This window comes from Eleutherodactylus coqui, chromosome 11 (assembly GCF_035609145.1).
Source record: "Eleutherodactylus coqui strain aEleCoq1 chromosome 11, aEleCoq1.hap1, whole genome shotgun sequence".
Lineage (NCBI taxonomy): Eukaryota > Metazoa > Chordata > Amphibia > Anura > Eleutherodactylidae > Eleutherodactylus > Eleutherodactylus coqui.
Window position 1 is genome coordinate 81,573,373 of NC_089847.1, and position 144,179 is coordinate 81,717,551.

Sequence of the window (144,179 nt, forward strand, 5' to 3'; positions counted from 1 at the left end):
TAAGACTTCCGTCCCCCGCACAGCACTCCGCTCGCTTAAACGCACACTAGATGCAATGCATCTGGTAGACTTATGGAGGATTCTTCACCCGGGGATCAGGGACTACACATTCCATTCCCTAGCACATAATTCATACAGTAGGATAGACCTGCTACTGGTCTCTCAGAGTTTCTTAGATTGCTCCCCGAGGTGTTACCAGGGCGACTTCATTTGGTCTGACCATGCACCGGTAATGGGTGGATTCTCGGGCTGGGGTAAAGGTCAGAAAGGATTCTCCTGGAGACTTAATGATAACTCAAGGACTCCTTGTGTGTCATGGACATCAAAAAAGCAATAGCAGAGTTCATAGAAATTCACCAAAACGACAATACGGGGGCCCCTACCCAATGGGAGGCTATGAAGTGCGTACTCAGGGGAGTGCTGATCTCCCATGGCGCAAGACTCAAAAAAGAAAAATCTGCTAAGTTAAGTAAGCTAATACAGAATTTGCAAATCAAAGAAACAGCCAACAAACAAACACAACAAGATGTCCTTAAAGCGGAAATCTCTACATTAAGACAGGAAATATTGAGCATTCTGGACCAACGGTCCCTGGCCTCAAGAGATAAACTCCGGAGAGGCGCCTTCGAATATGGCGATAAATGTGGAAGCTGGTTAGCAAGGACCCTACACCCCAAAACCCCGCTAACGCACATCACCAAGATCCAGTTAAATGGAGGGGGGTTAGCACATGCCACCACAGAAATCCTAGGGGAATTTAAAAACTATTATGAGAAACTTTATAACATCAAAGTGTCAGGGTAAAATTTCTAAGTACAGCACCAATCAGGCCCACCCCACTTGCCCCGTTGCCGGCGGTAAAGAAAAAAACACCACACAGAGGTCTGGTATCATTCCTCACACGGGACATGGCTGCGCTTTGCCGACGTGCTTTATTACAGATTACATGAGATCTTATACCCTTTGTCCCATCCCCATCAAGGGGTGATGGGCTTATAACCATATATGGGCAGTCCGGATTTCCGGCCTGACAGTGAAAATTATGTACATGGTTGAACATCTTGATATCTTGTTCCAGCGCTTCTGGGAAAACGGCCAAGTACACGCGGCCTTGTGTCTGGTTCCGTATCTTCTCTGAATTTCTAGAACATCTCTCAGCCATGCAAAGCCTTGGAATATCTGATGTAAGGCGACATATAAGTTTTTTCTCATTTGGAATTGAATAAAACTTGCATATAGGTATAAAACATAAAAAAAACATATGGCAATATATATATATATACCCTCACAAAAGGGGACGTCCCAAATCGTAACCAAAATGAACTAATAGAGATAGAGACATATCTACAACTAAATGGCCCTACTAGAATGACCTCAGAGGATTCAGAAGACCTAGAAGCAGACTTCTCCCCCCCGGAACTCACGGAAGCCATTAAAAACATAAAAGTAAATAAAAGTCCGGGCCCTGACGGCTTCACAGGCAGATTCTACAAAATGTTTAGAGAAGAGATTTCCCCTATGTTGCTAAGAGTGTTCAATGCAGTAGGAGAGGAGGGCTTTTTCCCACCCCAGGCACTTATGGCACACATTTCAGTCATTCCCAAACCGGGAAAGGACGCCTCGGTTTGCGGCAACTATAGACCAATTTCACTCCTCAACATAGACATTAAATTATTTGCTAAATTAATTGCAGTACGCTTACAAAACATCATCCCACGGTTGATCCATAGAGAGCAAGTTGGATTCGTCCCAGGCAGAGAAGCTAGGGACAACACAATCAAGTCCCTAGCTCTAATAGCCAGAGCCAAGCACACTAGCCATCCCCTGTGCCTCCTGACGGTGGACGCCGAGAAGGCGTTCGACAGGGTTAACTGGGATTTTTTATCGGCTACCCTGGCTAAGATCGGAATTGGGCAACGAATGATTGGAAAGATCATGTCCCTATACAAGGGTCCCTCAGCCAGAGTCAGAGTCAATGGAGCCCTGTCGGACGCCTTCCAAATCCGAAACGGAACCAGGCAGGGTTGCCCCCTGTCTCCGTTCCTATATGTCCTTATTATGGAAGCATTAGCGAACGCGATCCGCAGTAATAGTTCTATAGCGGGATACCGTATTGGAGACACGGAGCACAAGATGGCCCTTTTTGCGGATGACCTTCTGCTCTACCTATCTAATCCACGCATTGGCCTCCCAGCATTACATCAAGAGTTCAAACGATTTGGCAAGCTGAGTAACTACAAAGTTAACTCGCAAAAATCAGAAATACTCAATGTCACGTTGCCGCAGACCGAGGCGTCACAACTAGAAGAACAGTTCCCCTATCATTGGAAGTACACCGCAATAAAATACCTAGGGATACAACTACCGGCAGACACCTCACAAACATTTGAATTAAACTACCTACCATTTACCACGAACTTAGAGAGAGAATTAAATAAATGGAAATCCCTACTCCTTTCCTGGGGAGGGCGAATCAACGCCTTAAAAATGGACTCCCTACCCAAGTTCTTATATATCTGCCAAACGCTACCATCAAAACTCCCCAGCTCTTACCTAAAAAAACTACGATCGATAATAACAACATTTGTCTGGAGAGGAAGAAAACCACGAATGCGATATTCTCTTCTGACAAGACCTAGAGGAAGGGGTGGGATGGGCCTACCCGACCTAGCCCTCTACCACAAAGCATGCATTGCCAATTGCATGTTAGACCTACTTAATAGAGAGAGTTCGAAGCTCTGGGTAGAGATGGAACATACGCCGGTTCCGGGAACCCTTAGGGGAGCAATATGGATCCCGCACAGATACATAAGAGACACCCCCAATATATCCCCATTCATGGAACAACTCCTCCGCACATGGGCAGAGTTTGCACCAAATGCCGGACTAATAACAGTACCAGGCCCACTCACTCCGCTGATATCTAACCCACAATTTGAGATATCCCTTCGGGGACCCCCAGTTTTGGGGTTACCAATCTACCCAATCCCGCGCCTCAGAGATGTGATGGATCATTCGGGATTGAAGCCGTTATTAGAAATCTTGGGAGAGAGAGAGGCGCAGCCGAGCTCGTGGTTGCAATACTTTCAGCTCAGGGGGTTCGTGGGGTCCCTGGTCCCTCGGGTGAATCTTACCAGCCCGTTGACGGCTTTTGAACAAAAGAGCATGTCGACGGGCGCTCAGAGACACATGATTTCTGTGATCTATGAAATGCTGCTGACCCGGGGGTCGGAGTCTCAATTGCCCGCCTACGTGGACAGCTGGGAAAGGGAGTTGGGTCGGACCCTTCCAAGAGAGGACTGGGAGAAGGCGTGGACCATGTGCCACAAAATATCATCAGCTTGCAAATTGCAGGATCTCAATTTCAAGATTATGTCCCGGTGGTATAGAACCCCGGAACGCTTACACAAAATCTTTCCCCTTACACCACCTACATGCTGGAGATGCAATGCAGATAGAGGCGATATGTCCCACATCTGGTGGAGCTGTCCAACGGTAGCTAAATTATGGAAGGAGGTAATGGAGATCCACAACGCTATTTGCACCCCTCAAGTAACGTTAACTATAGAAATGGCCCTTCTCTCAGTTCTCCCGGGATCAATCAAAATGATAAGAAATAGCATTTTACGCTTTTTCGTACTAGCAGTCAGAAGAATCATACCTAGATTGTGGAGGTCCAGCACCCCACCTTCGAGGGGCATGTGGGTGGAAGAACTCAGTGAGCTCATGCGCTTTGAAGAAATGGGGGCAGACGAGAGTGGAGAGCCTGGCAGGTGTGGATCTCCTTACGAGCCTCCAGAAGGTTCAAGACTTGGATCGAAACTGGCAGGCTCCAATGAGCAAACAACACTCAACGACACGGAACGACTCCGGGCTCCACTCTCGCTGCCACCCCAGACGACACAGGTATGGCTACCCCCTCCCTCCCCCCAACCCCCTTATCCCTCCCTAATGTGTGTCTGTCCAGTTATATGTTAATACGCAGATGTTATACTGTTAATTGACGCAAACCGAAGTAACAACATCGAGAGGCGCCTCCTGGGCCCCTGGAGACAGTTTGACTTTTAAGTTTATTTACACTTGATTTAAGAGAGCCCAGGTTAGGGCGTACGGTGATGTGATGTTTGTAACAATAACAAAAAATGCTAATAAAAACGTTTGAACAATAAAGCAAAGCCGAGCGGAATCTGCCGCGGATTCTGCGCGGATTGTATTTTTCTAGTGGACATGAGGCCTTATATTAGGTGCATCGTGTGCTGATGGAAATTATACTGGAGCCGGCGTTTAAAATGTCAGTTTTCGTAAATATAGATACAAACAATGGTTCAGACAGCGCCAATTTGGATATAGAGCGGGTTCCCCAATGTGCTTCTCTCTAATCCTCCTGGTAGGAGGAGAGCTGCAATAACAATAAAGGGGGGACTCTCACCAGGAGAGTGGGCCCCCAAGGAAAAAACAAAGAATAGGTTTTAAGTGAAAACAGTTATGCGCTCGTGGAAAGAGCAATGGGGGTAAGTCAAATGCAAATGCTGTCCATCCCGTAAGAAACGGAAAGCATAAATAACAGAATAAAGCGGCACTTACTCCGAAGGAGGGGGGTGTATGAAACAAGAAGCCCCCTCCTCTGTGTGCCGACTCCTCAAGGTCCTCTCCGTCGCCGATGGAAATCGCGAGAACCAAGTTGATTAGTCCAGTTTTAATATAATAAAAACAGGTTTACAGAAAGGCAACGCGTTTCGGTGCAATATGCACCTTTTTCAAGCCTATTTAAACATGTGTGTACCACGTGTTCAGTTAAATGCACACAACGCCACGTAACACCTCCGGCCTATACGGCCACGTCACCTAACTGAACACGTGGTACACACCTACCTATCACCACAGACTCCTCCCCTCCGAATCACGTAGCTCCACCCAAAATATGGCGCTGCACACAGAAGTAAAGTGTTATCCTGACAGGTATAAATGTGAGTAAATCTAGCTTTCAGCATATGTTTAAATAGGCTTGAAAAAGGTGCATATTGCACCGAAACGCGTTGCCTTTCTGTAAACCTGTTTTTATTATATTAAAACTGGACTAATCAACTTGGTTCTCGCGATTTCCATCGGCGACGGAGAGGACCTTGAGGAGTCGGCACACAGAGGAGGGGGCTTCTTGTTTCATACACCCCCCTCCTTCGGAGTAAGTGCCGCTTTATTCTGTTATTTATGCTTTCCGTTTCTTACGGGATGGACAGCATTTGCATTTGACTTACCCCCATTGCTCTTTCCACGAGCGCATAACTGTTTTCACTTAAAACCTATTCTTAGTTTTCGTAAATGTCCTCCTATGTTCTCAGATGAATGGGTTAAATAATGTGATCCATTACATGATGTATTCATCTAGAGATGAGCGAGCGTACTCAGTAGGGACAGATATTCGAGCGAGTATCGTCCTTAGGAGTACCTGCCTGCTCGCCCGCAAGGATTCATGTGCCGGCGTGGGTGAGCGCTGTGTTGCGGGAGTGAGCCGGAGAGATCTCATTCCCGTGCCTAGGGCGGTTTCTTGTGGTGAGTGGCCCTGTGCCAGCAGACAGAGGAAGAAGAAAACTTTTCTTATCTTTTTAAGACCTGCACCTGTCCTTACTGGAGTCCCCACCAGCATCAGGGAAACATGAATGCGTACACAATATAAGCAGGCTGCACTTTCATAAACAGACGGATGGATGAGATCGTTCACAGCAGTATGTATGCAGTAAGCTTGATTATGGAACTGTATCTATAGATTATGTTTGGTTCTGGTACCGTATCTATGTATTAAACTAGGTTCTGGTATTTTATATCTGTAGTAAACTCTGTTCTGTTACTGTATTTACACAGTAGGTCTGATTCTGGTGCCATATGTATGTTCCTGCGGGGAAATAAGCCTCCACCAGAGTTGGCTGGCAGTAACTTGCAATCTTGGTTAAACCTGTACATGTATGGAGGAGGTGGAAGAAACAGTTTTCAGCCTAATGAGCATTTGGCTGACAGCTACCTAAAGTGTAGGAGCAGCAGCTTAACATGACTCATCAATAGGTGGCGTGAGCACTGAAAGTGCCGATGGCAGCATGGACCCTAAAACAGCCCTGACTAGAAATCTATAGAAAAAATTGGGGTCCTTTAACACAGGATGACTGTCGGGCACTGAAGCACCTGACAGTCATCCCAACGATAATTGCTTCTGCGCTTTCACACAAGAGTGAGGATTGCTCAATGAAGGGAGACAGGAATGATACATCTTTAAAGAAAAGTCATCAGTGTGAGGGTTCATTCACATGAGCATAGGGGATTATATGTTTGCCCACCAGTGCCCTAAAAACGCGTGAATGGGTGTTCTTCGCCGATCACGGCCTGCGTTTTCTCGTCCATTTACACGGCCATGAACGTCGTTTTTAGCAAACAAAACAAAACAAAAACGTTGCACCCCAGAAATCCCTGGTCTGCAAAAATTCTCTGGATGCCTTCCAGTGCCTATATAGAGGCAGCTGTAAGCTTTTCGCTGCAAAAATTTTTCCCCTTCCCTTTCCACCCCCCCCCCCCCCCCCCCCGTCACTGTTGTCACTGTTGTGCTGGCCGTAGTCTGGTCAGCTTGGGGTCCTTTTATATAGAATGACTGACTATCCGTCGCTTATCGCGTCTGTGCTTTCACTGGAATGAGTCGTTCAGTGAATGATAGTGGCGTGGGCTGGAGATCTCTTCCAGCCGCACGCTTCCATTCATAGTAAACAGGCAATTGTTCACAGTCTAATGACTGCCTGTTTCTGCAGGCATAAAAAAATCAGATGACGTTCTGCTTGTGCAAACTGACCGATAATCGTAGCAGAATTCCTTGCTAATATACCCATGTTCGTATTACTAAACTGAAGGCTCAGTGAAAGGCTGTTCCCGTTCCCAAAATAAACTAGGAATTTAAAAGCAGAAGAGAATATTTCCATATACTGTCACAAGTTTATTTAGTAATTGGGTTTTGATGTTCCCTTAATCTCAACACAAAATAAGAAAAAAAGGATTGAAGAAAGAAATGCACAAAACTAATACAAATAAAGCAGAACAAAAAGCTCTACAGACTGCGCTACTTGTTGCTTCAAAAAACAGAAACCTGACGGAATGGAAGCAAAGTCTCCTATTAAAAAAATGAAATCAATTGGGAAAATAAACCCTGAACCATTTAATTCCATGTCTCTGCTCTAAAACCAGAACATAGAGATGTAAACCCTGAGCGCTGCCATGAACAAGCCTTAAAGCTTAGAAAGGCCTGCTGAAGTTGGTGCATTTCATTTTATGTAGAGGACAGGAGCTTCTGCAGAGTTTGGAATGATACTTTGTATTCAGCAAAAATAAAATGGAGCCACCATCGTCTGGTATCTCAAGAAGCTCATCAAGAAGTGACCTGCCTGTCTAAACGCTCTGTACGAGCGCTAACAACGTCCCCTTTTCTCCGAAAAGAAGACCTACCCTGAAAATAAGCCCTATCCTGATTTTTCAGGTAGGCATAAAATATAAGCCCTACCCCAAAATTAAGCTGCATTACATTAAAAAAATAAGGAATACTTACCTAGCAGGCTCGGTCCAGGTCCTCCTGTTGCTGTCTGGAGTTCCGCTGTGCGTCCTGCAGTCCTCGTTCACCCACAGAAAATCACTTCTTGGTTATGGGATTCATAAATCCCAACTTCAGGAACCGATAGCTCTGATTGGTTCTCGAGCGCTGCTAAGCCAATCAGTGCAGCGCTCGATGAACCAATGTGATGGCTGTGATTGATTCATCGAGTTCTGCATTGATTGGCTTAGCAGCAGTTGAAGAACCAATCACAGCCATCGCGTTATGGAGGTGGGATGCTACGGCTCAGCGTGTTGGAGCTCCGGAGAGCAGCAAGAGGGACCTGGATGAGTCTGCTAGGTAAGTAAAATAAAATGCAGCGTCCCGTAGGCTGACCCCAGACACAAGGCACACGTTGAGGAGCTGGAAGGGTAGAGCGATTACTTGTCACTGTGGCACTTACCAGGCTCCCTCGCGGAGGGACACACGTAGCCTCGGCCAGAGCAGCGCTGGGCCTCTTCTAAACACACCTAGGATAGGGATAGAAGATGATGATGGGTGAAGCCACCATTCCGTTACCCACTGGCATGACCCTCGGCGGTAAATAATGGAGCCACAGACAAAAGTAACATACCTCAGGTCCCTGGAAATGGTCAGGGTCTGGAAAAACTATACAGAACACAAGTTCCAGATGATGGTACAATTTACACAAAATTGGCAGTGCAGGTAAAGAAGCAGACTTGAGAGTACCTCCACCCGGTGATCCCTGACTTCAGGACAGCCAGATGTGAAAACAAATAGGTGTACCTCTACACGGTGATCCCAGACTATAGGACGTCCGCGTAGAAAAAATAATAACTGAGTATCTCTGCAGTAGGCCTGGCAGTATACACCTTCTCTTACTTACGCTCTCTCTTCTCAAGGGACTCACTCTGCCACGGTTGCTGTCACACAGGTAGTCAGGTACCACTCTTCCTCCTCCATTCTTCACCACATGAAGGTTGAAGGTACCCCCTTGCGGCTGGCACTCTCTTTCAGGAACCCAGAAAAACAGAAGACCTCTTCCCACTCTCACACACTCCTATTTATATTCTCACTCATACCATGTGACAAGACAATTGATACATTGCAAGCATCTCCCAGGCTCATGCAAACACTTAACTCCTCACTTGCTGCAGCTGTGCAATACACATAATGGCACTTTTAGATGGGAGCTAGTTTTGTTAACTCTCAGCGGGGAGGCTGCAGGAGTTTTCTCTTCTCTCGCTCCCCCTCCCCTCTCCATTAACTTAACATAGCGGCCGTTCAGCACTGAACGGCTGCTATTTACACTGAACGATGAGCAATCAGCTCATCGTCCATCATTTATGCTGAGCCAGTGATACTAGCTCCCGTGCAGGAGCACGGGAGCGAGGACACACAGGAAAGAGTGTTGGGCATCGTTTGCCCAACATTCCTCCTGTGTAAACCCAGCTTAACAGAATGACAAGACACTTTTGCACAGCGCATCAACACAAGACATTACATGTATGACATTTATGGAGGGGGCCAGGAATAGATGTACTGGACCACTACAAAAACATCCCCCGAAAATAAGACGTGGTGCCTCTTTTGGGGCAAAAATTTATATAGGACAGGGTCTTATTTTTAGGGAAACACAGTAGAGGGGACATCACTTGCTCATGCAGTCGTTAAGAAGACAGTCATTCCGTATAAATGTAGCATTACTGCTTTGTGTCTACAACTTCTATCCGAACTACAATTTGTGTCTTCAAACAGAATAGAAACAAACCTTGCATTGTCTGATTCTGTAGTCGTACTCCTTCTATCTGTCCTCTATTGCTAAACCACAATACATACAGGGTTTTTTTAGGATGGAACTATTGATGATCTATGCTCAGGAGTTGATTAGTAGGAGGTTTGCAATCGTGGACCTCCATCAATCAGCTGATCGCCAATCAATACAACGCCCATGTGTGGCTGGAAACGCAGATTCCTATGCACAGCAGTGTTCCAGGGTGATCGAAAAGAATGGGAACTGTGCCTACACTACCACCCTGGGGAAAGAAAGAAAAAAAACCGCACATTTATATGTTTATTGTACTGGTTGGCTGTGACAGATACTTGTAAGGCTGGGTTCACACAGGGCGGATTTGCAGAGGTTTTGCTGCGGTTTTTTCGTTGCGGTTTTGCCGCAGAAGAACTGCTTCTGCGGCAAAACCGCTTCAAAGGTTCATTTTGGCTTGCGGATTTTCTTGTGGAAAAATCCGCAAGCGCTTTTTTCCGCAGTGCTTTTTCACTTTTTGCAGCGGATTTTGCTGCGTCCATAGAGGTCTATGGACAAAAAAGCGCTGCGGAAAAGACAGAAGAATGGACATGCTGCGTCTTTAAAAACTGCGCCGCAGTTGCATGTCCGCACTGCGACTGTGCAGAAAAAATCCGTCCTGTGAGAACAGCTTTTTGCCAAAACTCATTTGTGCTGCATTGCACTGAAAACGCAGCAGTTTTACCACAGTGCAGATATGCAACGGCAAACCGCGGCAAAACCGCAGCACATCCGCCCTGTGTGAACCCAGCCTAAGACTTCTATGTAAGAAAATAATTTTTACATTTAGTATACATATTTTTAGAGGATGTATGTGGTGCATAACATCCATTGATCATATACATTCATGTTTTATTATAATTTCTAAAAAAAAACCTTTATGTGTATTCTGTGACAAGATCAGTTTGGGATCGCCTTTGTTGAGACCACATGTCTTCTCCAGAAAGAAAAGAGAGCAATCAGCAGCCAGGAATGTGGTTTGACTGTCCCTCTGTCAGCTTTTTTGTATCAGGTTGCAATTCATCACATACGTCAAGTAGAAGTATGTGTACAAAATCAAATCCTAGCCTGTCCGGCACTAACTAAATGCTAATGTCCCCTTCTGCCCAGCTTTTTTCCTTCCAGCTTACAGAAAATAAGACTCTTTGCAACCTTACTTACAGTCCATAACTTACACAGAGAGCATTTATGTCTCTCCCAGGTTGAGCAACTGCCTGTATTCTCCTTTTAAGGCGGGCATCATACGGCGGACAATCTTGGGCGAGATTTGTCACAGCGAGAAGCACAAATATGAACCTCATTCTTTTGTCCTATCTTTGGGCGTGCCCTCGCATCGCATCACCCATTGTTTTCAATAGGTGCACACGAGTGCGATACAATGCGATCCGAGGTTAGGATTGCCACCCGTAATTCACCAGCCTGGCCGGTATTTTGCCCGTTAGGCCAGTGCAAGTATTTTTTTTTTACCGGCCATATTAAAGGCCGGTACTTTTAATTCTATCTGGAAGCAGAGCTTGAATTCCCCGCCTCTAGCAAAGATAATGCTCTGATTGACTAGCCAGCGCCAGCGTCAGCCAATTAGAAGTCGGCGCTGGGTTAACCAATCACAGCCATTCAATGACATGAATGGCTGTCCGTCCCTCAGTTAGTCAGTCAGTTCTGTAGTCCATCTGCCTGTTAGTCAGTTCTTTAGTCTGTCCATCCCTCATTTAGTCAGTCAGTCCTATAGTCTCTCGGTCAATCTTATAGTCCATCGGTAAGTATATAAATATATTTTTTTCTTTTACACTAAAAAGGGAATATTTTTCAGGGAAGAGCTTATATTTAAAGCTCTTCCCTGAAAAATCACTTCAGGGGTGCCAGCAGACCATTACTTTCAATGAAGCCACCGACAGCAGCCGTGGCTCCATTGAATGCAATGAGTGATCCCACTTCACTATACACCCTAAATTATCTGCCACTGATTGATAGGATAGTGTCAGAATTAAAAAGATAGTCAAATCTTCCTCTCTCAATGCTGGGGAGATGCCAACTTATCAAGATGATGAGCTTTTCTAAGTTGCTGTACCCTATGCAAACTATACCAGTGCTGATCAAGCATGCGGACGTGTCGCAACTTAATTTAGCTTTTATAAAGTTTATTTGGGCAGGAAAGCACCCGAGGATATCTTTGCAGAAGTTAATGCTGAGCGGGAGTGAGGGAGGAGTGAATTTTCCTAATGTCAGAAGTAACAATATAGCGTGCCTAACAAGGCACATTGTAGATTGAATGAGAGGCACAGATGTATATTCCAACAGACTCATCGAATCGAGCCTGGCCGCCCCTTGGAACCTTATAACATATTTGCATACACGTTTCTCCAACCTTCCACCAGCAATTAAGCGATCTATACTACTGAGAGACACGATAGTGACATGGAAGGAAGCAAGGAAACTTTTTGGACTATGCCACTGATAGGCCACCCAGAATTCCCCAGAGGTCATGATGACAGAGTCTTTAAAGAGTGGCAAGAAAAAGGTTTAGCGGTAGCCCAGCACTTCATGCACAAGAGAGAAAGCAGATGGCTTCATCCATCCGAGCTCAAGACCAAGTATAACATACCAGGGACACATTTCCTACAGATTGCGCAGGCACTTCAGTTTTGCAAGACTAGGCTTAGAGATCTCAGTAGAGAGGCGGGAAAAACAGACTTTGATTCCATAATCACTCAGCCAACAGAAAGATCCTCACTATCTACGCTACAAAGGGCAATAAAAGACAAAATCCTAAAAATCGAAAAACATAAAATATTTTCAAGGTGGGAAAAAATAACACAAGACACGAATATGGGAGAAAAGATCCTGAAGGGTTGGTCCAAAATCAGAGCCTGCTTATTCAGTGAGACCTGGAGGGAAACCTTCAAAATTATGCATCATGCCGTATATGGCTTTGATATTCCAGCATCTCCTTCATTCCCAGAGCGCATCACACAGTGCCCAAAATGTGGAACACCAGCCACAGATCTACTTCATGGCATATGGAGTTGTGCTCAAGTGCACGTCTTCTGGAAGGAAATTACAAAATATACACAGGATCAATGGTGAATAGTAGTACCCAGGGCGATACAAACTAATATTCCACAATGACGAGAGGACAGGGCCGGACGGATCTACTCCTCTAAAATTCCCTAGATTCATCCACATAGTTCGTCTAGTAGCGAAAAGACTTCTGCTCAAACATTGGCTTCTGCAAACAATCCCAGGAATAACAGAGCTGGTAGCCCAACTTAAACACCTATTAGGCATGGAACGAGTGGAGAAAAATGGCAGATCTTCACACTACACCGACCAAGAAATTAGTAAGATAGTGACGCCCTTTCAGTATACAAACTGGTACCTAATAGAGGAGGTTAGAGACCCTTTGGGAAGACTGAAAATCAGCAGAAGGCAGGATAACGGGACGGACCGAAACAGAACATGAGGCATAGGAAAGGGTCTGGACGGGGATAGCAGGAGGAGAGGAGAGGAGGACAGAAATATTGAAAGTACCCCCTTCTGGTTATTTCCTTTTCTTTTACATTTTATTACCGTATATATCGGCGTATAAGACGACTTTTGAACCCCGAAAAATCTGCTCTGAAGTCGGGGGTCGTCTTATACGCCGGTAATACAAAAAAAAAAGTGTCAAAAAAAAAAATCAGTACTCACCTCCCCCAGCGTTCTGTCGCGCTCCGGCAGGCTATCGCTCCCTCCTGGTTCCTGGCAGAGCATTGCTTTCTGAATGCGGGGCTTGAAATCCCCGCCTCCAGAAAGCTAATACACACGCCGTCAGCCAGTTGCAGCCATTCAATGGCATCATTGAATGGCTGTGATTGGCTGAAGCCATGTGTGTTTTAGCCAATCACAGCCATTCAATGATGCCATTGAATGGCTGTAACTGGCTGACGGCGTGTGTATTAGCTTTCTGGAGGTGGGGATTTCAAGCCCCGCATTCAGAAAGCAATGCTCTGCCGGGAACCAAGAGGGAGCGATAGCCTGCCGGAGCGCGACAGAACGCTGGGGGAGGTGAGTACTGATTTTTTTTCTCTCCACTGTATTACCGGCGTATAAGGTGAAAGTTGGGGGGTCGTCTTATACACCCCATCGCCTTATACGCCGGTATATACGGTATGTTTTATTTCTATTTAATTTGAAACTCAGATTTATACAAAATAATAGGAGGATTTAAAATATCGAGCAAACTTTGGCAGGAAAGAGGCACAGGAGATCAATATGTTTGATATATCATTGTATTTTTTCAAGATGATTTGTTTCTGTATTATTTTATTAAGATTCTTTCTTTCTTTTTTTTATTGAATGGTAGTAGAAAATATTTGCAAAAATTTAAAATAAAAAAAGATGTTTGGAAAAAAAAAAAGGCAATGCGTGCAGGACCTATGGTGCACGCATGTCCTATCTTTACAGGTGCACGCCTGTAAAACACGCACATGTGAACAAACCATAGGGAATTTAGTGGCTGTAATAGAAGCGTGTTTTGTGCCACGCCCCCAAGACACGCCCCCTTTTTACCATGGTCTGTATTTTTTTTGTGACAAAGGTGGCAACCCTATTCGAGGTATCCCTATTGAAAACAATAGGAAACACTCCATGATCCTCTGCCGCAACTGTCAGCCATGCCAAAGGATCGCTACTTCTCCAAAGTGATGCAAGACGTTTTTTATACAAAAACACCTTCCATTCATGAGGAAATTGCACGTTGGAGACTGCAATATCCCTCACACTCGCCTGTGTGAAATTAGCCTCAAGGGTACATTCGCACATAGTGGAATTAGTGCAGATTTTCCTGGTCAACACCCACTCCAATTTCCACGACAAAAGCCGCATCAAAATCCACACTATTACAATGGATTTTGAGATGGATTTTAGTGCAGATCCCCAGAGAAATTCATGCCTTCAATTGAAAGGGTGATATCTGTTGCAGATCCACATCAAAAACTGCATCAAGAGGGGCAGGGCTAGTTGGCAGAGAGGACAGAAGGAAAGCTCTGCCACCGAATCGGGAGTCTGCTGGCTTCCCTGAGCAAAAGAAAATGCTGATACCAGCACCGGAGTCTCCCCTGAGGGGGAGAGGATTAAAACAAGTGGTCCCGTGGCCCGATCGGTCACCATCAAATATTGCGGCCTATCACCAGGCCGGCGGTTTTGAGAGGCATTCGGCGTCCCAGAGTTGCGGCTAGCCTCTGGAGCAGCACCGGAGCCCCCACTGGACAAAGAAGAGCAGTTTGAGGGTCTGCACAGCCCGATCGGCTGCCATTATAACTTGTGACCTAGCCCACTGGGTGAGGCTGTGCGCTGGAGTTGCAGGAGGACCCGCCCAGCCGCCCAGCGGGACTCCTAGGACTGCACACCACTGCCAGCAAATACAGCAGGCCCCATAGGATAAGGGATGAGAGGGGAAGGAGAAATGCAAACTAGCACAGAGCCCACTAAGTGTGAGAACCTGAAGCCTCCTAGGAGCACCTAAACAAAGGCCCCCCAGGGATAAGAAGACCTATAATTGATCCCTCTGAGCCTCCATAGCTGCAAACCTTCCTCACTGGGGAAGCCCCCAGCTTCTGTGGGCTCATAAGATTTAAAGGGAGGAAGAATAGATCTTAAGAGAAAAGCATACTACAAGGCCAGGCAGGGCACATCAAACACAGCCCACTGGGGACACTTATTCCATGCACTGAGAGACACTCCATAACCTCGCAGTCAGGTGAAACCCTGCATAAGACGAAATAACCCACCCCTCTATGAGACAAGAAGAACTCACATGCTATCTATTCCTGCTTGGAACAGTCTGAATACCTCCTGCTGACTACTTTGCCCACATATACAGAGGGGCTCATACACAGCTAATGGGATGACCACAGCCTACCCATGATCTGTGCTCCGGCCCCATCCTAGTTACCTGAACAGAAACTTCAGGAGCAAATTCCAAGACAAACAGAATAAACTCAGGATCTAATATGACCAGAAGAGGCGGCAGACAGAATTAAAGCACAACCCTCGACCACCCAGAGTACCTTATCAGAGCTTTTCTCAGGATCCCAATTCATTTCTCACACACAAATGGAGTCACCATCCATTGTTAACTCCCTGAATCCATTGTTAACTTGAAGACAGCTGCCATTAACCTGTTCTCTGCACTCCATTTTCAGATAGCAGAGGACTTATTCCGCATCAGCAAAACACACTGAGCCCTCTCTAAGGGCTTATTTAGACGACTGTATATCGGCTCGGTCTCACGGAACTGAGCTCCTTCCCCTTGCCTCTATTTGCAATAAGAGGGGGCGAAGCTAAGTCCAGCCGCTTAGCTCCACCCCCGCCCCTCCCATTGCAAATAGTGGTGAGGGGCGGGAGCTCAGTTCCTGCTCCTGGCTTTTCCATCCTCCCTCCCCCCCTGCAGACAAGGACTCTGTACATAGGCTCGGCATGAAAACCGAGCCGATATACGGTCGTCTAAATAAGCCCTAAACCTGCCACTCATGACCATACTGTATTTAAACTCTAATACTCTGAAATGAGAGATCAGCTTCTTTCTGACGCCCGAGTTTCAGATACACTACCGGGGGTGCCCCCTTCAGTCCAGATACCGTATATGCTGACATCGCTCCTTCTACTGCATCAAAACGACGAAACCTGAGACCCAGCACCTTGTCTTGCTTGTTCTCATCAATCAAAGATCGTTCTCTATCAGATCGTTAGAAGATGGAAAGCACATGTTAGAAGAGGAATGAATCCTCTATGAAGCAGAGAGTGGTTGGTCCTTCAGACCACAGTGACCGGCATGACCCTGAACGACAGTGCAAAATCCTTGTTGAAGCCTGACATCAGCGGGACGTCGCGATCCAGCCATCTGAGACAGCCTATGTATCATTTGACTTTAGACTTATATATTTTTGAACTTTTGAGGTTCTGTCATTAGAATTTATGTCTGCCAGAGACACTTCTTCTGCTGGGCACTAGGTACCAGGGAAAGGAGTCATGAATATGGCAAATATGTAAAATCTTGCAACATGTTATACAGGGGCTCTGTACTGGGCACAATAGGGCACTTGACACCATTGCCCTCCCTGGACTCTAGTCCATGGGCATGTTTAAAGGCTCCCCTCAGGTGGGTGCCGGGAGTACGCAGAGTAACCATGCCTTCTGATTTGTTTGTTAGAAGCTGCGGTGCCTACGGGTGTTTTGGGCTCCACATATGCCTCTTGTAAGCAAACACAAGGACACAATAGCAAAGAAGTCACTAGCCCCTCGACTACAGCACTAAGTTGACTAGGATAAATGTTTCTGTTATTACTTGCTTATTTCATGTTCTGGGACAGGGCGGAGAAACTTGATGCCCACTCCCTTTCAAACTCCAAATGCACCCCTCCTATATATTTAGGGGCGTGTTCACTTTGGAATTTTTTGGCTCCCTAGCCCAATACTGATTAACAGTATGATTGTTTTTATGTTATATTTCTGGTTTCGTTTCCACACATAGTAAGCATCAAATTTAGGTTAACTTCAGCAACCTCACTAGCCAGAGACCTAAGCTGGTTGGATAATGCCTCAATGGGATCCATGACCCTGCAAGGAAAAACAAAAACCCACTGAGGAAACGTCTGGCTGCTTATTATGTCATGTCCGTGTGGCACAAAAGCACCATGCTCAGCATAGACGCAGGGTGACGTTCACAACTACTGCAGTTGACAATACCATGCACTGCAGAACAGTGCAGACCACACTATGCTGAACAGTAGCACCACTCCAGAAAGAAGGAAGTCTGGCCCTAACCTAGCAGGGGGTGAAGGGTCCATGCATAGAAGCAGAGTAAATCGCCTCAATAGAGGCGGCCGCACGATCTTCTTCCTGGGCCCTGGTTGTCCGTAGAGAGAGCCCTGGAGAGACGAACTGAACAGCAAAGCAAAACAGAAATAAGACTGAAAAGTAAACCACAGCAACTTTTCTGCACGTAGCAATACACCCAGCCCAGAGGAACTCCAAACACCAATACTCCTTTATGGAGCTGAATAAGCAGCAATGAGCAGAGTGAGGGGTGAAAATATAAAGCTACTCTACACCTGACGACTAGCAGAGCAATTAGAGAACCACACCTCCAACCTTCTCCCAGGCATGACTAATCCAGCATGCATCCATGCAGCAAAGAGAGATAGCACTCAGCAGTCTCTGCACATATTGCATTAACCCTTGTCCTGCATAACGAGACGACAGGTCTTGCCCTGCGTCAAGGCCATCATGCCATGATGCTGTCGCGACCGACAAGCTGCAACAATAGTGCTGCTGGTGAACTCATATGCTCCTGTCAACCACCCTTATAAATTATTCTCCCTGATTGCCAACAAACTCAAGACCCTGCCCAAGGCCTCCATCTATTGGATGGGGGACTTCAATATGGTCCTCTCACCCTCCCTGGATCGCTCATCTTATTACGCAGATAAAATTAGCTCAAAACAAAGATATTCACGCTGAAAGATTTGGCACTGGCGGATAGCTGGAGGGAGGTCCATGGTTCAAGCAGGAGATACTTTTTTCTCAGCCCCACATAAATCCTATTCCCGTATCAACTGGGTATTAGCCTCCACTCATCTTCTCCCCGCTCTTTCTCAAGTGAGATACATCCCTTGTGTCTGCTCAGAGCATGACATTGTCTTAACCCACTTTTTGGATCAATTTTCTCAACCCTTCTCTAGGAGATGGAGACTTAATCAATCGCTATTAAAAGATTCTATAACTCTTTAATGTTATATATATTATGTCTTTATAACTCTGCCCAAATCTCAAAACAATTAACAATATTTTTTAATAATTTTATTTTTATTGAAGAGATTTTTTTCCATATAAAAAAGAAGAGGGTTACACAAGGAGAAGGGAAAAAAGAGAACAAAAAAAGGGGGGAGAACATCAAATAAACAGAAGAGGTATATTTCCAGGGCTGGGTGCAGTTCAGATTCATGTCCTTTTTTTATTTTGTCGGATGTTTAAACAGCATTTTACAAAGGGGTTGGGGGCAGAATTGCCCTATCTTTTGACGGGCCATGGCGGGTTCAGCAGAGCCCTACCAAGCTTGTGTTTAGTGAACCCAGCGCATGGGGTCCCTGGCAGTCTATCCATCCACCATCCTTGCGAACCACGCCTAAGCAGGGTTGGAGGTCAAAAAGTCTATCCATGGTGCCAATGAGGCCAGCCAGGAAGGATATTTAATGTACCTGTGGGAGTAGATCTCCTTCAGGTGGAATGTTTTGACCGAGTTTATGACCTCTGGAATTGACGGAGCCCCAGTCGACTTCCAGTGTCTGGCAATCATTAACTGCGATGCCGAGAAATATGAGAAATGATTAAAAAGGGGACAGCCTGTTAGTGTTTAGGAAATAGAGAGCCAGCGCTGGGTCCGGGAGCACAAACTGATGTGTCACAGAATGAATGAGGTTGAATACCGCATTCCAGAAGGAGCGGATAACTGGGCACGCCCACGACACGTGTTCTCTCCGCACCCTCTCCAGCACACCTGAGATATCTTCATTTATTCTAGCCAGCCTTGCCGGAGTCAGGTACCAGCCCAGAAATATTTTCTGTGAGGATTCCCAATGTGCGACCCCATGCAAGACTTTCTTGATACAAGGGAGGGCCAGCTTCCAAGCTTTTATGCTGAATTGCTGCTTGAGGTCCAGTTCCCACAACTTCATCTGTGGGGATTTATTTTGAGAGTCCAAAGCAAAGGTGTCCACATAAAATGTGGAGATCCCTTTAGCGGTGCTCGTAAAGAGTGAGATGAAGATGAAACCCATCTTGGGAATCGCTGGCTTCAGCAAATTTAGAGACTGTAAAGCATATCTCAACCTCAGGTGGGCAAAACCTAGTTTGCTTGGTAGCTGGAACAATTGGCTTAGTGTAGAAAAGTCCATCAGGCCATTGCCTCTAAAGAGGTCTCCAATTTTTTTTATGCCTGCTGTTTCCGAAACCCCAAAATCGAAGTCTGCAACTAAATAGGAGAGGAAACGCAGGGGGAAGACCGAGGCCGGGAGACTTGGAGACCAGTTGCTTCCAGATGTCTGTCGAGATTCAGAAGCTCAGGAGGGCATGCGGTGGAGGTGTGTGTGTGTGTGTGGGGAGGGGGGGGCCACAGCCTCTATGGAGGCCCATTTTTTCTGCATTGGAGCGACCCCCCACTGTTTGATCTGGTCTAGTATGGCAGCAGCAAAGTATCTTTTAATGTCCAGGGCCCCCCATACCTCCTAGTTCGTGTGGTTTTGCTAGGGAAAAGAATCTGATTCTGGCCCGGCCTCCCATCCAGATGAATTTATTGATTATGGTTTGGAGTTTAGTCAGAAAGGTGTTTGGAATGGGGATCGCTACTGTTCTAAAGATGTACAGGATGCACGGCAGAATCATGATTTTGACGAGGCTCTACGGAAATGGACTACGGTGGCTTGCGCCTGTGTGAGAGAAGTAATGGGGTTTGTGACTGCCAGAATCATGTCATACGTACAGAGACCTATTTTATGCTCCTGAGAAGCTATTTTAATCCCTTGTATGGCCTTGTTGTATGGCCTCTCATCTTTTCTGCTAGTGGCTCCATAAGAAGCATGCATATTAAGGGCGATAGGGGGCAACCTTGTCTAGTGCCATTACAGATGGCAAACGATCGGGAGACACAACCTGAGAAAAAAAACTCTAGCGTATGGTGCCAAATAGAGAGAAAGTATCGCCAATTTGATGGGTCCAGAGAAGCCAAATTTCTCTAGAATTGCCCTGAGGTATCTACAGTGTATCCAGGGGAAGGCTTTCTCAGCATCCAACGCCAGGATCAAAGCGGGTATCTCACCTCTATCAGCAATCCCAACCAGATTCAGAAACCTCCGGGTACCGTTGGGGGCCTGTCTCTGCGGAAAACTCCCCACCTGGTCCACTGCCACTAATGTAGGGAGGATGGCGAATAGTCAGGTACTCTTTACTTTTGCATATATCCTGACGTCAGTGTTCAGCAGGGAGATGGGGCAGAAATTAGTCGGGGAGGTATTCTCCTTCCCTGGTTTAGGTATGGTAATATTCAAGGCCTCCAGCATCTCAGCCGGGAAAGTGCCATCACCCATTGCTCCATTGAAAACCGATGCTAGGTGGGGAGCCAGAAGGGAAGCGTACTTCCTATGGTAGCCATTGGAGACGCCGTCTGGTCCCGAAGACCTGTGGAGTTTCAGCAGTTTGATTGTGTCTAGGAGTTCCAAAGGAGTGATTGGGGCTGAGAGAGCCTCTACCTGCTCGGGGGACAGGCGGTTGAGGTTAATATCCTGCAAGAAACCTAAGACTTCCTCCAATTGACAATCTTTTGGGGTTGGATGATTTTTTGGTCGTCTGCGTCTAAGAGGAATCTAATGCTGTTCTTCGCTCTGAGCCCCTTAAGTTGTTTTGCTAGCGTAGCACCAGTTCGGTTGTCGTAGGCGTAGATTTGCATTTTTAACTTCTGGAATATGATGTCATTTTAGCGGACAGTAGGCTTTGAAGCTTGGCACACATTTTAAATAGTTCCTCTGTGGGGTTGGGTTAGTCTTATTTAGAGAATCCAAGAGTTTAATTTGATCTGTCAGGAGAGTTCTTTCTTCCTCTCTCTTTTTTTAGCTCTGGCACTGTATTTTATGCAGAGGCCTTCCATAAAGGCTTTGTGTGCATTCCACACTAAGAAGATGTTGGGGACTGAACCTGTATTAACTGAAAACAACAACTCTAGCTAGTGCGCAGTCCATCTCCCATAAGGGCTTCACCTTGAGGGAAGTTGGACTACACAACAGAAGTACCTTTATGCCTCCTGTTGCTCACGAAGTTATTGACACCTTTAAAATGTTAGTATGTAGTGATCTAGCTAAATTGAGGATGCAAAGTGGTTCATTTAAATGTAAGAACAATTTGAACAAAGTTGAGCGTGATGCACTTGACAAATTGTGTGATGATACATCAATCACTATCAGAGCAGCTAATAAGGGGGGAGCGGTAGTTGTACTTGATACACAGAAATACAATGATGAAGTCCTACGTCAGCTCAGTGATGGCAAAGTATATGAGCTTTTGCAGTACAATCCAACCTCCAATTATCAAGCATGCTCGAAACTACTATTGGATAATGCTGTTGAACAGAGAGTCGTTGATGGTCAATTAAGAGATTTCCTTTATCCTGAATTCCCTAGATTGTCTATTTTATATACTCTTCCAAAAATCCATAAAAATCTTGAAAATCCACTGTGGCGCCCAATTGTGTCAGGTAAAAACTCTCTGTTCAACAATTCCTCCAGATTTTTAGATGCCATGTTACATTATATACAAACATATGTCATGCTAGAGGTCTGGAGGCAGTGTGAAAATGCCTGCTGGAGTCTGATTTATCCAGTAAGTGTATGGAACTTGTTATGCCCCTATTCGAGGATATTTTACAAAAAAAAAATTTTTGTTTGGTGGAAAAATATTTCACCAAGAACAAGGGACCACTAAGGGGTCAAACATGGCCCCTATTTATGCAAACATATATATGAATTACATTGAGGAGTCATTTATATATCTCCCCAGCCTGGACCTTGGTGGAGGTACATTGACAATATATTTTTTATTTGGTGTGGTACTCAGGTGGCACTCAATGCTTTCCATAATGCGCTCAACAACATATTTCCTGAGCTCAAATTCGTGCTTACATGTTCTGCAACATAATTATAGTTCCTGGATGTGTTGATTATCACATCCAATGGTTCCCTGACAACAGATTAGTTAATAAAACTGACAGGTCGGAATAACCTATTATGTTATGATAGCTTTCATCCTCCGAACATGATGAGATCACTCCCATGGAACTAGCTCCTCAGAATTAGGCAGATAGTAGGTGACGAGTGCATCAATCACTGCCTTGGACAGATGTGTTGCAAATTTTTGAACAGGGAATATCCTGACAAATTGGTTGCGGATCTAAGTGTGAAGGCCCGATCATGTGAACGTGAGTCCCTGTTAGTGGGAACACGGCGAAAAAAAGAACCGTATGGGGAGAATTCCCATTGTAACCACCTATGGCCTGCTTAATGGCAGAATAGCCCAAGTTATTCGCAAACATTGGCCTATGCTTTCTAGTCTCATCCAGCAGTAGAGGAATTTACATCTTTGAAGCAGGGGAAGAAATTTGAAGGACCGGTTGGTTTGGACATCTTCTAAACCAACTAATCAGATACAACACCGTACACTGGTTCCTTAGGTGTGCCACTTGTAATAACTTATTAAAGGGATCCAGTTTCTCACACCCAAGAACTGGCAAGGTACACAGCATGAAGGGCAGATTCACGTGTTTGTCAACATATGTGATTTACCTCATTAATTGTCCCTGTGGCTTGCTATACGTTGGCGAGAAAACTGCTGAAGTGAGATCTAGAATCTTTAAAAACAAAAGCACGGTGAGAACAGGCCGATTGGATGTCCTGGTGGCGAAACACTTTATTGAGGCTGGTTACTCGATCAGCCAGCTATGTTATCGAATAATAGACCATGTACCCCTTGATCCAAGAGGTGGGAATAGAGAAAAAAGATTAAAATTTCTTGAGTTAAAATGGATCTTTGAAGTAGATACCTTACATCCCAAGGGCCTTAATCTCGAATACTATACAGGGCCGTATCTTTGAGTTAGGATCCTTACAGAAATGCTGCTTGTTTTTATTCTTGATTTTAATAGTTTTTATGTTTGTTTTTTTACAGGTGTTCCCGGATATGCCATTCTGGTGTGATCTCCCATATGGATACTGTTTGTCAGTTGCAATGAAGATGTTTATGCTATTATGAAATGCTCATTTAATGAATGCCAATGAATTATCCTTATACCCCACCCCCCAATTAAAGGAAAAAAGAAAAGGAAAACTGGGAGGGACATAGTCATCGAATGAGGCGCAATGGGAGGAGAAAGGGGAAGGAAGAGAGAAATGGAAATTATGTTATGTTTAGTATCTATTAAAGAAGGAGGAGGGGGACTGGGGAGAGTTGAGGGAAGAAGGGGATAAAAATTATAGGATGCGTGAAATTTGATGTGACAATGTGTGTGGACTCTAAATGTTTTGCTTATTACAATGTTATTAAGATACCCCCTGCGTGGGGAATTTATTAAAGCTTTCAGTATGTTAAAAGGCAAAAATTCAATAAAATATTTTTTGAAACAAAAAAAACTGCTTGAAAATCTGGATATGTAACCTATCTTAGTGATAGGTTCAATCGCGGCATGCTGTGATTTTTATATGCGAGTGGAAAATCGACGCGGTTTTCCGGTTGTGTACATCGGGCTGCGCTTTCCATAGTTTTTTGAACTACGTTTTATTAACCAGTGAAAAGACAAGTATTACATACATTTCTGTGTACATACAATTTCTCGTTTGTTCTTTGTCTTATAGCAATTCATTATCAATTCGGTATTATTTATTAGTACAACAACTGAAACAAAACTCCAATATGCTTGCTCTGTTATGTGCTTATTCTCTTTTCTTATTATCTCTTCTTATCGTGCGTTTCCTATTTGGTATTATTATAACAATAATCAATTAAAACAAAAATTCCAATTATGCTTGGTTTGTTATGTGCTTATTTTCTCCTCTTCTCACTACGCTTATTCAATCTATATTGTGGAGTGCGAGCTTATCCTTTGGCCCCAAACTTTTTCAAACTTATCAGGGCATCCCCTATGCTGATAAACCACTTTTTCATAGGGAATTGCAGTATCAACTAATTTTATCCACTGTGAGACGAAGGGCGACCTCATCGCCATCCACCTCATGGCCACAGTTTTCCTGGCCAGGAACTGCACCTCCCTAATAAATATCCTGTCATGATGTGTCCACGCCTCCTCATCCAGTAATCCAAATAGCGCTATTTTTGGATGTAGGACCAGAGGAACTGGTAAAAGTGCAGATAGAAAGGTGAAAATTTCTTCCCAAAATTTCCCAATATGGAAACATTCCCAGTTCAGGTGCCATAACCTCCTGCCAGTCTTCACGGTCAGCATGGGAATGCTTGTTTTCCATTTTTCATATATAGAAAGTGGGTCATGGTCCATCTTGGCTGATAGCAGATGCGTGTAGAGTGCTGATATAAGTCCTCTAGATCCCTGTGTTTTTAGAATACCTACTATTGGATAGTCAGAGATTTTAGTAAAGTTCGGTGGGAATTGAGTATTCAGGGCATGTCTCAACGGGAAATATCTAAAAAGTTGTAGTTTTCACGTAATTGAGTATAAGACAGCAATATATTATTTTTATATAGATCCCCCAATGTGTGTATCCCTAGGGCGACCCAATATCGAACATCCTGTAATATTTGTAATCAAGGTAGAGTGGGGTTATTCCACAGGGGAGTGTCAGTCCTTGTGTCCGTAAATCGTTGGACATTCTTAGGTGCACACAATATGAATAGGGCAACTTTCAGTATAGGTAAAAGTTTAACTGATTTAGTTGCGCTTTCCATAGTTATCCTATGGAAAGCGTTTATTGTGTTACCAGCATGCGGATTAGCGGATTATTGCCGCGGGTAACGCAGTGAAATATCGCCTGTGGACAGGAGGCCTAAGAGGGAAATGACACAAGGGCAGGCTGGATGAACCATATGATCATTTGCTGTTGCAATGTTTTCTCAGAAATTTGTCAGAGAAAGGTATATACTGTGCCTTGACGTTTTTTATGTTTTCTTGCATTACAAACTGGAATTAAAAAGGAATTTTGAGGGGTTTTCTAGCACTTGATTTACACAAAATGTTTGCACCCTTTGTAGGAACAAAATATTTTTTTACTTTTAAGGCAATAAATTAAGATGAACCCCTGCCCCCCCAGAAAACTTTAATGCAGGCCTGCACAACATGTGGCCCGTAAGAAGGTGTTTCTTGTGTTCCGTGAACTGTAAGATGACAATAGTCATGTCACAGTCTGCAGCACATTCATATCATGTTCCCGGCAGCTAACAATAAAGTTTAGGGCAGTGGTAGCGGTAACGCTAGCATGACAGGACTGTGCAGGCATTGCTTTACTTTTCAGCTACTTACTACAGCAGTAAAGTTAGGCCTCCAGGACAACTTTTATTATGGGCAGTATTTAATTCAGGGAAGGCACCAGGAGCAGCAGAATCTGAATGGCTGTGATTGGTGCATCCAGCACTGGCTGTGATTGGCTGAGCTGGCTGCCAACTCAGCCAATCAGAGCAATCTCTTGCTGGAGGAGGGTTCTTCAAACTCCATCACTAGCAAAAGATCCTCTGTCGGCTTGACAAGTGTTCGTCAGCCGGCCCAGAACTACAGAGAACACTGGCAAGGACCCTGATGGCAACTACTAGTTGAGTATTGATTTTTTTTTCAGCATCCTAGGCTGCGTTTTCAAAATCGGTAAAACATTGCAGGGAGACCAGCAGTGTTTTACTGATACATTTGTGGGCATGAGCCCTAACTGCTGCACACTTGGAAACAGATTTAAAACATGATTCTCTAGTATGATAAACAGATTGCTGACAAGAAGTGTAATATGTTCCATTAACTACATGCAAACGGTAAGGGAATCTGCAAAATGTCTTTAAAAAGTTCTACTGCTTAGCATAGCAGATAGCAAAATAGTTTAGTCATTTAAACTATAGAATAGATAGGTTTTAGTGGCTAAAAACCTATCTGTAGCCCTAAGAGGTTTGCCGGTTTTAATTTTGTTGCCATACCTACTGCCAAGTTGTGCAGGCCTGCTTTAATGTGTGTAAGTGTTCATTTCCTGAAAATCAATACTTTGTGGAGCCACCATTTGCAGCAATTACAGCTTGACGTCTCTTGGGGTATGTCTCTATTAGCACATCTAGACACGGAGATAAACATTCTTACCGGCAAAACTGCTTCAACGCCTCCAAGTTAGATGGGTTGTGTTGTCATGCCACTGATTCTCATTTAGATTGAGGTCTGGCCTCTAATTAGGCCATTCTTAGATATTTAATTATTTCCCCTTAAAGCACTCCAGTGAAGCTTTAGAAATATGTTTAGGATCATTGTCCTTCTGAAAGGCGATCTTCCATCCCAGTAAGAAATCTCTCCCATTTATGTTTTCCTCAAGAACTGCCCCAAATTTAATGCCACCCACCTTTCCATAAGTCCTGACCAGTCCCTGCCGATTAAATGCATCCCCACAGCATAAAGCTGCAATCACTGTTCTTCACTGTGGCAGTGGTGTTCTTGGGGTGATGAGAAGTTCTGGCTTTGCACCACACATAGCGTTTCTCGTGATGGCCAAAAAGTTACATTTTAGTGTCATTTGACCAGAGAACCTCACATGTGTTTAGGGAGTCTGCATCATACTGCTTAAAAAAACTCTGAGTTTTCTTGTGTTTTTTTTACTACTCTTTCATAATGTCCCACTTAGTGTCTTGGAGTCTCTGACAAATGTCTTCTTTGGTTGGTCTGTGAGTTTTGGTAGGTAACCTTCTTATTTAAGCGTTGTAGTTGTACCATATTCTTTACATTTGGTTATAATAGATGTAATGGGCCTCCGTGGGATGTTCAATGTTTGGGATCAAAAGTGTTGTGATTAAGGAACACTGGGACATGATCCAAACAGAGTACATTTCTGATTTAAGCCTTAGGGTCCCATATTAGAGCATAATAGCTCAACAGAAAAATATCTATGCAACTGTATATTCAGTGGGCCGGGGAAAAATAGGAGTAGTCTCTTCCATTTGAGTTTAGGAGCTGCCAGATATCTACCAACTAAAGCTTTTTGAGGGTCTTAGTAAATGCTTGCAACTGTGTGGAAGAATAGGTTTCACTGGTGGTAGAGCAATCTATGGTCAGATCAAGTGGAAAATTAAAGTAGCCTCTCAACATCACTATCCTCTCTGCAAAGTCCACCAGGTGGATCAAAAATAATTCACCCACTCTCATGGGACTCTAATTAGGAAGATACCAATTCGCTAATGTAAGTAGTTTATTCCAGAGTTTAATCTTAAGGAAAGCAAACCGCCTCTTGAGATCGATGTGCGTCTAGGACCTCATGGTGGATTACCTTATGAACCGTGATCAAGACTTCTGTGGATTTTGCCAAGGGCTTTGTGCTATGGAACCATTTGGATAGTAGGGATGTCTTGGATAGTAGGGATGTGCCCAGATCGGAAGTACGTCTCCTGGAAAAAACAAAGTGAGATCTCTGTGCATCTGATACCAAATTTGATTTCATGTATGTGTTACATTAAGGCCCTAGAATTAAAAGTACAGAAGTTCAACTGAGTCATTTGGAAGTAACAAAAGAAAAAGGAGGGGGAGGGGTTTGGAGAGAAAGATTATTGAGGAAGGTGAGAGGAGAAGGGAAGAAAGAGAGAGTATAGAAAACTAGTATTAAGACATTTTGTTTCTACAAGGCAAGTGTAAACAAAATAAAAAACGGGGTAACGTGCAATCAGAGAACACAGCACTACATCAGGTTCTTAGTGAAGCTGGTCTGGTGCTATTATGAAGGTAGTATATGGAAAATTCTAAAAGCCCATTAAAGGAGTGTGTTTCCCAGGTTTCGTGATAGCCTTAAAGGGGTTGTCCCGCGAAAGCAAGTGGGGTTATACACTTCTGTATGGCCATATTAATGCACTTTGTAATGTACATCGTGCATTAATTATGAGCCATACAGAAGTTATTCACTTACCTGTTCCTTTGGTAGCGTCCTCGTCTCCATGGTGCCGTCTAATTTCAGCGTCTAATCGCCCGATTAGACGCGCTTGCGCAGTCCGGTCTTCTCCCTGGTGAATGGGGCCGCTCGTGCCGGAGAGCTGGTCCTCGTAGCTCCGCCCCGTCACGTGTGCCGATTCCAGCCAATCAGGAGGCTGGAATCGGCAATGAACCGCACAGAGCCCACGGTGCACCATGGGAGAAGACCCGCGGTGCATCGTGGGTGAAGATCCCGGCGGCCATCTTACTAAGGTAAGGAAGAAGTCGCCGCAGCGCGGGGATTCGGGTAAGTACTAAACGTTTTTTTTTTTTAACACATGCATTGGGTTTGTCTCGCGCCGAACGGGGGGCCTATTGAATAAAAAAAAAACCCGTTTCGGCGCGGGACAACCCCTTTAAGGTCTATGCAGAGCCTGGCGGCCTTGCTACTCACTCTCTCTATCTAGTAAACCAAAACATGGGAACTCTATCCCTATCTAAACAAACACAGGGATGAGACCTGCCTAAACGTAGGCAATTCATCCCAACAAGGACATACCTGAACTCATACCTCGGCCCTTAGTTAACCCTTAATGGGACAGGGGAATAACATAGAACAATAAAGATATTAAAATAATCGCAGACTTAGCTTTGAGATGCAGCAGGCCAATCAGAGATCCAGGACCAAGCTCTGACTGTAACTACAGTCAAAGCTAGACTAAAGATTCAACAGCAATTCAGCTCAGCATCAGGCCAAGCTAAATAGCCCTGACAATTACCCACAGGTGCAACTAAGCATGTCTCACCCAATACCACACCCACCAGAGCCAGAAGTCTAGTTTACGCAAAAGCTCACACAAGCGAGGGCACTATTTCTAGGAGAAACATTGAGTATTATTACTTTCAATGGAGCACGACTGTGGGTATTACTACTATGTGGAGTCAAAAAAGCAGCATTATTACTGTGTGGGAGCACAACGAGACACTATTATTGAGTGTGCACTAATAATGTCCATAGCACAATATGAGGCACTATGTTTGGGATTATTATTTTTGGAAATGCTATGTGGCACTATTTTATGGGGTTAATTATAGTCAGGACACTCTTGGTTCTGAAATAAAGTATTTGGGGACACAGTGTCAGGCAGCAGGTAAAGCTAGGGCAGTAACAGGTACAAAATTGAGAGTATGCAGCAGGATGAAGAGTTTGTGTACGTTAATTAAAGGATTTTGGGGTTCTGGAAAAGCAAGAGGCCAAACATGTCTGTGTTTCAAACTTACAGAAACAAGTTGTGGCTGGAAAAATCATCATGGTGCTCTGGGCAGGAAAGAAAAGATGGGAAAAGTGAACAACTCCAAACAAAATGGACATCCCCTGTGATCACTGGATATAACAGCACTGTAATTACAATCTGCAGCACCCACATAAAACAGATATCTACTAAATGGTCACTGTATGGCGGTACTATTAGTCATTGTACAGTGCTTTTTATATATTAACAGTATGGAAGTAATATTCATTTACTATGTAGTAGTTTTGGTGTGGTGGCATTATTTGTGCCTTATGTAATGGTAATATTGGTCCTTCTATAGTGGTTTTTATTCAGTAGCAGTATGGTAATATTAGTCAATCTCTAACAGTATGTAGATAATATTTAATTACTGAATTACTGCATGCTGGTAATATTTGCTTCTGGTATAGTGGCAACAATATTATATGATAACTATATACGTACAGTAAAACCTCTACTAGCATTGACATCTACCAAGGGAGATTTCGAGTAAGGCCATATTTTTAAGCCAAAATTTTGTCTCTAGTAACATCGGTTGCCTCTAATAACATCGGCGTGTGCTGGCCCACGTCACCTTGCTGTTGACCCCACATGATCTCCTGCTCAGCATCTCCTCCGCCTGCTGCTAATGCAACCCAGCCTTCTGCATCATTAGCGATGGGTAATACACTAGTACAGTACTGTACAATTGCACTCCAATATAACAACACAGAGAACACAGTGATAACACTGAGGACAGATAATGATGTGACCTGCAGTCCTATGTAACACCACAGAGAACACAGTCATAATGCTGAGGACAGAAGATGTACTATAGTACAGCAGATGTCACCTGCAGTCCTATGTAACACCACAGAGAACACAGTGATAACGCTGAGGACAGATGATGTACTGTAGTAAAGCAGATGTCACCTGCAGTCCTATGTAACACCACAGAGAACACACTGATAATGCTGAGGACAGATGATGTGGCAGATGTGACCTGCAGTCCTATATAACAGCACAGAGAACACAGTGATAAATGCTGAGGACAGATAATGATGTGACCTGCAGTCCTATGTAACACCACAGATAATACACAGTAGCATGTTCAATAACATGTTAAATGTTCATTTATTCTTTACAGTAGTCTTTTATATTCATTTATTATTGTTATTGGTATTAAAGACCAATAATTTATTCTCCATTAAATGTGGTTTGGTGTGTTTTTTGGAATGTCTAGAACAAATTAATTGGATTTACATTGATTCCTATGGAAATAATTACCTCGAATAGCAACGGTTTCAGGTAAAGCCGATTGCTTTTGAACGGATTACCAACGTTAGTAGAGATTTTACTGTATAGAAGTTTTTTGCAGGAAGAGAGTATGTGCAATATATGCCATGGGTCTTGTGTCCCTGATCTTTTAAGTTCATAGCAACTACCCTGTTGCGAAAATGGATGGAAATACCCCCACAGTGTAGTGCCACCACGGTCAGTATTCAGCCCTCTTCTATTTAAAATGTTTATTAATGATATTACTATGTGATTTCATTATCTGCAGATGATACTAAGCTCTAAAACATGATCAACACAGAGGAGGGTAATGTAGTATTGCAGAGGGATTTGAGGAAGCTACAGGCTTGGGAAACAAAATGGCAAATAAATGTGGATAAATCTAAGGTTATTCACTTGGGCCAAGTTAACAAATTCTATAAGTATGTGTTGCACTAAATCGGAAAATAATGGGTAAAACTATCACCTATGTGTAAAAGGACATAACTGAACTAGAAGCAGACATGGAGGTTGGTGACTAAGGTAATTAAGTAAATGGGTGGACTACACTACCAAGAAGAGCTTACTGCATCCAATTGGGTATTAGTCTTTCTTATGTTTCAAATTGTAATCGAATGTTGCCAAAAAGTGTAGCTTTACATATGCATTACCTATAATATATCAAGATTCTGCAACTTGTTTCTGCTCACTTACATTTTTTTCTTATTCCGAAAATGAGTAATTCAATATGTAAAAGAGAAGTAATGGTTAGGAAAAAAACTAAAGGAGGAAGGAGAGGAGGGCATTGTAGATCAACAGTACTTTACTACATAAGGATACAATGAGGGGGTAGAGTAGCATGACAGTAGATAGAACAAGAAACAGGGAAGTAGATGCAAGTGCTGTTAGACAGGGTGTAGAAAGTCTTGGAGGACGGCTGCAATAATCCAGAGACTAGATAAAAATAGTAAACTAAAACCCAAGGAATAAACATGTACAATTCATGTTAAGCACAGATCAAAGAGAGGTGGGGAATGGTACAGGAACAGAAAAGATAAGGTAAAGATACAATAAGGTAGGTTTCAAAGGCAGGAGTAACGGCTACTGGTTGGAGAAGAGAATGATAATGTAAACGTAAGCGGAAACATTGTAAATCGACAGTGACAGGAAATAGGACATCTCAGAAGGGAGGGGACAGCGAGTAAGAGGTAGCGGTAAAATAGTGACTACATGAGCTCGGTACTACAGCAGTCTGCGAAACAAAAGGAGCAAGAAAATCCCCAAAACAGCTAAGAAATATAACCAGCGGCCAAGTGAGAAGGTAAGTGAACTTTAATTGTAGAGTTGGGAATCGGAGAACATTGCTAATAGTAATATGACAGGAACGTTTAGTAATGCACAAGGCTTTCATAGTCTGTCAAAGGACAAACTAATTCTGTCCGCCCAGAGTATGGAAACACTATTATTACTGTTATTATCTTGTTTTATATGCTTGCAACGTTTTAGTCTTTATTTTAAAATTATTATGAGTGGTTTAAGAGTGCACAGTGTGAGGAAGAAAGAGATGACCATCTTATATTGTCATGACACTTGCATGTCTATAGAAAGTCACACCAAGGACCCCCTATCATAGCAGATCAGATAAATAGTTCTATTTCTACTAAATCCTTCTTTTAGCAGAATTAGAAGAGAACTCCACCCATGTGGTTGAAAATGTATATACCTAAATAGATGATTTAGGTTTTTTTTCATTTCCTTAATTAAAAAAAACCCTTTAGTAAGACACATGGTAGAAACTGGTTAGAGGAAAAGTGGAATAATTATCCATGTCATTGAATCGGATCGCTGCTTTTCAAAGGGCTTCTAAAAAAATAAAAGGCAAAATCTGCTTGGTTGCTCTGCTCAACTACCCCACTTTCCCACCATATTAGTTAGGACAAATTACCCCCAATGTCACTCCTGTGGCACCCTCCTTACCCAGTCTTTAGTCTAACTACATTCAAAAATATATCACCTAACAATCCAAACTCCCTCGCTGAGAAGTGGTGGCTATCCTCCAAGTTGAGGGATGAAATACAAGTGATAGTTGCATGTAATGGTTCAGCATTGGAACCTCTTACTAGGGAACTGTTCAGAGCTTATTTGGTTGGTTCTTTGCAAGAGCAAGTCTTGCATTTTTTTTTGTTAAATACAGTCATATGAAATGCTACCTAAACTACTTGTATGCAAAACCAAAATATATTTTTACATGTGCAATGCAGATGAAAGTGCAGAAAAAGCACAACAAATAGTATATTTTGGGGTTTGTAAAAACTGCAGAAAACTATTAAAACTGTATTTTTGTAATTGCACCAAGATTTTAGTAAATCCCATTCACACAAATGTAACATCTGACTGTACTGTATTCAAACTGTGCTAACATGCTAAGGACACATACACACTGCCTAGTTACAGATTTATATTCCAAGTTGAATGTAACTGTAATACAGCATGCACAGACGTTTTATGGGCCTATACTATACTTTTGCATGTCTTTGATTTCCTATGGAAGTTTTTTCTGTAATATGTATGTATTCTAAGAAAGAACAAATCCCAGTGTATCCCATCGGATGCCACATTAAGGGCTCAGTCAGGGGAGCATTTTTTTTTTACGCATTGATGTGCGCAAAAAAAAAAAGTGCTCCACGCATGTTCAACATGTGTGTAACCGAAGCTCCGCGCCCATTGCTTTTAATGGGGCCGTGCTAGTGCCATCCCATTGAAAGCAATGGGATGCGGAAACCCCCACAGTGATTTTCAGGGAATGGCTTGAAATATAAGTCCTTCCCTGAAAATCATCCCTAGCTGCTATAAAAAAAAAAAAAAATTATATATATATATATATATATATATATATATATATACACACAAACACACACACACACACATCACCTCTCCGCCGCTGTCGGGGCTCCGGCACGTCTTCTCACTGCTGTTCTGAAGCAGTTTCTGAGCACTCAGCAAATCACAGGCAGCACTCAGCCATTCATTGGATGACGGTTGAGTGCTGTCTGTGATTGGTCACAGCGCTCAGCCAATCAGAGGCAGTGCTCAGCCATTCATTGAATTCAAGCTGTGGCAGAGGATTCTTTCATCCCAGCAGGGAGACCCATCAACACTGTGAAAGTGATGTCAGAGTGTTCAGTGATGAGGGGACTCCCCGCAGGGAATCCTTACGTGCAGCACGGACCTTGCCAGTGCACGCATGTCCTATCTTTTGCAGGTTCAAAGATTTTGCGCCTGTAAAAAACGGACATGCGAACACTGCATAGGAAACCAATAGTTCTAATATACGTGCATTTTTTTGTGTACATAGGCGCACTAAAAAAAATTGCTCATCTGACTTTGCCCTAAGGAAGTATTTTTCCTTGGTAGCATTGTTTCTAGGGGATGATACCTCCATATTACTGTGCCGTACAGAGATGGCACAATGTGGCACAGAGAGTGCCTAAAGCTCCATAGTATAGAACTACAGACTTCATGTACTGCCATGCAGCTTTTGTACCCATAGCTCTTCAGATGAGGCTTAAGACTGGATTTGGTCTGATCCAAGTACCAAGTCAATTATTTTATCAATTTAAAAAGTTGCATCTAAACTGTGAATTTGTGTGACATCGGTGCTTCATTTTACATTAGGAATAAGCCAGGCGTTACAGGTGAATATACTGATATTTATTAATTCCCTCCCCCCTTCACATATTGTGTACAGTTTTATGTCTAAAGGCTGTGTTCACACTTGCACAATGGCTTCTGTTTATAATGGAAGGTGCAGCACAGTGCTGGATCCATCTTATGACAGATAGCACCGGTTCTCAATGGACACTACTGATTTACAGTGGTAGCCGTCGTTTGCATAAATACTGCTGTAAACAGTTCTATTCTTCCTGTCAGAACTGACATGTTTTTGCAACTGTTGTAACTTCTTGGATTTCTTCCAACTGAATACACTTGCATTGTAAATGGGACAATTACTGCCCTCATTCTGTTCCTCACATCTTACACTGCGGGTAAAATGCTGAATGCTTCATTCTACTGCAGAAATTGCCAAGAAACCGAGTTTTTATATTCTAACTTTGGCAAGGCGTCTGAAAAGGGTGCAATGCTCATATTAGGAAACTTAGAATTTCCTGTGAAAGGTGTGGCCACATGCATGCTTATGACAAGATAGTGAATATTAATAAGATGCAGGGACAAGCCAATGGACCACTTCTGACCTGATCAACTGTCAGATGACTATGAGAAATATACAGAATTCTATACATATATTATATCGTGTTTGAAAAAAGTTATTTTTTGTGTTCAAAGACACTTCCTGTTCCTTTTAGCACATCTACCAGCTGCAAACCTAAAGAATGTTGCACTTCTTCAAGCCTATTGTTGGCAATGAGGCTAACACAGCACATTCATAAATAGTATACATATATAGACTGTATTTATGCTTAATCAAAGTTTATTGATATCAGAGGTGTAACTTAAAGCTCCTGGGCCCCAATGCAACACCTGTAACAGGGCCTCCAACTATAATGCTTTATTCATAGTACTGGGCTCCCTATATGGAGAAGAGAGGCCTTATGGGCCCCCTAAGGCTCTTGGGCCCGGGTGCGAACACATCCCCTGCATCCTCTATAGTTACGCCCCTGATGATATTAAAAAACATATATAAAAGAAATAATGGCATATTAAAGTACATATAATAAAATATAAAGATATACATATAAATTTTGATTCACATAGGAGAATAATGACTTCAATGAGTTGCAGCAAATATAAATTAAGTTGATCTAAACAATGCCATAAGTGGTATTACAAATGTAATATGTCATTGCAATAGAAAATGAGAGAAGGAAGAATAGAGAGAAAAAGAAATGAAAAAAAGGAGGCGGGAGGATTATTTGAATGTAGTGCAGGTTCAAATAATAAGTCACGAGTATTTTGGAAAGAGATCCAGGGGCCCCATATCTCACTGTATATGTACCATGGTTCAGAGGCCAAAGCCACACCTCCAGCAATCTGGCGAGACTGAAGGGAAGATGCAATGTAAGCGCACTGGGCACATATATTATCTTGTCCGTGGTTTATAATTATTTTTTTCTTGGACCCAACAGGCCATGGGTAGCTTGTGAGACAATAAAAATGCTCTTCTCCAGTTATCCAACATAATGGAAATGGCCAGCTCCTCCACCCAAGAGTCTACAAAGACAGGGTCCTAAGTGAATGAACCCATAAGTAACCAACCAGAAATTTGTGAGAGGCAATGGGTCAGAGGTGACCTCTTGGTGAATTCGGAATCAAAGGGGCCACAAAGTCAGAGTTAGAGCGAAGAAAGTGTAAGACCTGCATATAAGAAAAGCAGGAGAGAGGGATATCAGGATGTGTGCACTGTAGATCTGAAAAAGAGAGTTCTCCAGACATTTCAAGGAGGTGGCCATGAAGTCTGCCTTGAGTTTCATTCACTGTTTAGATTCTCTAATCAAAGAGTCTTAGTAAGACGGCAGCCATAAGGTATAGTTTAGACCAGCCCCTCACGAGAGTTTAGGCCTTGAAAAGGTCCGAGAACTAACCCTACTATGGCTGTCTCCCCAGACAAAATTGGCTAAAGGCTGATTTGAAGTGTTTACAGAGAATCCTGTGGGGTTTAATAGGTTGGGTCTGATATATGTAGAGAAAACTGTGATAGACATCTATTTCCAGGACGATGATACGGCCAAACCATTAAACATACTTTTTATCGTAGTTATTTATTTGAATTGTGCTACAGTAAGGGAAGATAATTTAGAGAGTTCAATGAGGAGAGGTCTTTTGAGAAAAAGCTGTTAAGAAAGGTGAGAAATCTCAGATTCAGGTAGAGAAATGTTTAATGCCTCTGAGTTGGAGATATTTACTTTGTAGTTGCTGAGCCATCCATATTTTTGGAATTCTGAAAGAATAGATGGAAGGCAAATGCGAGGCTGCATGACCTATAGTAACAGATTGTCAGTGTACAACAATGTCTTATGTTATTGTGAACTGATAGTAAGACCATGCACACTGGGATTATGCTTCAGATCTATTGCTAGGTATTCCATGACTAAGACAAATAAGCAATGGAGATAGGGGGCAGCCTTACCTGGTTCCATTGCCAATGGAGAAAGGGGTTGAGGTAATTCCATTAGTTTGGACCTGAGCAGAAGGTCTATTAGAGAGCGATAAAATCTTGTCAATAAAGCCCGTCCTTGTCCTATCTGATCAAGACATATGCCCGAAGGAATCCCCCAGTGCAAAAAGTCAAAAAAGCTTTCTCAGTGTCGATAGAGAGTAGGCAGAAAGGGGACTTATGCTCCATGCTGCTCCTTGATCAAAAGTAAGGTTTTATTTGTGTTGCCCCTTTACAAACCCAGCCTGTTCCCAGTGAACGAAAGATGGAAGGATAGGACATAACCGGTTTGCTAAGCATTTAGAGTATAATTTAAAGGGGTTGTCTCGCGAAAGCAAGTGGGGTTATACACTTCTGTATGGCCATATTAATGCACTTTGTAATATACATCGTGCATTAAATATGAGCCATACAGAAGTTATTCACTTACCTGCTCCGTTGCTAGCGTCCTCGTCGCCATGGTTCCGTCTAATTTCGGGGTCTTGCTTTTTTAGACGCGCTTGCGCAGATGGGTTTTCTCCCTTCGGCTCTGCTCAGCAGCATTGGCGTTTTGGCTCCGCCCCCTTGTACGCGTCATCGCGTAGCTCCGCCCCATGACGTGTGGTGGTTCCAGCCTCCTGATTGGCTGGAATCGGCACGTGACGGGGCGGAGCTACGCGATGATGCGTACAAGGGGCGGAGCCAAAACGCCGATGCTGCCGAGCAGAGCCGAAGGGAGAAGACCGCACAGCGCAAGCGCGTCTAAAAAAGCAAGAAGACCCCGAAATTAGACGGAACCATGGCGACGAGGACGCTAGCAACGAAGCAGATAAGTGAATAACTTCTGTATGGCTCATATTTAATGCACGATGTATATTACAAAGTGCATTAATATGGCCATACAGAAGTGTATAACCCCACTTGCTTTCGCGAGACAACCCCTTTAATGTCTGTATTTATCAAGGAAATAGATTTATAGCTGGTACATTGTGAGAGGTCCTTACTTGGTTTGGGGTTAACAGTAAGAGTGCAGAGAGGGACTGCACAGAAAATGGGGAGAATGGCGAAATGGAGGAGTTAAACATTCTAGTGAGGAAGGGAGATAATTGTTCTCTGAACATCTTGTAAATGTGGGGAAAAAAACATCTGGTCCAGGGCTTTTATCCGTAGGGGTAGATTTAATAACCAAGTCGATGACCTCCACTGTGAAATCCTGCTCTAGGGTAACCTTAGTCTCTGCAGTTATCATGAAAAGGGGGTTCTCTCTGACATATTCCTGGATTTTTGGCTTGTAAGATTTCTCCAGGTAAATCTGAGAATGCTCCTTTTGATATTATATAGGTCTTGGTAAAAACTCCAAAATATGTCTAAAGTGTCTGTCAAGTCATTAATTTTGTTAACTGAGGAGATTGTAAGATAAGGGATGAAAGTGTGTGCGGTGCGAGGGGGCAGCCATATTTGTCAGCATGTTCATAAGAGTATTGTTTAAGTTGTTGTCAGAAACGAGTTTTGACTTCTAGCCTGCTGATGAGGAGGCTACATGAGGTAATTGGGGAATGAGTGGGCTTGTGAGAGATTTCTAAGTTATGTAGTTTAGTTAACAAAAAGGATACTTTTAAAAATTTTCTTTCTTTTGAGGTACAGACTGAGTCTTTCAATAAGTTGTTGTTCAGATATCTTATTTCAATGTTCCCAGGATCTCTAGAAAAAGGGAAACAGTTGAGTGGTCAGACCACAATATGGTCAGACCATATTTCCAATAGAGGAAGATGGTTGCTAAGAGAGGTTGTGATGGCTCAATAAGAACAGATTGATACGACTGTAAGATTGATGTGCATAAGAAAAGAATGAGTAGTCTTTGTCTTGAGGGTGAAGAATTCGCCAGATGTTAACTAACTAAGTTATGAAGATGTTTGATGGAATGTAAGTGGGAGATAGGTAGATGGCCTCTGTAGTGTGTGGAGTCTAAGGATGGGTCTATTATGACCTAGTCACCTCCGACCAGGATCACCCCCTCAGCAAAATTTGCTAGCTTACAGAACAGTATTTTTAAGAAGTGATAAGTGGTATTGGGGGGAAACCAGTTACCAATAGTGATGCACTTACCTCCTATCCTCAATCTGAGAAAAAGGTACTAACCTTCTGTGTCTACCAAGCTGCCCATTACCTCATGCCGAACAGATTTGTAACTGGCAATAGATGTACGATGAGACTTGGAGGCTGGGTTGGTGCTGTGGAACAAGACTGCATAGGGCCTGTCATGAATGGCAGGTATATGTCCCTTTTAAAGTACGTTTCCTGAAAGAAAACAATACGATTTCTTGGTTTATGGATTTGAGGAGTATTCAGGCCTCAGATGTTTAAGAAGCAGAAGCGTGTAGGGGTCATGATTAAGGTTTAAGAGGTAGGTGAGGAAAAAGATTGAGAAGAGCGAGAGGAAGAGAAAAAAAGAGGGGAAACAGAAGAGTACATAAAGGGAGGAGGAGGACAGTGAGAGAGGAGTGAGAAAAGGTAATAGAGGAAAGCAAAGAAAGAATATGAAACTAGAAGAGCTAGAAATCTAAGAAGTTAGTCCTGGGAACTGACCAGGAACTATATGACTAACAAAGAAATTAAACTCATTCTGCCTAAGTAAAAAAAAGTAAGGAACAGGTAGAAGTTGTACCCGATTAGCCTGGGCACACAACAGTAAAAAAAAAAAACTTACCTGAAGGAAGTCCGGGAGGGCCAAGGGAAGAATTCCGCCAGACCTCCGGAATTTGCCAAAAACAACCTAATTGGAGGAATGGACCCAGGAACCAGTGTTCTTTCCACAGAACATCGCATTATTTGAGATACTGATGAGGGTAAAGGTTACTAAATATAATCCTGATGAAAAAAAAATGTATATGAACATGTTTAGTAGCACCTTGTTAGGGAACCTTCAAAGAAAAAAGGTTAAGGTAACAACATACAAACTGAGGAGTCCCCAGGCTTGCGGAATGAGCTGAACCAGACTGAAATTGGTCTAGTCCAGGTCATCCCAGGTTCAACTCAAGATGAATCGGGGGGAGGAACGCTCAAGGTGTGTAAGAGTCCTCTTGGTATTTAAACCTAAAGATGGTAATATTCTGGAACAATATCTCAGATTAGAAAATGTTTTCACTCTTCTGAAAAATGTTGCATGACCTGAGGTGACTGCCCTTCAGTTGGTAGTTGCAATTGATGGGACCTGGATGGAGAGCTGTATCTAGGATGCTGAGGGAGAGTGTTGTGAGACAGGAAGTGGGAATGCCAGCCAGTCTGGAAGATGTACATCATCCAGCCCTAGGAACTATGCTAGGGCAACAGTTTGGTCCGGTGAATGTACTACCATTTTTGCAGATAATAAGGTGGAAGGGATGACCCCATCAATATATCATGCTCTGATAGGAAATAGGGCCTCATCTCCATGCTTGTTGTAGGAACTCCTCTTTGCCCTGATAAAAATGGACTCTACAGAGGATATCTTGAGGAATCGGGCCGTCTGTTTGGCGGGGGCCCACTACTACAGGGGTCTCCAACTCCAGTCCTCAGGGACCACCAACAGGTCATGTTTTCAGGATATCTTATGGTAAGAATACCTGTGGCAATATCTGAGACACCGACAATAATTACATCATCTGTGCAACACTGAGGAAATCCTGAAAACATGACCTGTTGGCATTCCCTGAGGACTGGAGTAGGGGAACACTGCAGTACTCAATGTGCTCTGTTGATCACAATGTCGGTAATTTCCAGGAGGAATAGAATATTGTTAAAAAGAGTAGTTATGGTGGGGTGAAGATCGCTGGGCGGTATGGTTTCAGGAATATCTTGCATGTTTATATTATTTTGCAGACCTCTGTTTTTCTGATCGTCTACCTATAATAGTATGGATCTGTTAAAGGTATTTTGCATAATGAATTCTCGACTCTGGTTAAGTGCTGGTCTAGGATTGAAGGCATCTGTTTTTGTGCAGAACACTTCCTGAGGCATAGACCGTAGTTCTGCTAGGAAAACCGCCAAGGTTTTCTATTGCTACGATTCAGCTCTTTGTAAAATGATATGATACCTTTTAATGGCTAACAAAAAGACATGATGTTACAGCAAGCTTTTGGGTCTTTTATCGACCCTTTATCAGGTTGAATGAAGCTGATTTCGATGGGGCACATATATAATATACAAATGGAGAGAGAACACCCCTCTTGATCTAAATACAAATGTTCACACAGAGATTTGATGAGTTATACTGAAGGGCAACTTCAAATCGCAGCATCACAGAAGAATTTGGGAGCATAAATGTATTGCCATGTTTGATACCCTCAAGAATGGAATGAACCTTGGCCTGGGATTCTTGCATACGTGGATAATATGAAAGGTCTGAAGGAGGTCAAGAGGGATGTCCTCTTCCCAATCATTTTTTTTTAAACTTCATAAAAATTCAGAAATTGATTTGTAAGAATGTTGCCATCCAATAGATGGTGCTGCAGAGGTATTGTTCCATCTCCTTCCATGTGCAGGTTTAAGGAGAGATAAGACATATCATAAAACGGTCACATTTTTAAGCTCAGTGGACTGATTAAATATTTATCTCTCAGCTCAGTTTGTCTAGTGTTTTAAGTTTTGAGTGCAAAACAGTATCAAATTTCTGTGTGTGAACATTTGTATTTAGATCAAGAGGGGTGTCCTCTCTGCATTTCTATATTATATGTGTGCCCCATCCAAACCAGTTTAATTTAGCCTGATGATGGGTCGATAGAAGACCCAAAAGCTTGCTGTAACATCGAGTATTTTTGTTAGCCATTAAAAGGTATCATATGTAAAAGATTAATTGTGTTTCTCTTACTGAGAACAATTGCACTCAGCTCTTTGTATCATGGATTCCATGTCCTATTTAGAGGTAGTTAGTTAAGAAGGGCCCATAAATGTTCAGGCCTGAGGAGGTTTCTTATATTCTCTATAGAGGGAGAGGATGGAGTGGAGACAAAAGAGGGACTGAAAGGGCAGGGTCTATGGGGAAGCTGCAGCTGTGAGAGATGGAGGTCTAGAGCCATGTTGTATCATCTTGTTTTGGTAGGAAGGTTTACAGAGGATGGTGCTGCTTTGGATGGCAAGGGGCCTGCTGTGTTTTTCTTTATGTCAGGTAGTGTCAGCTATTTCTTCACTAGGGAAGAGAGCTGGGAATCTCCCCTGAGGGAGGAAAGCCTCTGTCCTCTCCAGTGACCTATGGAGCAGGAGTTGTGGCCCGCTGCTGCACTGCGTAACTTGCATCAACAGTGGTGGTTTCTGCCGAAGATGTGCCTGCAGCCATGAGGGTATTGGAAAAGGAGATACCTGTCGGCACGGGCTGTGGAGCGCACAGCAGCGCTATGCGGTCAGTAGCTGTGGATGGTGAACAGGTCTGCGGGGAGTACAGGAATCCTGAGAGGACATTTTCTCAGGCAGCCAAGTGGGTTGTTTTCTGCTATCCAGAGCACTTCCCCATAGGTTCCTATGGAGATCTGGTGTCGATGCTCACTGTAGGGTCTTGGATCTGTTGTTAAGTGGTGTTTGGGTCAGGAGCTCTGAAGAAGCCTGACGTTATGGCGCCATATCCAAGACATGCCCCATACAGACTGTATTTTTTTAAAAGGGGGTTTCTGGGACATTACTATTGATGACCTATTTTTAGGATACTTCATCAATAGTTGCTTAGATCCCAATCCCTAGACCAGCCTACGCTGCTATGCACACAAAGTACCTGTAAGTGCAATAGATAGCAGGCAGACAGCTGATGTGGCTTCAAGAGAATGCCACAATTATTCTTACAGATTCCTATGAATCGGTGAGGAAAAAAAACCTCATGGCTGGTTCTGTAACTTTCATAGAATTCATTCATTCTCTGCCTTGATGTAGACCGCCTCACCAGCTGAATCAAGGACTCCCATTCTGGTACTAGGTGCAGATCCCAGAGGTGGGACCCTCATATATCAGACATTTATGGCATATCTTGTGGTTAGGCTATAAATGTCTGTGGTGAGAAAAGGAGATATGATCCTAACTCAAGGGCTACCCTGAAAATATTTAATTTTGTCATGGAATTTAATGAATACAATAGGCTGTACAGAGCTATAAATCAATACTTTAAAAGATTTACTTATACATATTTTATTTCTTTGGCGGGCAGGTGGACTGAAAATGGCTGGAATTCAGACTGCCAGTGGCGAATATATAGATTCCTCCTTCGAGCTGAAAGTCCATGTGGAGGACCTAGGCGAAGATGCAGATCCAATAACACTCCGAGTGACTGGGGACCTACACATTGGAGGGGTCATGTTACAACTTGTGGAAAAAATTGGTAAATTTAACTTTAACTGGTAACATTTTACCACTGTCATTCAAACGTTTCACAGGTCCACTTTTGTGGTATCCACAGTGCAATCTTTTTATTCCAGGCTTCTCTGTGGTTCTTACTTCCCCCCATCTCTGTGAAGGCTTGACACTTTAGAAACAAAAATAACTTTAGCAATGGGAAAGAGGAACATGTGTTTTGCAAGTAGACAGTGAAGAGGAGTGGCAGCTTATACTGCACAATTGGATATAATGACTCAATAGAGAAAAACCCTTTCATACATACATATCTATCTATATATATAAGGGACTAACTCAACATTTTACCAGCTCACTGACAAAACACAGGAGTTAACGGAGATTAATCAAATACATTGCTGTGGCAAAATGCTACCTTACAGGGCCATGTATTTATAATTCTAAGCTCACTGGGATAAACCCTTCCTAAAAGCCCTTTTACATGGAATGATTATCGTTCAAATGAGCGAAAATGAACGATAATCATTCAGTGTAAATGCAGCCAATGATTGAACAACGAATGTTCATCATTCATTTTATGGAGGCATAAAAATTATCGTTGGCGCATTCACTAATCATTCAGTTGCATAATGATTGTTCAGTTCTTTTCGTTCACTTATACAGTGAATGTGAACAAGTGAACGATTTCTTGTTCGAACGAGCAAACTTTGACATCATTCGCTTCTTCAATGAGAAACCGTGAAGTCCAAATAGACCCTTATTTCTGTGTTCTGGCCCACCTGCTTGATTTTATGGTGACTTTCTGTCAGTCTTCCCTTTTTCAGTCCATAGTTATTTAAAGAGGACCTGTTAGTGCGCTTGACATGTCTGTTAAGTATATATTTTTATTCCCCATAAAATAACAATTTGGGAGCATCTTTTCTTATAACTCCTTTTTTTGTACTGTTCCTTTGTTATTCCCTCTGAAAATGTATGAAAACATAAACTTGAAATTATCTTTCCCTTTGTACCTACACACACTGACATGGTTTGGTCAGCACTGACAAGTGTCAAACTGTGTAGAGGTGCATCCTAATGATAAGGGAAATGGTAATACCCAGTTGTGAAAATATTCATGCATTACCAGGAGGAATAACAGAGAACAGAACAGAGGTCTAAGAAAAGATGCTCCCGAAATGTTATTTCATGGGGAATATACTGCTAAAACAGATATGTTAGGAGAGCCAAGAGATCCTCTTTAATTTTCTAATTGTGTTAAGTTCTCTGTTTCTTGTTCCTATTTTAATGTAGGTATTGCAAAGGACTGGTCTGATTATGCTCTGTGGTGGAAGCAGAAGCGTCAGTGGTTGCTTAAAACTAACTGGACATTGGACAAATATGGTATCCTAGCAGATGCCCTTTTATACTTCATGCCCCAACACAAGCCAGTCATCTTATCTTTGCCCAACCAGCGTTCACTTAGGATCCGTGTTTGCTTCTCCAGCACCACATTTAGTGCCTGTGCCGAAGTCTGTAAGATGCTTGGTAAGTGTCTGTTATATTCAGTACTTCACACATTTTTAAAATAAATCTTGCACATTAATTTAATTTATTCTCTTCCAGGTATCAGACATCCAGAAGAACTGTCTTTCTTGAAAGCACCCGAAGAAAGGGAAAAAAAGAAGAAAAAGGAGAAGGATCCAGTGACGCAAGAGATCTTTGACCTCACCTCCTTCCAGCCCACAGTTGGTAATGAACCTTAAAATGAATGAACCTTTGAATAAACTATATGTTAAAGCTGTGTTAATATCAGTTATTTCCAACCTTATCAATAAGAGCACCCCAGAAAACTGTTTGCACACCTGGGGACCTCCTACTCCCATTCTTACTTATGTATGGGCAGGTAAAACATCCTATAATTCCCTATCTTAAAATGTACAGTTCATGTGGCTACTAGAGAACTCCTAACCAAGTTTCTGTGATTCCAGTTGTTAGACTCCATTCCAAACCATCAAACTTTCCTTAAAAAGTAATTTGCCAACTTGATACAACTGCTCAATAATTTTATAGAATGTTTAGAATTTACAGTATTAAGCCTCATAAAACACGCTTCTCCACTTGTCTTCATCTCCTGTTATGAACAGTACTAGAGATGAGCGAGCATACTCGCTAAGGACAATTACTCGATCGAGCATTGTCCTTAGCGAGTATCTCCCCGCTCGGAAGAAAAGAAGAAAAGGTTCGGCTGCCGGCGTGGGTGACAGGTGAATTGCAGCCATGAGCAGGGGGGAGCGGGGGGGGGGGGGGAGGGAGAGGGAGTAAAAGATATCTCCTCCGTTCCTTCCTGCTCTCCCCCGCCCGCCGCCGACAGCCGAATCTTTGCTTACGAGCGGGCAGGTACTCGCTAAGGGCAATGCTCGATCTAGCAATTTACCTCAGCGAGTATGCTCGCTCATCTCTAAACAGTACCTATACACTACTACTTTATGGTACCACAGATTCTTATATGTAACTGTTACATGTTCTACATTTTAGTCTCTTTTAAACCTTGGTTTTACACCCCTTCTGTTTAAGATTTTTGATACTTACCCTACACATTGTGTTTTCTTCATTAACATTTACAGTCTTGTCGATTCCTGCTTTCTTTCCCTTAAGAACTTTCTATGGTTTCTTTAATCCCTCTAATTTTACAACTTCCTCTATTGCAGCCAGAGAAGGACAGGTCCAGTTTGGAGGAGTCCCACCTCACTTTATTGGTTCTCCTGAGGGACAGGAGTGTTACAAAGCCTTGTCTGTCTGCCAAACCGGACTGACTCCTGAAGATATACAAAAAAGATACAAGGCCAGTTCAGTGACTGATAAAACAGCGGTACATGCCAGGTATGAACTCAGACAGAATGTATTATTCCTTAGTTTCTTAAATACTATTGCATTCTGTGTTCATTATTAGAGTTAGCTATGTAACCTAATAATCACATTTATCCATTTAGCGCCTACATATTCTATAGCATTTTACATCATATGGCAAGTCTTTTATTGTATAAAAAAACATTAAAAATCCACAGAATTTAAAAGGATTATTAAAAATGATCTTCCCAATTTGAAACACTCATAAATCACTTTAATGACACTCTGATACATAAATTTGAAATCAATGGAAACAAACTCAAAAAGTTTTGTTGCACAACATAAAAAATGTTTTCCATATCAGAAGTGGTCACCGTGAGCCACATTTGTCACTCAACACACATCAAGCCTGAAGTCAGATTCCTACCCTACACATTGCAGCAAATCACGATTGACTGATATGGTGGGTGGTAAGGGTAGCATTAAGAATCTAACACTTCACCAGAGAAAAAAAATCACAAGGCATAAGGTCCAGAGAACATGAAGGCCAAGGAAGAAGTTCATTATTGTCACAACCTGCACGGTAGGGTGACCCATAGAGATATGGCAATAAATAAAGTGGCAGCTATACAGCAAGACACCTTCCCAATTAGTTACATCTGCTAATAGTAATGTTATGGTAAAGTTTTAGCTTTAAATTACAACTGCAAGGTGGTGCTCAAAACTGATGTACATTATGAGAAATGGCGCTTAGGCGCAAGATTTCCGATTACACAAGCTGCAGCATTAATATTAACAATTTGCTTTAGCAAGCGAACCGCTATACTTTAAAACATTAAAGGGGTTGTCCCGCGCCGAAACGGGTTTTTTTTTTTTTCAACCCCCCCCCCGTTCGGCGCGAGACAACCCCGATGCAGGGGTTAAAAAAGAACACCGGAGAGCGCTTACCTGAATCCCCGCGCTCCGGTGACTTCTTACTTACCTGCTGAAGATGGCCGCCGGGATCTTCTCCCTCGATGGACCGCAGGGCTTCTGTGCGGTCCATTGCCGATTCCAGCCTCCTGATTGGCTGGAATCGGCACGTGACGGGGCGGAGCTACACGGAGCTGGCATCCAGCACGAGCGGCCCCATTGAGGAAAGAAGAAGACCCGGACTGCGCAAGCGCGTCTAATTTGGCCATTAGACGCCGAAAATTAGACGGCCTCCATGGAAACGAGGACGCTAGCAACGGAGCAGGTAAGTGAAAAACTTCTTATAACTTCTGTATGGCTCATAATTAATGCACAATGTACATTACAAAGTGCATTAATATGGCCATACAGAAGTGTATAGACCCACTTGCTGCCACGGGACAACCCCTTTAAGTATTGACAATGGCATTTGTCCTGACAATCTACACATTTGTGCTGTTCCTACAAAAATACCTCCAAATATATGAAAATAGGCAAAATTCTGACACAAATACTTGTCAGTCAGTGCGTGAGGACTGGACAGCAGACGTCTTGGTAATCTGTCTTGGAACAGCCTTGCGATTTGCTTCCATGACTTAAAGCAACAGTCTGAAAATTCATGGTCTTTGAGAACAACCTTGTCGTAGACATAAGAGCCTGAAACTGTCCCAAATAAAGGTTTGTTAAATGGTAAAAAAATAGAGGGTGTCTTGCTTTGTAGTTGAAAGTTGAGTTTTTTGGGCCACCCATCTTATCTGTTTGGCAGTCACCTATTGAGTTTACTTCTGACTTCATTTGAAAAATGGAGGGTGGCCTGTCCTTTTGGAGGATTAAATTTGGGATTTCCTGTGTGGAAACCCTATAGTTGTATTTTCATTTTCTCATCATCTTTTATATAGGTGGCTTGATTCCTCTAAGTCTCTCATGCAGCAAGGAGTCCAGGAAGGGGATAGACTATGGCTTCGATTTAAATATTATACTTTTCATGACTTAGATCCAAAGGTGAGAGACCATAAACCATGCTAATCTGTAGTAATGTTAAACAGACGAATGGAGGTGTCAGAAGGTCTACAGTATATAGAAAAGAGAGTAACGCGGCAACTAATTAATTGAAATATCTTCCTTAGATGGATGTCGTACGGATTAACCTGCTGTTTGAGCAAGCGCGGTGGGCTGTTCTTTTAGAGGATACAGAGTGCACAGAAGAAGAGATGATGACATTTGCTGCTCTACAGGTACCTGATATTTTAATTAGCAGTTTTTCAGTAATATACAGTAAGTCATGATATGTCATACGTGATCATGTGGCATGTAAAAACAAACTTAAAGGGGTTGCATTATCATACACAACTTGTGAAAAACCGAGACGCTGTTTTGGGGAAAAAAAATAGTCATGTACAATAGCCACATTAGTTCATTAGGGCCACACTACAGTGGAAATATTATCTACTTGTTTATTGACATTTGCTCAGATTTTCAACTAAATATTGTCACACTTGTTGTAATGCAAAGGGTGTGCACCCACTGTGCCACAGACTGTTTTTTCTTTGGGCTAGTCTAAAAGGTCCCTGGGTCTTACCCTTTAACTCTTTTTTAGGCCGGCTGCACACGACCGTGACGGGCTCCACCGCGGAGCCCGTCACGGCGCCCCCCAGAGACCCCCAAACTTACCTGCGGATCCGGCGTCCTAGCTCCCGCATGACGCTTCGGCATGATGCGCCGCCGCGTCATGTGACATGCCGGCCACGTCCCATGACACACCCACCGCATCATATGACGCGGCGGCGGTAGGCGATTTCACGCTATCTTCCGCTGTGCTACAGCGGAAGATAGCGTGAACGGACGGCTTTCATTGACTGCAATGGAAGCCGTCCACGCATACACCCGGGGCAAATAGAGCATGCTGCGGGTGAGGACGGGTGATTTCATGGTGCGGAATTCCGCACCGTGATCCCTGAGCTATTAGGTTCAATAGAACCTAATAGCTGCGGGCAATGCGGCGGATCTCGGCCGCGAATTGCGCGGTGGAAATCCGTCCGTGGGAAGGAGCCCTTAGAGGGATATAGCCTTCACTGCAGGGAATCTCTAGGTTACTTTCTCAGGAGTAATCTTAGAACAGTGGCAGTTGACGCAGATGGGTGCCAAAGGGAAAGGCAAGGACATAGTTAGAATAACAGGCTGAAGTCAGGACATTTAGAATCCATGCAATCAGGCAATCATAGTCTATAATCAGGCAGAGGTCAGGATAGACAGAGCTCGGGAAAGCTGGGTATACAGGCAGCAGTCAGAACCAAGAGTCAAGAAGATATTGGAATACCTTCACTTAGAGCACAAGGAACCTTATTGTTCAAGCACCCTTAAATAGGGGAGGGTACCTTCAATAACCCGGGTAGCACCTGGATGGAGTTAAAAAAACTGGTCCTTTAAGAGGTAGGCCAAGGATGCGCAGTTGCGCACCCTATGGGTTTAGGCAGTAGCAGGAAGGATGATACAGCATCAACCGCACAACAGATGACAGTGACAGCCACCAGCAGCAGGGCAGGATCAGTGAGGGTGCCGCTGGTTACGGCCATGACACTGGAGAAATTTAAGGGGCTCCAATTATATTTTCATTGCTTTTCACTTTCTAATCTGTACAATGGACTTTCTGCCATTATCAGCAGCTCTCAGGAACCAGCCCTTGCTCTCAGTTTTAAAGATGGAAATACTTGTATAGATATCAATTTGTGCATCTGAGAAATCAAAGAGGTTATGCCAAAAGTGAAATAAAAGTCACATTAGTAGGACCCATTGCTAAGTAGGGATTTCATTGATCCAGAGATCCTGAGTAGTATGTACCCAGATCTGACCCTCACTGTAGAGGTGGCAGCTCATTTGTGTTCACTATCCATTTTAAATATCGTACATAGGATGTATGTAAACCTATTATTTAAGAAAAGTCAATTTTGAAAACTTATGGAAAATAAGAGAGAGAGAGAGAAAATATTACCAAAAGCTCGACTTGAATAACGAGCACCCAAGCATTTTGATGCTCGCTCATCTCTAGTTATCTGTGCTTGGGGAATTAGTAGAAGACTAGCTTAAAGGGGTTGTCCCGCGAAAGCAAGTGGGGTTATACACTTCTGTATGGCCATATTAATGCACTTTGTAATGTACATTGTGCATTAATTATGAGCCATACAGAAGTTATCAGAAGTTTTTCACTTACCTGCTCCGTTGCTGGCGTCCTCGTCTCCATGGTGCCGTCTAATTTTCAGCGTCTAATCGCCAGATTAGACGCGCTTGCGCAGTCCGGGTCTTCTTCTTTTCTGAATGGGGCCGCTCGTGCCGGAGAGCGGCTCCTTGTAGCTCCGCCCCGTCACGTGCCGATTCCAGCCAATCAGGAGGCTGGAATCGGCAATGGACCGCACAGAAGCCCTGCGGTCCACCGAGGGAGAAGATCCCGGCAGCCATCTTCAGCAGGTAAGTAAGAAGTCACCGGAGCGCGGGGATTCAGGTAAGCACTGTCCGGTCTTCTTGTTTAACCCCTGCATCGGGGTTGTCTCGCGCCGAACGGGGGGGCTGTTGAAAAAAAAAAAACCCGTTTCGGCGCGGGACAACCCCTTTAATGGTCCAGTAAGCGGTCCTATTGGTGACTGACAACTATTTCTGTATGCACAGTCATACACAGCTGTTAGACCCCCTAATGGACCATTAAGCTTAGAATGAGTAGAAATATAAATGAATGACAAGTTATATTGAATCTTTCCCCAGAAAAATATATAATAATCTGCTCAGCTCCTCCTGCTCTATACCATGATGCCTGCAGTTTGGATAGCGACATTCACATGAGCGTATTTTGCACTCATTTTCGTTCATGCAAAAAATGATAGAACATGCTCTATCTTTCTGCGCATTTGTGCACCAAAGGTCCCTATAGAAGTCAATGGGGGTGTGCAAAGGTGTATGTAATACGCAAGGAGATGCATGAAACATTGTGTAATTGCACAGGAAAAAGAACACATCTGGAACTGATTAGCCATTTCAATCAGTGCGTTAGTTTGCAACGTGCAATTTACATACACTGGGGGAAGAAAAGGACAGTAGAATATGCTGATACACTGGCAAAAAAGCCTCATTTATAGTGCTGAAACCTGCTTCCCTGTTTATGTAGGACTTAGGGTTGACACCGACTGGATGTTTTTTTCTATCTTGCGCTGCGAGAGCAAGTGAAAACACTCGCCTCGCAGCGCAAGAAAAACGCTGGAAAATCGCTGGAACATCGCCAGTGTTTTTAATGGGGCCAGTGACAGCAGCGCTAGCCCCATTGAAACCATAGGGAGAATACCACAGACTTCTGCCACAGCTGTCACAGCTGTGGCAGAAGTGCAGCATGCTATCCCATTGCTTTCAATGGGTTCGGCACTGCTGCCGATCCCATTGAAAGCAGTGGTTTCTGGCAAGCCCTGCAGTATGATTTTTCGGGGATGGGCTTGAAATATAAGCCCTTCCCTGAAAATCATCATTAACTGGTTAAAAAAAAATAAAAAATTAACTCACCTCTCTGCCGCTCAGACGCGTCCTCCGGCTGGCTCCCTGGCACTGCTGTCCAGCACTTTCAGCAGGCGGGGATTTAAAAATCCCCACCTCCTGAAAGGACTGTGCTGATTGGCTGAGTGCTCAGCCAATTACAGCTAGTGCTTAGCTATTGGCTGAGCGCTCAGCCAATTACAGCTAGTGCTTAGCTATTCATGAAAGCAATGGGATAGCATGCTGCACTTCTGCCACAGCTGTCACAGCTGTGGCAGAAGTCTGTGGTATTCTTCCTATGTTTTCAATGGGGCTAGCGCTTTTCTTGCGCTGCGAGATGAGTGTTTTCACTTGGTCTCGCAGCGCAAGATAGAAAAAAATGCCAGTGGGTGTCCACCCTTAAAGGGATATTCTGTTTTGATAAATGAAACTTATTCATGGTCTAATATGTTATACAGTTTTCTAATATACTCTACTTGCACTAGGCATAGGAAATGCTGTGACATTTCATGAGTCACACCTCCTTTCTTAAATACCATGCTTAGGGCTAGGACGGATGCTGAGAGCCTGATGACGTAAGTGTACTGTATACATACTTCACAGCCTAAGTAATACTGCTTTTACATGGAACGATCAGTATATGGTTGGTGCATGTTATTGCATACGAGTATGGGATGCTTGAAAAACCCTAGGATATATTCTGGTGACTGAGTAGCAACAAGCAGAGGACCCAGGGGGCGACTGCAATGGATTTCCAGGCTCACATGGAGCCCAGCAAGGTTGCACAGTATATACTGTATATCACAGAAGCTTGGATACCATGTGTTAATAGCGCAATACCATCATTTATATCCCCAAATTTCTTAAGGGAACATGGCTAGGTCAGCATTTTTTTTTTTTGCAGTGTATGATTGTAGGAGTGTCAGCAGATTTTTATCTCAATCTGCAGTTATTCTATAATATGATGTTAAATTTATATATTTTAAAATCTATAAAACTTTCTGTGGTTCTTCTGTAATATGATACTAAATATATATATATGTTTTAAAATAATCTATAAAACTTGAACGCTGCAGTTTACTTTAGCATTCAGAATGCTGAATAAAACGATCATTTTATTCTTCCCTTGGTAGTAATAGGACATTCATTAACTGGAAATGTTCTACATAAATGCCATTGTCCCCTTTGGAGTCAAGAATGCAATTCTACACGGGTAATTAAGTCATCTTTCATTAATGTTTGCAAATCATCCTTACAATGTAAGTGCTCATTACCCATTTTTAAAAAATGCTCTGGCGACAAGAAACTAAATTGAATTTAGGTTGATAAAAATGTACAATTGGAAGTTTACCTCATTAAAATGCAAAGTAGACGGTGACTCCTCAGAGGAAATGGTAAAAGGTGCTTGATTCACGGAACACCATCTCATCAGTGGACACTGTCTTAATAAAAGCACATTGAGACAGAGAATAATATTTCCGCTTGGAGCGGAGGTATATTATTACATTACACTGTATAGTAAATGTTCACAGTACAAATAGCTATCCTGCTATATAAAATAGCCAACATGGCTCTGCACATCCGTTCTTTTATGCATGGAGCAATGGTGGAATCACATCTATTGCACAACTATTACACATATTGCAGAAAAGAATTCTCACACTCACAGAATTACACTAGACCTTTTCTGATTTATGTTTTCCTCTTTCACTAACTACAGTCCAAGAGCTATATTCAAATAATCCTCTGTCACATAATGGACAGATAGTCCTCTCAGCTCCGAAACCAGATTCTTAAGGCTGCCTGTCCACGGGTGATAATCATAGCATGATCTGCAGCGATAAATCGCCTGCAGATCATGCTATGAAAAGCTTTTCATAGGCTAACTATGGAAAGCACAGCCCGACATCCATCGCGGGATTAAAATAGCGGCATGCTGTGGTTTGCCGCAATTCTCCACAGTGAGTCCATCTATTAGATAGCCCCATCACGGAGACCTGTCAGTGCTCCCCCTTACCCCCAGGGCGGAATATCGCTAGGGAAAATCCATCACGGCTGTAGATAGGCAGCCTAACTCTCATTCCAGAAAAGCCAACATTTTCGTAGTCTACACACTCCTCCACTGTACCTAAGACTATAACACAACAAATCATCCAATTAATAAATTAATGCTAGATAACTATGCTTTTACCCCTTCTATGATCCTATCAGCTATCAAACAGACCCTTCCCTTTTTTCTCATGCCCAGATATTCGGACATGTTCTTTAAAGTGACACACAGATTTGTAATTTAGCTAAAAATCAATCACATCACTGCAGCAGCTCGGAAGACAATCTTCCACGTCTTCAACCACCTTCTTTTAAACTACTTTTAGAAAAGTTAGTATTCATTATGAAAATGGACTCGATGGAAGGTGCGTTTCAGAAGGAGCAGAGGGTCAAAACCTCTCTACTTGGTGTAAATGTATTACCCTACTCCCCCTAAAAATTAAAGCAAAAATACATGAATGCTCTTGTAACACTACATGGTATTCAGAATGTCTGATAGCGAGACACCAACCTGTGTCTCTAGTAACATAGTAACTCATATGTAAGGCTGAAAAAAGGCATATGTCCATCCAGTTCAGCCTATTACCCCCCAATGTTGATCCAGAGGAAGGCAAAAAATAACCAAAACAATAAGGTAGAAGCCAATTTTCCTTATTTAGGGGGGGAAATTATTTTCCGGCTCTAATCTGGCAATCGGAATAATCCCCAGATCAACAACCCTTGATGTTATTAATGATTTTAACATATAATATTGTATTGCTCAAGAATGACATCCAGGCCCTGAATTAGGAGTGGGAGCGTCACAAATGGTACCTTACCATAATTGCCTTTGCCATTCTCCTAATCCTCCCTCCAAAAATCTCTTTTACATGACACGATTGTGCAAATCGCTCATTAGATTGAGTAATTTGCACGATAGTTGTGCAGTGTGTGAACACTGTAGTGGTGAAAGAAAGATCAGCGATAAATTGCTGATCAGATCTTTCATGCACACCTAAAAACCATTTCCTGTGTAAAAGGGGCTTATCTCCTCGTTACCTGGAGTGCCACATCCTTACTTTAGGGCCCTTTTACACGGACTGATAAATTGTTCAGATCTCCACATCCAGTGGTAATCTCAACAATTATTGTTCAGTTTAAATGCATGCCCTGAATAAACAACAAACAAGAATTTGTTCACTTCTCATTCAGTTTCTGCATGCATAAAACTGAATGATGTTTGCCCGTGCAAACAGGCAGATGTTCATATATGAATGGCTGCCTGTTTACTGTGAATGGAGGCTGGTGAGCCAGAACAATCCCTGTCCTGCTCGGCCTCTATTCACTAGTGATCATCGTTCCTGTGAGTTTATTATCGCTGGGATGACCCGTCGGGCATCTGTGCCTGACAGGTTATCTCGTGTTAAAAAGACCCTTACTCCGCCTCCTATTAAATCTTTTCTTTGATTACAATACAGGATCGAATGGTGGTGAGTAGTCTTTTGATAAAAGGTGTTAGAGGGTTGTTTGGTTGTTTGCCGAGTTATTTGATAAGTAGTGGAGAATGACATAAGCCTGGTTCTTCAAAGCTGGTGATGTTTTTGAGTATTTGCTACCATCACATTTTGTCTGCTGGAATGCTCATGACTCAAATGGCACAAATTGTAAATTTCTGCTACATGGATATATGTCAATCCATCCACATTTTCTTGCAAAAAAGGAATAACGGAGACAAAGTTTGCAGTGCATTTATTTGATACTGAACTGTATTGTTGAAAATTAATAAAAACTATTATTACAAAGAAAAGCCTTAATTTGTCAGTGATCAAGGAAAAACTTAGAAAAAGCTTTTACTTGTGAAAACCCCTGCATGAAATGATCTCTAAAATGTATTAATTCAGTACAAGTTTCATCTTCTGAGTCACTGAAATATATGTATATCACATGCACAATGTGAGCCATTGCTAATGTATAAAGGTGGTCATTAGAGATGAGTGAGCGTACTCGGATAAGCACTACTCGCTCGAGTAATTGGCTTTATCCGAGTATCGCTGTGCTCGGGTCTAAAGATTCGGGTGCCGCTGCGGCTGACAGGTGAGTCGCAGCGGGGAGCAGGGGAGAGCAGGCGGGAGAGAAGGAGAGAAAGATCTTACCTCCGTTCCTCCCCGCTCTCCCCTGCAGCTCCCCGCTCCGTGCCGGCACCTGAATCTTTAGACCCGAGCACAGCGATACTCGGATAGAGCCAATTACTCGAGCGAGTAGTGCTTATCCGAGTACGCTCGCTCATCTCTAGTGGCCATACATTTTTAATGCTGTCGGTCGAACAAGTCAGCTTTTCTTCCCGACTTCGCCCATACTGCTTGGTTGAATGTGCCCGTTTTCTGAATGGGGATAAGAGAGCAAGCTGCTGCCAAACACTTCAGACAATGGCTAATATCCTGCCAGAATAAAAGAATCAGGTGTTGAAATTCAATATGCCCGATTCTTCTCTCCCCGACGAGGCTCAGGATGGCTGGCTCATGGATAAGCTAATGAGTTCCCCAGTGGGTCCTTGAACTAAAAAGTGAGTGCCCGTCTCTGCAGCCTACAGGTGACACGCTGGTACTTTATTTGTAGTGAGACATGGAGGATAATCTGTTAACATAACGCCCCACATATTTAGAACTCAGATTCGCTTAGTTCACTGACAAATTGAGCTAAAGTGGAACTCGTTATCGACAATGAGCAGCCATAGATAAATATATTCTCATAGTAGGCTTTGTATCTCTAATTAAATAAAATATTGAAAACTTTTACAGCAACTTTATTGCTGTACGGTAAAGCATGTACATATTTACTGTAATTCACTAAATATATTAGGCTGTATATTTTTAAAGCTAATATACCATAAAAGTTGCCCCCTGGTCATTCAAGCCTCTAGGAAGCTGGATCACAGTTTAGCCTACTCCCATGAAAGGTAATTTGCAAGCCAGGCAGATGAAACTAGCTAAAAAGTCATATCGTACCTCCCTTTTCTCCTTTCGAGTATGGAAAGGACAAGGTGAACAAATAAGAGCTCCCCTGCTCCTGTATACAGATCTTCAGTAATATTAACAGCCCCAAAAGAGGGTGGTATTTTTACATTATCTCTTTTATGTACCCCTCTGTCATTGTGGACACATTTTTATAGATATGGGGTTTATTCTACTGCAGGAGGTGATACCCTTAGATGCAGCTGTTGCTATGTGGTTTGTGTGGTTAGAATCGCTTATACTAAAAGTTCATCCTCTAAGGAAGTTTACTTTTCTACCAATGAGCAGCTGCAAACATCAGACAATACAGAAATTCATGTGGGTGGCAGCTTCACCCATTTGTGATATGTAAATAATGAAAAGCATTTATCATTTAGAACAAACAGCAAAAACTGGAGAAACGATTCGAGCTATTAAAAAGGTTACAACTGAGTAGCAACAATCCATATCTATATACTGTATTAGTAAGTAATCTACATAATCCGGGAATCACACATGCAGTCTTTGATGAAGTTTGCTGTTCACTTTTTGATGCAGTTTTTTAAGCCAGAGCCAGAAATAAAGCAAGCAGGGAGGAGAAATAAAAGTCCTTCTGTTATATTTCTTAATCCTGATTTTGGTTTACAAAAACGCATCAAAACTGCCATGCGAGGGAAACTAAATCACAATATAATTAGCAATTCTACATCAAGTTTTGGTAACTTACTCTCTCACGTAGAAAGTTACCTACTTTACTCTACAGGAGGTGCAAGGCTTAATGGTTACAGGCTCATCAGATACAAGGCTTGGTGGTTACAGAATCTTTAAGGGCAGAGAGCTTAGAGGTTACTGTTAACAACAATCAGTAAACAGGGCATACAGCATATTACTTACAGCCTTTCTCTGAGGGCACAGAGAATTTTGGTTACAGTCTCTGTTAACTTCACAGGGTAGGGCAAATTGGATTGACATACTAATAGTCTATGCTCACAACTGCTGTATGCTCAGGGCTTGGTTTCCGTATCTGGTTATCGGCCCAAAGCTGCCCCAATTCTCCAGGGACACTTCTATTAGAGGTTTCTCCTAAGGCCCAGCAGTCCTAAGCAAGGCCATAGATATGATGGCAGGGTGGCAGATTACCACCTAGGATCTTAGGATCTACGCCTTGAGTATGACTCACTGGACAGACCCAACTACACTTGCCATAGACCGAGCTGGTTTTTGCTTGGGAATTCCAGTCTGTTTCATGTAGATAACACAGCCACAGCTGATACTTGCCACTCAGAGGTGCCCCTATCATGATGCAACCTCAGCCTGCTGCCTTAGGTGGCAGTCTGCAGGACCTCAGGGGGCGATGGGTTGCCACCGAACTGGTAACCTGACAAACAGTGCACTCCCCTAGCTTGCACCTCCAGTCCGCTGGAGGCCACTGCTGCTGTAACCCCTCACATCTCCTCTGCATGGTTCTCTGCCTGGGTGGTCTGGACACTCTTCATTTCACTACAGTCTCTTGTCCTTTCATCTATGCAGTGGCCTCTGGTGGCTCTCTGGTTCCCTGGCCACTCCCCAGCATACAGATTCAGCTGTTCTTATCGCTCTGCTTTTGGGCAGGCTCCGCCTCTTTAAGAAGCTTCTCTGTCCTTCTGTGCCTACATCTGCTGCGTCCACTGTTTTGGCGCAGCTTAAAATGCTTTTATAGGGTACCTGAAGTACCTCAATCATTTCCATCCATTTGGGAAAGGGGCAGGGCTTAGCCCCTATTCACTGCCCTACTGTGTGGACTAATCTTCACAGCAGTGAGGCACCAGTTCCATCACCACTGACGTCATGGAGGAGGCGGAGCCTCCTCTTGGCACGCTGAGCACTTTATTCATACCTTTCCACCTCGGCTGTGTCACTGTCTAGAGGTGACATCTCTTTCATAGCACTGTAAGCGCTTTACTTCTGACACTCGTAGTGCCTGTCAACTCTCTTCTCACTCCAGGCTACATCTCAGACCGGAGGGGGCAGAGCTTTGTCCTAGCAGCTGGAAAAGCTGCTACAGCAGCCCTTGTTGTTGTAGTGGAGTGTGTTGGGGCAGACATGCTCCATCACTTCCTTACACTGCAGCAGCTCTAATGCTGTGATAGCATTTCCTTCAGCTGCCAACTTTGCAAACTTGTTGGAGTGTGGCAGTTTAGGACTAGCCTCTCTGACACTCTTCCTTCTTCCCTTCTTCTGTCACCCAGCTAGCTGCCTAATCACCCTGCACTTACATGCTACCATCCACCCCCACATCTACCCCAGCGAGTGTCTGCTCAGTGAGCAGAAAACTCCTTTCCATGGTGCCAATGGATCTCAGTTTTGCAAGCTGCTCATTTAGATCCAGGATCTGGGCTTCCAAATGTGCAATGTGCACACATCTCATACAGCTGTATGTATCCTCGAACGGCTGTTCAATGACTGCATACATGACCCAAGTAAACTGGGCAGCTTTGTCAATCAAGGAGCACATTCTAAATCGGGACCATAAAGATAAGCTTGTAAAAGAGAGATAAGCAGTAAATAAATATAAGTGACTCCCTTCTAAAGTCTCTGAATCTAAAGTCACTTCACCTGGGGTCACACACTTCAGATCACAGCACACACACTCGCACACTCGCTTTGTGTTTGCTTAATATAGCTCAACTGTATTATACCTGCTCCACCTCTCATTTGGAAGCAATGAAATTACAGACAGACATTAGGACTAGTAAAGGGTCAATAGTGATTCAGGGCAGTGAAGTGATTAATAATAATTAATAAAAAAAAAAATTCTGATTAAACTAAGGCAGTGACTGGTTAGTAGTGATTTTGCTGGTGGTGAAAAGCAGTAAAGAGGCTCAATTTTAATTTCCCTTGTGTAAGGTTGTAAGAGAAAAATGTGATTGTTCTCAGTAAGAGAAGCCAAGTAATCTTGTATATATGATACCTTTTAATGGCTAAAAAAAATACATGATGTTATTGCGAGCTTTCCAACCTACTCAGGATCCTTCCTCAGGCATAATGAAACAGATCTGGATGGGGCATATAGATATACAAATGTACACATATGAAAAGCCACAGTCATAGCAAGATTAATTTACACTTAAAACAATACCAGACAAGATGAGCAGAGAAGTAAATACTTAAGTAGTCCACTGCGAAGGAATGTGACAGTTTTATGATCTCTAAGGCCCAATGTCCACGGGCAAATTAGGATTTTAAAATACGCGCGGGTGACCCACACGCGTGATCCGCGCCCATAGGGATGCATTGGACACCCACAGGTAATTAAATACCTGCGAATATCATTTTCCCCTGATGCACGGATCGCACGTGCGGGAAAACACCCGCAGCATGCTCCATTTTCATGCGGGTCTCCAGTACGTACAGCTCCCGCGGCTTCCATTGAAGCCTATGGGAGCCGTCCGGTCCCGCGGCACATCTGCAGCTGTATTTCTGCTGTGCCGCGGGACCGCAGGAAAGCAGGCATTCAAAAAAAAAAGGTGTGCCAAGCACATCTGCCGGGCTGAGAAAAAAGATCCGTCCACGATGGTGGGGAGATCCGCAGTGTCCAGACAGCTGAGTATATCTGATTTTGTGGCCTCATGTCTGCGCAAAAGGAGGGATCCATAGCGGGATTCTGCATGGAGAATCCGTGCGGGCCCAAATTTGCCCGTGGACATGAGGCCTAAGGGCTCAGTCACACGGGCGTTTTAATGGCCGATTATTCGCGCGTTAAAAAAAAATTGCACTGTATAGAACCAATGCTTTCCAATGGCAGCGGTCACATGTGCAAATTTTACATGCACATAAGATTTGAACTGACAAAAGATAGAATATATCGTGGCAATGGACATGGTCAGGCGTTTTTTTAAACACACGCAGTGCAAACTTTTTTACGCACATAAAAACACCCATATGACTGAGCCCTAAATTGGTGTTAGGGGATCACGGTATTAACAGTAGTAATTTCTCTGACAGTTGAAGGCAGTGAAGGGATTACTTTTAATTCCCTGATAGTGTTATAAAAGGTTAATACTGATTTCTTTTATGGCGGAAGGTAGTGAAGGGGTTAACAATTCCCTGATATTGGCTAGTGAAGGGTCAATAGTGAATATCCTAGTAGTCTAGGGTGGTGGAGAGGTTGATAACAATTGCCCTGGATGAAGTTTCAGTACATTTAGCACTATAAGATATGTCAACTTATCCGGTTTTACAGGGAGTTCCTTTATTTTTAGCCTCCCTCATCCAGTGACCCAGTGATCTATAGTTCTTATCCTGTTGCCAAGGAGTGAGGCAAAACATAGGGCACAGGTGCAGCGAAAAAAACAAAATCAACCATTATCTGTTGGATTAATCCAATAAATAATGGTCTCTATACTCACCGACCTCACTCCAAGCTCTGGGCACTGCCCCACTGGTACTTGACGCCATCCAGCATCAGGGTGTAACGTGCAGGTGCAAACAAAATCCTGGTCTAGGGACTGAATATATCATTTTTGCCTAATCTGGGGTCAGAAATAATATAGAGGGTCTTGGGTTTTACTGTATTTAGGGGTCTGGTCTGTTATTTAATATAGGTGTAGGGTGTCTGAGGTCCAAATATATTTAGCTGGTGTGTTCTGGGTCCAATATCACTATAGAAAGGCTGAAATAAATTTACGAGTCTGATTATTAATATAGGATAGATTTAGCCCCACCTCTTTATATCTAAACCACTTGGAAAGGCCACTCCCATTTTTGCTGCTTCACGCTGCTTACATAGCACCTTGTGAAGGGCACTCCCAGTTTGACATCTTTGCATTATGCTATCCAGGAATCATTTCTTTTTCCACAAAACACAGTGAGAAAATTGTGTTTTATTTCATCAAAGGGGTATTCTGGTGATATTAAGTTTTTCCCTATCCTATGGATAGGGGATAACTTACAGATCAGCGGGGTCCCAACCACTGGAGTGCCTACCAATCAGCAGAAGAGGGGTACAATATCCGTCTGAGAGACTGGTGAAATGAATGGAGCAGCAGCGCACATGCTCGGCCACCACTCCATTCATTTCAATGGGAGTTCCAAAAAATAGCGGAATTTAAGCACTTGTTTGTACGGCGCTCTCATTGAAATAAATGGGAGTGCCAGAGATAGCCAAACATTTTAATTTGGATATTTTTTGGCACTCCCAAGCATGCACGCCACCACTCCATTCATTTTACTAGTCTCTCAGACGAATACAGGGCCTCTCTTCTGGCGATCAGTGGGGGGTCCTGGTGGTCAGATCCCCACCAATCAGCTAGTTATTCCCTATTTTGTAGATCAGGACCAACTAAACCCTTTAATGATAAACCTATTTTTTGCCTTATGGAGCAAGCGATTTTCATTGTTGTATTGCAAGAGCCATAACTCATTGACTTAACCATATAAGAGCTTGCTTTTCTTTTGGTGGTGGTGGTGGTGGGGGGAGTTGCATTTTTTAATGGCATCACTATGTGGTACAACTTTTATTAAAAAAATTTGGGGGGGATATGACAAAACATCCAGAAATTCTGTCATTGTTTGGGGGTTTTGGGTTTACAGTGTTCAGCTTTCAGTAAAAAAAAAATGATAATTTTCTTATCTGAATCAGCACAAATACTGCGATACCAAGTTTATACAGATTTTATTTATTTTTTAATTTTGCACAGTAAAAACACATTTTTAAAGAAAAACAATTGACCCTGCATCGCCGCATTGTAAGATCCATAGCATTTTTATTTTTCTGGCAACAGAGCTATGTGAGATCTTTAGAGATGAGTGAGCACCAAAATGTCGAGTGCTCGTTATTTGGGCCGAGCTTTTCGTAATGCTCGAGAGCTCTGTTCGAGTAACGAACCCTATTGAAGTCAATGGGAGACTCGAGCATTTTTCAGTGGACTCGACGGGTGGCGGGTCTCTCTCTCTTTACTGAAATTTGATTGAGCATCAGAGCACCGCCTGGTGCTGGCTCGAGTAACGAGTAGTTCTGAGAATGCTAATGCTTGACCTAGCACGCTCACTCATCTCTAGAGGTCTTGTTTTTTATGGGAAGGGTTGTAGTTTTTACTAGTACAATTTTAAAATAGCTGTGACTTTTGGAGTACTTTGTATTGCATTTTTTGGAGGCGAACAAAAGAAAAATGGCAATTCTGGCTTTACTTTTTAAAAATATTTTACAGTGTTCACCATGCATGATAAATAACATAATATTATCAGTGTCTGTGTCATTACAAACACTGTAATACCTATTATGTGCTGGTTTTAACATTTTTTTTTGTATTTTATCCATAGATAAATAGGTTCTGTGGGAAGAAATGTGTATTTATTTTTTCAAACTGAGATTGAATTTTTTTTACGCTATTTTTTTTATTCACTCAGCGGGACTTGCAGATGTGATCATTTGATCACTAGGGTAGTACACTGCATTATTTGTAACGCACTTTACTAAGTCTGTGGTACCTTGCAATTGCACTATGCGGTGCCAATGTCTGACAGAAGGAGTCCCATTGCCCCGTTCTTTTCCTACATGCCACAGTTGCTATTAAATATGGCTGCAATTACGAGCGCTGGACACTACTCAGGGTTCAGAGCAGCGCTTCCGATCTAATATTGGGATATCCCAGCGTGAGCTGCCTTTACTTAACCCGCCTGCAGCTCTGGTCCAGCGGCACAGAGCAGGGTCTGTGACCACTGGCTTCTGCGCCAAGGCGAGAGGTCAGTGATCACATGCTCAGAAGAGGCTACCGCCGGCAGACTGGAGCTGCATCCTGGGTGAGTAAGCTTGTAGGGATAATGCCTAGTCAGAGGCCAATAGAGGGCCTATTTACCTCTGGCTGGGCAATATTCTTGGGACTCACTATTACTACTGGGGGCCAATATTGGGGACACTTACTTCTGGGGTCACTATGGGGGTCACTGTTACTACTGGGGCCACTGTAGTGGTCATTATCACTACTGGGACCATTATGGGGGTCACTATCAATATAGGGACCAGTATTGGTACACTATTACTACCGAGGCTACTATGGTGGTCATTCTTACTACTGGGTCCACTATGGGGGTCACAAATAGGGCTTGTTCACTGGGGCATAAGTGCATTCTGGTCATAAAAATATGCTAAACCCGCTAGCCCCGCCCCCTTACTTGGCTAGAGAGAGATTACTATAATAACCCCTCTAGCCCTGCCCCCTCTCTCGGGGAAACCCACTAGCCCTGCCCCCTATCTCTCAAAATATGGGAAGATATTTTACAGATCTCCTGTAGCTCCACCCCCTCTCTCTTCTCTCTCTCTCGGGGAATTCCTAACCTACTTCGCGATCTTCCTTTAATTTCAATGGGGCCAGCGCAACTGCTGCCGGCCCCCTTGAAAACAATGGGCAATATCGCACATTCTTCTTTGCATTGCGAGGTTAGAGTGAAAACATTGCTAATGAGAATGAAACCATTGAAAATCATTGGTTTATCATGCGTTTTCACTCATTTTCGCATTGCACAGATGTCGGAAAGCCAGTAGGTGTGCTGCGTTCTCACTCCTCTCTATGGGGAGAGAAAGCCGCAGCGGAATGCCGGCGTCCGAACCGCTCCAAAACCCGAGGGTTTTGAAGCTGCGGCTCTCCCATGGAAATCTCACAGTTTTTCGGTGCAGCCAAGCAGCGAGATTTCCGTTCCGTGAGAACCCAGCCTAAGTCTTGCCGTTTCAGAGTTTTTGCTAGCTAGCTAATTACTTTGTATAAATGAAACAGGATACACTAAGTTGAATTGAGGGATCTGTATAAAATGTATCCATATAGGCAAATGTTATTTTAGTAATCTTTCAAATGTATGTTATTCTTTGGCTTCCCTAGTATCATGTGAACAAACTATCAGTAACCTCAGATCCCATGCATTTGTCCCAAGACCCTGCTCTTCAGGACCTGGATGAGGCGCTGTCACATCTGGAAGTAAAATTAGAGGCAACTACTCCCAGCGAGGCTCTGGTATGTCACAACACTGGGTGCTAGAATACACATGCTGTATATGATCACCACTGATTAAAAATAACAGATTAATGTTTATTAAAACTGCATTTATTCTATAGTTTCTGGGTGATAATGACGTCCACAATATGTACCTACAATATAGTTTCATTATATGTCTATATACCTTTGCCAGGAAGGAATTGAACTTGAACCAGAACTGCAGGAGAATCTGAAAGTTTTCAGGTGATTACTTCTCTTCTTGTAGTCTGTCTTTAGACTTGGTGCATTCACAGTGCTAACCATTTAATATTGCCTTTAGGCCACGGAAAATGACTCTTAAAGGCTACAAACAGCACTGGGTAATGCTGAAAGGAACTAATGTGTTATGTTATAAAAGCAAAGAAGAGGCCAGAGGGGAACCACAGATCCTTCTAGCATTGAAAGGTGAGCATGAAGAGTTAAGAACTATAATTTTACATTTTAAGTGATAAAGTGGATCATAGTAGTCGAAGGCCGGAGCTAAATGCAGGGATAATTGCTAGGTTTTCACCCAGGGCAAATATTCAGTTTGATGTCCCTCGCCTGTGAAATAATACATAACATCCCTGTTTGTAGATGTTTGCAATCTACAAAAATGTATACAACAACATTTGTCCTACCCTGGGACTACTGCCGGCAGGTGGCCATCCCACTCTTCTCCACTATGCAGAATGAGTCTACTGCCAATACAGTGCATCTATCCCTATTCTTGTAGCTCCAGAAAAAAATGAAAATGTAAATTTTGTCGACAGAAGATGACTTCTCCATCTGGATAGTTATATTAGTAGTCTCTGCTGATCCAGGAATCAATGATGGGACTCTTTCAGCATGGCTGCTTGTGTAGTTACCAACCAACAGATGTCATGAGTTGCCGATTAACTCTCTGCTACCCACATAAAGGACCACATGGATCTCCAGCACAGTGACATTGCACCATCCCTGTGGGAAAGAGATACTTTTTCAGGGTTTTTTTTCCTAAGGGGTTTGTCAAATGTTCTTTTGGTCAAAAGCCATTTCTTAGATTCCTCCAAGAAAATGAACGTTTGATTCAGTTGAGTATTCATACATTTTGTGGAGAAAGCCACAGGAAGACCACTCTGGCCGCAGCTTATTACCAGGATCCTTCTTACACCCAAAATCGTGTTGAAGAACTTGGTAGGCCCCCCATATACATTCAGGAGTTGCCTAGTCAAGATTGGTAGGTTCAAACAACTTTTCCATAATGTCTATGGGAGCTTCATTGTCTTCACATATGGAATAAACGCAGCAATACCTCCTAAGTATCACTTGGGTTCATTTGTAACCTGATAGAGTCGGAAGAAAAAAGGCAGCACTTCAAAATGCTTCCACGTTGTTTTAAAAGCCACCTGGACACTTTATGGTGCCTGCAAATGTGCGCTATTAACAGTACCGATACAGCACTCATGCTTAGTAATTGCGTTCTCACATTTCTTTCCAGGATGTGAAGTTAGTCCTGAGGTCAATATTGCTTCTCAGAAGTTTTGTATTAAGCTTTTAGTCCCATCCCCAGAAGGAATGAATGAAGTGTACCTGCGATGTGAAAATGTAAGCATCAGGTTCCAGATATCACTCTTGCAGAAACTAGAAACTAAACTAACACAATGTATTAATTGGTTTTAGGAGCAGCAATATGCCCGCTGGATGGCTGGTTGCCGCCTGGCAGCAAAAGGACGGACCATTGGTGACTCATCTTATGATGGAGAAGTTCAGAATATACTATCCTTCTTGACCCTTCAGAAATCCAATGCACAAACTTCTGCCTCAGCAGCGGAGTCCATCAACATGCTTGCCCTGGTATCACCAAGGTACCAGAAAAAGCTAAAACTTAAGCAGGTGGGGATTTACTGCTGTAAGATGGTTAGATATTACTCTCTAGATCTAGTTCTCTGCAGTCTCCATAAAAACGTTTGCTGAAGTTTAGTGTTGTGATTTTCTCAGTTATCACCTCGTATATTGGAGGCCTACCAGAATATTGCGCAGATTACACTTGTGGAAGCCAAACTACGTTTTATACAGGACTGGCAATCTCTGCCAGATTTTGGAGTCTCATACTTCCTTGTAAGGTCAGTAATTTGTTACAGTAGCTCTGTAGTATGTGCATGGAGTTCTGCAAACCTCATTCAGATGAATGAACAGTCATAGAAATTTATTACAACAAAAGTTGCCATGAGTGAATTCGCACTAAGACAGTGCAGCTGGCTACTCCTTAACTAGGCTATGCCCACTGGGGTTTACCTATTGAAGTGCTTATATTATACACTGAATTACGAACAACTGGTATGTGACATATTGTGATCAGTAAGGGTACATGCGTACAGGCTTTTTTTTCTGTTCGATTTTCGGACCTAAAAATCTGTCCGAAAAATTGGATGGAAATAGCACCCACTCAGTTGAATGGTTGTATAATGGGCTTTTTTCCCTTCCTTTTACTTGAATAGTAGCATGTTCTATTTTTGTCCAATTTTCGTCCAAGAATAGCACGTCAATTTGTGGTGTTCAGGACACAGGACAGTGCACGGATGCGATGTTTGAGTGTTGTCCAATCCAAGCTGCGCCCCAAAACCTTTGCAGTTCACACACTGGGTATTCTTTCGTATCCCACTTAAAGTCCTTTTTAGCCCTATAGCCTACCTTTCCTCTCCTATGCACTAGCTTTCATATACATCTCATATATATCTATCCAACCCCTAATCTACTCATATTGTAGATAATGTTTTTGTCTACCTTCTACCTGACAGTCAGATCATTCCCTTTCACTTGTATATCTCTTCCATACCAAAACCTCTAGATTTAAAGGTGCTCGTCGGGATGAGATACTGGGCATTGCTAGCAACCGTTTAATTCGAATAGATCTGAATGTTGGAGATGTGGTGAAAACCTGGATGTACAGTAACATGAAGCAATGGAACGTAAACTGGGATATCAGACAGGTAAGAGTGAAGTATTAGAAGATGTATGGCTGTGTCCTACATTTGAGATGGACAAATACTGTACGCTTTAGAAGCCAGCCGGACTAAAGCACGAGACAATGTCTCTGGTCTAATAGGGTGGCAATAATGTTTATATAGACCAATAGAAAACAACCTGGTTACTTCGGAGATAGCAAACTTAAAAAAAAACAACTGAAGAAACTAGCTGAGATTTGTTCTTCGTGTACCTGGGAGGGGTATTGCAACCTTACCTGTACTTTTGCCAGTCATTTAAGGGAAATATTAATTATTTCCTTGCTGGTTTGCATTTCAGGTGTCCATTGAATTCACTGAGAACATTAATGTTGCCTTCACCTGTGTTTCTGCTTCTTGCAAAGTTGTCCATGAATACATAGGTGGCTACATCTTCATGTCTACCAGGGCAAAGGATGGTGGCAGCAAAGGCCTCAATGAAGAGCTGTTCCATAAACTTACCGGCGGCCATGAAGCTCTCTAGGAATCTTCTCAAATGTCCACTTAGTCGTGATAATTTTCCATTTAATATAAGATGTCCTTCATGGAGTTGCTCTAAGTAACAATTACATGCAGTATACCACAGTTCATGCTTTTGACTAATTGCGAACATTCTCATGAGAAAGGAAAAGGGAAAGCTGTGACTGTTGGTAATAGCAATTATTATAATATATGTGTATTAAGATATTTCAACTAAAATGTTGTCCTTCCAACAGCAGAGTCAGCTACCTGTTATATGGAACTTTTACTGCTTTGTACATACGACACAAGCAGCGCAGCAAAAGGTAGAAAGTGGGTTTGACAAGAATTTGCTGTTGCATATCTTTTTTTGTACATTTTTCGGGGGCTTAAGCGGCATCAAGAGTTTTTGTACTCAGGAATCAAAAAGCCAAGATTACACATCATTTCTATAGATAAAAATGTATCAAATCATTGAGAAATAAATTAATCATTTTGGATGACATTGCAGCTCAATAACAATGATTATATACAGTTTACTTCTGCACAATAAATACTTATTTCACTATAATTCCATATCTTCTAATTCTACTCTCCAGTTTGGGTGTTTAGCAGAGTATGAGTGAGGCCAGGCTCACATGACCATATTGGAATTGCGTATTACAAGGGCTCTATACATCCATGTGATACGCGGTAGCTCACAGACAATTACATAGCCTTACACAGTTCCGCTCACATTAGCATGCTGGAATTGCGTAATCCGTGAGCACAAAATAGAACGCAACATGTTCTATTACAACGTATATAGGCAAGATATAGCCCATTGCTCTCTATTCATGCATGTATACCCACAGCCCATAAGCATATGGGCTGCAGGTATCAGCTGGTGTCCCGGACGCGTGATCCTCGCCCCATAGGGATGCATTGGACACCCGCAGGTAGTGAAATACCTGCGGATGTCATTTTCCCTTGATGCTCGGATTGCGTGTGTGGGAAATCACCTGCAGCATGCTCCATCTTAGTGCGGGCCTCCCGCGGGTATGGCTGCCGCAGGCTTCTATTGCAGCCCATAGAAGCCGTCCGGATCCGTGGCACACCCACAGCTGAATTCCTGCTCTCCAGCGCGGGAGTTCAAAAAAAAAAAAAGAGTGCATGGCGCATGCGCGTGGCACACTGCTGGCGTGCCGAGCACATCTGCTGGGCCGAAGAAGGAAGATCTGGCCACGACGGAGGGAAGATCCGCAGTGTCAGGACAGGTAAGTAAATCTTCTTTTTAGGCCTCATGTCCGCAGGAAAGGAGGGACCTGCTGCGGGATTATGCATGCAGAATTCGCGGCGGGCCTGATTTTCCCCGTGGACATGAGGCCTAAAAAGAAGATTTACTTACCTGTCCGGACACGACAGTCATCCCGGCAAGCATTCAATACCCCTGGGAATAGTGAGGAGTAGAAAAAGAAAAACCTCCAAATTTCACCCTGGCCAGATACGCCTGATGCAGTATTAGGGCAGTCTTAGCAAATTTGGCGGGGCAGCCTCGGGCCATGTATGTCAATTTATATAGAGGATGACCCCATTCACTTTACGCTGCCAAGCAGCCCTAGTAGATTTTTTTTGGATGTTTCCAGTTAAGCAATATAACTTTTTTAGCGTAAAAGAACAGGAATTTATATACAGTTCGTGTTACTGTGTCAACCCGAATGTCCTCCACAAGAGCAAAGAGACAAATTTTAGGATGCAGGATGCGTGGGGCTCCTAGGTGCATTTCCATAAACTCGAGGATATTTCTCCAAAAGGTCAGTAAAACATGACATTCCCAAAACATATGCATGATTGCGCCTGCACTCATCAAGCATCTTGGGCAGTCTGCACTGGGGATGCAGACTGCCCATGGGCCCATGGTACACAAACGGGTGGGAGTATAATAGATTCTGTGCAGGAACTTGACTCGGATTAACCTGTCTCTTACACTGATCAAGGGCGATCCTGAGCTGGCCAAAAGACGATTTCAGTCATCTGAGTCTAGGCCTGGTATGTCCAAGCCCCACTTTTCAAGAGCCCTGTCCCTCAGCGAGGCAAGACCCCTTGTCAGTTGTCTATAAAAACAGGAGAGCGGCTTTAGAATGTTGGCCATCTGTGCCAGCTCCTCTAGTTGGATCACTGCCTCGCCCTGTATCAAGTGGAGGGCTATACATACTCCAAACTTTAAGGGTCACCCACATAGGTATAGGCAGGATAGTTATGCGCAAAGTTGGGCCCCTTAGTAATAATCCAGTCAAACTTTGTTCAGGATTTACTATTCTGCGCTCACGCCCCACCACTGGGTTATAATCAGTAGAATACAATCACCACCCCACACATACCAGCTGACTAGCCAGGTAGTAGTAGTGAAAGTGGGGGAGGGCTAATCCCCATCCCTCCACAGGCACACAGAGAGTTTCTAGTTTAATTCTCGGGGTGGATCCTCGCCACTGTATACGAAGGAGTATCTTTCAGAAAGCCATAAAGAACTTTTTGGGGATCAAAATAGGTGAATTCTGGAATATATGTAGAAATTTGGATATTAGCTTCATTTTGATTAGGTTTATGCAACCTACTAGCGTCGGTGGGAGTGAAGCCCATCGGGTTGCCATAACTTTTGCCCACTCCAACATTTGGGCAAGGTTGCCTGCACAGAAATAGTCAGCAGACTTTTGCACCACTATCCCAAGGAAGGTAACTCTGTCAGTCCACCTCAGAGGGGCAGGGAGGGCCAAAGAAATTGCAGGGGCATCGACCGCCAGCAGCCCAGTTTTATCCCAATTGACCTTCACCCCAGAGTATATTCCAAATGTATCAAAAATAGAGAGTACTGCAGCCATGAAGGATTCTGGGTCCTGCAAGAATAAGAGGGTATCGCCCATGTAAAGCACCACCCACTTCTTCATATGCTCTCAGTCAGAACCCCGCAATCTCACTTGACGCCCTGATTTGGATCACTAGTGGTTCGATTGCAATAGCAAAAAGTGCTGGGGACAGAGGGCCATCCCTGACGTGTTCCTCTCGCCAGGGAGAACAGCTCAGATATATAGGTGTTTGTGCGTATCCGAGCCACCGGGAGATTGTATAGTGTTTGCACCCATTTAATAAAGCTTGCCCCAAAACCGAACCGTGTCATCACCTCCCACAAATATCTCCATTTCACTGAATCAAGGGCCTTAGCTTGGTCGATGAAAACCAGAGTACACTTTCCCTGGTTGGAGAGTGGTATTGCAAGGTTAGTGAAAAGTCGCCCAACATTCATGGTCGCACTCTTGCCCGGCATGAATCCCGATTGATCAGCGTGTATGATATGGTGAAGGGACCTATTAATGCGTACTAACAGTACTTTTTCTAGGATTTTAATATCGTTGTTGAGGAGGGAGATGGGCCGGTATGAGCCACAGTCCCCTGGGACCTTTCCGGGTTAAAACTATCAGGGTCTCACGCATGGTTGCCGGCAAAATCCCTTCCTGAAGGGTATTATTATATAACGCGAGAAGTTTCGGAGCAATGAATTCCGTGTTTTCTTTGTACCACTCTATAGGGAGTCCTTCTGGGCCCTGGGATTTTCTATTCGGGAATTATTGGATAGCCTCTACTACCTCCTCTAGCTCTACGTTTTCATCTAGCATAGTCACGCTACTTTGGAGCAATGTCGGGAATGCAATAGTGTTGAGGTAAGTGCTTAGGTCTTCCCCAGGGCAATTGAATTTAGATGTATGCAGGGTGGTGTAGAAGTTAGTAAATGTATCATTGATAAGCTCAGGATCAGTGACCATGGCTCCAGACAAATCCCGGACCACCACAATTGGGGGTATGGTATTGTCTTCACTAGCAAGATAAGCTAATAGTCGACCATTTTTATTCCCTTGGTCGAAAACGCGATGATGGGAGCGCAGCAGCTTTTTCTTGGTGTTATCAAGCAGTAGTAGTCTATATTGTCCAATTTATTTTAGTTTTACTTCATTTTTTCTGTGCTTCAAAAACAGAGAGATGGAAGGTCAATGTTGCTTTCACACGGGCCGGAAATAGCCCGAAGGCTGTGGATTTGGTGCCGAATTGATAAGGAATTAAAACCTGTCTGCAATTTCGCGTGCAGATTTGTGTGTGTGCTGTGGGCTAATTGCGGCCCGTGTGAAAACACCCCAAGAAGACTCATGTGGAGCCTTTCACATGTGCACCCAAGATGTATCTTAACCTGCTTCTGCAGATTTCTGCTACATAGCCTGCAATGTATGCATGCAGATTTTGCCTAAAGCTGCCCAAACTGATTACTCTGATGCGGCCGGCTGACTATCTTATGTGTATGGGGCGTCCTGACTCTCCTTTGGGTGAAAAGGACTGGTATGTTGAAATTAAACATGCCTGATCCTTTCTTCCCACAGGAGATAAGCCACTACACGTGTTGGCTAAATTTATAAACACTCATATTACATTAGTCACTCGTGCATAGCGCTACAATGGATCGCATTTGTGTTCCATGAGTCTGGGAGGATGTGCCCGGGGGACTATGGAACCAAGAGAATTATCCTGCTGACGTCAGAGCTGCACCGAGCGCGCCTGGCGTCAGGGCAGCGGGATTTCTCAATAGACACATGGTGTGTATAGCTATGTATAGCTGCATTATGTCTTGTCTTTTATGCCTGATAAGGGCGTTTTGTATACTCCGAAACGCGTTGCGTTTGTATCTAGTGGCAAGGCAACTATATGTTGCCTCATGATGGATTGATTTTGGTTTTATTCTGAATACTTCCAAGTGGAAAATAAAACAATTTTGGACTATTACTCTGGATTTGCCCTTTTTGCTGGCAGGAGGACCGCAACACGAGAGCAGGAAGGTTTTTTTGTCCGTTATCTGGTGATAACCAATGAGATGTATACTCTGCTTTAAAAATAATTTCCAACATTTACATTTATAGTACATAAATAGTATATACGGTAAATGTACAATTGTGGAAGTCTGATCACCTGGACCCCACATGCCATTCATGTAGACATGGCCCTTGTCACATGAACAGCACACCAATAAACAAGCATTTGAGGTTGGACCGGAGGAACAGTTTAAAGGCAAGTTCAGTTTTTTTCTTTATTTTATATAGATATTTGCCCTCTGAATTTTTTTGTCAATGATGAAAAACCCCTCTAAGGTCTCCAGTTGCCATTGTTTTTGACCAGATCCACTCATGATCGAATGTATGCCTGCACGGTCACTGGCATTCTGTAAGACCACCTAGGTCTACTGCGGAGAGGCATGACTGATGAAGCTCACCTCCACAAGTGTGTCTCACAAAGACAGCTGGAAAGATAACGAACGCCCATGAACTCTGTGCTCGCGGCATCAACTCTTTATAGAGATCTCATAGTAAATAAAGTGTCCAAGTCTCACAACAGGCACATTAATAATTCCAATAATAGCCACATCTGAGACTAAACATTTATTTAAATTGCGCTGAAATGACACAAAACCCACATCATACAAACTGTTAAAAATAATTTATTTGGGGAAAAAGTTTTTTTACTCAGTCAGTCAACTTCAAGCAGTTTTCCTGTAAGAATATACAAAAGTAAAGGTTGAAACAAAAAAATAAAATAAACACCTTACAGACTTATAACCTATATTATATCAGAGTGCAGGCTGCGAGATATACGTGTACGGCACTCAGTCAGTGCGCAAGCTGCTCATTGCCACGTGCTATCTTGGTGTATATGCACACAGAATACTTGCCAAGACAGAACATGCTGCAATTTTACGCAATTCGTGTGAGCGGCAACATGGCTGCCTATGGGATACTGGTAAACTGTATTAGATGCACAAAACGCACTTGTGTGAGATAGCTGTTATGTAGGCTGCTAAGATATTCAATACAAGAAAACTACAGTACAGTCGCATACTGGAACTTCTTCTTTGCATACAACCTAATATGTTTTCTCCTACTAAAAAAAGCTAAAACTTTTCAACTGTATGGCCATGAATGTGGCGTTAATGGAGCCTTTAAAACAGATGACACGGTGGACTGGTAATTTTCCATGTGACTTGTTTGTAACTACATGTGTCTATGATTTTTCATGTACTGCTCCCATACTTTATGCTATATGACACGATAAAATGGGTTGACCGAAAGTATAGAAACCTACAATACTGACAGTAGAAAAAAAAGACCACGTGGTCAATCCCGTTTGGCCTCATATACGTGTGTGTATATATATATATATATATATATATATTTTTTTTTTTTATCTCTCTCTTAAGATCTATGCTTGACCTAGGCAGCTCGAATTCACTACTGTTGGTTTTGCAACCACATCTGCACAAAGTTTTTGCCAAGTATTTACTTCTCTCTCAGTAATATTTTCTGATGCTGCTACTGAGGTTTCCCCCAACTAATTTCAGATTGTGCCCCCTTGTTCTTGTGTTTACCTTCCATAGCAACGCAGTGCACGCTTTCCATAGCGTTGCTATGGAAAGTGCAGACCCCTGTCATAGCGATTCTCCGCTCGCAGGCGGCAAATCATAGCATGCTGTGATTTGCCGTGATTTTCCGCAGTGAGCCTATCTGTGAGATACGCTCACTGCGGAGATCCGGCAGCAGGCTCCTGCTCCCTGGCGGCGGAGATCTGTCGCGGGATATCGCAACGCCTGTGGACAGGCAGCCTAAGTACAGTACAATCTTAGTGAATGGGGTTTTAACAAACTCCATTCACTCACAGCGGGAAGAATGTGCGGCGGGTTTCAAGTCATATTGTTAATTTTTACATCCACAGCATTCTCTATCTGTTGCAGATATGCACAGAATTACACAGCAGATTTCATTCAATTCAATTCAATGAGTGAAACCTGCAGCTATTTTCGCACCAAAAAGTGCGTATTTCATTAAAGATTTTGGGGTGCAATTTTGTGAGGATTTGCAGCATACATTTCATGCTGTATGTGAAAATACCAAAGACTTACTGTGAGGTCTGAGCTGCAGAGCCTTTAGAAAATACTTAGGTAGGAGGACACCGTCAGCATTCCCAGGTGTGAGGAGGACCCGGTTGGCAGACCAGAAGAATGGGATTTGATCTGGAAAACAAAATGGGATGATATATGTATCCACTCCTGCCTTTATGCCATAGGATCACATGCACTACCCCCACACCCCTACTTTCAATCCGTTGTAATCTTTAAACGTCTTAACATAATGTTCTTGGTGCATTTATAGAAATTCAGTTTTAACCTTTTAATTTGCAGCTCATTTATTTTACGAATTCTATTCCATGAGAAACGCTTCTGTCTGTTTATGAGTGATATATTGCATTGCTTGTATAAGAGATGGAGATGAAGAACAGACTTACCCGCTATAGCTTTTGGAAGGTCTATAAATATCGCTACTTCACAGTCCCTACGCATGCCTGCAGAGAAAGACATATTGACAATTAAGTCAATTTACAACACTGACATGCATATTCAGTTAATGAACCAGTGACCACTTAACAATGAGATTAGCCAGACACCACTTATATGGTGTCACAGTTTAATGAATGTCCCCAAACCTTCTGTGCAAGTCATGAAGTTCCTTCCCCAGCGACTAAAGTACACATCAGCTGCCCCATGAGACTCGTCCCAGCTGAAAAAGCATCCACTGCTTGGAAGCCAATGAAGGATTTACAGGAAGCGGCAATAGTCCGAGCACAATAAATAAGAAACATGTCCTCTCTCAAAACACAAGAGAGAAAAAATAGCTGGAGTCATTGTGTTTGGTGGGGATTCCTCGCCCTAACTGGTAAGTAGAAGCCTGAAAGTTCGGCTAGGTTCTCATGGGGCGGACTTGCCACGAAATTTCGCTGTGGCAAATCCGCCTGCGGCCGCTAATCCTGCGATTGTCCAGCCATGTGGATGAGATTTGTCAAAAATCTCGTCCACACGGGGCGGCCAATGCGTCGTGGAACAGCCGGGCGAATCCGGCACAGAATTGACAGCCACAGCATGTCAATTATTTTTTATTTTCCGCTGTGTCCTTGATCCTTTCTATGGGAAAAGACGCAGCAAAATGCTGGCAGTTGAACCGCTCCATAACCCGGCAGCGGGTTTTGAAGCTGCCGCTCTCCCGCAGAATTCTCGCTTTTTTTTGGTGCGGCCAAACCACGAGAAGTCCGCTGGGAATCCGCCCCGTGTGAACACTTCCTTACAATTCCACATCTATTAAAAGATAACTCCCCAAGTTTTACATGAAAAGCCCCAGCAAAGACTGTACCTTTCTTTCTGGGCTTCTTCGAACAGAGTCTCAGTCCCCATGACAACACTTCTTGTGTTCCAGGAGTTTGGTCAGTAGGACATTGTGAGAATCTCCCCCTACATCATCACTCAATCAAAACAATTGTTATCTAAGTCAATAAGAAAGTGGCCATTGATACAGATGGAGATTTGGGTTCAAAATGTCCTCATAAATGTTGCAGCACACCGGAGCTGTTGTCATAGGTGCAGAGGCACAGAAGCTGTTTCTATGGATCCATCTTGTACAGATCTATAATGTGCATATAAAATCTTTTTTGCATGTATTTATGTGAAATCAGAGAGAAACAACAACTGCATGTTCTATCCTGCTGTATGACTGAGGTATTCTAGCCTAGAAGGTATGAATATGGTGCTGTGTGAAGTCATATGGAAATATAAGGACCCCATATGTCACTTTACAGGTTCCTTGCACATGGTTTTGTTGGAGTGGCATATTAATAAGGTTCACAGCAATCACTGCTGGGCCCCTAAAGGTTCCACTCACCACAGTTACAAAAACGCACCCCCTCAACAGAAGAGGGACCACCAGGATTTTGAAGAGTGCACAGTAACAGGGACAAGCTTGACTTTGAGGGGGGTAAAGGAAAGAGGACCGCCATGGACATTGAGCATGGCACAGAAGGCGAGCAATTTCTTGTGGTGAGCACTATGGTAAAATATCACTGTATCAAGGCACAACAAGGGACACTAGACCTTTATGTGGTACAAAAGTGGGCATTAATACTATGGGGTAGTACTGGGGAAACAACAGGATTGGGAAAGTCCACAGAGATGAACTGTGATTGCAAGAAGTTTTCATGGTGATGAGGATCAAAATATAGAATAAAAAGAAAAAGTAACACCACCAATCAGAAGAAACGCCACCAGTGATCACTGAAAGTAACTCAACTGTAATCACTATCACTGTGTAGAACTGCTATCTAGTGCTGAGTCGCTGTACATCTCAGCCAACAATTATAAGAGTAAGGCCTCATGTCCACGGGCAAAAGAAGAATTAAAATCCACAGCGGATTTTAACTCTTCTCCTGCACGCGGATCCGCATCCCATAGGGATGCATTGACCACCCACGGGTAGATAAATACCCGCGGATGGTCAATAAAAGTGATTTTAAAAAAAATGGAGCATGAAAAAATCTGGACCATGCTTTATTTTCATGCAGGTCTCCCGCGGGCTTCTATTGAAGCCTATGGAAGCCGTCCGGATCCGCGGGAGACAAAAATCGGAATTTACTCACCCGCTCCGGTTCTTCCCTTCGCCGCGGCGCCATCTTCTCTCCGTCGCGGACGGATCTTTTTTCTTCGGGCCGGCGCATGCGTGGGGCACGTCACCGACGTCATCCTGCGCATCCGCCGGGCCGAAGAAAGAAGATCCAGCCGCGACGCAGAGAAGATGACGCCGCGGCGAAGGAAGGATCCGGAGCGGGCGAGAGGTAAGTTTATTCTTATTTATTCTTATTTTCAGCCCTCATGTCCGCGGGGCAGGAGGGACCCGCTACGGATTCTCCATGGAGAATCCGTAGCGGGCCTGATTTTCCCTGTGGACATGAGGCCTAAGTGTGGAAAGTCTTCAGGCCCTTTCACTTTTTTACTTTCTTTTTTTGCTGTGGCCTTCTGCAAAATAAAATAAAGTAAAATTTTAAAAAATCACGTTTTCCCCCTCATTCTGCACTCAATACCCCATAATGGCAAAGTGAAAACAGAATGTTAAAAAAAAACAAAACACTTTATAATCTTTTTAAAACAAAAAACTAACATTCTGCAGTAACATAAGTATTTACACCCTTTGGTATGACACTTGAAATTTAGTTCTGGCGGCCTCCCTTTTCTCTAGATCATTCTTGAGATATATTTCTACACCTTAATTGTAGTCTATCCGTGGTAAATTCAGTTGATTCAACACTAGTCTATATAAGGTCTCACAGCTCACAAAACTTATCAGAGCCAATACTAAGCCATGAGAAGGAAAGAACTGCATGTAGAGCTCAGAGACAGGATTGTGTGATTATACAGATTTGGTGAAGGCTACAAAAATTTCTGCTGCACTGAAAGTTCCCAAGAGCCCAGTGGCCTCCATAATTACTAAAGGAGTTGTCCAGAAAAACATGGCTGCTTTCTTCCAAACACAACACCACCTTTGTCCATGAGTTGTCTTTGGTACTGCAGCTCAGCTCCCATTCACTTGAAAGGAGCTGAGCTGCAATACTACACACAACCCTATTAACAAGGGTGGCACTGTGTTTTCAAAAAAGCAGCTATGTTTTGCTTTCCTTAGACAACCCCTTTAAATGGAAGACATTTTGAAAAACAAGAACTCTTCCCAGAGCTAGTCTGCCCACCAAACTAAGTAATCGGGGAAGAAGGGCCTTGGTACGAGAGATGACCAAGAACCCAATGGTCACTCTGGATGAGCTCCAAAGATCCTGTGCACAGATGGGAGAAACTTCCAGAAGGTCAACCCTCACTGCAGCACTCCACCAATCTGGGCTTTATGGCAGAGTGGCCAGAAAAAGCCCCTCCTCAGTAAAAGACAGATTAAAGCGCACCTTTTACCAAAAAGTACCTAAAGGACTCTCAGACTGCGAGAAACAAGATTCTCTAGTCTGATGAAACCAAGCTGAACTTTTACACTAGGGCCTTTAGCTATGCCCCTGCTTTTCTGTATGCATTAGATTTAAATGATTTTTCACACAGATCTTCTGGGAGTTCCTATTTCTGCTGTGCAACCACACTGCATATCTGTGGTGGAATCTGAATTTCATAATATCTTCCATAAAAAGTACAGAACAATGTAACAAACTTCATTCAAAAACAGCATTTCCAAATCCGCAGCTTGCCCTATCTGGTGTGGATTTCTACAGATTTGCTCAGTAGGAATGCAATTGATGAAATCTATGGCCTCGTCAGTGACAAACACATGCAGATTTCATTGCGTATCTTACTACATTAGTTCTGCAGATTTCTTAGTAGATACTTATCTTGAAGAATCCTCTTAAAGTAAAATAAATTAGAAATAGTCTATGTATGTGGAACCAATATAAAGGAGCATACACTGAGAAGTATATGTAATAGGTGTAACCGTGTAGGGTTACTGTATATACATGAAAGGATCTCTATTAGGGGATTGCCGAATCCACCGCCTGCTCTTTTGCTTTGGCAATAATTGCTGCTTGAGAAAACTACCACACAGCTCTATGGAAGAACATGAGAAGTCCTTGTTGAAGCTGCATAAAGCTGTGAGTTCAATTATAGTAATAGTGTCAACACTGACCACTGATCACTCCTTCTCCTTCTCCGGGAAGCTGAGTAGAAAGGTGAATATGTGTCCGGCTCATACGAGAGAGGCCACAGCGGAGAATTGAAGGCCAATGACGGAGATACGTCCCATGTACAGCTTGTGGAGGAAGCTCAGCTCCTATTGGCGCGAGTTCAACTTCAACCTACAAAAGAAATTGGAGTATTAACAAACCTTCTGAATAATCAATCTAATGAAAAGAATTTTAGTGTAATGGATATTATCACTCAAAAAGGGGAATTTAGATGGGTTGACCAGTCTGTAGTAAAATACTAAACAGAGCTAAACTTACCCCTCCGCTGCCCCCAGGATCCAGCGCTACAGTTCCGCTGTGATCCTGGTGTTTGTTGTGACAGTGACCGTCACTGGATGTCAGGTGACCGCTGCAGCTCATCCGAGGCTGCAGCGCCACTACTCATTCTCCTGGCATTGGGCACTCATATCCTGAGACTGTGATGCAAGGAGTTCAGGAACATGACCTTGCAGCCTCCAATTGGCTGTAGCAGTCACCTGACAGTCCTGCTGTCACAACAAACACTGGGACCACTGCAGGATTGTAGCACTGGATCCTGGCAGTGGTGGAGGGGTAAGTATCGCTCTGTTTATTATTTTACTACAGACAGTTCTATTAGAGGGATGTTATGCTGTAAAAGGACAACCCCTTTAGGAAGCTGGACTGTAGAATGCTGACAGTCAACTGCTAGCAAAACTAAGATATTGCAATATGAGGGTCACGGTTAGAAGATCTCTGTGGAGTACCTGTACTGAATGTCCTTGGTTAGCCCTGATTTCCAATGTCCCCTCAGGATTAGAGGTTCTTATAGTAAATCGCTGCTTATCATTACATGTGACTACACGTTCAATGTCATCCTGGGAAAATGAGCGAAACTGTCGCAGGTGGAGCAGGGAGGAAACTGGAACAAAACCATCTAAAGAAAGCCAAAAAAGAGAAGACCAATGGTTAAACTATAACTAACTTTACCACTAAGTATCAATAGACAATCTATAAAGTCTTGAAGGAAGCCTGTCACCAGTTTTCAATAAATGGGTGCATGATGGTATAGCACTGTTAAAGTGTATTCTACATATGGTCTTGTTAGCAATGCCATGTCCTGTTCAGCTCTAAAACCTACTTTTATTGCAGCACGCATAGTATGCTCATCATGTCCCAGGAGTCTCAGGGGCAGAGCTGAAGTCAACCCAAGTACTTAAGTCACTGCCTGCATGGCAACCAGTTCTGCTTGACTGACAACCCACTGTGATTGGAATGTCAGCACTAGCCCGGCCATGGCTTCTTCCATATCCCTTCACTTCTACACTCTGGTCATCACTGCACAGGTGCAATGGGCATGTGAAGCCAAGCTAGATGCACTTCAGTTGGCTGTACATGACCAGAGGGTACAAGTGAACAGAGCTGGAAGGACCATAGACAGACAAGCGCTGGTGTGTCAATGAAGCAGCAGTGGGCGCCGTCTAAGCAGTAACTATCACTTGGGCAGGTTTCAGTTCAACCCCAATTACCTCAATGACATGATTAAACTAATGTGCATGCTGCAAGGAAAGTAGGTTTTTGGGCTGAACGGGACACCGGCAATTTTAACAAGGACATGTATAGGATACACTTTAAAAGTGCTATATCATTAGTCACACCTACTTATTGACGAAAACGACCGTTTCCAGACATGTGCCCATAAAAAAGTCCAACTCTTTAAAAGTGACCAACTCAGTAATATACCCATATTTTCACACACCATGTGTTGGCATTTGCTGGCTGTGCTATATTTTTCTTTGCTATGGAAACCATATTAAATGTAGAATCTAAAATCATAAGTACAATATGTTCAGAGAACACTTTGTAGCACTGAATGCAGATTGCAGTGAGCACTGCATAATACGCTTCGCTGCAAATGTATGGTTATTACATACAAAAGCAAAATAAGAACTATCAGCCTTACAGAAATATTATAGAATTGATAACTTTAGTGTCTGACTAGAAAACTATATTTGTAAGTTTTCGTAGCACAGGGGTCCCTTCATCAGGCAAGTTAACACTTGGCCGAACATTCATTTCGTGCCCTACCTAAAAAAGAGGGAATTGGTGCTATGAAAACTTGCAGATATAATTTAACCGTTAGCCAAGATCACTCTCATAATCCTTTTTTGTTTTACATTTGTGGTCACGTCTATGGTAATATTTTGCCTTATTCTCACTTGAATGGGCCAGAGTTTGCCATTTTATTTGACAATTTTAGACAATCCTGTGTTACTGAATTAAACTGATAGAACAGTTCACCCATTAGAACTTGATTAGTTCAAGCCAAGAGCTGTTTCCTTTCACAGTGGTGACTAAGACTAAAAGATAAATTTTATTTAGACAATATTAAAATAACACGTAGGGGCACAACACAACAAACAAAATAGGGGACATGGTGTAAAACCATCTATTCACACCAATGGTTGTCGCGGAAAGTAGATGTCTATATTTAGACGTGATAACATTAAGGAATCATGGGGACCATCGTGTTTTTTGTCCCACTTGTTGCCAATGGCGATGGAAACGTGGGGAACAGATTGTGTATTGACCAGCCGGATAAACGAATTGGAGTCTCTCCGGTTGTCAGTTGGTCTCTCACTGATTCCTGATGTGATGTATCCCACACACCGTCAATGGGTATCGTTATGCGACTTGTGTGAATGTTTCTTCACGAAACTGACTGAGGGGAGAGGGGACACTTCGGAATTGTTGTAAAAAGAACCGAAGTGTCCGCTATAAGGGCACTCACAGAAACGTGGTGGCCTTCCCCTCTTCTAGTAAGGGTCTATCAAACCCTAAAGCAGGAGTTTCGGTTTTCCTGCTCTATTTCTCACTGATTTGTTACTCTTCTCACTGATTTGTCACTTTCTCACTGATTTGTAACTCTTCTCACTGATCTATCGCTCGACGCGTTTCACCACTTAATTGCGTGGATCATCAGGAGCATTATAAATTATGAGGTTCGTTTCACCACTTAGTTGCGTGGATCAACAAGAGCATTATAAATTGAAATTTGATGGTAAGTACAAAATTGCGGAGTAAAGATAGACTTAAATAGTGAAGAAACAAGTGTCCTGATGTCAAGAGGAACAACTGTCTCAGCTGAGGTATCGAGGGTAGGGCAGACTGTAGAGTGGGTCTTGTATTTCCCAAAAATCTTGTACTAATGAGTACTTCAATGTGAGACTCGAGATGATATCTCACTAGAATATACAGAGTCGTATTAATACAAGCCCCTGTCCTAAGGTTTCGGACAGGGACTGATGGACCTAACCTCAGGTATCTTGCGAGATAGTATAGGGTACGATACTCGTCCTGAGTTTAAGGACGAGGTCTGAAAAAATTTGCAATCAGGTCTCCAACATTAGATGGGTTGGATATAATGCTAAATAGCATTCCACTTGTGTATGTGGACTAGCACTGATTAGCAAATCTCCCTTAAGGAGAATTGGACAAACGGCTCATCAGCGTCCCATCGAAAAATTCTTACTGGGGCGTTGGGCCGGTGTCACAGAGGTGTTTAACCTCGTACCCCAAAACGAGACCTCGCCTAAAAAAGAGGTAGGTACCCCTACTCTGGTCTTGTATAAACAAGAAATGTCTTGATTAAAGTCTGCTTTCCCTACTCAGATCACGAGGAGGGCTAGTAAATTTCTGGTTCGATAGTTCAAAAGCTAACTAAAGAAACCCGCCCTGGATTCTTTCCCCAGATGTCAAAATTGACAGAAGAGAAGGTCAGATACAAGATGAAAATAACAAAGCGTCCGTAGCCCAGATGGTAGGCTAGGGAATGACCATTGAATGCACAGTGCATGGTTTATATAGTCCAAGTTCCTCCCCCTGGGTGTGTCACCCAGCTTAGCCGCCTATCAGGGTCAGAGACGCCCTCATGTTTACCTCCTATACAACCAAGACCAGGTAAACTGTAATAAGACCTTTCTCGTAAGGTTAATAACGGATCAGAAGGTCCTGGGCAACTGTTGGTGTGGAGTCATAAACCTATAATATGCTCGATCGTCCAAAAGAGCATATAGATGCAGTCACGAAGGACTGCATCTACAATGTTCCGGTATGAAGGAGGGATTATAGGAGGTTGGTCCATTGCACCGCCCCTGACACGTGACATGGGGCCAATCAAAGTCCCAAGTGTGTCCGGGGGTGTGTTGGCCTCGGCCAATCATTCTGCATATGTGCCATGGACAACTCCCCCGTAGAGCTGTTTCTAAAGCGAATCCTGGTTGTGGAGGATAGCGGGTATGTACTAACAACAGTGAATGACCTACAATATCTTTTGGGGTTCCTATAAGGCAAGCCAGTTCCACAGCTGATTATGGTGGTTCTCAGTTGCAATAAAGTTGACACAATCTAAGCCTAGGGTTTATTGATATAGACAACCATCTTACAAGATATCACTGAAAGGGCCATACTGATACAAAAGGTACATGGGCAGGTACAAACACCAATTCCCAGCAGCTTGCAGAAAACACAAAATGCTGCATGGGATAGGGACAAAATACTAATGAATAGTAACTCACCTACTATTCATGGGGAGGGGTATCATACTTGCAGATAGATAAGGCTTGCATACAATTCAAATAGTTAAGGCGCATTTACATGTAACAATTATTGCTCAAAAGCCATCATTCGAGCGATAATCGTTATGTGTAAATGCTCCCATCTTTCACTCTTCGTTGAACGATGATTTTTATGTGAGCATAAAATCCATCGTTCAGCCGGAGAGATAACAGATCGCATGCTGTTTTTGTTGTCCATGGTGCTGTATTCTCCATGGAGCGCTGATAACATTGTATTGAGCTTGCAGCCCCGCGGCAGAACAAAGGAGCTGAATGCACAGAACAGACCACCTGCTGTTCTCTGCATACAGGTCCTGGAGTCTCATTTACTTGCAAATGAAGGTGATAAGCAGCTAATGGACATTATTGTCCCTTAGCAGTTTATGTAAAACAATCGCTCAAAACCTATCTTTTGAATGATTATCTTCGCGTGTAAATGGGCCTTTACATATAGTTCACCATGCAGACTTATTAGTTATGCCTGTAGTAATAAATCAGCGATATACTGTATATTTTTGATCTCCTTCTCAGTGAATTGCTTTTAATATTAATGTAAGGACTCGCAAGGCAGTGAGGACCCTTGACGCTGGTTACAAGGTGGTGTATTTTGGCCAAAATATCCACTAATGCCTCATATTTATTATTTTTTCAGGTAGTAGTCTTGCTTTAAGATGCCGATGTGTTAAGGTGCCTTTATACAGAACGATTAATGAAAGATAATAAATCATCGTTCAGTGTAAACACAGCCAGCGATCGGACAATGTACAATAATTTGTTCATTTCATGCGAGCATGAAAATCATCATTGGCTTGTTTGCTAATTGTTGGGTTTAAACACAGATCTTTCAGTCGTTCACATTCACTGCTACAGAGAACAGAGAAATTATTTATCTTTGTGTTTAAATTGATCAACCAACCAAACGTCTTGCTCCGTCTAAGAGTCCCCTTACACTTCAGTTTATTATAGGCGAGCTTCCTTGCGCTCCAACAGAGGAGAATGTCTGAGATGAGCTCTTTATATGCCCAGTCAGCTACTGGGATCCCTCCAGGATTGAGTAAAAAAGGGCATCTAAAAGAGAAAATCCACAGTACTGTCCTAGAAGTAACTAGAATGACACATAAAAACACCAAATGTTATCAAACTGCAGAAGTTTCTACATACCGGTAGTAAAAAAACTCATCCTTTCCTCAAAATACCGCACATTACTATCAAGATATACAATAAATCATGGTTTTCCTGATAAACAGCACCTACCCGACCTCATATGCAAACCCAGTTCATTGGCTCCATGTCGCAAAGCGTAAGATAAAAGCTTTGACAATCGCACATCAGGGTCCTGAAGAAAATACAACTACATGTCAGAGTTAAATTACAATTCTACACATGGAAATAAAACAGATGATTAGCCAAGCTTGTATGGTCATTCTACTTAAAAAGAAGTAAAAAAAATGTATATCTTATATATTTTTTCCAAACGCTGCAACCTGTGACTCTGGGGGGGGGAGATACTGCTGCAAATTCCATATGCCCAGAGTGTATTCCATACATTGCGTTCCCTTAACCCCTTCCCGCTCCAGGGCGTCAGCTGTTTACCCGTTCGGCCGATCGCGGCTATTAACCCTTTAAATGCCGCTGTCAATCACGTACAGCCCCCCCGTGGTGAGATCGGGGGAGCCGTGCAGGTGTCATAGCTGCCGGGGGCCTTCTGAAAGGCCCCAGGGCTGCCTTGGGAGACTGCCTATCAGAATGCAGTATGATGTAATGCTATAGCATTACGTCATACTGCAGGAGCAATGAAAGTATCGCATATTGTAGTCCCCCAGGGGGACTTAAAAGTAAAGTGAAAAAAAGAGCAATAAAGTTTTTTTAATTGTACAAAAAAAAGGAATAAAAGTTTAAATCCCTTTTGCCATATCTATAATTAAAAAGTCTAAATAATAAATTAAAAATACATATTTGGTATCGCCGCGTCCGTAAAAGTCCGATCTATCAAAGTAGTGCATTATTTTTCTTGCACGGTGAAAGTTCTCCGAAAAAAAAAAAAACGTCAGAAATGCACTTTTTCAGTCACCCTGTCTCCCAGAAAAAAACGCAATAAAAAGCTATCAAAAAGTCGTACGTATTCCGAATTAGTACTATCGGAAACTACAGGACATCCCGCAAAAAATGAGCTATTGCTGAACTACGTCGACGGAAAAAAAAACAACTTATTGCGCACACAAGATGACCGCAGAAAATAATTGAAATAAATTAAATGTCTTTGAAAAAAAAAAAAAAGAGTAGTATAGTAAAAAAAAAATAAAAAACAAGTTTGATATCGTAGTAATCGTACTGACCCATAGAATAAAGATATCATGTCGTTTTAGTTGCAGTTTGTGCGCCGCAGAAACAAAACGTACTGAAACATGGCGGAATGTCCTTTTTTTCATTTTACTCCACTTAAAAATTTTTAAACGTTTTTCAGTACTTTATATGGTACTTTAAATAGCACCATTAAAAAATACAACTTGTTCCGCAAAAAACAAGCCCTCACACAGCGACGTCAATGGATAAATAAAGGAGTTATGATTTTTTTTTAGGGGGGGGGGGAAATGGGGAAAAAAAGGGTCGCGTCATGAAAGGGTTAAAAGCTCTTATCTCTTACACGTATCCTGAATCCATGCTCTACAACTACATCAATCAAGGCTGCAAACTCAATCAAAACTGGAAATGTAGTTTTGATGCAATTTTTATTGCTGATTTTTTTTCAGCCGAAGTCCAAAGTCTAAGCAGAAGGAAGGGGAATTTGCTTCCCCTTGATCCCTACTCCTGGCTTTAGCTATAAAAAAAACTGCATTTACATGTGTGATTCCGGCATTGCTGAAATTATCCACTAGAATAGACTGTATGCATTCAGCAGGTATCTGAATAAAGCTGGCTCTGCCCATAAGACAGCTGTGCCATGAGTGTGCATCAGATGAGCCGTGTATGGCCGCTCACTGCAATAGGGAGAGTTGATGGTCAAAGTGTCTGAGCAGGATCTATCCGTGTTAGCTACTTCTACTAAATAATACGTTATCATCATCATGCACAATGACCACATGTATAAGACTAGACAAAAAGCAGAGCACAAGTCGCTGAGATTCCAGCTTTCATTATTCTAGGAGGCAGGTTAATTTGGCCCAATGGGCACAATGACTATTCCCTGGTACCCCAGCATCTTCCATGCTAGTGGCGGGAAAATATTATTTTACAGCTCATTTACCTGGTTTCTCGCTCCTTTCCTCCGGTGGCTGGAGTGTGATCCTTCCATATTCTTCACCTTCCTAGTATACTGAATAACAACAATATGGATGTTAATAATCAGAGAACCTCCTGTATGATCAGGCCACAGACTCACAGGGAAGAACTTTGAACAAGTTGATAACTTTAGAATTTCTGCTGCTACAGCGAGATTCTCCCTTTCAATTTGAATTCAATTGAAAGAGTAAAATCTGCTGCAGATCTAAACCCAAATCAGCGACGTGTGAACACACCCTTACAATGGGGTCAGTAGCTGTTCACTTGTTTTTATGGCAAGATCGGCACCGTATGCCACACTATTGTTGTCATCAACAGTGATGGAACTGCCAAGAGAACACCCGATGGAGGTGCGGAAAAGTAGTGATAACATAGCCAAATAAATAAGCGAGAACAGAACCCCTTGGTGACGGCCAGTACACCTTTTTACTGACCTCACTAACTTGACTGACTACTGATACCTCAGATCCTGGCCCTTTAACCCCTTAAATGACATAATCAAAAGCAATTGCAGTATGTAAGTAGTTGATAGGGGGAGGGGGTCCATCTGTCACCCTGCATTGCAATTGCAAGGTACCAATGGGCTAACATGGCAGCCGGAAGTCTGACAAAGGCCTCCATGTCTGCCTTGTAACTCAGCCTATTAAACCCTGCCTCTGGCAGAGTATAACAGGCTGCTGTCATAGACTTAGTAGAATGCACTACAAGTAAAGGTTCATGTCCCCGTGGGTGTATTGGTAAAACGCTGCTATTTTTTTTGTTTTCCTCCAAAACAAAATGCAATAAAAAGCAATCCAAAAGTCATATGCATCTTAAATAGCTACCAATAAAAACTACATCGCTTCCCACAAAAAACAAGACCTCACATAGCTTATTTGTCAGAAAAATAAAAATGTTATGGATCTTAGAATGCTGCAATGTAGATTTGATTGCTTTTCATTAGAAACAAGTTTTTATTGTGCAAAAGTAGTAAAAAAAATAAATAAAATCAAAATAGTCTTGCTATTGCAGTAACCGTGCTGATCGAGATAAGAAAGTTATGTCATATTTACTAAATGGTAAATGCTGTAAAAACAAACCAGAAAACAATAGCAGAATTTCGGGGATTTGGGGTTCCATCTTCCCCCCAAAAACTCAGTAAAAGTTCTACAACACATTATACGCACGGAAATTCCGTGAGTTTTTTTTACAAGGGAAAGGCTGCTTCAAAACCGCTACATTAGGCGCGAGTTTGAAGAGGCTTATCCGCCTGTATTCTGATGTGGCAATCTCTCCCCATAGAGAGAAGAGAGCCTGCGGCGAAAACGGCGATATAATTGACATATCATGGACTTTAATCCTGCGTTGCATGTCCGTTTCCGCGCGGCTATCCGCAGTGTGTGGATGAGATTTTTGCAAAATCGCGCCTTAGGCTTAAGAAGGCACGTGGAATTTCTGTGAGGAAAGTCCACACAGAAATTCTGCGACAATTCTGCCCCAGGTGAATCCCACCTAAGGCCGGCTGCACGCAGCGAAATCTGACCCTATGCCCGGCCGGCATCTGTGCGTACCTCTCACGTAGTCCCTTTATTTGTACTGTGGATGGTCCGCATGGCTCACGGTCGGAGAAGCGCAGTAGAATTTTTTTTTTTTTCACATTGTTTTCCCTGCGCCATCACTAGGCGATGACACGGGTACCCGTGACCTATCCTCAATGTCAATTGCAGATAGGCTGAAGGTCGGACGGCTTCCATTGACTTCAATGGAACCTGCATGTGCAGACACCGAACAGAAACAGAACATGCTGCAACTTTTCCTCCGCTCTTGGAAACTGCAGTTTGGTTTCCGCTCGTGTGCAGGAAGAATTACTTTTCCATAGCATGCTATGGAAGGTATTTGCTGCGGACGCCGACCCCGGATTCCACGATGCAAATCCAGTCGTGTGCAGCCTGGTGGTTTCATGTTTAGGATTCCGCTTTCCTGTTCCGTTCGGAGGGAGGGGGGGGGGGGGGGGGGGTGAGAAAGGTGAATCTCCCCTGCGAACAGCTCCATCCCTAGACGGACCCCACTGAGTATAATAGGGTCCGTCTGATTTTCGCAAAGCTTTTGGACGGAAGAAAAACCGCTGCATGCACTGTATTTTTCTGGTAGCTTCAGCCGGATTCCGTCACATGTAGTGGAATTTCTGCTGCAAAAAAAGCACTACAGATTTTCGTGCGGCTTCTGTATCAAAACCTGCGTGTGTTACGTGCGGATATCTCTGTAGACTCCTCCCCCTCATTTGGGGAGGTGAAATCCTCAGGACACCCACAGCATAAGGCTACACGCACACGAGCGAGAAGCCTGCACCTTGCAAGACGTACAAAACTCATGAAATTTCTTTTCAATGGAGTTATTTGCAGGCGCTATTTTTTTTTCCTCATAGCAATGCTGCAAGGTTAAAAAAAAAATGAATTCACCGCTGCATGCTCCATCTGTTGGCGTTCCCTCAGAACGGCTCGCGGCGTGGGATGTGCATGCGATGTTTCTATTGAAATAAATGGGGAACACTTGCGATCCTCCGACACACGTGAAACCCGCGCCTGAGGATCGCTATTCACACGAGTGATGGGACACCTTTTTGAATAATAACACCTCGCATCGGCGTGAAAAACCTACTCTGGCAGCGCAATATGAGGACGGGGTTCATGGCGGATATCACGCTCGCCCGTGTGATGGTAGCCTCAGTGTTTTATTACCGGAATGGCCATCCATGGGAAGATAGAAAGAGGGATTTTGTCTACCTTTTCTACTTCCTGCAGCCCACGCAACGCAAAGCTGCGCCATTCCACCCTATGACGGTGAGTGCGATATGGTGGGATTATTGGGGTATAGTGCGCGCACTGTCTGGTGGTAGGATTTGGTCACAGCATGGCATGTGTTTCAGCACTACTTGGTCACACAGTCAAAAAGAAGAAAAAAATTTATATATATATATATATATATACACACACACTAACCTTCCTATATCCTGGCTGGTAATACCAGGAAGCTCCACTACATGACGACTACAACTACCAGCATGCACTCCCACCTACCCCTCCCTGAACGGGGTGCCTGCTGGGACATGTAGCTTCCCACCACAGGGAGTATTTACAGGGTGGAGGCTAGAGTGGAGTGGCTGGTGTGAGGTTAGAATGTCACGTGACTGTCTCAAGTCACATGACCCCAGCAGAGCCGGAGGCATGTATCTATATTACACTCAAGTTCGGCACTATGGAGCAATTCCAGCAACCTCATTTGTTCTGATTCACAATTCCAGCAACCTCATTGGTTGTTTGGCTTGTCTGATTCAACCTCATTTTCCTAGCCCTCTAATAAAAGCAGGTCTGGTACAGGGGGAGTTTTTGGGGCTTAGAGGGGAGGGCCACGTGTGGGGCTGTGGGATATTTGTAGGGTGAGTTTCTGGGGGTGATTTGTGATGCTTTAGGATCTCGTCTGCATGTCTTGTACTGTAAATGCTGCGGCTTTTCCATAGAAAAAGTTGCTGTGCAAATTCCATAGCATTTCAAATTCCATTGTCATCCTGTGTGATGGCCACCATAAGGCCACTCTCACACGGGCGTTCTTCTCTGCAGCGTTTGGTGGACGCTTTTAACGCCCGCTAAAAACACTGCGCTAAGTCTCCATTTTAATGGGCCTCTCAGACGAGCATTTTAGCGCAGCGTTCATAACACATTACAAATGCTGTACTATTTTTGGGTGTGGCAGCGCCTTTTTGACGCCCTACATTGCCCATTGAAAACGCTGTGAACACTGGTTACTATGTCATGGGGGGTGGATGGTGATGTCATCGGCGCGCTTTGCCTGATTTGTTGCTGCACTAAATATGTAGTAAAGGCGCAGGCGATCGCTAATAATAAACGCTGTAAAAAGCTGGTCCTAACGTTACAATACACTGCATTGAAAAATGCAGCGTTTTTACAAACGCTTGTGTGAAGGTTTCCTTTTCATCTGCAATGTTTTCACTTATGCGATGTGGCGAGAGAGAAAAAATCGCGGCGTGTTCTATCTTTCTGCAATGTGCGTTTTCTTTTAATCTCCCATGTTTCCCTATGGAGCCTCCTTTCTATCTAATCGCAATGCACAAACTTACGATTTTCGTATAAAGTGATGCATTTTTTAACATGAGAAGGTCCTATTGACTTTTGTTATAAAAAAAAAAGAAATTGCAGGATTTTCTCACAGGCGGCAGCGATGCGAGATTATTCACAGGAAAAAGCATCACTGACGGGACTATGGAAACATAGACACGATTTTGCCTCGATTTTTCTCACTGCAAAATCGTGATCGCCTGAGAGCTGGTTCTCCTGACTCCCCTGTACACAGGCACGCTCAGCATACATTATTTATTCTCAATGGTGAGAGGGGAATGAGGCCCCTTTTATACAGAACGATCATGCACATTGCTCGTTAGATCCAGCGGTTTGCACCAAAATTGTGCAGTGAAAGACAAATCGCTGATTGATCTGACATCCCGACCTAAAAATCATCGTTAATCTGCCGTGTATGAATGGTGGCCTGTGGGCGGGTTGTAACAATCTGCGGCCTGTCCACCTCCAGTCACTGAACGATGAGCCTCCTCCACAGGGACGATCATCTCTGGGACCACAGTCAGGGACTGAAGCGCCCAACAGTCTGCTGGACGCACCTGGTGGTGGCTCTTCTTCCTTGGTCCTTGTTACTATGTAAGGATTGGGTATGCTGAAATCTTACTGCCCCATCCTTTACCCTAAGATTTGCTGTCAGGATTTGGGGCACTTATGTATACATCAGATGGTCAGCTGGTCCTGCCAAACAGTGGAAACACTTCCAAAATATAGCGTCAAGCCACCGTATAAGTATACAGCGGTGTATGTCAACCATTTAACCACCACTTCTATAGCTTGATGTTTATATGACTGGAGCGTTGCTCGAAGCACATGCTTCTTCCCAACATACCGATGTGAGCAATCTGTACCCGGACTGCTCCTGGCCTTGCTGCTTCCTCGATGCCTTTTGGCTGGACGCCTTGGGTTAGGGCCATAGGTTGAGCCAATAAAGCTCTTATGGCAAAAGACCTCGAGCAGAGCTACGACTGTCGTGTGCCTGAAGGTGCCAAACTGACCAGTGAAAACACCTTACAGCCATGTATACCATGTGAAAAAGCCACAGTGGTCTAGTAAAAAACAATCCAACCACAACAACCGTATGGACGGCACTACCACATGGAAATAAAAGTAGATGTTGAGGATAACCAGGGAAAGAGGAGGCAGAGGAGAAACGCCATGTGTGTTCATTGCCTTCTCTTTCTCTCTACTACCCTGCTGTCACTACTCCCTAACTCTAAGGCCTCATGTCCACGGGCAAAATATGATTTAAGATCCGCAGCGGATCTCCCGCATGCGGATCCGCATCCCATAGGGATGCATTGACCACCCGCGGGTAGATAAATACCCGCGGATGGTCAATAAAAGGGATTTAAAAAAAAATGGAGCATGAAAAAATCTGGACCATGCTCCATTTTCGTGTGGGTCTCCCGCGGGGACGGCTCCCGCAGGCTTCTATTGAAGCCTATGGAAGCCGTCCGGATCCGCGGGAGACCTAAAATAGGAATTTAAAAGTATTTACCCATCCGGAGCGGACCGGGAAGGTCTTCTCTTCCTCACGGCCGGATCTTTCTTGCTTCGGCTCGGCGGTTGTGCCCGGCGCATGCGCGCGGCACGTCGACGACGTGCCGGCGACGTGCCGCCGGCGTGACGAATTCATCCGCCGGCCGAAAAAGAAGATCCGGCCGTGAGGAACAGCAGACCTTCCCCGCCCGCTACGGATAGGTAAATTCTTTAAAATTCTTATTTTCAGCCCTCATGTCTGCGGGTCAGGAGGGACCCGCTGCAGATTCTCCATGTAGAATCCGTAGCGGGCCTGATTTTCCCCGTGGACATGAGGCCTAAGGCTGGGGTCACACAGGGCAGATTTGCCGTGGATTGCCGTTGCATATCCGCACGGCGGCAAAACCGCTGCGTTTGCAGTGCAATGCAGCACAAATGAGATTTTGCCAAAAAGCTGTTCTCACAGGACGGATTTTTTCCGCACAGCCGCAGTGCGGAAATGCAACTGCGGCGCGGTTTTAAAAGATGCAGCATGTTCATTCTTTGGTCTTTTCCGCAGCGCTTTTTTGTCCATAGACCTCTATGGACGCAGCCAAAACCGCACCAAGTACGCGACAAAAAGTAAAAAAGCGCAGCAAAATCTGCAAGCCCAAATTAACCTTTGAAGCGGTTTTGCCGCAGAAGCAGTTCTTCTGCGTCAAAACCGCAACGGAAAAACCGCGGCAAAACCGCGACAAATCAGCCCTGTGTGAACCCAGCCTTAGAGGAGCCCCACGGTGGATGTTTTTTTCCATTTCAATGTAATTCCGTAGATGGTCCACGTGTCCGTTTCGTACTTCCGTATCTCATCCATTCTTTATTTTTGCAAAAGAAAACTGAAACAAGCTCAAATTTCTGCACTATTTCACAGTGGATCCATGAAATAGGAACGTCACATAGATGGCATCTGTACGTTGGTTTTTCTTTGCGTCCCCATTGACATGAATGGGATAGTTTCATCTTTAAATCGAATGAGAATAGTGCATGCTGTGTTTTTTTCACATGATCCGTTCGGAAAAACTGATGTGTGAATTGGCTTATTGACCACTATGAGTCTGTGTGCCGGCAGAGTAAAGTCAGTTGTAGATTCCTACAGCACACGGCGTTATCACTTTGTTCTCTGTGCTGTTACATAGGACTGCAGGTGACATCATTATCTGTCCTCAGCGTTATCACTGTGTTCTCTGTGCTGTTATATTGGAGTGCAGTTGTACAGTATTGTACTGTACTAGTGTATTACTTGTTGCCGATGATGCAGAAGAGTGGGTTGCATTAGCAGCAGCAGCAGGAGGAGGAGACGCCGAGCAGGAGATCACGTGGGATCAGCAGCAAGGTCAGAGCTGGCACACGCTGGTGTTATTAGAGGCAACCAATGTTACTGGAGACAAAATTTGGGCTAAAAAAACAGCCTTAGACGAAATCGGCCTAAGTAGATGTCAATGCTACCATGTTTCCCCTGAAAATAAGACCCTGTCTTATATTACTTTTGCCCCCAAAAGAGGAGCGGTACTGGTGTATCTTATCTCCAGTAGAAATATGGGTGGAGACCTGCACAGTGACAGGAAACGCCTTATTACTGCCCTGTTAACGCAGCCCCTCAGCTTCCAACTTTGTCTGCGCTCCGCTCCACCTCTGTGCTGCAGCCGACCAGGCTGTCGCTGTCCTCCCCGCTGCAGTAACGCGCTAACAGCTCTGCTCCACTACTGCTGTTGCTTTTGATTCCCACTGTGATCCTCCGTCATGCCGGTGTGTCCCTCAATGGTGCATACCCTGCTGCCGACAATCTCCTCCCCGTTGTAGCGGAGCTCGCTGCAGCTTCTTCCCGACGGCTTGGCAGCTTGTCTCTGGCGGATAGAAGAGAGAGGGCACATAATGCACACCCCATTCCCAACACTCTCCTCCCCACTGTAGCGGCGCTCAACGCAGCTTCCCCCCGCCGGCTCAGCAGCTTGTCCGCAGCGGCTGGAAGACAAAGGGCACATGTGTGAGCCGCCACAGCCATGTCACAGGAGGATGCCCTGTGCGTGTGCGTCTCGCAGTCTCTCGGCAGCAGCTGCATACTCCATCCTCCCCTGTCAGTGTCTCCACAGCAGCAGGGACCCCAGCGATCACAGTTACAGTGGGCCCGCCTTCTGCTGTGGGTCGTGGGGGGGGACATGGACGCTCAGAGCAGGGAGTCCGGCTACGAGATGTCGGCCCAGTGTGGGGAGATGTGCGTGCACTAGCCAATCCTCAGCTCTGCCCATCGCCTAGACCAGTGATGGGAAACCTTTTAGAGACCGATTGCCCAAACTGCAACCCAAAACCCACCTTAGGGCTCCCACCCACTAGCGTTTTTTTTCACTGCGAAATTCGCACGTTTTTTTTTTCTACAGGGGGGCTATGGGAGTTGTAAAGCTAAAATCGCGATTGCGCAAAATCGCGATTTACCGCGCAATCGCGATTTTGCGCAATCGCGATTTTAGCTTTACAACTCCCATAGCCTAAAGACCCCTGCAGAAAAAAAAAAACGCTGCGAATTTCGCAGTAAAAAAACGCTAGTGGGTGGGAGCCCTTATTTATCGCAAAGTGCCAGCATGTCAGGGGGCGGGGCTCATCACGACGTACGATTTTACCCCCGTTGTTCTAAAAAGGACAGGGCCGCTTCAAAATAGACAGTGTGCAGATTTTGACCGCTTTTTGGATGCGGAAATACTGCAGAATATCCTCAGCTGAAATTTCTGCAGCATTTCCGCATCGAAAAAGCAGTCAAAATCTGCACCCTGTCTATTTTGAAACAGCCCTGCCCATTTCCGCCACATGTAAACATACCCCAGCGATAATAGTGACCCCACTCAGCGGCCAAAGCGATAATAGTGACTCCCCCTAGCAGTAATCGTGACCCACCCCACAGCGGCCCCCAGTATCAGAGTGACACCCCACAGCAGCTCCCAGTAATAATAGTGACACCCCACAGCAGCCCCCAGTAATAATAGTGGCACCCTATAGCAGCCCCAGGAACAATAGTGACATCCCACAGCGGCCCCCAGTAATAATAGTGACACCTCACAACAGCCCCTAGTAATAATAGTGACACCTCACAGTGACCCCCAGTAATAATAGTGACACCCCACAGTGGCCCCCAGTAGCAATAGTGACACCCTACAGCGGCCCCAAGTACCAATAGTGACACCCCACAGCGGCCCCAGTGTAATAGTTACATCTCACAGCTGCCCCAGTGTAATAGTGACATCCCACAGCGGCCCCCCATTTCCCCCCGAGACACACATACTTCCCCGCTCCTCCTCTGCCTGGCACGCCCTCCAGCAGCGCTGATCCCGGCTGCACAATGACGTCACAGTGTGCGCCGGGATCAGCGCAAATAACAATGCTGCTGAGTGAATGTCGGCAGGGGAGCCGCGGCCTCTGCCAGTATTCACTATCGTGGTGAGCGGGCGACGCGTGCCAGCAGGGAGGGTTCTCACCCACTGCTCTCCGGAGCTTCAATGTGTTGAGCCACAGCATTGATTGGCCAATTCATAAAACCCGCAATGGCTGTGATTGGTTTTCCAACCGCCGCTCAGCTAATCAATTCAGTGCTCAATGAACCAATCACAGCCATCGCATTGGTTCTCGAGCGCTGCTCAGCCAAACAGTGCAGCGCTTAATGAACCAGTCAGAGCTATCGCTTCCTGGAGGGGGGTTTTATGAATCCTGTAACGAACAAGTGATCTTCTGTGGATGGCCAAGGACTGCAATAAGCGCCTCAGAGCTCTGGAGAGCAGCAGTAAGGACCTGACTGAGCTTGCTAGGTAATGTATTTATTTTTATTTTTTAATGTAATGCAGCTAGGGCTTATTTTTGGGGTAGGGCGTATATTTCAAGTCTCTCAAAAAAATCCAGGTTGGGCTTATTTTCAGGGAAACAGGGCAGTAGATGTTTTAGTGTGTGTGTGTATAAATATATATGTGTGTATATATAGGTATATGCAAAATGGAGGCAAAATAAAGCAGTGTGATTAGCCTATATATATATATATATTGTGAGGGCTTAGCGTTAGGATAGGTAGCAATCTGGGCGTAAACAGTCAGAGACAGTGACGCTCTGGATAAAGTTCGTAGTCCAGGCTCCGCCTGAGTTTATTTCAGCATAAAACAAAGCAAAAACAGGCCTTAACACCAGGCCAACATAAAGTAACTCCTGCTCGTCTGAGCACTTACTAGACATAGACCGACCCTGACTACTCATTTGCAGAAACAAACGCTTGCTGCGCACAGCCAGCCTGGCTCTCAGACCTGCAGAGGTCTCAGCACACCTCCCCTACGACCGGCAGGTCCAGGCTTTATAAGGCCTGCTACCAGCCTCACCTGGTACGTGGGAGTGGCCATCCCACCCTACACTTTGACCAGTCCAGGAAAAGCCGGCCCGGATTATGCGGCTTGGAGCCACTTACCAACTACAATGTGTCAATAACTTAAAGGGGTTGTCTCGCGGCAGCAAGTGGGGTTAAGCACTTCTGGCTCCGTCCCCTTCTACGCATCATCGCGTAGCTCCGCCCCATCACGTGTGCCGATTCCAGCCTCCTGATTGGCTGGAATCGGCACACTTGACGGGGCGGAGCTACGCGATGACGCGTAGAAGGGGGCGGAGCCAGAACGCCGCTGCTGCCGGACAGAGCCGAAGGCAGAAGACCCTTCTGCGCAAGCGCGTCTAATCGGGAGATTAGACGCTGAAGTTAGACGGAGCCATGGAGACGGGGACGCCAGCGCAGGGAAGGTAAGTGAATAACTTCTGTATGGCTCATATTTAATGCACGATGTATATTACAAAGTGCATTAATATGGCCATACAGAAGTGCTTAACCCCACTTGCTGCCGCGAGACAACCCCTTTAATGTTAGTGACACACAACTGCCGGCTTCCTCCACCGAGCCCAGGCTGCTCCCTAAAACCTCATAGGAGAGCATCCTAGGCGAAATATATATGCCCTCCAGTACTTTGCCCGTCACTGTCTCACAATATATATATATATATATATATATATATATATATGTCACAGGGGGGGTGAAATGGAGCAAGCTCGTACCATATATTGCAGATGACTGCTGTCTCAATTTTACGTAATGGCTTCAGAAATGCGTCCCTACCTGACCATGGGTCTTGTGACCCGCACTCCAAGCTTCATATGCTCATATGATGCTTAGAGTTCTAGTCAGGTAACTAGCGGTCATGCCGAAACAAACTTCTGAAGTGCTTATGGAAGATATAGGCAACATAAAGCAGTGTGGTGAGCCGCTCAATCAGCTGACGCCAGTCAGCAGTGACCCCAACAGAAATAATGCTAAACATAGCTGTTGAACCACTTTGACGCTGCAGTCAATGATGATGACACTTAAGCCATTAGAGTGGGGTGCGCTCCCTCCATCACTCCTTGCGATATGATTTTGGGGTGCTGATGGGTTGCCATGACAACCCGGCACCCAGTAAGGCCCACTAAGTGCCATGATTCGATGCCTATTAGCTCCTATCTGACATTTAAAGCTACAATAAACTGTAATACAGAAGTATTGTAAAAGTAATCGAATGCTCAAGTCCCCCAGTGGGACTAAAAAGATATCTACAAAAAACTGTTTAATGTAATTTTTAGAAATATAAAAGTAAAAAAAACACTTTTTTTGCCAATAAAAAATGTCTAAAAAAATGGTATTGCTGTATTCGTGAAAGTCGACACTATTAAAATATTGAATTATTTATCTTGCTTGGTGAATACTGTCAAAAACAAAAATAATGCCAGAATTGCAGGGCTTTTTTAGGTCACCTCATCAGAAAAAGGGATCAAAAAGTCGTATGTACCCTAAAATGCGCTTATGTCATGGTAGATCTTTTTGTGTGCAGACAATGGGTAAATATATGCTTTAACTTACACCAATCTTGCGTATAAGGCCGGCTTCATATCAGCATACACATATTTATGTGCGCATAAGCGCAAGGAATGTGCCGAAAAAAAGGGCTCATAGGTGTCAGAATGATAGATACACCCACAAATGACCCAATTTGAAAAACTACACCCATTAATGTATTCACTGAGGGGTGTCATGAGTATTTTGACTCCACAGTTTCTTTTTTAGGACTTAATGCAATTTAGAGGAGAAAAAATAAAATGTCATATTTCTGCAAATATGTAATTTTAAAGACAGTTTTTTTTCCTATTGTGCACGTGAAAATGAGGATTTACACCCCAAAATGGATGCACTTGTTTGTTCTGTGTTCAGAAACATACCCATTGTGGCCCTAATTTTCTGTCTCTATGCACAAGAGGGCCCAAAACGAAAGGAGCAGCCGGTGGCTTTCAGAACAGAAATTTTGCTTGAAGTTGATTTACGCCCCATAGCACACTTGTAGAGACCTTGAGTGGTCAAAATGACAGAGAACCCCCACAAATGACCCCATTCTGAAAACTAGACCCCTTAACGAATTTATCTAGGGGTGTACTGCTTATTTTGACCCCACAGTTTTTGAATGAATCTAAGCAAAGCAAAAACTATGATTTTTGTTTTTTTGGCCATTGCGTCATTTAAAAAATGTTGTACAGCACACACAATGGATCCCCCTGTTTGTCCTGTGTTTAGAGACATACCCAATATGGCCCTAATCTTCTGTCTATATGCACAACAGGGCCCAAACCGAAAGGAGCATCAAACTTCAACTGTCTTTTAACTTTTACATGATCACGTGATGGGAGACCGCTTACCGTGGCCCTCGGTCACTACTTCAGGCTCTTGGCTACCTTTAGTAGCCAGGAGCAAGGAGATTTTAAATTTCCCAGGCCCTCCCCAGCTTCTGCCCTTGCGTCCGCCATTTTGGCAACGGGTGCATACGTCAGAGCTTGGGAATGATCCACGGATGTAGGTCTTAGGTAAGTAATTTCACCTCACGGATCGGATCTGTGACAAGAGGTGAAACTTTAACTTTTTTTAACATGATCTTCGTTATTCATTGAATAACGGCGATCACATGACCAAGAACTGTGTACCGCGGCCCCCCTGAAATCTCCAGGCTCTTGGCTACATTTGGTTGCCAGGAGCAGGGAGATTTTAAATTACCCCAGTAATCTGCGTCTTTTGCGCATACATTCGCAATTCTGGCTAAGGGCCCGCGTGCGCAGAAGCCAGTGTAAAGTCTGCGGATAAATCCAGGGCCCTTAGGTACGCCATTTCATCTCCCCTCATGGGTATGATCCGTGAGGGGATATGAAACAAACTTTTTTTCTTTACATTTTTTTAACTTTTACATGGATAACAGCGATCATGTGACCGGGAACCGCATACAGAAGCTCCCGGTGACAGCTCCCTGCTCTCGGCTACTCATACTAGCTGGGAGCAGGGAGTTTTTAAATTTCACGGGCCTCCCGGCCCTCTGTGTGTGACATACTGACGTCTGGTGCGCACGTGCAGACTCCAGCATCAGGTCCTGGAGGACGGGAGTAAGTATCCTTAGCTCCCTTAAAGATCCAATCCATAAGGGGAGGTGAAACAAACTTTTTAAAACTTTATATTGACTTTAATGTGATTGCCGGTATCCGGAGGATACCGGCAATCGTGTGACCAGTGAGAGGCTTCCTGCAGCCCCCATGACAAATCCAGGATGTTGACTACCTCCGGTAACTGACAGCTTGGAGCTGTCATGGCCACAGCCTGCAGGGCTTTTATTCCCAGAGCAGTGTGTTTTTATGGCCTTGGGGATTAAAGCCCAGCAAATCAGGGCATAAAAACACTATGGGGTGGTCACTAAGGGGCTAACTTGATTCATTTTGCTTAAATTAAACTTCATTGACATTTTTTTTAGATATTATTTTTTAGTCCCTGAAGGGAACTTGAAGATGTGATTGTTCGATCGCTAGTATAATACACTGCATTACTTATGAAGTGCATTCCACTAAACCTATGACAGCAGTCTATTAGACTCCATAGGAGGTGGAGCCTAATAGGCTGAGTTACAAGGCAGACATGGAGGCCTTTGCCAGGCTTCTACCTGACATGGGAGCCTATTGGTACTTTGCGTTCAAACTGCGAGGTGCCAATGAGCGACATAAAGAGCCACCTGCCCCTGTGATCTGCTTACATGCCGATCAGCCGTTTGCCAGGCTAGTGCATTCATGCAATGAGCTAATTTCTGCAGGAAATAGACAGCTTCATTCTTACTGCAGCAGGCAGACTTGGTATTATAGGCCAAGGCCCCATTGAAATGAATGGGAACTTTTGCCTGTAATACCAAGCCTGGCCACTGCAGAACGAACAGAGCTGTCTGCTTCCTGCAGAAATCAGCTCAGTGCTTAAGTGTGCTGCCTTGACAAACAGGTGTTTGGTTGGGGTCCTGGGTTACTGACCCCCACTGCTCTACTATTGATGGCCTGTACTGAAAATAGGCATTCAATAGTTTACAGATAGACAACTCCTTTAAAATACATGACCATATTAATATATTTGTTGCTCTTCATTCCAATGTACGCCGTATTTAGACTGGCATATAAAACATGGGGCTAAGTAAATCTTCACCATGGTATCTCTATGAGAGCTGTAAGGGTACAGTCGCACAGGCATATGCACAGTGGAAAATCCAGGATAAGGATACATGCACACAGACAATACTTCCGATATCTTACTTGACTGAGAGTCCGAGTCAAAGGCAAATGTTGAGTGGAGAGAACATTTTTGGTAAAACCTCTAGAATAATCAATGGCAAATGAATTCTAAACTCATTTGTTAGTGCTTTTGCTTGTAGTTTCTGCTTTTGGATACTGCAATAGGAGGGGGATGCACCGGTTCTGGAGATACTACAATACCAGGTCAATGTGCAGAGTGGACAGAGAAAGCTCTTTTTCCAGCTCCCTGTTTTAAAATCTATTTAACCCCTTGGGGAAGCCACTTTTGTCCATTTTAGGTTTTTCCTCCCCCCTTTTAGAAAATCACAACTCTTTTATATAACTATCGATGTAGATGTCTGAGGGCTTTTTTTTTACGAGTTGTCTTTTACAATGGTACTATATAATGTAGCATATAATGTACTGAAAAACGTTTAAAAAATGAAGTGAAATGGGAAAAAAATGAAACTCCGCAATCTTTGGGCTGGTCTTGTTTCTACGGCATAAATACTGCAACAAAAATACACGATAACTTTATTCTTTGGCTAGTACGATTACTACCATACCAAATTTTGTATATATAAATATTTTTTGCTGCACTGCTTTTTTTCCCCAAAGATATTTAATTTTTTTAAATTATTTTCTGCCACCATCTTTTGACAGTGTAGTGGCCCAGCGGGTCCTTCAGAACACTCACAGCACACCTGTCCTGTATCACCTATCTGTATGCTATCCATGGATACAGACAGGTGCCGTCTGTGGGAGAGACCCTGTGTCTCCCCTTCTGCTCTAAGCCTAGAGCTGAACCCTGATTTCAGCTGGTCTCTCATTGGCGGACAGTCAGGTTTAATTTCACTGGTGCAGAACCCAAAGGCGAGGAAGCAGCTTCACAAGTCCTTATGCAGGAGGAAGAGTCCAGAAAGTGCGAGAAGGAAAGAGAGGTTATAAAAGGGAGTGACAGAGAACAGTTAGTCAGACTCAGCCAGGTGTAAGTAAGGAGAAGTTGCAGTTTAGTTGCCGGAGAGGAGAAGTCAGTTTCATCATATTTGTCACCCGAGGTAGAGTGAGGTGAAAAACCCATTCTCTTGGCATCCTGCAGCAGAGAAAAAGAAGAGCCTTTCTGAGGTCCATCTTCCACAAACAGTGAGTTATATAGCTACCTAGTGAAATCAAAGCCAGGATTAACATCACAGCCAAGTGCCCTTTGCTTCATCAGTCTTTCATTCAAATTCAAATCAGTTATTCATCTAATTCCACTAGTGGGGAAATTGTCTAGTTAAACCTATCTACAGTAAAGTAAGGGAGAGAGCTTTGAAGTCAGTGTATCATCAATTCAATACTGCTACACCTTCTTGTTGTACTCAAATTGCCTGTTTATTGCTCCATTTTGGTGTACCTGCAAATACGTTACAGAGAACTGTTATCCAAGTTGTTACTGCAATTTTCAAAGTTAGTAGATCTGCACACTCTCAGATTACTAAACTACCACTGGACTAGTCTCCGTTATTTCTGCGGCATATCATCCTGAGTGTCCAGTTAGAGTGTTGGCGTCATGTGACTAGGACTAGGCCTCCGGCCATACAGACAGTAAGTTCATTGGGGCATTACAACAGCCATAACATTTTTTTTTTCCGTGGACATAGTTGCGAGAGCACTCATTTTTCGTGGGATGTCCTGTAGTTTCTATTGATACCATTTTGGAGTACATACGACTGATGGACCATGCACTCAATCAGCCTTATATTTCATATATTTGTACTCTATGCAGGATGCCACACTCCTGCAAGAATAGAACGGAAGCAGCAAAAATAGATAAAGGGCAATCTATCTTACTTGCTTTTCTAAGCTCGCAAATTGAGTGTAATTTCAGATAACACAGCCTTTTTTGATAATACAGGGAAATTACATAATAGTCCTGGTTCAGAATGCACGAGCCATCATAATCTTAAAACTACCCAACTCAGCCAGAGACCTTGCTGGAACTCTCATACTCCCCCACAACCCGAATCAACAGTAAGCAGAGAGGATACTGGAGAGGAACTACCGTCACCCAAATGACCTTCCCCCACAAGCCTCATGTCTATGGGCACGCATGGATTCTGAGTGTGGAATCCCACAGCAGATTTCTGCCATGCCCACAGACATGAGGTGAAAATACATTATACTCAACTGTCCGGATGCGGCGCGGGTCTTCTCTGTCACGAACGGATCTTCGTTCTTCTGCAGGGCGGATGCATTCGGCACGCCAGCTGGCGTGCCGCACGCATGCGCTGGTCCTCTTCAAAAAATCTCCTGCTTTACCGCGGATCCGTGGCACATCTGCAGTGTCAGCTGCAGGAAAAACTACGGACCAAACGGCTTCCATTGACTTCAATGGAAGCAGTACCTGTGCGATCTGCAGAAAAATGGAGCATGCTGCATTTTTTCCCCACGCGCCGAGAGAAAAATGACATCCGCAGGTATTTAAATACCTGCGGATGCCCAATGATAGTTTATGGGCATATTGAACTGCTGGTCATCCCCGTGGGTGACCCACGTGGATTCCGCAATTCAATTATGCCTGTGGACATTAGGCCTCATAGTACCCGAGGCAGGAATCCACATGACATCCCATACAGACCCAATTGGAAATAGCAAATCAGCAATCTTATCCGCTTGTATCCCCTCAGCAGGGGTGGGTACTCAATGCTCATCTGATACTTCGGAGGTAGCCCCTGAGTCCCCCACCTGGCAGGGTGGGGAAGGGGCATTTTGAGATCACTCTTCAGGGGGAACGTTTGGTTTCTCTGCTTCCGCAGGTACTTCCAGCAGTCCCTCTGCACTACCTCTGAGTACAATCTACTTTTTAAACCTTTCCACCTTTTTACAGCTTCTGCTGCTCCCCCATGGTCCTCTGCCTCAGACACTTGTGGAGCTGGAGCCGTCTGCGGGTCAAGATCAGCTTAATCAGGTTTCCCCTCTGATTCAGTTTTCTAGGAGGGTACACCTATTTGCCAATCACTAGCCCTCATCTTGTGGCACCTTTGCTGTTTTGGAACACTTTCATTTCCCTCGGATGGCCTGTTGGAAGTATCCATCTCTTGTGGTTCCTCTCCTTAAGGGTTGTGGGGGTGCAGTTTGGTTAGCTGGCTACCATGGCTGGTTCTGGTTGTGTCTGGGCTGCACTTGCTGCCCCGTATGTTGTGCATTATGGGAATAAGAATTATGAAGATGACCAACTCTTCTGCAAAAATGGCATTTCTTCCCCGTTTGGCACTGATTTGTATTGTGTCCTGCACCACCACAGTTCTTACAGGTGCTACCACAATACTTCTTTTGATGGCCATATTTTTTACAATTCCTGCAGTAGTTTGGCATTCCCACAAAGTGGAGGTCGCCGCTCACATTATCCAATTTAAAATGTGCTGGCAGTCATCTTATTTCCCCAGAGTAGCTGGGGTCATTAATACATGTAACCTGGAATCACCATTTTGAGGTCCTAATTCCAAGATAGTTAATAATTTTGCCCATACTCCAAACAGCTTTGAAATTACTTTGAAAGAAAACCTCCACATCTAACGACAGCGTAAGAAGAATAGATTTTTTAATTACCGTGAGTTTAGACACATTAATCCAGGATGTGCTCAATAAACTGGATAACCTCAAGCCTCGGATCCTCTTTTGCAGGAATACATACCAGAGCAGCAATTAAATCACAGAAGATAGCTTTCTATGTAAAGGTAACATCATAAGTCCTGCACCTGGGGTAATTGTGAATCTCCAAAATCCCATGTTTTTAGAAATTAAAAAACATCTATGAACACTGGCAATTTCATGACCGAATATTCCTCATTAAAGTATTGTTTATGGCTCGCAAGACAATGGCGTTGAGATGGATGGATAGGCGTTGGTCAAGGGATTTATTTTGATTGCCACATTTGGAGTCGGAAGGGAACTTTTTACCTAAAATGAGGAAAATTGGCTTAAACCTCACGGGGTTTATTGCAGATAGATAGATAAATAGATAGTCAGTCTAAACAATAAGCTTGGCAGTCAGTACCACGATTATCAGAGCTCAACAGTCATTTTCAGTCAGTTTCCACTAGAGCTGGAAGTAGGCAGAGAGGTCCTCCTCTATCTCCCCAGTGAAGCTGCAGGAGCTGGATGATTTGTCTGTTTGACAGAACAACTATTTATTCAGCCCACAAGGGGGAGATAGAAGCCTACGAAAGTCTAATTGGTTGCTGCTGCAGACATTTTTCAAGGTAAGTTCAATTCTTGCAGATAGGGGAATAGGTAGGTTAAGTTCTTCGTGGGTGGGGAAGCTTACGGGTGAGGCTTAATGCCTGACCAGTGGCACATGACATGGCAGTAGGGCTCGCCCCACACCATACAGCCTGTGTAATTGCTGATTATTGTTGTCAGCAGATGTCTGCTCTGAAGCATGACTCGGGGCCTGCCACTCATCAACTAGAAGTGAATATGGGCCAAAAAGGTTGGCTGAAATGGCTTAGCATGAACAATAGATACCTGCACTGCAACATCCCAGGATACATTGTAACTAAAAAGCACAATGATGTTCTGCCTGACCAATGTTTCTAATTTGGGAAACAAAGTCGCAAGCAATATGGAGCGTAGTTGGCATATCTTGTCTCTGGTTTTGCTTGTAAATCTAGATGCTCAGTCAAAAGCACATTCGACCCGGAGAAAACCCCCAGAATAATCCACAGCAAGCAAAGTCTAAACTCTTTGGTTTGATAAGATAGAACTCTTTCTTGTAGTTTCTTCTTTTGAAATCTACAATAGGAAGGGGGAGGGGGGGGGGGGTCACCGATCCTGGAGATACTGCAATACCAAATTACAGCGCAGAGTGGACAGAGCAAGCTCTTTTTCCAGCTTCCTGTTCTAAAAATCCATTTAATATATGGTCCCCAGATAGGGGACGTATCAGATATTAAAGTAATAAGAACAGATACTACACTTGATCCTAGCGCAAACCCTGAGTAGCGATAACCAGAAAAGTTTTTCCATTCTAATGTGAATATATCTTAATGGTTCTAGGGCAGAATACCTCTGGGATACGATGGGCCATATGACAGAGGCATATGGAGATACATGGATCAAATCCCATAGCCGTTGTACGGCATTGAACATGACATCTTATGCTGTATAAAACAACTTTTAGTTTTAGGTACATTGACCACAGGTACTACAACTCCATGTCATATTCTGTTTTAGATGTGTTTTCCTACAGGGGATATGTAATATTACATGGAGCCCATTCAAGTGTGTAGGCAGCCATGCAATACTTGGTCATTTCTTCTCCTTCAGCACAGATTTTCTCATTGCAGTGACTCATCATCCTAGTTTATGGAGGGCATCCTGAACAAGTAGCCTACCCTATGTTGTCCACATACAGGGTGATCATGATTAAACTGGACATGTTCAGAGGTCTATAGCGTAAACATGTTAGGGTAGAACCAAATAAAAGTTGATGTATATACTCAGTGGCGGAGGGGGTGTAAATTTTCTGAAGAAAAAAAGAATAGCACCAAATGTTGGCACCAGGGGGGATATCTGGCGCTGTATGTGAATCATATGACATATAATGCAGCTGATGAAACGTTCTGTCAATCTGTTATTCAGATCGGTGCAATACAACTACAGCGCTACGACTCTCTATGCCTGAACGTGTCTTGTTGGTTATACTTAATCAGTGAGGCAGTAACAAATTAATGAACCATGCATGAAGAGCACACATTGTACCATATCTATAGGTGCTTCCAACATAACAAATCACTGAGCCATCATACAGTAAAGATAATCCTGTCCCAAACCACAATGGATGGTTCCTAGCCATTAATTGTGATGTACTGTAATAGTTTACTCAACAATGCCAAATATTCCCCTAGTGGTAACATTTGGTACTATTTTTTCCTTAGAGAACTCTAAGCCACATTCCCCACTGAGTATAGACATCAACTTTTATTGGTGGTTACAAACAGAACAGAGGCCAAATTGACCTCCCTCAGGTAAATGGAGATTTTATGGATCTGTTTAGAGCATGCGCCAGGAGCTATCTCTACAGATGCAGCGAGAAAAGAGCCTAATTCCCGTACAACATGGGAAAATTGGGCATTACATGGTACTTACTGAAATCAATGGGCCTTCTGTGTAATGCGTCGGGTCTCCCAGATTGAGGGTGACTACCCACTAGCGTTTTTTCCCCCCTGCGAATTCACTGTGTTATTTTTCCCCAGATGTCTATGGGGCTTTCTAATGTTAAAATCGCAACGCACCAAAACGCAAGTTGCCATTTTTGCATTTTTGGTGCATTGCGATTTTAACATTAGAAAGCCCCATAGACATCTGGGAAAAAAAACGCAGCAAATTCGCAGCGGAAAAAAAACGCTAGTGGGAAGTCACCCTGATAGAGATGATTTTTATAGCGGCTCTTCGCTCGGTCTACGTGATTATAAATACATGACTCAGGATGCCATTTTAGATCTCATTTACACGGGCATAAGTGCATCCCAGTCACGTAAATACGCTGATCATTTACGCAACAACAAAAATTTGCTTATGCCCGCTCTTGCAGCTTTTTGTGCATGCAGAAGGGCCCATGTATTTGTTGCATGAATGCGCAGGCCCATTCTCTATGTCCTATTGCGGTGCCTAGTATGCACCAAAATAGCCCATGCTGCGTGTTTTTCATGTGATCGAACATCGTGTAAAAAAATACTCATCTGAACAAGCCCATTGAAATCAATGGTACTGTTTACTGCGTATTACGCACGGAAATTGAGCACGTGATACTCTGCGCAAATACAGTTGTGTGAACAAGCCCCAAACCAGACAGCCCGTTAAGAGTATTGGTGTACTCAAAGTGTGCAAAAAGAGGAAAAATGATCCCGCTCTCCTAGAGCAATCTCAATCCAGGAGAAGGACAGTGCCAAAAAATGAAATAAACTATTTCTTTTTAATATCAATAAAAAGTGCAACGCAATTCGTCAAAAGAATGACTTTCTCAAGCACATACATAATGGTCAAACAAATCTTCTTATATACAACATTAGAATGGTGTTACCTTACAGGTGAGTGTTCCCTAACCCTGGCGTCCATTGCGACCGGTGTAGAGTGGGGGGGATGTCGCTCCGTGACCTGCGTCATATGCGTCACATGATCCGGTGACGTGCTGACATCACTATTGTATACGCTAGATGGAACGCATCTTCCGGGTCATGTGACCGCTCACAGTGTGACCAAGGGACTTCTCCATGTGTCAGATGGACCGCACGGCGGAACATAATATTTCATCCTGTATGCCGATCGTCATAGGCCTTGGAGCTGAATTGTGGCCACATAAATGACTAACCCTAGACTTATTCCTATAAGAATTATATATATACATATATTAAAGATAATAACCTGGCATCTACTCCCATAATTTAGTAAAATGTATGAATGCATTTTACTAAAGGTAAGTGTAAGGTAACACCATTCTAATGTTGTATATAAGAAGATTTGTTTGACCATTATGTATGTGCTTGAGAAAGTCATTCTTTTGACGAAACGCGTTGCACTTTTTATTGATATTAACAAGAAATAGTTTATTTCATTTTTGGCACTGTCCTTTTCCTGGATTGAGATTGCCTTAGGAGAGCGGGATCATTTTTCCTCTTTTTGCACACTTTGAGTACATTTCAGCAGTGGGTCCCACCTTTTGGTGAGACACAGAGATCCTGCTTGTTCTCCTGCTATAGCCCATCAGGATACAAGGAAAGTTCAGGAACTTAGGAATCGGCCCATCATTAAGCTACAGGTTTTCGTGGATTTGGAGGTGTTGGTGGAGCTCTTATCCCAGACTCCACTGTACACCGGGTGAATACAGTCACTTTCCCACTTCTCTATTTGACTAAATCCACACTGGAGGAGCGCTTTCCTGATCTATATCAAGAGTATTGGTGTGTCACATGACCTGTTCAGGAGAAGCTATGCAGAATATTTCTGGTTTGAAGCTCCACATGACCATCATATACTGTATATCCTGCCTGTCACTTCTGTAACTCCCAGCATTTCCGTCATTTTTTCCCCTTTCTCTGTAAAAAACAAACGGGGCTTCACCTAAAATGAAAAAAAAAAACTTACAGTTTCAAAACCGGCGCTCTACACGACTGGTCATTGCTCCCTGGTTACTGACCTCTACCTTCAACAAGTACTTTATTCGACTGCTATTCCCACAGGAAGCCTCCTCCACCAGCCTGCCAGACTCAGCTCTCCTCTACACCCCCTCATATCTCATCATCGTACTCAGCAGAAGTCAACAACACATAGTTCAACTTATTGCGCAGAACAGAACCAAATACTGCAAAGGCTGCGGTAGTGTAAAGGGACTCTGAGGAGTACATATTATTTCCAATGTGTTTCTTACAATCTTTAATAAAAAAATTATATAGGTTTTTACACTTTTCATGTCCTTTCAGGTCATGTTTACATGCTGACGATACAGTCATGTATTGATTTGGATCTAAATCCTGGTAGAATCTGCTGAGATTTTGCCTGCAATGCAAGTAATTAGGCTATCCTTGGTGTCCTATTGAAGTGAATGGAGAGGTGTTGCGCACTTGTGGCCACTTGCTGCAATATACTTCGGGATAAGCTGCGACTGGGGTGTCTGCATAACAGGTAAAACCTATTGTGAGACAACCCTATTAACGCCACAGGACGTAAGTTAACATCCTGACATCCTGTAGCAGGAGACGGCTAATACCAATAGCCGGCCTCCCACTGCAACAGCAGGGGTAGAGAAGCACAGCGATCCCCGCTGTTAAGCTATGTAGGTTAATCTATGTAGATTGTGACATGTAAAGGAATCAAGGCATGTCAGTTTCAGCGTGGCTTGGCGGCAACGGACTGTCGTCTGTAGCGTGTGGACAAGATTTTTACAAATCTCATCCACTTTGCTGCTTTGTCTTGGCGTTAGTTGGAAAGTCTGCACGGCAATTCCGCCGCAAATTCTGCCCCGTGTGAACCCAGCCTAATACTGGAAAACCACAAGTCATTCTCATTGAGGGAAGCAACATAATATGAAGTGAGCGGACCGAGAGACAAGGCAGGTGACGCTCTGAAAATGGAGCAAAATAACCTCCATGCTGAGGAGTGATATAAAGAGTGAATACCATTATTATACAGTGACTCCACCAGCAGAACAGTGAGTGCAGCTCTGAAGTATAATACAGGATGTCTCTCAAGAGCAGTAAGGTAATCTATGTACGCAGTGACTCCACCAGCAGAATAGTCATTGCAGCTCTGGAGTATAATACAGGATGTCACTCAAGAACAGTAAGGTAATCTATGTACGCAGTGACTCCACCAGCAGAATAATGAGTGCAGCTCTGTAGTATAATACAGGACGTCACTCTGGATCAATAGGGTAATGTATGTACACAGTGTCTCCACCAGCAGAATAGTGAGTGCAGCTCTGCAGGATAATGCAGGATGTCACTCAGGATCAGTAAGGCAATGTATGTACACAGTAATTCCACCAGCAGAATAATGAGTGCAGCTCTGGAGTATAATACGGGATGTAACTCAGGAGCAGTACAGGATAAGTAATGTATGTACCCAGTGACTCCACCAGCAGAACAGTGAGTGCAGCTCTGGAGTATAATACAGGATGTAACTCAGGAGCAGTAAAGTAATGCATTTATGCAGTGATTGAGATGAGATTTGTACATTTACTTACCAGGTGAACCTTTCACGTTTGGCTTTGAAGTTTGGTTAATGTTGTGCATTTGCTCAGATGTGCCGAGGGTCCTTTTAGATGGAACCATAATTATCAGAAGAAAAAAATAGTTCATATGAGCAAAAAGTGAACGCTAATCACTAAACGCGAGCCAACGACTAATGAGAATTGTTTGCTTCTCGTTCGTGGTTCAGTTTCTGCAAGCATAAAAATCATTGTTGGTTCGTTCATTTGTTGTTCTGCTTAAACTCTTCTTGTTTAGGCCGGCTGCACATGGCCGTAACGGGCTCCCCCGCGGAATATTCCGCTGCGAAGCCCGTCACGGCGCCCCCCAGAGACCCCATACTTACCAGCGGATCCGGCGTCCTGGGTCCCACATGACGCTTTGGCGTGACGCGCCGTAGCATCATGTGACACGCCGGCCACGTCACAAGACACGCCCACAACGTCACATGACGCGGCTGGCCATGTCATATGACGTGGCGGCGGTGGGCGGAGAGGCGATTTCACGCTATCTTCCGCTGTGCTGCAGTAGAAGATAGCGTGAGCGGAAGGCCTCCATTGACTGCAATGGAAGCCGGCCGCGCGTACACCCGCTACAAATAGAGCATGCCGTGGGTGAGGACGGGAGATTTCACAGTGCAGAATTCCGCAATGGAATTTTGCACCGTGAGCATTGAGCTATTAGGTTCAATAGAACCTAATAGCTGCGGGCAACGCGGTGGATTTTCGCCGCGTGTTACGCGGCGGAAATCCGTCCGTGGGAAGGAGGCCTTAGTGTTACACAGCAAACGTGAAAAACAGAAAGGGAAGTGAATGATTCCTCTTGAACGAATCACCGATCAATCTGCTGGTCGAACGAGATCTGTCCATCTAAAAGGACTCCAACTCTCTTCCAGTCGCACTGCAGTCATTGTGCCAACAACTTGTACATATTTCTCCGACTGATCCATACAAAACAGACGATGATATAACTAACGACCCAACGACACTCTCCTGTCCTGATGGCAGTGGTCGGTGACACTAACGGACTCTTCATTAGTCTACAGGGGTTACTGGGCTGCAGAAAAATATATAATCAATACAGAATAATAAAGCTTAATCGCTGTATGTAACGAGAAAACGTCTGAACCATTCTCCTATTTGATGCTTTGATTCCAAGTATTTTCAAGCTCTCTGCTTGCTGGCAGTGAAAGACCGGTTGTGATTGACAGGCTGCTGTGTATAAGTGCATATACAGAGGGACATGCTGCCCCCGTGAATACAGCGAACTCATAACTACCACTATGCATGTAAATAACATGTTAGTCGAAGGTTGAACAGCGACACAGGTCACATGACCAGCACCACACGATTTGCTTGTAAGGATTTTTACACAAACCGCATTCGTTTATCTTACCACATCGTCAGCTGCAAATGTTGGTAAACAAACCAAAAAACGGAACCGCTGTCCTGGCATGATAATGTTATGCCTCATCAAAGAGACCTCACGTGGCTCCATTGTAGCATCTGTGGCCCGGAACCCCCCACCACGCACCGCCTGGGATTCAAGGCAAGTGAACTTTACCCAACACAAGGCTCCATGGGGAGTGAAGTTCTGTTTACATGAATTGCTGGGGGTTTGGGTGCTGCGACCATCATACCTGCTAAAAGGCTCATATGTATATTATACACAGACACTATATACATATATACATCACTTAGTCAACGGGTATCATAGCCTCATCAATCAGTATGCCTAATTATTATTACGCTGCATGGGAGTAGTAGACACATGACACAGTATGGCGTCTCAGGCCTCTCTTCTGAAGCACCTTTATTGAATACATCTTATATAGTAAACATGATGTAGGCAGATCACCTTGTACCTCAGTGCGTATATATATATATATACACACACACACATCACATAACATGTCCCATAATAATATGCACACACCCCTTAATCATATATGTATTTTATACACACACCACGTAACATATCCCCCCATACAGGCACCATTGAGAGGATCAGGGTTCGTCTGCTTTAAGATGAGCGTATTGTAATTTCGTGTTTTGCGGTCCATAATACGGCGCTGGTGTAAATCTATTCATGCAGACGGATTCTTTATGGCAGAATGACCTATTTTTTCCGTCTTCACCTCCGTGCCCGTATTTTCTGTTGAGTAAATAATGGTCAGTATTTGTCCAGCAGAAAATAAAGTAAATGGTGTAAAAATCGACCAAATACTACTGAAATACTGATAGCGTCCGTGTGTGATATTACCTGTAACATGCCATCATATTACCGTCATGTACAACACATGTGTCTGAAATTGGTGTTATTCGGGACTCGCTCACACCACTGCTCCGGCTTTCCGTCTCTCGTCCAGTTTTGGAGCAGAGACAGTATTGAGCTTATGTTCACTTCTGCAGATCCAGCATGAAATGTAGGACATTCTGTCCGGTAAAATGTCAGACAACTGAACGGACTCCATTATAGTCAAAGAGATCCGTTCAACCAGGAGACCCCCCCATTACTGCCCATATAAATGATGAGGGCAGAATCCCCTAAGGCCGTACAAATTGAGACATACAAATCTCCCACGAATATGAACCGCATTATTTTGAATACGGTCATACAAATCGCAGCGTGTCCCATCTTTGGGTGTTTCCTCGGAATGCCTCACCCATTGTTTTCAATGGGGCCGCGAAAAACATCCCATGGTGTGCGAGGTGAACGCAATGCGGTGCAAAAATTTTCCATTGAAAACAATACAAAATTCTTGCCGAGAATCACAACTTCCAACAAAAGCGCCTCGCATTCCCGGGAAAAAAAATTACATGTTCCCAAACGCGATATCGGGACGAGTTTATGTATTCTCGCCTGTATGAAGTTATCCTAACGCAGATAAAAACATTGTCTGAACGCTTCCATTTTTTTTACCCCTTTGATTACAATAGTTTAAAAAAACCCAAAACCTTTCTGTTTAGGTTTCCGTTTTTTTTCGCAAAACAAAGTTCGCAGCCTGCAGCGGTATTAGTCACCCTTAAGAATAAAACTGAAACGGAACGGAAACTGACTGAAAACTTACAATTTGCTTACCGCTTTAAAGAAAAAAAATCACCGGGCGCGGAGCCGTTCAATTCCGTTCTAGGGAACATTCACAAACGGCGCATTGTGATGTGGAGCCACGCCAAAATCCCCAGCATCACTTTGGTGAGCGCTCCCTTAATTTCATCTTTCTGCTCCAAAAACGGAACCGATTCCTCCAATCACATGTCAGGGATCTTATTGTTCTGGCTCATCAGTGCACAGCACACGTATATATACAGACACTACATACATATACACTACATACAGGGAAGACACATATACAGACGCGAAATACAGGGACGGCGCACACACGGACAGTGCACACACGGACGCCGCACACACGGGCACTACATACATGACATATTAGCATATACTGAGTACAGCCACCACCAAAAACAATAAGGCCACCATCACTGATAATAAATAGTGAAGCTGATGCCGGTGGAGACGTCTGGTTTCCATGGTAACTAGGCTAGGCCTCATTACGACCCCTCAAGCTGATTTGAAGACACACAGAGACCTTTTCTCCACTGGTCGGATATTGAGAAGGGCATGGCATGTAACCTTGGGGGTTGCTGGGAGTTGTAGTTTTCACTAAGACTACAACTCCCAGAAACCCTCACAGCTGCAAGTCCCAGTAGTGATAATGAACCCCATAGTGGTCCCCAGTAGTAATAGTGACCCCCCATAGTGATCCTCAGTAGTAGTACTGACCCCCATAGTGGCACCAGTAGTAATAGTGACCCCCCCCCCCCCCATAGTGGTCTGCAGTAGTAATAGTGACCCCCACAGTAGTCACCAGTGGTAATAATGACCCCCATAGTTGTTCGAACAAGGAATAATGACCCCCATAGGGCCCGAGTAGTAATAGTGACCCCCATAGTGGTCCGCAGTAGTAATAGTGACCCCCATAGTGATCCCTAGTAATAATAGTGACGTCCATAGGGGTCCACATTAGCAATAGTGACTCCTATAATGATCCCCAGTAATAACAGTAACCCCCAAAGTAATTCCCAGTAGTAATAGTGACCCCCATAGTGATCCGCAGTAGTAATAATAACCCCCATAGTGATCCGCAGTAACAATAACCCCCATAGTGATCCTCAGTAGAAAAAGTGACCTCCATAGTGGTCCACAGTAGTAATTATAATCCCCATAGTAGTCCCTAGAAGTAAAACTGACCCCCATAGTGGTCCCCATAGTAATAATAACCCCTATAGTGGTCCACAGTAGTATTAGTGACTCCCATAGTGGTCTGCAGTAGTAATAATGACTCCATAGTGATCCCGAGTAATAATAATGACCCCCATAGTGATCCCCAGTAGAAAAAGTGACCCCCTATAGTGGTCCACACTAGTAATAGTGACCCCCATAGTGGTCCCCAGTAGTAATAGTGACCCCCATAGTGATTTGCAGTAATAATAGTGACACCCATAGTAGTCCCTATAGTAATAGTGACCCCCATAGTGGTCTGCAGTAGTAATGACTCCATAGTGATCCCCAGTAATCATAATGATCCCCATAGTGATCCTCAGTAGAAAAAGTGACCCCCATAGTTGTCCACAGTAGTAATAGTGACCCCCCAATAGTAGTCCACAGTGGTAATAGTGACCCCAATAGTAATTTGCATTAATAATAGTGACACCCATAGTAGTCCCTATAGTAATAATGACCCCCATAGTGATCCCCAGTAATAATAATGACCCCCATAGTGATCCCCTGCAGAAAAAGTGACCCCCATAGTGGTCCACAATAGTGATAGTGACCCCCATAGTGATCCGCAGTAATAATAGTACCACACCGACCCCACAGACATGGACACTACATACATGACATATTAGTATATACTGAGAACAAGCCGCCATCACTCATCATAAATCGTGAAGACAGGGAGCTGAAGCCGGCGGCGATGCTTCGGTTTCCCTAGTAACCACACTAGGTATCATCACAGACCCCTCAGGCTGATTTGAAAATGCACCGAGAGCTCTTTCTCTCCATTGGTCAGATATTTAGAAGGGCATGGCATGTTACCTTGGGGGTTGCTGGGAGTTGTGGTTTTCACTAAGACTACAACTCCCAGAAACCCTCACAGCTGTAAGCTCCAGTAGTAATAATGACCCCCATAGTGGCCATAATAGTAATAGTGACCCCCATAGTGGTCCTCAGTAATAATAGTGACTTACGTAGTGGTCCCCAATAATAATAATGACCCACATAGTCATACCAGTAATACTAATGATGCCCATAGTGGTCCCCAGTAGTAATTATTACCTCCGTAGTGATCCCAGTAATAATAATGACCCGCTAAGTGATTCCAGTAATAATAGTGACTTCCATAGTGGTCCCCAGCAGTAATAGTGACCCCCATAGTGTTCCCCAGCAGTAATAGTGACCCCCATAGTGGTCTCCAGTAGTAATAGTGACTCCCATGGTGATCCTCACTAAGAATAGTTACTTCCATAGTGGTCACCAGTAGTAATAGTGACCCCCCCATAGTGATCCCCGGTAGTAATAGTGACCCCCATAGTGGTACGCAGTAGTAATATTGCCCTTCCTAGTGGTCCCCAGTAGTAATAATGACCCCCATAGTTGTCCCCAGTAGTTATAATGACCTCCATAGCTTATTCCAGTAATAATAATGACCCCCTAAGTGATCCCAGTAATAATTGGGACTTCCATAGTCGTCCCCAGTAATAACATTCACCCCTAAAGTGGTCCCCAGAAGTAATAATGACACCCATAGTGGCCCCAGGAGTAATAGTGACTCCCATAGTGGTCCCCAGTAATAATAGTGACCTCCATAGTGGCCCCGATAGTAATAAGGACCCCCATAGTGATCCCCAGTAATAATAGTCACTTCATAGTTGTCTGCAGTAGTAATAGTGACCCCCATAGTGATCCCCAGTAGTATAAATGACCTCCATAATGGTGCCAGTAGTAATAATGACCCCCATAGTTTTCCCAACAGGTAATAATGACCCCCATAGTGGCCGCAATAGTAATAGTGACTCCTATAGTGGTCTGCAGTAGCAATAGTGACCCCCATAGTGCTCTGCAGTAGTAATAACAACCCCTATAGTGGTGCCCAGTAGTAATAATGACCCCCCCCTATAGTGGTCCGCAGTAATAATAGTGACTTCCATAGTGATCCCCAGTAATAATAGTGACTTCCAAAGGGGTCTTCAGTAGTAATAGTGACCCGCATAGTGGTCCACAGTAGTAATAATAACCAACATAGTGGTCTGCAGTAGTAATAATGACCCCATAGTGATCCGCAGTAATAATAGTGAACCCAATAGTGATCCCCAGTAGTAATAGTGACCTCCAAAGTGGTCCGCAGTAGTAATATTGACCACCATAGCGGTCCGCAGTAGTAATATTGACCCCCATAGTGATCCTTAGTAATAAATGTTACCTCCATAGTGGTCCCCAGTAGTAATAGTGACCCCCATAGTGATCCCCAGTAGCAATAGTGACCACTATAGTGGCCTGCAGTAGTAATGTTGACCCCCATAGTGATCCCCAGTAGCAATAATGATCCCCAATAGTACACACGGACACCACAGACACGAACACTGCATACATGACTTATTAGTATACACTGAGTAAAAGCAGCCACCAATAACAATAAGGCAGCCATCACTGATGATAAATCATGAAGAAACGGAGCTGATGCTGGCGGTGACAACTGGTTTCCCTGGTAACCTTGCTAGGCCTCATTACCAACCCCTTGGGCTGATTTGAAGACACACTGAGACATCTTTCTCCCCATTGGTTGGATATTTAGAAAGGCATGGCATGTTACCTTGGGAGTTGCTGGGAGTTGTAGTTTTCACTAAGACTACAACTCCCAGAAACCCTCACAGCTGCAAGCCCCAGTAGTAATAATGACCTCCATAGTGATTGGATTGCAGTAGTAATATTGACCCCCATGGCGGTCTGCAGTAGTGTTATTGACCCCCATAGTGATCCTCAGTAATAATAGTTACTTCCATAGTGGTCCCCAGTAGTAATAATGACCCCCCCATAGTGGTCCGCTGTAATAATAGCGACTTCCACAATAATCCCCAGTAGTAATAATGATTCCAAAAGTAATAGTGAGCCCCATATTTATGTCCAGTAGTAATAGTGCCCACCAAAGTGGTCACCAGTAATAATAATGACCCCCATACTGGTACAGAGTAGTAATAGTGACCCCCATAATGATCCCCAGTAATAATAGTGACTCCCATAGTGATCCCCCGTAATAATAGTGGCCCCCAGTTATAATAATTACCCCCATTGTGGTTCCCAGTAAGAATAATTACCCCCATAGTGATCTCCGATAGTAATAGGGACCCACATAGTGAACCCCAGTAATGAAAATGACCTCCATGATGGTACCAGTAGTAATAGAGACCCCCACTGGGATGTCCAGTAATAAAAGTGGCCCCAGAAATGACAGTGTCTCCTCAGTGCACACATGTTAAACACAAGGCCCCCCGGCTGTGGAGCAAGTCCCCCCCCCCCCCCCCCAGTATCCGATCTTCTATCGGCATGTTCTGTCTCAGTAGAGCAGACAAAGATAGAGGAGCGCCGATATCACCATGACACGGCCGCAGAGGAGGGAAGAAGCTTCTAGAAGACCTGATCTCTGGTGCGAGGAGAGCGGCGCTGAGGAGGAGCTGCAGGAAGAGAGCCGGTCAGCGCTGAGCTCCACTCACCGGCCCTACCTCTGTGCATGGCAGCAAGTCTGGGGAGACATCAGGGGCCCAAGAATACAGGAGGGTGACAAACAGGACTAAGAGCAGCCGGTATACCTGCCACTGGGACCACATTGAATGCAGGTAAGTAGGCAGATTGTTCTGTCTGCTATATAAATATGGTGGTTCGCATTGTGTATAAAAATGCAAAAGTGTCCGTGGGTGTGTGTGTATATGTATGTATGAGAAGTGTGTGTGTGTGCATATATGTATACATATATATATGTAATAGTGTGCACCAGTGCGTATATATGTGTAGAATAGTGTGTGCTTGTGTATATATATATGTAGAATAGTGTGTGCCTGTGCGTGTATATGTATATATATATGTAGAATAGTGTGCGCCTGTGTGTATATATGTAGAATAGTGTGTGCCTGTGTGTATATATATGTAGAATAGTGTGTGCCTGTGTATATATATATGTAGAATAGTGTGTGCCTGTGTGTATATATATGTAGAATAGTGTGCACCTGTGTGTGTATATATGTAGAATAGTGTGTGCCTGTGTGTGTATATATGTAGAATAGTGTGCGCCAGTGTGTGTATATATGTAGAATAGTGTGCGCCAGTGTGTGTATATATGTAGAATAGTGTGTGCCTGTGTGTATATATATGTAGAATAGTGTGTGCCTGTGTGTATATATATGTAGAATAGTGTGTGCCTGTGTGTGTATATATGTAGAATAGTGTGTGCCTGTGTGTGTATATATGTAGAATAGTGTGCGCCAGTGTGTGTATATATGTAGAATAGTGTGTGCCTGTGTGTGTATATATGTAGAATAGTGTGCGCCTGTGTGTGTATATATGTAGAATAGTGTGCGCCAGTGTGTGTGTATATATGTAGAATAGTGTGTGCCTGTGTGTATATATATGTAGAATAGTGTGCACCTGTGTGTGTATATATGTAGAATATTGTGTGCCTGTGTATATATATGTAGAATATTGTGTGCCTGTGTATATATATGTAGAATATTGTGTGCCTGTGTATATATATGTAGAATATTGTGTGCCTGTGTATATATATGTAGAATAGTGTGTGCCTGTGTATATATATGTAGAATAGTGTGTGCCTGTGTATATATATGTAGAATATTGTGTGCCTGTGTATATATATGTTGAATAGTGTGCCCCTGTGTATACATAATAGTGTACACCACTGGCCACTATGGGGGACCTTATTGCCACTCGGGCCACTATGAGGTTCACTATTACTATGTAGTCTTACAATTATAATTGTCCCTTTGAAGGCAGCCATCAGGCTAATCTGGCCATCGGGGAAAATTAGTTTGACACCCCTGCCTTAGTGGTACCAGGTAATAGTTACCTCGTTAGTTGTCCCAGAAGCAATAATGAGCCCATAGTAGCCCCAATAATAATAATGACCCCATAGTATTCCCAGTAGTAATAGTGACCCCATAGTGATCCCCAGTAATAACAGTAACCCCCCATAGTGGCCCCAGTAGTAACAGTGTTACCTTAGTGGTATCAGTTAATAGTGACCTCATTAGTGGTCCCGGAAGGAATAATGACCCCCATAGTAGCCCCAGTTGTAATAGTGACTTTGTTAGTGAACAAGAAGCAAGAATGACCCCCATAGTGGCCCCAGTAGTAATAATGACCTCCATAGTGGCCCCAGTAGTAATAGAGACCCCAAAGGTGGTCCCAGTAGTAATAGAGACCCCGATAGTGGCCCCAGTAGTAATAATGACCCCCATAGTGGCCCCAGTAGTAATAGAGACCCCAAAGGTGGCCCCAGTAGTAATAGTGACCGCGATAGTGGCCCCAGTAGTAATAATGACCCCCATAGTGGCCCCAGTAGTAATAATGACCTCCATAGTGGCCCCAGTAGTAATAGAGACCCCAAAGGTGGCCCCAGTAGTAATAGTACCCTCATAGTGGTCACAGCAGTAATAATGACCTCCATAGTGGCCCCAGTAGTAATAGTACCCTCATAGTGGTCACAGCAGTAATAGAGACCCCATAATGTCTCCAGCAGTAATAGCACCCCCTTAGTGGCCCCAGTAGCAAGCGAGATGAAAATTTCCCCAAAAATGCATCCTTAAGCCCAAAATAGGTTGCGTCACTAAGGGGTTAATGCTCTTAACTTGATACACAACAACACTGACCGTTATGGAGAGGTCACCTGACACATGATATCATAGACCTCACATAACATCACCATAGCTACGGAACGTCCAGAGTTCTAAGCCAGCGCCATCTTGTCAGTTGAGCTCTACATCTTGAAGGCGACGGGTGCAAATACGAAGCTCCTCTCACAGCGCTGAGGCCACGCTCACACATGGCGTAGCTGGTAAAATGGGCACATCTGGGCACAACAGGGCAGACTTAGTGAAGACTTTTAGAGTTTTGGCGTATAACAGTCGTACATTTCGTTGCATGGCATTTTGGTTTATTACACTGGCCACACTACCTTTTAAAAGAGTGGGCGTGGCTTAGCATCAGGAGACGGCACCGCCCACGGCCAGAAGCCAGTGTAAATTCATCTTTGGCGCACCAGCAGCCGGAAAATGAACCAACTGTATAAAGAGGAGCGAGTCGCTCAATACATTTAGTAGACTACCTGCCTGCACAATGTTTTCTTAGACCGGCGTATAAGATGTCACTAAGTGAATCTGCCCCAAAAAAGCACAAAATCCGCCATGTGTGAACCCGGCCTTACAGTGGCGCCCCCCTATAGGCATCTAATTTAAATGAGAACTTGCTGGCATCTGTAATCGTTGGGGAGAATGGCGGCCTCTCCAGGACACATGTGGTATTACATTCAGAAGAATGAGTGCCTATAATACATGGTGCCACTAAGGCCTCATGTCAACGGGCTAAATATGATTAAAAAGGGGTTGTCCCACGATAGCAAGTGGGGTTATGCACTTCTGTATGGCCATATTAATGCACTTTGTAATATACATCGTGCATTAAATATTGGCCATACAGAAGTAATACACTTACCCCCTCCGGTGCTGGCGTCCCCGTCTCCATGGCGCCTTTAGTCCAAGGCAGCTTTAGTCGGCGCCATGGAGACGGGGACGCCAGCGCAGGGAAGGTGAGTATATAACTTCTGTATGGCTCATATTTAATGCACGATGTATATTACAAAGTGCATTAATATGGCCATACAGAAGTGCATAACCCCACTTGCTGCCGCGAGACAACCCCTTTGAGATCCGCAGCGGATCACCCGCATCTCATAGGGATGCATTGACCACCCGCGGGTAGATAAATACCCGCGGATGGTCAATAAAAGTGATTTTTTTTAAAATGGAGCATGAAAAAATCTGGGCCATGCTCCATTTTCGTGCGGGTCTCCCGCAGGGTTCTATTGAAGCCTATGGAAACCGTCTGGATCCGCGGGAGACCAAAATCAGCATATACTTACCTGCTTCGGATCTTCCCTTCGCTGCGGCTTCATCTTCTCTCCGTCGCGGCCGGATCTTTTTTCTTCGGGCCGGCGCATGCGCGCGACACGCAACCGACATGCCATGCACATCCGCTGGGCCAAAGAAAAAAGATCCGGCCGCGAAGAAGGGAAGATCCGGAGCGTGCGAGAGGTGAGTTAATTCTTATTTTCAGCGCTCATGTCCGCGGGGCAGGAGGGACCCGCTACGGATTCTCCATGTAGAATCCGTAGCGGGCCTGATTTTCCCAGTGGACATGAGGCCTAAGAGTTGCAGAGCATGAGCTGCTCTTAGCATTGGCTCTAGATTAGACTGTAAGCTCTTAGGGCCAGGGTGTGTATTGTATATAAGGCCACTTTCAACCGTTGAGTGAATATAGGTGAAGTGCGCCGGGGTTGTTGTCCGCCCGCCGGCCCTCATTCACTGTGACAAACAATTATTGTTTATACTGAGCAAAAAAATCGCTCACCAATTGGCTAAGTTCAGCGGACGGCGCTCCTCTAGCTGCGGCAGGGGCGTTTCTGGGGTCTTAACCCCTTAACGCTACAGGAGGGGCAGTTGCATCTTGGAGATTTGTGACTTGTAAGGAACAGGATCCAATCCCACACCATACAAAGCAGACAGCGGCTGACAACCGCCGCCCGCCTGCGTCAGCCGGAAACAGCGTGAACACTAATTGTGGCTCTTAACCCTCTAAATGCTGCTGTCAATGCATTTAAATGCCCCAGTCAGTACTCCAGGGACATGAATGCCCCCCCCCCCCCACGATGAGATCATGAAGTGCCATTCGGTTGTACGGTTGCCAGGACTTATTTCCTATCAAGTTATGCCTGTAGCGTAGCTTGAGAATTGCCTGTCAGTACTTAGTATAACGCAATGCTAACTTATCTCATTATACTCTATGAGCGATCAAAAGAGTGCAAGTCCAAAACCCCCTACGGCGATTAAAAAAATGTCAAAGTGAGTTGAATTAATTATTAGAAAAAATAAAAAGTATTAAAAGTTAAAATTAAATCCTTTCCCCATGTTTTAATTATTATATATATATATATGGTATCGCTGCGTCCATAAAAGTCCAATCTATCCTACATGCTGAACGTCGTCAGAAAAAAACCAAAACGCACTCTATATTTTTGGTCAACTTGCCTCCAAGAAATAATGAAATAAAAAGCAATCACAAAGTTGTATGTGCTCCAAAATGGTACAAATAGAAATTACAGGACGTTCCTCAAAAAAAAGAGTTTACACACAACGTCAACGGAAAAATACAACAGTTATGGCGGTCAGAAGATGGCAGGAGATATTTTATTTTTTAAAATTAATATAGCAAAAAAAACCCAATAAACTATATGTTTGCTATTGTCGTCCTCGTATTGACCCATAGAATAAAGTTATCTGATTTTTGCTGCAGTGAGTATGCCATTAACCCCTTAGTGACGAAGCCTGTTTGCGCCTTAGTGACGGAGCCAAATTTTGGAAATCTGACATGTCACTTAACATATCATAACTCCGTAAAGGTTTTGCATATCCAAGCGATTCTGACATTGTTTTTTCGCCACATGTACTTCATCTAGGGGGTAAAAATAGACCCATAGAATTTGTGTATATTTATTAAAAATTGTCATTTCTTCACATGTTCAACTGTAATATCTCAAATATGTGCAAACATACTGTACACATTTTTGATAAGATATATATTTCCATCTGTTCACTTTTATTCTGGACGCACGTTGGAAAAACTTTCATTTTTTTTAACCATTTAGATCAGGGGTCCCCAACCACAGGTCCGCGGACCAGGGCCGGGCCGTTTGGTGTATACTGCCGGTCCGCGGCACCGCCAGGAACTTTTGATGAGGAAGGAACACTTCAGCTGCGCGCTGCGCTCTCACACTGACCTGCTGTGTGGAAGCGGCCCCTTCAGCAGCGCTCTGCGGTGTCACACTAGCCTGCTATGTTCCTTGCAGCGCACGGCAACCAATCACAAGGTGCCTTCTTTAGGCGCCGAGGACTGTGGCGCCAAACAGCAGAGCGTCTGTCCCGTGAGTAGAAGGGAAGAGCCGCCTCTGTGTAAGTAGCAAGCAGCATCCGCCGCGCCTGGAGTGTACACCTGTCAGTGGTCAGTTTCAAGTTGTGTGTGCCGGAGGGGGGGGGGGGGATAAATTAAACGCTGGGCTGTGTGTGTGTGTGCTTGTGGGAGAGGGGGGGGGGGGATAACATACATGCTGCCCTATGGGTGTGTGCAGGGGGGGGGGGATAACATACATGCTGCCCTATGTGTGTGTGCTTGGGGGGGGGGGATAACATACATGCTGCCCTATGTGTGTGTGCTTGGGGGGGGATAACATACATGCTGCCCTATGTGTGTGTGCTTGGGGGGGGGATAACATACATGCTGCCCTATGTGTGTGTGCTTGGGGGGGGGATAACATACATGCTGCCCTATGTGTGTGTGCTTGGGGGGGGGATAACATACATGCTGCCCTATGTGTGTGTGCTTGGGGGGGATAACATGCATGCTGCCCTATGTGTGTGTGCTTGGGGGGGGGGATAACACATGCTGCCCTATGTGTGTGCTTGGGGGGGGGGATAACATACATGCTGCCCTATGTGTGTGTGCGTGGGGGGAGGGGGGGATAACATACATGCTGCCCTATGTGTGTGTGCTTGGGGGGAGGGGGGGGGGATAACATACATGCTGCCCTATGTGTGTGTGCTTGGGGGGAGGGGGGGATAACATACATGCTGCCCTATGTGTGTGTGCTTGGGGGGAGGGGGGATAACATACGTGCTGCCCTATGTGTGTGTGCTTGGGGGGGGGGGATAACATACATGCTTCCCTGTGTGTGTGTGCTTGTGGTGGGGGGATAACATACATGCTGCCCTATGTGTGTGTGCTTGGGGGGGATAACATACATGCTGCCCTATGTGTGTGTGTGCTTGGGGGGGGGGATAACATACATGCTGCTCTATGTGTGTGTGCTTGGGGGGATAACATACATGCTGCCCTATGTGTATGTGCTTGGGGGGGGGATAACACATGCTGCCCTATGTGTGTGCTTGGGGGGGGATAACACATGCTGCCCTATGTGTGTGTGCTTGTGGGGGGGGGGGGAATAACATACATGCTGCCCTATGTGAGTGTGCTTGTGGGGGGGGGGGGATAACATACATGCTGCCCTATGTGTGTGTGCTTGGGGGGGGGGGGGGTAACATAGATGCTGCCCTATGTGTGTGTGCTTGGGGGGGATAACATACATGCTGCCCTATGTGTGTGTGTGCTTGGGGGGGGGGATAACATACATGCTGCCCTATGTGTGTGTGTGCTTGGGGGGGGGGGATAACATACATGCTGCTCTATGTGTGTGTGCTTGGGGGGATAACATACATGCTGCCCTATGTGTATGTGCTTGGGGGGGGGATAACACATGCTGCCCTATGTGTGTGCTTGGGGGGGATAACACATGCTGCCCTATGTGTGTGTGCTTGTGGGGGGGGGAATAACATACATGCTGCCCTATGTGAGTGTGCTTGTGGGGGGGGGATAACATACATGCTGCCCTATGTGTGTGTGCTTGGGGGGGGTAACATACATGCTGCCCTATGTGTGTGTGCTTGGGGGGGATAACATACATGCTGCCCTATGTGTGTGTGTGCTTGGGGGGGGGATAACATACATGCTGCTCTATGTGTGTGTGCTTGGGGGGATAACATACATGCTGCCCTATGTGTATGTGCTTGGGGGGGGGATAACACATGCTGCCCTATGTGTGTGCTTGGGGGGGGGGGGGGGATAACACATGCTGCCCTATGTGTGTGTGCTTGTGGGGGGGGGGGGAATAACATACATGCTGCCCTATGTGAGTGTGCTTGTGTGGGGGGGGGATAACATACATGCTGCCCTATGTGTGTGTGCTTGGGGGGGGGGGTAACATAGATGCTGCCCTATGTGTGTGTGCTTGGGGGGGATAACATACATGCTGCCCTATGTGTGTGTTCTTGGGGGGGGGGATAACATACATGCTGCCCTATGTGTGTGTGCTTGGGGGCTGGTAACATACATGCTGCCCTATGTGTGTGTGCTTGGGGGGGGGGGGTAACATACATGCTGCTCTATGTGTGTGTGCTTGGGGGGGGGGGGTAACATGCATGCTGCCCTATGTGTGTGTGCTTGGGGGGGGTAACATACATGCTGCCCTATGTGTGTGTGCTTGGGGGGGATAACATACATGCTGCTCTGTGTGTGCTTGGGGGGAATAACATACATGCTGCCCTATGTGTGTGTGCTTGGGGGGGATAACATACATGCTGCCCTATGTGTGTGTGCTGGGAGGGAATAACATACATGCTGCCCTATGTGTGTGTGCTTGGGGGGGGATAACATACATGCTGCCCTATGTGTGTGTGCTTGGGGGGGGGGATAACATACATGCTGCCCTATGTGTGTGTGCTTGGGGGGGATAACATACATGCTGCCCTATGTGTGTGTGCTTGGGGGGATAACATACATGCTGCCCTATGTGTGTGTGCTTGGGGGGGGATAACATACATGCTGTCCTATGTGTGTGTGCTTGGGGGGGGATAACATACATGCTGCCCTATGTGTGTGTGCTTGGGGGAGGGATAACATACATGCTGCCCTATGTGTGTGCTTGGGAGGGGGGGAGATAACATACATGCTGCCCTATGTGTGTGTGCTTGGGGGGGATAACATACATGCTGCCCTATGTGTGTGTGCTTGGGGGGGGGGGGAATAAGGACATTTGCCAGGAACTATTAGGAGAGGCTGCAGCTAAAAAGGTGGCACAAGTTCCATCTCTTTCTGAACCTATGGTGAGTTCAGTCACATTCTAAATGTCATAATTAAATAAGTATGCACTAAACTCCAACCCCCTGCATAACCCCGCCCCATATAACAAAAGCCCCGCCCATGTCCCACCCCACCGGGCCTTGTAAAAATGGCCTTGCTTGAAGCTGGTCCCTGGTGCCAAAAAGGTTGGGGACCACTGATTTAGATGAGGTACAAATTTAACATTAATCATCAACATTTTGAGGAACACTTTATTTTCCGGCACCAAGCCAAGATTGCAAAGGCTCATAGGTGTCAGAATGATAGATACCCCCAGAACTGACCCCATTTTAAAAACTACCCCCCTTAATGTATTCACTGAGGGGGGTCAGGAGTATTTTGACCCCTCAGTTTCTTTTCAGGAATTAATGCAACTTAGAGTAGAAAAAAATAAAATTTCATATTTTTGCAAATACGTAATTTTAAACACAGGATTTTTTTCTAAAGTGCACATGAAAATGAGGATTTACACCTCAAAATGCATACTCCCATTTGTCCTGTGTTCAGAAACATACCCGTTGTGGCCCTAATTTTCTGTCCGTTTGTACAACGGGGCCAAAACCGGAAGGAGCAGCTGGTAGCTTTCAGATCAGACATTTTGCTTGAAGGTGTTTTAGGCCCCATTGCTCACTTGTAGACCCCCTTGAGCGGCCAAAACGCGGAGGACCCCCACAAATGACCTTATTTTGGATGCTAGACCTCTTAGCGCATTAATCTAGGGGTGTACTGCGTATTTTGACCCAACAGTCAATACCGGCGATCACGTGACTGGGGGTGGGGTCCCGCAGCGCTGGATGACAGCCTTTTTAGGTCTTGAGCCTGCAGGGCTTTCATTCCTAGAGGAGGCATGTTTTTACGTCCTCTAGGAATTAAGCCCAGCAGGCCAGAACGTAAAAAGGCAATGGGGCCGTCACTAAGGGGTTAAAGCAAGCCCTATCCCCGCCAAAGATAGCAGAATTACATTTTTTTACATTTCACACCATTTTGAAATTTTAAAAGGTTTTTCAGTATATTATATGGTACAGGAGGTAGTACCATTGAAAACTGCAATTCATCCTGCCAAAAACAAGCCCTCAAATACCGTTACCCCGAAAATAAGCCCTAGTTACAGTTAATTTAAAAAGTCAATAGCAATGCATTAGGTGCGTGAAAAGGGCCGTAAAAATGCAATTGCTGCATTTTTACAGTGCTTTTCACACAGGTCAGCTGAGTCACTTACCCAGCAGGCTTGGTCTAGGTCAGTAGTGGAGAACCTACGGCACGGGTCCGCGTGGCGGCACGCAGAGCCCTCCCTGCTGGCATGCATCGCCGTTGGCCGCTCACCACGATAGTGAATAACGGCAAGGGCCGCGGCTCCCCTGCCGACATTTACTCGGCTGCGCTGCTAGCGGTACTGATCCCGGCCACACTGTGACGTCCGTGTGTAGCCGGGATCCTCCTCGCCCCTCTGTGCAGCTGTGGGATGTCACTATTGCTACTGGGGGCTGTTGTGGGGTGTCACTACTGCTACTGGGGGCCACTGTGGGCTGTCACTATTACTACTGGGGGCTGCTGTGGGGTGTCACTGTGATACTGGAGGCAGCTGTGGGGTGTCACGGTGATACTGGGGGACGCTGTGGGGTGTCACTGTGATACTGGAGGCAGCTGTGCGGTGTCACTGTGATACTTGGGGCCGCTGTGGGGGTGTCACTGTGATACTTGGGGCCGCTGTGGGGGGGTCACTGTGATACTGGGGGCTACTGTGGGGGGTCATTATGATACTGGGGGCCGCTGTGTGTGTGGGGTCACTATTACTGCTAGGGGGGGGTCACTATTATCGCTGGAGGGTCACTATTATCACTGGGGGGGTCACTATTATTGCTGTGGCCGCTGCCTGGGGTCACAATTATCCCCAGGGGGTCCCTATTATCGCTGGGGCCGCTGCGGGGGTCACTATTATCGCTGGGGGTCACAATTATTGCTGGGGCCGCTGCGGGGGACACTATTATTGCTGGGGCCGCTGCGGGTGTCACTATTATCGCTGAGGGGAGGTCACTATTATCACTGGGGCCGCTGTGGGGGGGGGGTCACTATTATCGCTGGGGGGGTCACTATTATTATCGCTGGGGCCGCTGCGGGGGTCACTATTATCGCCGGGGGGTCACTATTATTGCTGGGGCCGCTGCGGGGGACACAGTTATTGTTGGGATGGGGGGGTATCACTTATCGCTGGGGCCACTGCGGGGGGTCACTATTATCGCTGATCCGCTGCTGGGGGTCACGATTATTGTTGGGACAACTGTGGGGGGGGTCACTATCATTGCTGGGGCCACTGGGGGAGTCAATATTATCACTGGGGCCACTGGGGTGGTCACTATTATCGCTGGTGCCACTGGGGGGGGTCACTATTATCGCTGGTGCCACTGGGGGGTCACTATTATCGCTAGAGATGCTGGGGGGTCACTATCGCTCGGGTGGTACTATTATCGCTGGGGGGTCACTGTTATCGCTGGGGCCACTGTGGGGGGTCACTATTATCGCTGGGGGGGGGGGTCACTATTATCGCTGGGGCCACGGGGGGGGGGGGTCACTATTATCGCTAGGGACGCTGGGGGGGGTCACTATTATCGCTGGGGCCACTGGGGGGGTCACTATTATTTCTAGGGACGCTGGGTGGGGGTCACTATTATCGCTGGGGTGGTCACTATTATCGCTGGAGGGGTCACTATTATCGCTGGGGCCACTGGGGTGGTCACTATTATTGCTGGGGCCACTGGGGGGGGGGGTCACAATTATCGCTAGGGACGCTGAGGGGGGTCACTATTATCGCTGAAGGGGTCACTATTATCGCTGGGGGGTCACTATTATCGCTGCGGGCTCACTGTTATCGCTGGGGCCGCTGTGGGGGGGGGTCACTATTATCGCTGGGGGGGTCACTATTATCGCTGAGGCCACTGGGGAGGTCACTATCATTGCTGGGGCTACTGGGGGGTCACTATTATCGCTGGGGCCACTGGGGGGGCAATATTATCGCTGGGGCCACTAGGGGGGGGGTCACTATTATTACTGTAGCTACTGGGGGGGTCACTATTATCGTTGGGGCCACTGGGGGGTCACTATTATCGCTGGGGGGGGGTGTCACTGTTATCGCTGGGGCCGCTGTGGGGGGGTCACTATTATCGCTGGGGGGATCAATATTATTGCTGTTGTTGCTGCCCGGGGTCACAATTATAGCTGGGGCCACTGTGGGGGCACTAATATCGCTAAGGGCCGCTGCCGGGGGTCACTATTATCTCTGGGGGTGTCACTATTATCGCTGGGTTTGCTGCAGGGGGTCACTATTATCGCTGGGGCTACTGGGGGGGGGCACTTTTATCGCTGGAGCCGCTGTGGGGACCACTATTATCGCTGGGGCCACTGTGAGGGGTCACTATTATCGTTGGGGCCGCGAGGGGATCACTATTATCGCTGGGGCTGCTGGGGGGGGTCACTATTATCGCTGGAGCCGCTGTGGGGATCACTTTTATCCCTGGGGGGGGGTCACTATTATCGCTGGGGTCGCTATTATTGTTGGGGCCGCTGGGGGGTCACTATTATAGCTGGGGTGGTCACTATTATAGCTGGGCCTGCTGGGGGGGGTGTCACTGTTATCACTGGGGCCACTGTGGGGGGTCACTATTATCGCTGGGGGGGGATCACTATTATTGCTGGGGTGGCTGCGGGGGGTCACTATTATCGCTGGGGCCACTGGGGGGTCACTAATATCACTAAGGACCGCTACCGGGGGTCACTTTTATCGCCGGGGGGGGGTGGGGGTTTACTATTATTGCTGGGGGGGGGTCACTATTATCGCTGGAGTCGCTGTGGGGATCACTATTATCCCTGGGGGGGTCACTATTATTGCTGGGGCCACTGCGTGGTGGTCACTATTATTGCCGAGGGGGTTCACTATTATCGCTGGGGCCGCTGCCGGGGGTCACTATTATCGCTGGGGCCACTATGAGGGGGTCACTATTATCGTTGGGGCCGTGAGGGGGTCAGTATTATCGCTGGGGGGGGTCACTATTATCGCCGGGGCCACTACTGCGGGGGTCACTATTATCGCTGGACGGGTCACTATTATCGCTGGGGTCGCTGCGGGGGGTGACTATTACCGCTAGGGCTGCTGGGGGGAGGGTCACTATTATCGCTGGAGCCACTGGTGGGGTCACTATTATCATTGGGGCCACTACTGCGGGGGTCACTATTATCGCTGGGGTCACTGCGGGGGAGGTCACTATTATCGTTGGGGCCGCTGGGGGGTTCACTATTATCCCTGGGGGGTCACTATTATCGCTGGGGCCGCTGTGGGGGTTACTATTATCGCTTGGGTGGGTCACTATTATCGCTGTGGCCACGGCGGGGGGGTTACTATTATCGCCGAGGGGGGTCACTATTATCACTGGAGCCACTGCGGGGTTACTATTATCGCTAAGAAAGTCACTATAATCGCTGGCGCTGCGGGGGGTCGCTATTTTCGTTGGGGCCGCTGGAAGGGTTAACTATCATCGTTGGGGCCACTGGGGGGGTCACTATAATTGCTAGGGGTGGACACTATTATTGCTGGGGGGGGGGGGATGTTACTATTATCGCCGTGGGGCGGTCACTATTATCGCTGGGGTGGTCACTATTATCGCTGGGGTTGCTGTTGGGGGTCACTATTATCACTAGAGCTGCTGGGGGGGTCACTATTATCGCTGGGGTGGTCACTATTATCGCTGGGGGGCACTGTTATCGCTGGGGCCGCTGTGGGGGGTCACTTATCGCTGGGGGGGTCACTATTATTGCTGGGGCCTCTGGGGGGGTCACTATCATCGCTGGGGCTGCTGGGGGGTCACTATTATCGCTGGGGGATTACTATTATCGCTAAGGGCCACTGCCTGGGGTCACTATTATCACTGGGGGGGTCAATATCTTCGTTGGGTTGCTGCGGGGGGTCACTATTATCGCTGGGGCTGTTGGGGGGGGGGGTCACTATTATAGCTGGGGCCACTGCAGGGTGGTCACTATTATCACCAAGGGGGTTAACTATTAACGCTGGGGTCTCTGCCGGGGGTCACTATTATCGCTAACGGGATCACTATTATCGCTGGGGCCGCTACGGGGGGTTACTATTATCGTTTGGGCCGCTGGGGGGGTCACTATTATCGTTGGTTCTATTGGGGGAATTACTAATATCATTGCGGGGGTCACTATTATCTCTGGGGCCACTGCGAGGGGTCACTATTATCGCTAAGGGGGGTCATTATTATCGCTGGGGCCGCTGTGGGGGGTCACTATAATCGCTATGGGGGTCACTATTATCGCTGGGGCCACTGCGGGGGGTCACTATTATCGTTAGGGCCGCTTGGGGGGGGTCACTATTATCGCTGGGGCCAATACTGCGGGGGTCACTATTATCGCCAATTGGGGTCACTTATCGCTGGGGACGCTGCGGGGGGTCACTATTATCGTTAAGTGGGGTCACTATTATCGCTGGGGTTGCTGTGGGGGGTCACTATTATCGTTTGGGCCGCTGGGGGGGTCACTATTATCGCTGGGTGGGTCACTATTATCGCTGGGGTTGCTGTGGGGGGTCACTATTATCGTTTGGGCCGCTGGGGGGGTCACTATTATCGCTGGGTGGGTCACTATTATCGCTGGGGCCACTGCGGGGCGGGTTACTATTATCGCCGAGGTGGGTCACTATTATCACTGGAGCCGCTGCAGGAGTTACTATCATCGCTAACAAAGTCACTATTATCGCTGGTGCGGCGGGGGGGGGGGGGGTGTGTCACTATTTTCGTTGGGGCCGCTCGGAGGGTTAACTATCATCGTTGGGGCCACGGGGGGGGGGGGGTCACTATTATTGCTAGGGGGGTCAATATTATCGCTGGGGCCACTGTGGAGGTCACTATTATCGCTGGGGGGGTCACTATTATCGCTGGGGGGGTCACTATCATCGCTGGGGGGTCACTATTATTGCTAGGAGGGTCACTATTATCACTGGGCTGCTGGGGGGTCACTATTATCGCTGGGGCCACGGGGTCACTATTATTGCTGAGGCCACTGGGGGGGTCGCTATTATCGCTGGGGGGGGTCACTATTATTGCTGGGGTGGTCACTATTATTGCTGGGCCGGCTGGGGTTTTTTACTATTATCTCTGGGGGGGGTCACTGTTATCGCTGGGCCGCTGTGGGGCGGTCACTATTATCGCTGGGGGGGGTCACTATTATCGCTGGGGTTGCTGTGGGGGTCACTATTATCGCTGGGGCCGCTGGGGGGTTACTATTATCGCTAAGGGCCTCTGCCCGGGGTCACTATTATTGCCGGGGAGGTCACTATTATTTCTGTGGCCGCTGTGGGGGGTCACTATCATCGCTGGGGTTGCTGCAGGGGTCACTATTATCGCTGGGGATGCTGTGGGGGGGGGGTCACTATTGCTGGGGCCACTACAGGGTCACTATTATCGCCAAAGGGGTTAACTATTATTGCTGGGGTCGCTGCGGGGTCACTATTATCACTAAGGGGATCACTATTATCGCTGGGGCCGCTGCAGGGAGTTACTATTATCGTTTGGGCCGCTGGGGGGTCGCTATTATCGCTGGGGGGGTCACTATTATTATCGCTGAGGCCGCTGGGGGAATCACTATTATCGCTGGGGCCACTGCGAGGGGTCACTGTTATCGCTAAGGGGGGTCATTATTATCGCTGGGGGGTCACTATTATCTCTATGGGGGTCACTATCATGGCTGAGGTCACTGCGGTGGGTCTCTATTATCGCTGGGGCTGCTGGGGGGGGTCACTATTATCGCTGGGGCCGCTGTGGGATTCACTATTATCGCTGGGGGATCACTATTATCGCTGGGGCCACTGCGAGGGGTCACTGTTATCGCTAAGGGGGGTCATTATTATCGCTGGGGGGTCACTATTATCTCTATGGGGGTCACTATCATCGCTGAGGTCACTGCGGTGGGTCTCTATTATCGCTGGGGCTGCTGGGGGGGTCACTATTATCGCTGGGGCCACTGTGGGGTGGTCTCTATTATTGCTGGGGCCGCTACGGGGGGTTACTATTATCGTTTGGGCCGCTGGGGGGATCACTATTATCGCCGTGGGGGTCACTAATATCGCTGGGGCCACTGCGAGGGGTCACTATTATCACCAAGGGGGTCACTATTATCGCTGGTGCCGCTGCGGGGGGTCACTATAATCGCTAAGGGGGTCACTATTATCGCTGGGACAGCTGCCGGGGGTCACTATTATCACTAAGGGGATCACTATTATCGCTGGGGCCGCTGCGGGGAGTTACTATTATCGCTTGGGCCGCTGGGGGGGGGTCGCTATTATTGCTGGGGGGGGGGTCACTATTATTATCGCTGGGGCCACTGGGGGATCACTATTATCGCTGGGGCCACTGCGAGGCGTCACTGTTATCGCTAAGGGGGGTCATTATTATCGCTGGGGGCTCACTAATATCTCTAGGGGGGGTCACTATCATCGCTGAGGTCACTGCGGTGGGTCTCTATTATCGCTGGGGCCACTGGGGGGGGGTCACTATCATCGCTGGGGGGGCCACTATTATCGCTAGGGGGGTCACTATCGCTGGGGCCACTGGGAGGTCAACGTTATCGCTGGGGCCACTGGGAGGGTCACTATTATTGCTTGGGGGGGCGCTATTATCGCTGGTGGGTCACTATTATCGCTGTGGCCACTACGAGGAGCCTGAAAGCTTGCCGGGCCCTGAGGGTCGACCTCTAGACGGGGCTGCTGGTGTTACATGGCTTGAGTGTCACGTGGCTCGGGATGTCACGTGGCTCGAGATCTTACAAAAACTGGTCTCCTGAAAAAAAAAAAAAAAGCTGAAAGTCTGCCAGAGCTCTCAAAGCTGGCCTGTGGATAAGCCTCTGCAAAAAGTGCAGGAAAAGCAAGCACAAAAAAATAAAAACAAAGACAAACAAAAACCCAGAGGGTCGATCCCGTTGACGGGCCTGCTCAGAAAAAAAGCCTGAAAGCTTCCCGGAGCCCTGTGGGTTGACCTCTATACGGGGCTGCAGGAAAGCGCAAATAAATACAAAACGGATGTTACATGGCTCGGCTGTCATGTGGCTCGGGATGTTACATGGCTCGGCTGTCATGTGGCTCGGGATGTCACATGGCTCAGCTGTCATGTGGCTCGGGATGTTACATAGCTCGGCTGTCATGTGGCTCGGGATGTTACAACAATGGGTCTCGTCCAAAAGAAAAGGCTGAAAGTATGCCAGAGCTCTGAAAGTTGGCCTGTGGATAAGCCTCTCCGAAAAGTGCATGAAAAAAGCAAAAAGAAAAGTAAAAGCAAAACCCACCAGGAACCCAGAGGGTCGATCCCATTGACGGGCCTCCTCAGAAAAAAAGTGAGAAAGCTTGCTGAAGCCCTGAGGGTCGATCTCTAGACGTGGCTGCTGGAAAGTGCAAAAAAATACAAAAAGTGTGTTACGTGGCTCGGGATGCAACATGGCTTGGCTGTCATGTGGCTCAGGATGTCGCATGGCTCGGTTTTCATGTGGCTCGGGATGTCACAACAATGGACCTCCTCCCAAAAAAAGGCTAAAAGTATGCCAGAGCTCTGAAAGTCAGCCTGTGGATAAGCCTCTGCAAAAAGTGCATGGAAAAAAAGCACAAAAAGTAAAACCAAAACCCTTCAGGAAACCAGAGGGTCGAGCCCGTTGACGGGCCTCCTCAGAAAAAAAGCCTGAAAGCTTGCCGGAGCCTTGAGGGTCGACCTCTAGATGGGGTTGCTGAAAAGCGCAAAAAAAATACAAAACGGGTGTTACATGGCTCGGCTGTCATGTGGCTCGGGATGTCACGTGATTCGGTTGTCATATGGCTCGCGATCTTACAAAAACTGGTCACCTGAAAAAGAAAAAGACTGAAAGTCTGCCAGAGCTCTGAAAATCGGCCTGTCGATAAGCCTCTGCAAAATGTTCAGGGAAGAAAGCACAAAAAATCTAAGAAAAACAAAAGCAAAGCCAAGCAGGAACCCAGAGGGTCCATCACTTTGACGGGCCTCCTCAGAAATAAAGCCTGGAAGCTTGCTGGAGCCCTGAGGGTCGACCTCTAGACGGCGCTGCTGAAAATTGCAAAACAGTACAAAACGGGTGTTACATGGCTCGGCTGTCATGTGGCTCGGGATGCCACATGGCTTGAGATGTCTTGTGATTCGGTTGTCACGTGGCTCGGGATCTTAGCAAAACTGGTCTCTTGAAAAAAAAAAGGCAAAGTCTGCCAGAGCTCTCAAAGTTGGCCTGTGGATAAGCCTCTGTAAAAAATCGCAGGGGAAAAAAGCACAAAAAAAAAAAAGCAAAATAAAAGCAAAAAGAAAATAAAAACAAAGCCAAGCAGGAACCCAGAGGGTCGATCCCTTTGACGGGCCTCCTCAGAAATAAAACGTGAAAGCTTGCCAGAGCCCTGAGGGTCGACCTCTAAACGGGGCTGCTGAAAAGCGCAAAAAAAATGCAAAACGGGTGTTACATGGCTCGGCTGTCATGTGGCTCGGGATGTCACAACAATGGGTCTCCTCAAAAAAAAAAAAAAAAGGCTAAAAGTATGCCAGAGCTCTGAAAGTCAGCCTGTGGATAAGCCTATCCAAAAAGTGCATGAAAAACAGCACAAAAAGCAAAAAGAAAAGTAAAACCAAAACCCTTCAGGAACCCAGAGGGTCGAGCCCGTTGACGGGGCTCCTCAGAAAAAAAGCCTGAAAGCTTGTCGGAGCCTTGAGGGTCGACCTCTAGACGGGGTTGCTGAAAAGCGCAAAAAAATACAAAACGGATGTTACCTGGCTCAGGATGTCACATGGCTCGGCTGTCGTGTGGCTCGGGATGTCACGTGATTCGATTGTCATGTGGCTCGGGATGTTACAAAAACTGGTCTCCTGAAAAAGAAAAAGACTGAAAATCTGCCAAAGTTCTAAAAGTTGGCCTGTGGATACGCCTCTGCAAAAAGTGCAGGGGAAAAATAAGCACAAAAAAACAAGCAAAACAAAAGCAAAAAGAGTATAAAAGCAAAGCCAAGCAGGAACCCAGAGGGTCGATCCCTTTGACGGGTCTCCTCAAAAATAAAGCCTGAAAGCTTGCCGGAGCCCTGAGGGTCGACATCTAGACGGGCTGCTGAAAAGCACAAAAAAATATAAAACGGGTGTCACATGGCTCGGCTGTCATGTGGCTCGGGATGTCACATGGCTCGGCTGTCCTGTGGCTCGGGATGTCACATGGCTCGGCTGTCATGTGGCTCGGGATGTCACATGGCTCGGCTGTTATGTGGTTCGGGATGTTACGTGATTCGGTTGTCATGTGGCTGGGGATGTTACAAAAATTGGTTTCCTAAAAAAGAAAAAGACTGAAAATCTGCCAAAGTTCTAAAAGTTGGCCTGTGAATAAGCCTCTGCAAAAAGTGCAGGGGGAAAAAACACAAAAAAACAAACAAAACAAAAGCAAAAAGAAAATTAAAGCAAAGCCAAGCAGGAACCCAGAGGGTCGATCCCCTTGACGGGCCTCCTCAGAAATAAAGCCTGAAAGCTTGCCAGAGCCCTAAGGGTCGACCTCTAGACGGGGCTGCTGAAAGGCGCAAAAAAATACAAAACGGGTGTTACATGGCTTAGGATGTCACATGGCTCGGCTGTTATGTGGCTCGGGATGTCACATGGCTCGGCTGTCATGTGGCTCGGGATGTCACATGGCTCGGCTGTCATGTGGCTCGGGATGTCACATGGCTCGGCTGTCATGTGGCTCGGGATGTCACATGGCTCGGCTGTCATGTGGCTCGGGATGTCACATGGCTCGGCTGTCATGTGGCTCGGGATGTCACATGGCTCGGCTGTCACGTCGCTCGGGATGTCACATGGCTCGGCTGTCACATGGCTCGGGATGTCACGTGGCTTGGCTGTCATGTGGCTCGGGATGTTACAAAAACTGGTCTCCTGAAAAAGAACACGACTGAAAGTCTGCCAAAGTTCTAAAAGTTGGCCTGTGGATAAGCCTCTGCAAAAAGTGCAGCGGGAAAAAAAGCACAAAAAAACAAGCAAAACAAAAGCAAAAAGGAAATAAAAGCAAAGCCAAGCAGGAACCCAGAGGGTCGATCCCTTTGACGGGCCTCCTCAGAAATAAAGCCTGAAAGCTTGCCAGAGCCCTAAGGGTCGACCTCTAGACGGGGCTGCTGAAAGGCGCAAAAAAATACAAAACGGGTGTTACATGGCTCAGGATGTCACATGGCTCGGCTGTTATGTGGCTCGGGATGTCACATGGCTCGGCTGTCATGTGGCTCGGGATGTCACATGGCTCGGCTGTCATGTGGCTCGGGATGTCACATGGCTCGGCTGTCATGTGGCTCAGGATGTCACATGGCTCGGCTGTCATGTGGCTCAGGATGTCACATGGCTCGGCTGTCATGTGGCTCGGGATGTCACATGGCTCGGCTGTCATGTGGCTCGGGATGTCACATGGCTCATCTGTCATGTGGCTCGGGATGTCACATGGCTCGGCTGTCATGTGGCTCGGGATGTCACATGGCTCGGCTGTCATGTGGCTCGGGATGTCACATGGCTCGGCTGTCATGTGGCTCGGGATGTCATGCGGCTCGGGATGTCACGTGATTCGGTTGTCATGTGGCTCGGGATGTTACAAAAACTGGTCTCCTGAAAAAGAACACGACTGAAAGTCTGCCAAAGTTCTAAAAGTTGGCCTGTGGATAAGCCTCTGCAAAAAGTGCAGGGGGAAAAAAAGCACAAAAAAACAAGCAAAACAAAAGCAAAAAGGAAATAAAAGCAAAGCCAAGCAGGAAGCCAGAGGGTCGATCCCTTTGACGGGCCTCCTCGGAAATAAAGCCTGAAAGCTTGCCAGAGCCCTAAGGGTCGACCTCTAGACGGGGCTGCTGAAAGGCGCAAAAAAATACAAAACGGGTGTTACATTGCTCGGCTGTCATGTGGCTCGGGATGCCACAATAGGTCTCCTCAAAAAAAAAGGCTAAAAGTGTGCCAGAGTTCTGAAAGTCAGCCTGTGGATAAGCCTCTCCAAAAAATGCATGAAAAAACAGCACGAAAAGCAAAAATAAAAATAAAACCAAAACCCCTCAGGAACCAAGAGGGTCGAGCCCGTTGACGGGGCTCCTCAGAAAAAAAGCCTAAAAGCTTGTCGGAGCCTTGAGGGTCGACCTCTAGACGGGTTGCTGAAAAGCGCAAAATATACAAAACGGATGTTACATGGCTCAGGATGTCACATGGCTCGGCTGTTATGTGGCTCGGGATGTCACATGGCTCGGCTGTCATGTGGCTCGGGATGTCACGTGATTCAGTTGTCATGTGGCTCGGGATGTTACAAAAACTAGTCTCCTGAGAAAGAAAAAGACTGAAACTCTGCCAAAGTTCTAAAAGTTGGCCTGTGGATAAGCCTCTGCAAAAAGTGCAGGGGAAAAAAAAAGCACAAAAAAAACAAGCAAAGCAAAAAGAGAATAAAAGCAAAGCCAAGCAGGAACCCAGAGGGTCGATCCCTTTGACGGGCCTCCTCAGAAATAAAGCCTGAAAGCTTGCCGGAGCCCTGAGGGTCGACTTCCTAGACGGGGCTGCTAAAAAGCACAAAAAAATATAAAACGGGTGTTATGTGGCTCGGGATGTCACATGGCTCGGCTGTCATGTGGCTCGGGATGTCACATGGCTCGGCTGTCATGTGACTCGGGATGTCACATGGCTCGTCTGTCATGTGGCTCGGGATGTCACATGGCTCAGCTGTCATGTGGCTCGGGATGTCACAACAATAGGTCTCCTAAAAAAAAAAAGGCTAAAAGTGTGCCAGAGCTCTGAAAGTCAGCCTGTGGATAAGCCTATCCAAAAAATGCATGAAAAACAGCACAAAAAGCAAAAAGAAAGGTAAAACCAAAACCCTTCAGGAACCCAGAGCGTCGAGCCCGTTGACGGGGCTCCTCAGAAAAGAAGCCTGAAAGCTAGTCGGAGCCTTGAGGGTCGACCTCTAGACGGGGTTGCTGAAAAGCGCAAAAAATACAAAACGGGTGTCACGTGGCTCGGGGGTCATGTGGCTCAGGATGTCACATGGCTCGGCTGTCATGTGGCTCGGGATGTCACATGGCTCGGCTGTCATGTGGCTCGGGATGTCACATGGCTCGGCTGTCATGTGGCTTGGGATGTCACGGGATTCGGCTGTCACGTAGCTTGGAATGTTATGTGATTTGGTTGTCACGTGGCTCGGAATCTCACAAAAAATGGTCTTCTGAAAAAAAAAGGCTAAAAGTCTGCTAGAACTCTCAAAGTTGGCCTGTGGATAAGGCCTTGCAAAAAGTGCTGCGAAAAAAAATCGCAAAAAAACAAGCAAAACAAAAGCAAAAAGAAAATAAAAACGAAGCCAAGCAGGTACCCAGAGGGTCGATCCTGTTGATGGGCCTCCTCAGAAATAAAGCCTGAAAGCTTGCTGGAGCCCTAAGGGTCGACCTCTAGACGGGCTGCTGAATATGGCTCGGGATGTCACGTGGCTCGGGATGCTACAAAAACTGGTCTCTTCAGAAAAAAGGCCAGAGGTCTTAAAGTTGGGGGATAAGCTTCTCCAAAAAGTACAGGAAAAAAGCATGAAAAGCAAAACTGGATCTAGAAGAACAGAGCCAAGAACAGACAGACAGAACAGGATCTGGACAGACTGAGCTCGGGCTAAGCTGCATGAACACCGCAGCATACATAGGTAGAATGATCAGCACCAAGACAGGCCATCAGCTGAATGCTCGGCCCATTATCTTACGATGCCCATATACCCAAGTAGCAGGATATCTATTATTCTATTAGATTGTAAGCTTTTTGGAGCAGGTTGTATATGTCTCTTTCTTTACAGCATCTGCTCTCCTGAGCTATTACATGTATATAGTAATATGCAGCAGGACAGATTCAATCCAGGGTGATAGCCGATCGCCACATCTGGGGTCAGGAAGGAATTTTTGCCCCCTGAGGATGAACTCTCCGGTGGGTTTTTTCGCCTTCCTCTGGATCTTTGGGTCCGGTGGCTCTCATCTCAGGACAATGGATGACTGGTCCGAAGGACAGCAGCAAGTTCTGTGGTGTTCTCCAGTCCTGACCTGAGAGTCACTGTGATCATTGTGTTATTTATTAAAGAGCCGGTAATATTTCATTACAATGTTGCTTATTGCTATTCTAGTAATTAAAAAATTTTGTACATTTACATTGTGGTGTTGTCTGTATTTCTTCTTACACAGCGACCATGATAAAAATAATCGCTGCTGCCCAATATTCCAGAAGTTGACTGATCCTGCTCATAATAAAGTGCTTCATCTCGACACCGTGACAGCTGCTGCCAGACAGGAACTATAGTGGGGCAATTCCAAGACAAATCACCCCATGACTCGATGGGGCTAAAAACTGTCATTTTTTGATAAATTCTAGTAAGCAAATTTCCCTAAAAAAATGGGAGCTGGTCAGGTGCTACCCCTGCGGGGATTTGTCCTGGAATAACCCTTCAAACAGTCGTTCATGATCAACGAACCGTGTGAAAGGGGTTTTTCTCAAAATAGAAAATTTCCCCCTATCTACAAGATGGGGGATAAATGTTTGGTTACTGGGGACCGTATCAGTTAGATACCCCAGCGATACCCAAATGCCTTATATGCATGGAGCGTTGATGCGCTGGCTTGACCGCTGCTCAGTTCACTTCTATTAGCAGGCGTAGATCAATGTGCTCAGTAATCTCCCTCCATCCTATAGAAAGTGAATAGAGCGGTGGTCACACGTGCTCACTAACAATCCATTCACATGGTGCATGGTGCATAAAATTTTGAGGAACATTTTATTTTGCAACACCAATTCATCTAGGAGTGTACTGCGTATTTTGACCCCACAGTTTTTAAATGAATCTAAGCAAAGCACAAGGAAAAACTTACGATTTAATTTTTTTGGCAATTTTGTCATTTTAACTGTTTATTTTAACCATTTAGGACACGTACAAATTTAACATTGATTATTCACATTTTGAGGAACATTTTGTTTTTGTACACCAAGCCAAGATTGCAAAGGCTCATAGGTATCAGAAAGATAGATACTCCCACAACTGACCCAATTTAAAAAAAATACACATTTTTTTTATTCACTGAGGGGTGTCATGAGTATTTAGTGCACACAGTTTCTATTCAGGAAATAATGCACAATGGGGCCGAAAGCGAAAGGAGCAGCCAGTGGCTTTCAGAACAGACATTCTAGACGGGGGTCCCGTCTATCTCCAAAACACAATATAATACTATGCATTAATGATTTGATTATTGGTATGATCATCTCTATTTGGTTTTTCTGAAACCTGATGCAATAATTAATAGGCAACTGACATATTATTTAGCCTATTGCATCAAGATATATTTCCGTATTAAGTATCCACGCGGTACATCCATAGGACACTGTAAGATCTAATAGACATTCAACAGGGATAAATCAAATATTGACCGTATTAGATTATAAGATCAAGGTTGCTCTGATACTCCCTGTATTGATGCACGAAGAGAAATAGTTATCCAGAGCATCTTATATCCAGTATTATACTGAAGACAGTATCCCAACAGCCTATTGAAGGATACTTTTTGTCCAGTTGGCATCTCCTATATCATTAATTGTGGTTGCCAACTAAATTCAGTGTGCTACCCACATGTTTGTTTGTTTTGTGTACTTCTGTGTTAGGTGTGCCCTATAGTGGTATATGTTTTTAAATAAAATTAATAAACATTATTTTAGAATTTAATCTAAACTGTGAAGGGCTTTAAATATAATTATTAGACTACTGCCCCTGTGAACGAATTAACAATATGCTATTGGGGTCCAAATTCAATTGTTAGAGGTAATCTGAGCTCAGGAGACTAACATTAAATCACAGCATGGGATGTGATCCAAAGTTATCTGTTTATTGATTGACAGACTGCAGCTTTTATAGAAGCACATGATCTAATTACAATAATTAAAATCTATTATAATTCATTTATTACCATTGGTCAAAGAAACATAAACATGCAAGATAAGGAATTTAACATCTAAATTGCTGAAGGAAAAGCAGCACAGCCGCAGTAGAATCCTACAGCTTTTAAGAATACAAAGATAATTTGATTATAAAAAAAAATTGTTTAGAGAGGGACAGGAGAACAGGGCGCAATTACCTGAGACATTCAATCTAGGGGCTTGGAATGTTCTAATCATCGAGGTCTCTTCTTCAATACATTTTAGCAAATCATATAAAAGGAAAAGTACAAAATAATTGACACAGAAGATGGCTACTTGCTTACAGAATGGCTATGCATAGGAAAGAACATGGAATCATATTCATATCACTAACAACTACTACTGCCATCGTAGGAGTGAGGGCACTTGTTTGACATAAAACCTCAGTCATTTTTATCTGTACATCCATTGGCAACAAGCCACGCTCCTAAATAGCCTTACACCCAGATACAAAGATGTATTTCCGGAGTGCACCGACTCGCTTCCTTGAGGTCTATGAGCAACAGTGGAAATCTGGTAACTCCGCAGACATTCTTTTCATCAATTACGGGGTACGAGACGTCCACCTCGCCTGCATATTTCCAAGCGTGAGTTTTTAATATTCGTTATTGGCTGCAGGTAAATCTTCAGATGAGGCATTAGTACAGACCATACGCTTCATAGTTGTACCATTTATTTCTCAGCGACTCTGTGGCACCTGTACATGATGATAGCTGCTTGTCATTTCAGAGCCGGTCTTTAGTTGGTGAAGATTCCATTACTTGTGTCATACCACTTTGCATTTTTCCATTCAGTTTTGCAGCAGGCTGCGCTATCTTGTCT

The 144,179-nt window shown here is 44.7% G+C and overlaps 2 protein-coding genes and 1 non-coding gene across 5 annotated transcripts; 1 reads left to right on the top strand and 2 right to left on the bottom strand.

Annotated features, from left to right (window-relative positions):
* Positions 1 to 31,469: 31,469 nt before the first annotated feature.
* FERMT3 (FERM domain containing kindlin 3) lies at positions 31,470 to 68,374 on the top strand. Its single transcript, XM_066582798.1, has 15 exons — positions 31,470 to 31,932; positions 42,929 to 43,099; positions 44,362 to 44,595; positions 44,674 to 44,799; positions 45,759 to 45,930; positions 47,748 to 47,850; positions 47,976 to 48,083; positions 64,229 to 64,360; positions 64,536 to 64,585; positions 64,662 to 64,786; positions 65,841 to 65,947; positions 66,023 to 66,235; positions 66,341 to 66,465; positions 67,191 to 67,332; positions 67,646 to 68,374. The coding sequence occupies exons 2-15, from the start codon at positions 42,940 to 42,942 to the stop codon at positions 67,826 to 67,828; spliced, it is 1,980 nt and encodes a 659-aa protein (XP_066438895.1). The 5' UTR covers positions 31,470 to 31,932; positions 42,929 to 42,939; the 3' UTR covers positions 67,829 to 68,374.
* A 4,925-nt stretch (positions 68,375 to 73,299) lies between these two features.
* TRPT1 (tRNA phosphotransferase 1) lies at positions 73,300 to 108,677 on the bottom strand. Of its 3 annotated transcripts, none has more exons than XM_066582802.1 (8): positions 108,606 to 108,677; positions 87,238 to 87,306; positions 85,248 to 85,329; positions 80,145 to 80,314; positions 79,362 to 79,530; positions 75,154 to 75,210; positions 74,771 to 74,881; positions 73,300 to 73,367 (listed from the first exon to the last, which is right to left on the bottom strand). In XM_066582802.1, the coding sequence occupies exons 2-8, from the start codon at positions 87,283 to 87,285 to the stop codon at positions 73,345 to 73,347; spliced, it is 660 nt and encodes a 219-aa protein (XP_066438899.1). In that variant the 5' UTR covers positions 87,286 to 87,306; positions 108,606 to 108,677; the 3' UTR covers positions 73,300 to 73,344. The 3 variants fall into 3 exon arrangements, with proteins under 3 accessions (XP_066438899.1, XP_066438898.1, XP_066438896.1); XM_066582801.1 differs by lacking the exon at positions 108,606 to 108,677 and adding an exon at positions 90,251 to 90,388; XM_066582799.1 differs by lacking the exon at positions 108,606 to 108,677 and adding an exon at positions 90,348 to 90,374.
* LOC136582930 (U2 spliceosomal RNA) lies at positions 106,340 to 106,529 on the bottom strand. Its single transcript, XR_010787257.1, has one exon. It is a non-coding gene; the product is annotated as a U2 spliceosomal RNA (small nuclear RNA).
* Positions 108,678 to 144,179: the final 35,502 nt, after the last annotated feature.

What these genes read in the sequence shown, in the direction of transcription:
- FERMT3 (XM_066582798.1), top strand. Translation starts at nt 42,940, where the DNA reads ATGGCTGGAATTCAGACTGCCAGTGGCGAATATATAGATTCCTCCTTC. An exon ending in CTCCTTCCAGCCCACAGTTG is followed by an intron (nt 44,800 to 45,758) that starts GTAATGAACCTT and finishes CCTCTATTGCAG; the next exon opens with CCAGAGAAGGACAGGTCCAG. An exon ending in AAAAGCTAAAACTTAAGCAG is followed by an intron (nt 66,236 to 66,340) that starts GTGGGGATTTAC and finishes TGATTTTCTCAG; the next exon opens with TTATCACCTCGTATATTGGA.
- TRPT1 (XM_066582799.1), bottom strand. An exon ending in ACCAAGGACATTCAGTACAG is followed by an intron (nt 79,531 to 80,144) that starts GTACTCCACAGA and finishes TTTCTTTTGTAG; the next exon opens with GTTGAAGTTGAACTCGCGCC. An exon ending in TCTGCAGCTCAGACCTCACA is followed by an intron (nt 73,368 to 74,770) that starts GTAAGTCTTTGG and finishes ATATTCTTACAG; the next exon opens with GAAAACTGCTTGAAGTTGAC.